Source organism: Parambassis ranga, chromosome 24 (genome assembly GCF_900634625.1).
Source record: "Parambassis ranga chromosome 24, fParRan2.1, whole genome shotgun sequence".
In the NCBI taxonomy this organism is placed as follows: domain Eukaryota; kingdom Metazoa; phylum Chordata; class Actinopteri; family Ambassidae; genus Parambassis; species Parambassis ranga.
The window spans coordinates 1,235,555-1,370,759 of NC_041043.1; the positions used below are offsets into that span (position 1 = coordinate 1,235,555).

The window sequence follows — 135,205 nt, forward strand, 5'->3', positions numbered from 1 at the left end:
ACAAGCACCATCCATCTGTTGGTGGGCCACAATTAGTTTTATTGTTTTTAATGTCTGTTAGCATACCTGCAGACAGATACTGCATATTAAGGTTTAATAATAGTTTTTGTGGAGTATGCATTATTGACTGTTTATAGACTTTATTTATAGATCTGGTCTCATCACCCATATAATAAGAACATGCAGTGTGGTGTGTAATGTGAAGCATCTCCCACCACTTTACTGTCCCAGTGGCCATCAACATTCAGCTGGTGAAGGGAAAACAGGGACACCAGATAGGCCTTCAGTGTCTGCTGTGGAGCTGGGGACCATGGAGACTGACATGACATGCACACACCTATACACACACAACTGTGTGTAACCTTCCAAAACTATGTGAATGTGCATTCAGTCAAGGTGTGTGTGTGTATGTGGAGTGTGCGTGTTAGCTGTGGATCTCCTAATTTAGCCTCTAGAGAGCTGAGACGTCGGGGTGTCAATCTCACAGTGCTGCTTTTTTCCCCACTTAACTTTTTAACCGAGTTTCCTCCTCTTTGCAATCCTCTGTATTTATAGCTGCTAAGCCTGGAGCAGCCACGTATGTCTCTGCACGTGTGTGTGTCTGCGATATTTACCAACATTAAGCTCTTTGTGCTGTGTGTGTGTGTAGCTGCGCAGCTGTTGATATTGTGGGGTTAGGGGTTTGGTATTTCAGTCAATTTCCACGGAGACGAAGATGAAGCACAACGTGAAAGAGAGAGAGAGACAGAGGAAGTGAGGAAATCGCTGGAGGAAAAAGAGGGAGCAGAGGAAGAAAGAGAAGGAGGTGAAAGGGAAGAGGAGGGATGGGGGTGTGGGGGGTGGAGGAAGAGGAGGAGGGGTAGAGGGATGAATGGAGGGATGAGGCAGACTTCTGGCCGGGCGAGCTGCTCTGAGACTAATTAAGGTGAGGGCAGTGGCAGAGACGAGGTAATGATGAAGAAAAGGATTTACTCCCTCCATCTTTTCGTCTAAGACACACACCACTACCACTACCACCACCTCTCCGCCCGTCACTCAGCTCCTCACCCCCTCCTCCCTCATCCCCTGTCCATCTCCTCCTCTTGTGTTCCAGTCTTAGCCCTCCTTCTTTAAATGAATTGAATGCTGTCGCAGTGGTCGTATGGGTAAATCTAATTTATTGACTCTCAGATCAAATCTCTGAGTTCACAACATGCTGTGCAAAATTTCTTTTCATTTGAAATAAAATGTCCAGCCTTACTGCTTTCAGACCACATGTAGCCGAAAACAACTTTTGTTACCTGAAAACATTACGTGTGTATGGCTATGCAACCTAAAGGCACAAAGGCCTGAAAGAAAGAGAAGTGAGGTTAACATATGTGTTTGTTTTAACATCCTCCAACACTCAAATCATGCTACATTTTAAATGGTAAATTGGCAAATTAAGGGAAATTAGCAAAATTAGATTCAGAACAATGTCATAATGGGAAAAATAAGACAAATGATGGGGATTATTACACAACATTTTGGAATAAATCTCAACTAAACTATTAGGTTTGTATAAAAAAAATGTTTTGTGCCACTGTTTAGGGACATCCATACATTCCTATGGATAATTTCATAATCAAGGCAACTTGTGTTTTGTCACTTTTAAATATCCAGTAGACAATAGTATAGTATGTAAGAAATGTTAAGTTAACTTTTTTCAATTATTTACTTTTTTAAATTGTACGTTTGTGTTTTTTATTGCTATTTATTTTTGAAACTATAACTACACATATTAACATCATAATTATCTTAACATGTTATATTAATCTTATTTTAATACATTGCAATCACACTAATTAATTCCTAAAAAAACTGCAAAGATAATAATAATAAGCAACAATATATTTTTTCCAAATTGAAATATTGATTATTTATTTAATACCTCATACAGTGTTACGAATAAAACATTTTACTTAATAGTTGATGTACTTTTGTAAATAAACTAATATTTTTAGAATAGTATGTCTAAATTTGTTCTCTCCAAATTAAAGATTACATTTTACTAATGAACTTCCAGTTTAAGTAGGCAGTGTCAAACACTGTGTCTACACTGCTGATTAGTGTCCAACTTGTTCCGTCTCCTTTCCTACTTCCCTTCGACACACAGATGTGCTTCGCTCCCTCACTCCAGCTGTGTGACTCCTCCACCGGTGTCTTCCTCCCTCCTTCCTTGCTCCTCAGGCGTCTTTCCGTGGGCCAACAGGAAGCTGAGGCAGCTTGTCATGAGGCCTCCTGTTCCAGCCCCACCGACTGCGTTCCTGTCAAGCAACAGAAAAATACATCCCTCTTCCAAACGTTCACTTCCACCCACACGTATCCTACATCTGCTCCTCGCTGTGTTTTGGTGTCTTCTTGTTACAGATTTAAATACAGTTTGCAGAAACAGAGTCATATCCTCTGCTGTTGTCTGAGCCTGTCACTCCACTCACCTGGAACAGTATAGGGTGAGGTGAAATGTCTCCTCACTTTAGTTTGAGCACACACGACAACAGTTTTGGAGTGTTTTTGGCTATTTGTGTGTCTAAAATGTTACATATCTGCAATTAGCTGCATCTGAGACACCAGGAAAAGAGCATTAAAGGGGCATTACACCTGTTGTAGGTGAGTTTATGTGTCAGAAGGAGCAAACATGTTACTATAAACTTAGTTTGACTATTAGACAAACATTTTTAGTTTTAATCTAAACTGTGAGTGAAAATGAGTTGCATTATGGAATAAGTATTAGTAGCATCATTTGTGAGTAGACTATTCCCATCAAAGGCTGCATTTGACTGGATCATAGTAATGTAACATGGCTAATGACTAATGCCAAATGCTATCCCAAGATCCATTGCACCCCATGGTAGTTAGTGATTGACAAAATTACAAAATCAAATCAAATACTGGTTGTGAAAAGCTTGAGGAGATGTTTGTTGTCCATTCTTCCATGAGATGGTGATGAGATTACAATAACTATCTGTAGCATGCAGGCTAATGTTGGGGTCACCTGCTTTTAACAATTTAAATCCACAGTGTGCCAAGCTTCAACTCTTCCAAATAAAAGTTCTATTTGTCATGTAAGCTCTTACTGTAGAAGCACAAGGAGAGAATTACGGGGGGTGGGGCGGTGGGGGGTTATTATATCTGTATGTAACCATAACTCTCCATTTTGGGAGTGATGGAGCTTAAATACACCGTAGTACTGTGAACACTGACAGGTGAAGTGATTAACACTGATAATGGGAGGAAAGGCAGTGTGATGCTTTGCAATGTTCTACTATAAAATCTGCCATTCAAAATGGTTGAATTTACTTTAAAATGTAGCACCTAGCTTAGCATTGCTGCATGTCCACTCTTTCATAGAAACGGTATTTCCTGATGGCAGTGGCCTCTTTCAGCAGGATGATGCTCTGTGCCACAGAGCAGCAATGGTTCAGGAATGGTTAGAGGAACACAACATCCAGTTCAAGGTGGTGGCCTCCAAGTCCCTAGATCTCAGATCTGAGTAAAAAAAAAAAAAAATTCCGCAGGGGCCCTACTTCACAGCTTCTAGGACTAAAATGATTTGTGGCTAACATCTTGATGCTAGCACACCTTCAAAGGTAGTTGTGATGCTAGAATTGTTAAATATTGTTCTCACCCACATCTTCTGTTACTGACTGAGGTCGGTGCAGGAAAGCCGACCGTACAGACCGTGCTGTAGTTTTGAACAAATCAGCTTGAACTAGCCAATAACTGATGGCGTAATTAGAATCTGGACTGTAGACAAGTGCATTAACATCAAAGTTGTGCATTCATTTAGTTTATAAAGATAAACAAAGATCCACTTCTAGATCTTTGAATTTGACTCCAGCTGAATGATTCGAATCTGCAAAGCGATTAGTAATTTCCACTTCCAGTCTGAAATCCATGCTAATAATTAACTTCTCATTCAGCTCCACTCTGATCCGACCTAGAGTAGATGGTGTTTCAGGTGTTGATAGCAGTGGTTTTGTATCATACTCCGTGCACACTGTAATGGGATCCAGACACAAAACTGCCAAACTCCAGAAAACTTTCTGAATCCCTAAAGGACCTTGATGATTTGTGCTTGGTCAGCAATCTGTCATATCAACTCCTTCCTCCCGCCCTTATTCTGCAACGCTGTCTGGTAATGTGTTTTTTGAGCATTGCAGGTATATTGTCCATCATTGTCATCTCAGTCTGCATGACCCGATAATGGGATTTAAATCACTGTATAAGTGACCCAAGCTAAACCTCCAGTCCCAGTTATGCAGGACTGGAGGAAGAGCCAGCAAGTGTCCTGATGATGAGAAACTTGTCCTGGCATTCAGCCATGCTAACATAACTAAAAGTACAATGATTTAACAAATACTAGCCCTCATATTCATAGAAAAAACAGGTTTGATAAGAAGTCCATCGATGTGATCATCCCACCCTTCTTGTGTTTTCTTTATCGTGTGCCCTCCTGTGGTTGTGTGAATAAGTGCATCTAACATTTCCTGGTTGGAGTGTGCCTTGTCACCATGGTCCTGACTATAAATGTGTTTTTAAACTAACTATTTGTTCATATTTTCATAACAGATGTGATCCATGCTGAACAAGCTTCGCCTTCACAAAGTCCTTTTCCTCTTGTTCCAATTAAATGAAACAGATGTTTAGCTAAGCTCCACAGCAAAACATATAGTGACATAACCAACTAATGATCAACAAAAGGAGTTGCCAATTAATTTTATCATCAATTTTCATTATCATCAATCATCAATTGATTACTTGCACATGGTAAACAAATAAAAATAGCAGAGAAGCTTGTTGAGGATGGTAGAATTGTGTTTTTTAACACTGTTAGGGATGCTTTGTTTTGAGTGACAGGTGGATGTGTCATCCAGCCAGCTCACCTCAGCTCTTCACCAATTTTTTTGCCTAATTATAGTTTAAACCCAAACTTTTCTAACTGAATAGATTTGGTGCTTTAACAGGGACAAAAGTGATGGGTCTATGGGACACAATCCTCTGCAAACCTGTTGATGGACTTCAGAGAGAACATTGGCACAGTTGGTTTGACATACTACCGGTACCTCATCCAATTGTCTTCCTAGCTATGGCTTTGTTGTTCAGTACAACAGTCACACAATATGGAAAGTAATACTCCAGAACTTGCTCTGTTTTCTTCTTTTGATAACAAATAAATGAAAAAAGTTAAATGGGTTAGTCCCAGACATGATGTCATGCCTTTGACTCTCTGTGGAGCTTCTGTCTGCAGGACAACAACCTTTGACCCCTTTAAATTTCAGCACCTCAGAGGCAGGGTCTGTAAGGCAAGGTCATTGGACATTTGAGTGCAGCAGAAGTGGGGGGGTGTTAGCCTTATGCGGAGCACAGGATGCAGGCAAGAACAAGAAACACCACCACAGCATGGGACTGATACAGAGTGGGAAGGAGGCTGAGACGAGAGAGAGAAATAGAGAGAGAGAGAGATGGATGGATAGATGGATGGATGGATAGATGGAGAGGAAGGTGTGTGTCTGTGTGTGTGTAAAGCCTGGATAGCAGTGTGTCAGGAGTGCTGTCAGTCATTCATCCATCCAGCTGGCTAATTGGCTCCTTACCCTCTCTCTCTCCCCCTTGCTCTCTCTCATTCACTCGCTGTTTCTCTCTCTCTACCTCCCTCCATCCCTCCCTCCCTCACTTGCCCTCTCTCTCTCCCTCCATCAGGCATTGCTCCTAACTGCGCGCCGGAGGCCAAAATGCAGATGAGCTCTGCCTCGCGTCAGGGGGAGCTTCTGCTCTGCTTAATTATCTGTATGTGTGTGTCTGTGTGTGTGTGTGAGAGAGAGAGAGAGAGTAAGAGAGTTAGCTTATCAGCTTACCGGCCCACACACACAATGTTCATGCTGCTACTGCTGCTGTTGCTGCTATGCTAAACAGCAAGGCATCCTGGGAATTGCAGTGACAGCTCATTTTGGTTTTTTCACAGTCTATGTATGAAAGCTGCTGAGAGACAACCCTTCCCTCCCTCCTGCCTCCCAACTTTCACTCTCCCTTTACAACACACAAACACACACACACACACACACACTCGTTGACACATACACACACAAAACCTTCTCTCTTTCCGTGGTGCTCATGGGAACGGGTCCGGGGCCTGTCACTAACCCTCCCCCACTCCCTCTCCCCCCCATTTCTCCCCAACACCTCACCCTCCCCTCATCGCAGCGGTGACAGGGCTTGTTGACAAACGCCAGCAGTCATCAGGGCACCATGGGAAATCTTCTGCCACCATTTTGTCAGCAGAATGACAGAAGTTGTTAATGTCTTGCCTCTCGCCCTGACACGAGACGCTGGGGCTGACAGACTCTGACACACGCCACACACACACACACACATTCACATACAGACACCTCTCTGTGCACAAATGTCACAATACAGTCACAAACACACATACCCATGCACACTCGCTGCCATGCTGCACACACACCATTCATGTCCACATTTTGTGCCCCCCCCATCCTTAACTCCCCCCATCTCACTCAAATATATCAGTGTGTGAGTGTGTGTCTGACAACTAGATGTGTGTGGATGTTTAGTGTGTATGACTAGGGAGTGTTAATGAGGATATGTCTATGAGTGTGTACGGCTTCTAATGAGTTAGACTCCAGAGTGTGTGTGTGTGTGTAGGTGTGTGTGAGAAAAAACTGTGTCTCTGCTTTCGTTATGGATGTGGCGTATGCGTCTGATCAATAACATCTACAATCCCGACAGGAGATCGAGCCTAGCGGACAACCCTAACTGACCGTTATGAGAACATAATGAACTCCGGACGCAGCACACAAACACACACACACAAACACAGATGGGTAGCTTCTCTGGACAGCCAATTACCGTTCCTCATAATCCACTTGCTCCACACACATCCTCTGCCATCCACCTGTGTACAGTCTGTGCACATCCGACAGACATCGAGATGCATTTGTGAGTGTGTGTATGTGTGTGTGAGGGTTGCCGAAGGTGGCAAAGTTCTTTCCAGAATCCACAAAGATACGCCGTCTTAAACACACGGACCACAGATCAGATCAACATCAGGAGTTTACCACAATTCAGTGCACTGACTGCTGCTGTTAGGAAGTGCAGTGTGTGTGTAATGTCTCCAGGTGTTATTGAGTCATACCTGCACTGCAGATTCTGTGGAAGATTGAAAGGAAAAGTGTCAATTAGGATCAGCTCAGCTGTGTAAAGAGACAAGTGTTTGGGTTTTTGGCTTTTAAACATCCCAACAATTGTGTGAGAAAGTCCTAAAGCAGATAAGGTTTACACACACAGATCACATTCTGATCTGTGTGTAATAACATGTAAGTCCACTCATTTAAATTAAACACAGCAGAGCAGAAATTATTTGACACTATAGCTGCAATGAATGAAGCTTCACATTACACGTTTCCCTCTCTGAATATTCTAATTAAAATTAGACACTACAAAAAATTGACTCACAACACAAATATATATGTATCAACAGGTCTGTTGACTTTTTAAATGAATGTTCAAATTTATTTAAGCTTACTGTGTCCACCAGTCGTGTTTGTTTTGTTATAGCCGTTTAATTCCAATTGATTGGTTAATTTTTGCAGTTGCAGCTGATTTTGTCTTAATTATCATAGTGGCGTAAAATCAAGCGAGGAATACCCTAAACCTGCAGCTCATGTCTGCTTTCGTACTTCTCAAATTAACAAACTATAAGCTTTAATATGTCTGGTCTGACTTTAGACCTTAGACTTACATTTCACAATCATTTTTTTTAATCTGTGAATATGATACTGATGCTTTGTGGTTGTTCTTTTATTAGTAATGGTATAGGGGACAATGTTAGATTGTGCTGCTGTACTGTAAATGTTTATTTCACGTTTTTCACTTGTGTCCTTTTAATATCAAACACAACATTTTAAGTATGTATATAATATTAAGCATATATACTAAATGCTGGTCATAGACCTCCATCTCACTTTACACCACATGGTTCCTTCCAGGTGATGTTTAAGAGACAGCACAGTTCACTGAACGGTCATTTCCTGTATCTGTGTCACATGGGCTTCTTTATTGCCCCACCCCTTTAGCAGACTAATGTTTTTTTAGTCTATTGATTAAAACTCATATTGTGACCCTGCTAGCTGTGTAAATATGTCATTATAACCGAAAGATACGTAACTTACTTCATAGGGTATAGATAAAATTATACATTTCCATACAATATTTAGACCCATCTGGCCCACTTAGTGTAATGGCTTATTTTATGAGTATAGTGGGCTATAACATCTTTCCTTAGCTTAGCTGTGGTTAACTCATGTGGATAACTGGTGGACAAATGCTGTCTCACTTCTGAACAAATATTACAAATATATGTGTAAAATCTTCAGATTTAGCTCAGCATGTTGTCAACATTTAGGTATGCTAGCATTATATTTTTGCTAATGTTAGCATTAGCATTGTTCTATTAATTATTTAAACATTACAGGTCTAGTATTTACTTTAATTATTAGCTATAATTTGCACACATGTTTTAAGACTTTTTTTAACCTTGACCCCTGAACCCGTCATCACTCATCACGTAGTACAGTACAGGGCACGAAAACTTGTTTAACACCACACACACACAGGTGGAGGAAGCGCGAGTCAAGTGCAGCTTTCAGCAGGTGCCGCCCCGCGTGAGCCGGCTAGGACGAGATGAAAGGCACCGCTGCTCTCCGGATCTCTCCCCGGCTCCCTCCCTCCCTGCTCCCCCATGCGCTCCGTGAGGTAGATTTGTAGTGACAGCAGCGGGTGCATTCGCCAGTCATTCCCCATAAAAGGTTCCGTCTGATCAAAGCCCCGCTGAGGCAGGGAGGCGGCCCGCTATGTCGGTGTGTGTCTGCGTGTCTCCGGTGTCTCGCAGGGTTGAGGCGGTTTTGAAGCTTTATAAACACAAAAACCCTCGCTGTCTATCTCCCCGCTATTTACATTTGAGCTCCGTTTTGCCTTGGCAGTAAAACATTGGTTTTATTCCCTCTGCCTGTAGCCCGTGTGACAGGCTTGGCTGCATTAATCAGCTCCTCCCGCTCAGAGTCAAGCATTTCTTAAAGTGGAAGAATTAAATCTTTAAATACATTTTAAACGGAAGTGTCTGACTGAAGTTATGTTAACAAGCCCCCAACCTGAGGTGTGTGTGTGTGTGTGTGTGTGTGTGCTGACTTGTTTCCCGGTGTGCGCTGTGAGGGGACCGCACACACCAACCAGTGAGGAGGTAATGTGTTGATACACATTTACACATCCGCTGTCAATTAGACAAACACTTTAGCAGCTGTTAAAGTTCGGCTTTTCCACCCAGATACTTCTAAAGTCAGCTGCCAGTCACAGTCGCAGTGTTTCATCCTTCGTGTTGTTTTAAATCAGCAGGAAGCCCGAGCGCCTCTTTACCTCCTCATTAACATGAGTCGCCTCGTCAGAAGCAGACAGCTTTATTCACCATCAATTAAGTGCAGAGTGTGCAGCTGACACATCTCTGAACAGGGCCCCGGATGCAAATATAAAATCTGGCTATGCAAATTTTTTTTTTTGGAAGACTTTTAAAGTGCTCGCCTCTCTTCCTCTCGTACAGTCTGTTATGTGCAGCACAAAGCTATCTATACATTCATCTATTTAGATTCAGTCTCTGCCGAATAAATCACAGACTGCATCACAGCTCCTCAATTAGATCTGTAGGTTTAAAACATGTCTTAAAACCTGCAAATCTGCACAATATTTTGAATTTATGTAATTTATGTGTAAAATATAGTTTTGATCACATCAAAGACTTTTTATTTAAACATTTGTACCAAAGAGTTGCACAAGATTATATATATTATAAATATTTGTTAGGACAAAAAAGTACCTCAGGTTGTAGGTCCAACATCTAAAACAGAAATATAACATAAACATATAAAAAATACAATATTATTTATTAGAATCATTATAGTTTTGCATTTGGTGTTTATTTTTGTTTTAAATCACATTTTCCCCATACTCTATTTCTAGGCCTATATATAAAAAAATTCCCTTCTCGTCCCTTCCTGGGTGGTGTGTCTTCCTCAATCTCGGGTCCTCTACCAGAGGCCTGGGAGTTTGAGAGTTCTTCGCAGTATCTTAGCTGTTCGTAGCACTGCACTCTTCTGGACTGAGAGTTCTGACGTTGTTCCTGGGATCTGTTGGAGCCACTCTCCGAGTTTGGGGGTCACAGCCCAGAGGGTCCGCTGTTACCTTCACCTTCCACATCTTTTCTAGCTCTTCTTTAAGCCCTTGATATTTCTCCAGTTTCTCATGTTCCTTCTTCCATATGTTGCCATCACTTAGGATTGCTACATCTACCATTACGGCTTTCCTCTGCTGTTTGTCCACTACTACTATGTCCAGTTGGTTAGCCATCACCATTTTGTCGGTTTGTGTATCTGGAAGTCCCACAGGATCTTAGCTTTGTCATTCTCACCTTTGGAGGTGTGTCCCATCTTGACCTTGGGACCTCCAGGCCATACTTGGCACAGATGTTCCTGTACACTATGCCTGCCACTTGGTTATGCCGTTCCATGTATGCCCTGCCTGCTAGCATCTTACATCCTGCTGTTATGTGCTGGATTGTCTCAGGGGCGTCTTTGCCCAGTCTGCACCTGGGGTCCTATCTGGTGTGGTAGACCCCAGCCTCTATTGGTCTTGTGGTCAGAGCCTGTTCCTGTGTTGCTACGATTAGTGCCTCTGTGCTGTCTTTCAGTCCAGCCACTGGTAGGACTTCTCGATGTCAGCCACTTCCTGTATCTGTTGGTGGTACATTCCATGGAGAGGCATGTCCTGCCATAATGGTTGTTGCTCTTTTTCCTCTGCATCGGGCTTCTGTTGCCTGAGGTATTCACTAAGTATTCCATCACTTGGGGCCATCTTCCTCATGTACTCGTGGATTTTTTCTGTTTCATCTTGGATGGTGGCTCTAATGCCCCCCAGCCTCCTTCCTTCCTCTTAGTGTACAGCCTCAGGATGCTGGACTTGAGGTGAAGTCCTTCATGCATTGTGAAGAGCTTCCTTGTCTTCACATGAGTGGCCTCTATGGCCTCTTTTGGCCAGTTTATTATGCCAGTGGGGTATCTGATAACCAACAGTGTTGATGGCCTGGACCTTGTTCTTCCCATTTAGCTGACTCCTTAGGATTTGCCTTACTCTCTGTAGGTACTTGGTTGTGGCTGCTTTCCTTGCGGCTTCTTCGTGGTTCCCATTTGGAAGTAGGATTCCAAGGTACTTGTAGCTTCCCTCAAAATCTATGCTGCCTTCTGGGAGTTCAATTCCATGAGTCCTGACAACCTTCCCTCTCTTTGTTATCATCCGACCACACTTGGGCAGCAGTGGCTCAGTGGTATAGAAGGATTGTCCAATAACCGGAAGGTCGGCGGTCCCTAGTCATTGTTGTGTGTCCTTGGGCAAGGCACTTTACCCGCATTGCCTCCAGTGCACTCACTGGTGTATGAATGCATATGAATGAATCGGTGGTGGTCGGAGAGGCTATAGGCGCACCTTGGCAGCCACGTCTCCGTCAGTCTCCCCCTGGGGAGCTGTGGCTACCACTGGTAGCTTACCACTGCCACTGTGTGAATGTGGTGTGAAAGAATAATGCATCTCAATGTAAGCGCTTTGAGTGCCTGCCCAACAGAGCAGAAAAGCGCAGTATAAGACCAATGCATTATTATTATTATTATTACTTGTCCAGTCCGAATGACATTCCAATGTCGTTGCTGTATATCCTGGTGGTAGGGATCAGTGAGTCGATGTCTCGCTCACTCTTGGCATACAGCTTGATGTCATCCATGTACAGGAGGTGGCTGATGGTTGCTCCATTTCATAGTCAGTAACCAAGGCCAGTCTTGGTGATGATCTGGCTGAGGGGGTTCAGGCCTATGCAGAACAGCAGCGGGGACAGAGCACCTCCTTGGTAGATGCCGCACTTGATGGAGACTTGTGAAATTGGCTTGAGGTTGGCCACTAGGGTTGTTTTCCACAGCCCCATTGAGTTCCTTATGAAGATCTTTAGGGTTTATCTATTGATGTTGTACAACTCCAGGTGGTCTTACAGTCCTGAGTAACTGCTTTATCCAACAGTAGTTGATGTTTTGCTCCCCTGGTGTCCTTACCTATTCCTTTCTGGGCCCTGCTCATGTATTGAGCCATGTGCTTATGTGACCTGTGTGAGATGTCTTCTGACTAAATGAAAGAGTCTTGTGGAGCCGGTCAGGTAACAGCAGGTTTATTCTCATAGAAATCTGCATTAACAAAGGATATGGAGAGAGATTGTCAGTGTGTGTGGACACAGTGCATGTTCCGTCTCGGGAGAATCCTTAGCCGCTCTCAGGATTACCCATCTTTACAATAATTTTTGAAAGACTATACCCTGTACAATACATTGACAGTGATCGTATAGTGGATTTGAAATAAAAATAAATTGAATTAAACAACCCGTTTCATTTTTAACTTATCAAAATTACAGGAAATATAAACAAAACAACAACAAAATATCATCTCCATACAAATGTATCACCCTGAACTGTTACCTTTCCCGGGGGGTGATTAGCTCTGTAGGGGCTAAGCCCCCCCTAGCTTTCATCCCTGGTGATGTCCATGGTCTCCAACCTTGGTGGTTCACTGTCATGTTTCTACTTTCCCATTGAGAGTACACTTTGGCTGGTTCGGTGGATAACATCCTGTTTATTCTCCGTGCTTCTATCTCTCTGGTGTATCAAGTGTGTGGCCAGGGCTGAGAGTCGTTGTTTAGCAGTCTCCAGGGCTCTTGTGTTATGAACAGTCTGCTGTAATTCATACCTGATTTCATCCCCCTTCTCTGTAGTTTTGATAGTTGGCTAACTTCTGATTTGCCCTTATTTTTGCCTCTAACCTTCTCCTCCATGCAGGACACTGCTCCTTGGTAGTGTGTATTTTGTGGCCAAGCATCTCAAGGATCACTGTTTGTTGGTCTCAGTGATGGTCACAGTAGAGATTGTTTGTAGAGCTGCATTCACATCCTCTAGTAGACTTTCAGAGAGTACTTCACTTAGTCTTGGTAACTAGAGGTTCCAGGTGTCCACCTTGCCCATGATCTTCTCTCTCAGGTCAGCTGCTCTTGTGTTGAGCAGGTGGGGGCTTACTATTGAGGCTTGGTACCCAATCTCGGGTAAGGATGATGTTGTTTCCCCTGACCTTGTGTCCTGACTCCCCCTTGCCATAGCATTTGTGTTGTATTTCAGAAATCGCTAGTTGTGATAGCAGTTGTCGTTTGTGGATGTTGGAACACTGAGCCACTAGATGTTTTGGCTGTAGTTTAGATGGTGGGTTTCGAAGTTTCCATAGGTCCCACATCCGCTTCATGTAACTTCTAATGCTGGGGTTACTCATGTAGTAGCATTCCAACAGTTCTCTGTTGTCATCTCTCGTCCAAGAGTGTCTTGTTCTTGTACCAGTAGCCCATTTCTCATCAGGTTGCCCGGGTCCCCTAACACCTGATGCGGACCTTGTTAACCCGGGCGACGTCACTATTATCTTATTATCCTACTAAACACTCAGATAAATAGTAAGATTTTGGATTGAGGCACAGTATGACATCAAAACATGGCAGCTTGAACTTTTTTAAATTGTTACTACATGTATCTGAAATTTAAAAAAAAAGACATTTTGTTGATGTTACTTGAAATGATGGTAGACATAGCAGAACATCCTGGTACTTCAGGTATCTGATCAAATTCTACATACTCTAATTCTCCTCCTGGCATAAACAGGGTTTAGGTATGGAAGCTGGAACATGCTTTAAAAGTGATGGTTACACCTGTGTCTGCTCTGGAAAAGGCAAAAAAAGAGAGAGAACAGACAGAGAAATAAGCACCACTGTGTTTGTCGTCACACCATTTAATTACAACAGTATGTAAGAAAAAATATTACAGCATATATAAACATTAGCATCATTGTGGCTCCTCTGAGTGAGTAAACGTTGCTATGTTACATTAGACCTACTTACAACAAGATCCACCTCTGCAAAGTCCACAAAACGACGCAAACATTCCCCAACAACATTCTGCTATAATTTAAAAGCCACTAAGGAAAGGTAAATGTACACGAGATTCCTCAGAGTCCCACTTACATACTGTCTCTGACTGCTATGATCAAGGCAAAGTGGTGCTAGTATGTACACTCTTCTGTTACTGGCATTAATGCGTGTAGCCATCATGATGGAGATGCAGATGTGAATACAGATGTTACTGTGGGTAGGCCTCAATCACCATGGCATGACCCTAAAAATACAAAAACAAAAGATCAGAAAAAAAGAAAACATTTTTCTAAAAAAGAAAAAACTTGGAATCTGCTGTTACCTGTCCTCCAGCAGCACAAGCTGCCACCAGACCATACTGTCCTCCCTCTTTCTTTAGCCGGTGGGCCACTGTGGTGACCAGCCTGCAGCCAGTGGCACCGAATGGGTGACCCAGAGACAGGGATCCTCCCCACAGGTTAAACTTCTCCATGGGAGGAGTCCCAACCTGCACACACAAGGAGCATTAGACAACCTTCACATAATTTTGTTGCCCAAAACCTGTACAAACGTGCAGTGTACCTTTGATTTCCTGCCCATGTATGTCTGTGCGAACCAATCCGAGTCCATAGCCTTTAGATTTGCCATTATCTGACCCTGGAAAGAACACACAAATATACATTTACAGAGCTACCATAGAAACCAGACAGCACATCGATTTATACACATCAAACCATGCACAATATACAGTCAGCAGATCAGATTTTATTTTAAAAAAATAGACACATCTATATATGTTCAAACTGCAAACATTTGTAATCTTTTGTGGCAACTTACTGCAAACGCCTCGTGAAACTCAAAGACATCAATATCACTCATGGACAAGCCGGCCCGCTCCAGGACTTTAGGTGTACCGTACGTTGGCCTGAAAGGGTCAAAAAACAGAAAATGATTTTTCTAACAGAAGCAATGCACCTCAATCTCTAAATAACCTTTAAAATAAATACAGACAAGCACCATCAGCCATTTCCCCAACATGAAAACAACTAACTCACCCCAAAAGCAGCTGATCTTTGGGGTCCTGAGACACGTAGACAAAGTCTCTGTCAGGATGAAAATAGTATGCAGATAAATACATCATATGTAACAGAATTAGTGAGGAAATGAATGCCACAGACAGGGTTCTGTACCTGAGGTAGGCCTTAGGCTTGTAACCCATAGCCAAAGCTTTTTCCTCAGACATGATGAGCACAGCAGAGGCACCGTCAGTCTGACAACACAAGTACACAGCAGTTTAGTGCATAATTCTAAGAGAGCTCTGAAGGTGTTGTAGGGTCCGCTTTTACCAGAAATGAAGAGTTAGCAGCAGTGACTGTTCCATGGGGTTTAACAAAGGCAGGCCTTAGTTTGGCCATTTGCTCCATGGATGATGGACGAATGCCATTGTCCTTAGACACAATGTCACGACCTAGTGCAGAAAATATGGGCATTTAGATTTAAATACAATTAATGTCATCACAAATGATGCAAAAACAAAGCAATGGAAATTAGTAATTATAAAGCAAAGTAAAAGCAATGATTGCACCAAACCAGCTTTGTATATACTGTACAACAAACCTTTAAGCATGCTACAGAGTATCATTTTTAATACTGTCATGTATCCCATTCAAAGGATGTTTAAAGGTGAAGTGGTGTTTTTACCTGGCACTTTAAAGGAGATGACGTCCTGCAGCAGCCCTTCATCCTGGGCCTTTTTGGCCAGAGTGTGCGATCGCAGAGCAAACTCATCCTGCTCTACTCTGGTGACTCCGAATGCAGCAGCCAGACGATCTGCACTGTGACCCATGGTTTCTGCTGTAGAGAACTCCGCCACAGCAGGAAGCTGCACACACACACAAAGGATTCAGGTAGGAAGGCTGTGACACATGTCGAGCAGAACCATGATTTGATTTCTGACGCTGTAACCAGTTTGGAAAAACATGTAACTGATAGATAAATATGTACCTCTGGGGACAGGTGAGCCATCCGGATGCTGCCGATCAGACTCAGCCTCTGACCGAGAGTCTTTGCCTTGTTGAGGGCCAGCATGGTCTTCCTCATCTTACGGCTGTGACGGATTGGGACGTCAGACATGAACTCCACCCCGCCTGCAACTACAGCATCGCACTGGCCTGCAGCAATCAGCCCAACAGCTGGACAGGAGGAGGGAGGAGGAGAGCACAAATAAAAGAAAGAGGAGGATAACCACAAAACAGGTAAATTATATATACAGCACCTTACTGTAACAACAGCACACATCTGCTCTTGGCCTCCGGCTGTGATCCACCTCATTATTTCTCAGTCAGTCATAATACATCTACTGCATATACTGTTTTTATGACTCAATTCTTAACTGCCCCTATTTGTGTGTATTTGATGCTACAATAAGAAGTTATTAGAAGTCACGGCACATAGATTACATACCTGAGGTCATTGCCTGGTTGGAGGAGATGCAGGCCATGGTGACAGTGTGAGCAGGGATCTTGTCAGAGAAGCCTGCACCCAGCGCAGCCTAAAATCACAGTTGAAGGAATTAGCCAAACAAAGAATGTGTCCATATGTGTACCGTAGTCTTAGGGTGTAAAGTATGCATGTATACCTCTCTTGCTACATTGCTGGTTTTGACCTCCTGAATGACAGTTCCATAGATGATGTAATCCACAGAGTCTCTGGGTATACCTGTGCTGTTCAGTAGACCCCTTGACAAACACGAAGGGAGCACATGAGCAAGAACAACTTTAGTGACATAGGGCTGGTTTGACAGATTAATGTGTTCTGCATGTGTCTCTTCTAAAACAAGCAATAATAATAATTTGTGCACTTTACAGTGAACAGAAGTTTTTCAGACATATCTAAAAGAACAAATATTAATTGTACATGACCCTAAGTCAGCCAGCAGCCAAAGTAACACTATCAATGTGTTGTTCAATAACCAAAAATATCTGCAATTTCAATTGGCTTGTTTGATACATTTCTTGCTTGTGAAGCAAACTTTTCTGCATGCCGTCTTCATCTTCAACTTATTTGTGATGCATTCAAAGGCCTGCAGCTTTGTGTGACAATTGAGTTTTTTGTTTTTCTTAATGCAGAGGATGTTGAGGTGGTAGTCACTGGTAGTCACTGTTTTTTGGCACTATTTTCCAAAAATCTTTTAATATTATTTCAAAGAAATCTGATTAAAAAAATATTATGTAAGCAAAATGATATCATAACACTTACTGCAGAGCTGCTCTGGCTAAGTCATGGGGCATTAGGTCAGCATACCTGTAAAAACAAATTTAGAAATTTATTGTCAAAACAGAGTCACCACCGGCTACAGCCTGTGAACTCATTCATGGGAAAAAAAATAGACACGTACGTTGTTCCGGACAACAGGAAAGGGGTTCGAACTCCTTCCACCAGTACAATGTTCTTCATACCAGGCCGAGCCAGTGTCTTCTTGCTTTTGGTCTGAACTGAAAGAACACACACAATAATAGTAAGAGTGCCACCTTGTCTCTAATTTTAGTACATATGAGGTATACCTAGTTCCTCTGTCATCAACACAAGGTTTTTTTGTCTTAAGGAGTAACTGCTTACCCTGAGCCTGAAGCTTAGCCGTCGTACTTAGAGAGCGTGCACCTGAGACACAAAGGAAATTATTGTCAATTGTCAATTTACAAATACTTCACCAAAGTTACTTGGAGCAGACATCTAATAATTACTACTAAAACTAAAACTGACAGTACAAAGAGATTCAACAATAAATCTGAAATATGGTTTTACAGAATGTTGAAATTAAAAGAGAGAAGAAGCAAATGGATCACTGCAATTCACAGAAGCAACTGGAATCCAGCAGCTAAAACATCAGTTTGATATGACTGACACCACTTTGGTTGAATGTTTAATTACATTATTTCACATTACATTTTATAGAAAACCTGATTCATTTCAATGTTCATGGACCACTGCTTTTCTAAGAAGCTAGGCAAATGCATGAAGACAACTTACCAAACCGCACAGCCCAGGAGGGGCTGACAGAGCAGCTTCGCATTGAGTTAAGCAGCATGGAAGCCATTATGTTCTACATGGAAAGAAGTGTAATTGTTACTAAAGACCTGCGTAATGTTTTGACATTGTAATAATAGACAATATTGAAACAAGTTAATATTAGATGTTGGTTCTTGATTTTAGAGAAAATCTCTTTTTCTGTCTGTTAATTCACAGTTATATTCTTATCATGTGGTAGTGCAGTCTGGAGAGTAACACAACAACACTCGGCTAATACTCAGATCTAGTTCTGTAGGCAATAGGTCAGCTGTTGTGTGTGTGTTGTTTGAGTCTAATGTCTGAGACACATTCATCATTACTCAACCAGAGCTTGCCTTTGTTTTTTCTTTGGGTGCTATAATGCATCAATATGTGGAAAAACACGTCGTGACATTTGCAGTATACTGTGAACACCAGGTGGTGAAGTGAGAGCGATCTTTATATCAAACTGCGTAAACACATTACCCACTTTATAAAAACCTACAAATCTGCAACAGTAGGCAGTTCTGAATACACCCCTAATGATAATCAATATGTTTTTGACTTTAGTACATACAACATTTCACGATTCAATATGTGGGTCAATAAGAAGGACCCTGACGGTCACCCTGCTACCCCTATCCCATCTCTGACCCTTCACCTAGATTCCGCTCCTAGAGTCCTAGAGAATGACAGAGCCAGAAATGCAGAATCATTGGCGACAACAGCTCTTAACCGAATGATTGAATGTTTCAACTGTATTATAACAATTATGCAACGTTTAAACTAAATAAAAATATCGTTAAAGAAAAAAGAGGTTGAAGCAAGCTAGTCAACCTAGCTAGCTATATGTAATATATTATTTCATGTAAGACTTGATAAATAGTTCTCTGTGTCGCCAAGCTTGGGATTCAGAAACACATTTGCATAGCTTATACGACATTTCTATCTTGTTGTCTTCATCATAATGGTTGATTGTAGCATATTAGCTTACCTGAACTTGTCTTTGCACACACTGCTTCCCCGTCGAAAGATCAGCTACACTCGGCAGGACTACAAAACCCGCTTTCAAGGACCAACCAATGACAAAGCTGACCAACAGTTTGCCTGAGCAAAAAAAAAAAAAAAAACGTCTTTACGAATTTAACATAGTTATATACCAGTTTAAAATTTCATTTAATTTTACATCAACACAAGGATATGATTTGGTTGTCCAGATTTACTTCTCGTTAGTCTCCCCTCTGGACGGGTTGTCGGAACAAGCACGGCGGATACAACTGTAGTTTCCACACTCTTTATTTCACAGACACATACTACATGAACTGTCAGCTGAACTAACTTTTAGCTGAACTATTACGAACTTTCAGACACTTAGTTTCTGTTAGGTGAACCGTTAGAAAGTATCAGAACTATTAGAACTATTAGGTGAACTATTAGAACCATTAGAACATAGATTCTCAATGTGCGGCCCGCAGAAAAATTAATGGCGGCCTGACCCCAATGAATTATATGAATTTGTGTTATGATATGAATTTTAAATGACCTAAAATGTCCGGAACTCAGCGCGGTAGTAAATTGTTTCACGGGGGACGATTTTTATTGCTGCACCGTGCTCTCGCCTGGAGCAGAGCACAGGTATTAGTGGAGTTGTTGGTGAGAATAGACAGGGGACATCTGAAGCAGGAACGTGTGTAAAACTCTTCACACGGCTCTCAGCGCACATCGCGGTCACACACACACACAAACAGGTTTTGGAGACTTTTGGAGGCGCTGCTACTGTTTGGTATTTCACGGCTTTTTTATTTGCCTGTTTCCCCAAAGTGAAGTTGAGTGTAATTTACCCCCCCCCCCCCCCCCCCCCCAAATTATTTGTAATTATTTTTAAAACAATAAAAATTATCGTTCTTTAATCGTAATTGAGGAAAAAGCCAAAGGTACTCACGATACTACTGGATATTAAATAATATTTTTTTTGTACAATTCTCATGACCTGGAATAGGGTAACCACTCTGCAGTAATTCTTCTCACAATCAATGCAGTTAACACGTCATGCATGCAGGTCATACCGCCCAGCTCTAATCCCCGGAGATTTTTTTGTGCATAACAATGTTTCTCAGATTTATTGGTTTATTGGTTTATTGCACATTACTGGATACAGACCAATACACTGTAGAGATGCAACTGGGTCATTAAAATGATTACATGTGTAATTTGTTTTTCTTTTTTTCATTTTTTTCCATTGGCGGCCCAAAGTCCAGTGTCGGGTTCATAAATTGGCCCTCAGCTATCAAAACTTTGAGAAGCCCTGCATTAGAACTATTAGGTTGTAAACCTGCAATAGGTAGGTGGCGCAGTGACTGTAGCATATCAGCATGTCAATGCGTGCAGAGTCAGATGTTCAGCATGACTGTCAAGTTTCATCCACATAGGATGAAGTATATGGAAGATACAGCGACAAAAACATCTATTTCCTGTGCATTGGCGAAGGGTCAACTTCGTGGCGGCGCCACGGGCAGAGCGTGCGATGAAGCTCTGAACTTTTGATAAGTTTTGGTCCTTGTGGGCTTTGGAGTGAGGCCACAAATTTGCAGCCTAATGGGGAAATTCCTAGATTAGGAGTTCATAAAAGTATGGCAGGTGCGACAAAGAAAATGGCGCAGAGTTTTCAAAATGGCGGACTTCCTGTAAATTTTACAGGGTACCTCCAAGAGACTTTTGTTCTCGTCTAGAGGAGATACATCGGTGTACCGATTTTCGTGTCTGTAGGTCAAAGTGGGACCCATATCTAATCCTAGGGGGCGCTGCCGAGCCATGTGGCCACGCCCGCCAATGGTGACCGTGTCAAGTCGCGATTTCCGTCGGGGGACAATTTTGTGCCAACTTTTTTTGTTTTTTTTGTTTTTTTAACACGTCCAGGGGGGCAAAATCGCGAAACCATGGGCGGAACCAGAATCAAGTATAATAATAAACGCTTGCATTTCAATGCCCACTCACCGACACAGCGTGTGGGTCCCGACGGTCAATCAGAAATAATAAACAAACTGTCGCTATTGCTGCACATCAAAACAACAAGCATTGCTATAACTACACTACAAACACAATAATTGCTATAGCTGCACGACAACTGCGCATGCTCCGCAGTTGCGTCATTCATGTATACATCAACAGTCATGAACAACTATTACAGTCAAACACATAACACAGTACCTTAAACTTCCCACACCCACATCAGGAAATAAAGTTTTCTACTGGAAAATCCTAAATATATATAGTGAGTTTAAATATATATAGTGAGTTCAGCAATTCAAAATACAGTAGTTTTGAACAGGAGATGATGTCCCCATCAATCTGTTTCCCACACGGCACTCTGGTGCCTCTAATGGCCACATATCATTTCCTGTGCACCGTGTATTGATATATCTTCAAAAAAACTAAAAACTATAAAGTTTTATATGGTTGAAGGAGGCCTTCAACATGCCAGCTACGAGCGAAATGATGACGTTACAGTTAAATGACTCAATGATCCATCAGCCAAGGTGTATATGTGCGGTTGTTTATGTTGTTTATAGCAAAGAGTGTGCATGTGTGTGTGACAGTGTGGCTCTCTCACAATTGAAGATGTGACATTTTTAATTAGGGTATGCTGTGTGCATTTATACAAACGAAAGAAAAGTGTTGTGGGTGACATCTGAGCTGAGGGAGATCTGGTTGAGTAGAGCTGTAAAAAATTTTCCTCTCCAGAAAGCCTGGCTGCCCAATTTCTGGAACACATAAGTTAACTTATTATGTTTTTGTGGATGGAAACTGAAAAAGTACTAAACAGTGAGCAACTCAGGGCACAAAGTAAAACAACTCACTTTCAGGTACAAGAAAAATGCTGTGTATGTGTCCTAAGAGTTATATAAATATAAATCCTCATGATGCCCATGATAGCCTGCCATAACCAAGACACCAAGACACAAAAAAAATGAACCTAGGGACACCAGAGGTCAAGTTGGGACTGCTGCCTGGAGCAGGCGACACTCAGAGACTGCCTAAAATGGTATACATACACACACTCATATTAATCAGTTACTCAGTTAAATGCTTGAAAGCAGTGTGACAGGCTTGTGCTAGTAGCTACAGAGTTACACTGGAGTTTATTAAGGTCAACAGACTCACTTGGGCCAATATCAGCTGACACTTTGTGTATTCTGCCTGTTGTGGATGAGTAGGTGGGTCTCCCTGGAGTGTTTGACATGATGCTGACAGGCAAGAACATCAGGGCTGATAAAGCTAAGAAGAAGGGCCTGGTACACCAGCTTGTGTACCCTCTGGGTATGTGGCATTTCTTCACATAAGAAAGACAGTTTTCTGCTGTAATCTTCTGGGAGAGGCTTAAAGGGAATTAAACTCATTAAAGAAGCCCCCACTAAGGATATGGTGTTGTGTCATAGTCTGCAGCCTGCGGAGGAGAGGACTATTGATCCATGGGTCACACCAGTTGCATAGAAAGAGTTTTGAATTATGAGCATCGTGTGGAATGTGAGGGAAAAATAAAACCTCAAGGATCTGATTACCACAACTGCTTTGTGCAGCCATAGCTTCGTGAGACTTAACACACTGCAGCTGTCAATGCGAGCGTTCATAGGTATCATAATCTCTGGTGTCTGCGCGAAGAAAATACACAAAAAAACTGATTATAATGTACCAAAAAATGACGAAGAGAATCATCAGCAGATATTTAATCTTTCTTCAGTTTTAGTATAAACCACTGGTAGTAGTCTATATCCAAGGGTTATTGCATACACTAATGCAGACAGTAATTAGCGAAAAGCTAATTCTGCATACTTAGCGTTATACATAATTTTACTCATTGCTAAAACAAAAGCAAAAGACGTCCACATAGGAGTCAAGACTTTGAAACTGCATGTTCACATCATCTGTGTTTAATGGTACGTTCTGACTGGTCAATTTTGGCATTCTGTGGTCAGTTATTTCTTAAGAACATAAAATTAATTAAAACAAAAAAATGCATTGTCTTAGTTGTATGGATAAACTTAATGGTGCTGATGTTACTGATGCTGCTGATACAGCCCCTGGATTAACATCACTATCTTTACATTACTCTTATCTACAAACCTGTAATTAGAGGACCAGTGTGGAGGATTTAGTGGCATCTAGTGGTGAGTTTGCAGACTGCAGCCTTACCAAATATGTAGGAGAATGTACGGTACAATGGCTTATACTTTGATGTTGGTTGAAGCGTTAGGTTTATTTTTGGCTTACGTAGAAACATTCTGCGCAACAAATGATTTTACACTGAATTCTGTACACCATTTAAAGATCCTTAAATCCTTACACAGTGGTCCTTTAAACAGGTCATAAACAGAGTTAATAGAGCAGAAAGCCATTTAAAACACCAACAATTTAAGTCCTGCTGGCCATTTTGTAGCTCTTTATATACTAGTATATATTCTTATTTTCATTTCATAAACTATGGGGATTTCTTATTACTCAATGAAATTACATTTTTATGTTCACATTATTTTTGCTTTTCTCTCAGTCTGTTAACTCATATTTTAGACTTGGATGTGGAATGTAGTAAAAAAAAAATCGCTGTGTGAATATATTACAAAGTGCGATTACATTTATTATTATGCATTACTGAATCAAGCAGATCTGAACAAGCAATCTGAGGTACATTTTGAGAACTCTATTTCTGAGGCAGTTGAAAATTCTGAAAACTCTAGACACAAGGACATTCCTAAAGGAAATGTTAATAAAATAAACAGTGCCCAAAGCACAAAATGCCTGGATACAGAATACTGTATGCTCAACTCAGTGAATCATGAATCAGTACCTCAGCCTCAGTAATCACTGAGTGCTAATATTTCTCATCTCTTCATTTTCATACAGTACCTTTTGCAGTTTTCTTTTTTTCTAGCTCCTATCTCCAAAAATTCATTCGTGCCAATGGTGTGCACACAGCCCTGTGCAGCAGACAGGTTCAGTGGTACAACTGTTACTGCTGTAACTTATGTGTCATATAGGTCAACAATAGTGGCTGTCAATTCCTTATGCTGGAACTTATTGAACACAGTATCTAAAACCTGCAGAAATTGTCAAAATAGATTTGATGTAAAATTGATTGAAACTGTTTCCCTCATGTCAGATTTCATGTTGCATAAGGGCCATATGCGCTCACAGTGTTTAAGACATGTGCAGCATTCCCCATAGACAAACTAAAAGAGAGCATTTTCCTCATGTAGCTCTCTACCATAGCCATTTGTTAGTAAACTAGTTCCAGTCTGTGATTCAGACAGGAAATACAGTCAGTGTGTGTTTCAGAGTCCTGGAGCCAGTCAAATGTCAGTTCTTCATATTGACCACAGTGTGGCGTTGTTTCCTTCGTTTTCAGTCAGGGGGGCTCAGCAGCCAGTTTGTCACAGTGGAAGGCACATTCAAGAAGGCTCAGCAGCCAACAGGCACATCATTAGGACGGAGCGTTAGATTTTGGGCCTCCATCCCTGTATAAATTGTGTGATCTTGGTCACATGGAGTCGGCTTAAATGGAAGTCATGTGACAGGATGTCTTCAGTCAGTTGCACCAGAAGGCTGCCATCGATTCGCTCCCTCTGGAACACAGCCACGGCTGCTTCTGATAGGCCAATAAATCGCAGGCAGGCTGACACCTCCTCCAACGACAGCGCAGACAGATCAGCAGGAGGCCGCCAGGTGGGGTCAGGGGATGAAGATAACCCCTCAGTGACCCCTGTAGATGTCCCACCACCTTCTGCACCTCTGGAAGAATCTGTAGTGGGGCTTGCTGTAAGTTCAGGTGAGGGGCAAGGGGACTGGCGGTTGAAGGGGTTTAATGCACCAAAGGGAGCAAATCGGCTCTGTGGGGGTGGTGGTCTGAGCCGAGGCCCAGAGGAAGTGAAGGACTCGACCCATGGTTCTGCCCATGTGGCCTGTGCAGGCTGAGGATTGGCCGTGTTGTCTGCAGGGATGACAGAGACTGGCTCAGGACTAGTGGGGTTTGGAGCCGGGCAGTCCCCCCAGGAGCAGGGGTAACAGTAGAGGGTGGCATCTGGAGAGGGTGAACAGCTGGGGCAGAACAAGAAAGACACATATTTTGTGATCATATGACTTGATAATCAGCAGATGAAGTGCCCTCACCTGGCACCACTCCAATAATGTCTTATGTGCTTTAAACAGCAGAATGTAAAAGCAGTTCAGTTTGAGCCAGAACCTTCTTCTTCTTGTATACTTTGAAAGGCCATAAATATAATCTAAAGATTGAGTGGCTGTGAATCTTGAGTAAAAACAAGCTATCCTGTACCTGTCCTGCAGTCCAGAGGAGTAAAAGGAGAGGTTTGGTCTTGCAGAAGTCGAGGATTTGGGGAAGCGAGGTGGAACCGGAGGGCTGGGAGCTGGACTGGAAATGGAGCCTCCTTTAGAGCAGCGAGGGGGAACTGGAGGGGCAATCAAGTAACGACACTCCTCTCTCACCTAGACGCACACACGCACATGCATAATAACAACCCACACAACAGCAAAAAGAAAGTTAAGTCCTAAAACTTGACTTCTCAGGAGGATTGATGTGAGAGCATGCTTGGTAAATGTCAAAGCTAGTGACCTTTACACATCAAACAAACTCCCTCACACACACACAGTATCTTGTCAAGCTAAATATCAGGGAATTAGAACACTATGTGTGACAGGGTATAATCCAGTTGTACAGCACCACCCACACAAACTTGTTGTGCTGCCTAACGCTGAAAAAAAGTTAATTAGACAAAACAAAGGCCTGATAATGTGACCCTTAAAAGCACAACACACACTCATGATAACTAAAGAGCCTAATAGTGAACCAGCATGTGAGCAGCTCTGCAGCAAAAACCTTGTTTTTAACCTGACACATAACAACTTCTTCACCTATATTATTTCATTTTTACATAAGAATACTGTTCACCTTAAAGCTGAACTAAAGAGAAGCATGTAAGATGTAAGATCCATGTAAGATGTTAAGTAAGCTTTGACAGTACACATACAACCGTGAGCTTACTTACAATGAAAACTAATCCAACAAAAATGTAATATTATGCATCACTTTAGTAGTATAGTAAATGTAGATGTAACATCTGAGAGTGTATTCCACACATCTCACGTTAAAACGTACAAAGACAAAAAACCCTTTCTATCACAACAGAGATGATACAACCACACAGTAACAATGCAGCATTGTCTGGCAATTCAAAATGATTAACCTGCTGGAGCATGTATGTATAGTAGTATTTAAACATTAACACAGTAAAGGTGACGAATGACATATTTGCATTTAAGCATTTACTTACTACCAGTACTTAGATTAAAAAGCCTTTTCTTGTTAAGAAAGAACCCTGTTCTTCTCCTACCTCATCCCTTTTTTATTATGTTTCCTGTGTCTGTGTGAATCACCATGAGACCCTATTTTGGAAAAATATGTACAAATACGATGTTTGTCAATTTGAAAGAAAAATATTGTTTAAAGTCAACATTTTGTCATTTATATATTAATACCATTTACTGTAAATTTGTGTGAAACCAAATGATCTGGCCCATTTTCACCAACAGCAATGTGGCCATAGTCTAAGTACATTCAGCCTCAGGTTTCAGATTAATAGAAAACAATACACTGAAGAGGTGAAAAGTATATTATATGTAAACATATGTTATATAAGAACTAGAACATATTTTAATGTCACATAAACAACAAACTGCAAATTACACCAGATATCACAGGAGAACATTCCTACTAGATTTAAAGCTCCTAGAAAAAAGTATAGTGATAGCTTTTGTAATCTAGATCTTTTGCTTTGTGGTGTCTTTCATTATGAAATAAAACAAACTAATCCGGCCAATCTTAAAACAAAGACTCTATCAGTATTGCACCTACATACCCTGGGGAATAAGCTGGCTTTGTGCTATTTATTGAATTATTGTGTGGATGTTTCCTGTTCACTGTTTCCGGTAGGGCTGGTCACTGGCCACAAGGGACATTGCGACATGCCAGCATGCATGTATGTATGTATTCGTGTGTGGTAAGCACAGGGGCGGTGTCTGCAAGCTTTTCCAGGAAGTCAGTATGTGGGAGTGTGTCAGTAAGTTTTAAAAGCTCTAACATATGAATAATTCAAGCAAAGCATCCTGACTTTCAACAGCCGGATGCTATTGTGAACAGATCAGGAGGATGATAGACAGAAGGACAAAGAGAAGGACAGGAGGCGAGGACTGAAACTCACAGCATCAGATTTTGGAGGTACAGGCGGTGGGGTAGACACTCTAGCCACCACGGTACCAAGAGACCCGTCCAATGAGGAAGACGAATGGAAGGATATAAGGTTTGGCTCCTTTCCCAAGCTCTCTGCATTCTGATTGGTCCAGAGTTCCTCATAAGGGATTTCCTCACTGGTCCTCAATTCAGCGTCAGTCCACTCAGGAGTCACATACTCCCTCTCCTCACCTGGTCCGTCCCCAAGCCGCTCTCCAAGAGAATCCCTGCAGCGCTGTGACATGCTGTCTGATACCCCACCAATGTACCCGCACATCGAAAGGCGCTGCAGTGCCGGGGCCAACGAATCCTGACCTGAAACACACATGTGAGAGCGCCGCGGGCTCACACACTCCTCTGTCATACACTCCAACTCTGGCCGGGTCTCTCTAACAGCACGAGAGTATGCGTCCGGATCAAATGCATGCCGCAGCAGAAGACTCTCCAGTGCTGCTGTATGGACAGAGGCCTCAGCCACATTAAACCGGGGCATGCAACGGAGCAACAAAAAATGGGAGGGAGACACTTCCTGTCGGCGAAGTACCATACAGAGCACCACCGTCTTGCTTACAATGTTGAGCAGCTTATAGCGGTGGCCCTCTCTTACCGCATGGCGGTCATAGGGGTTCCGTGGTGGCCGTGATGGCACGGACACGTTAACAGGGAGGCGGACTCTTTCAATAATACTGCGTACCGTGTGCTCCCCTCCCAACATGCCTTGCTCCAGGGGGGAGCGAGTGCAAAAACGCCCACGGCAGCCAAAGGGCAGGCTGACACTCTGATTGGTGCGATGGTTCATGCAGACCAAGCAAGGAGTTTTACCTAAAGGGACAGAGACAGCAAGAGTGTCAGTCCGGTCATACATACAGCAGAGTGCTTTACAGAGTTTACCTCCTAATTTCTAGGTGTAGTAAATTGCTTTTTCTGTAGGTTACTCATGCAGACACAGATAACAAACTGCAAGCCCACCAAATATTGTCCTGAGTATCTTCAGTATTGCCAGCAATTTCACTAATTTTCTTTCCTTTGGCATTACTTACTTCTAGGAGTCTTTCCTAGGCGTCTCAGGAGTGCGCTCAGTCCTGTCTTTTCCTTTGATGGCGTGGCACAGAGAAGCTCCGCCTTCCCCATGAGTGACAGCTCATCTCCAGCTTGCAGAGTAAAGCTGTAAGGCTCACTGTCCTCACTGAACTCACCAGAAACCACCTGCAGTGCACACATGCATACATGGATGTGATATTTAATCATAGGCAAGATACAGTACAGGTGGAGAGTTTGAATGATGCTAACCTTGACGCTAAACGTGATCGTCTCCATAACAAAGACCCGGTCGGGGAAGACTCCAGCAACTTCCTCCACGCTTGAGAAATACTGGACTGGATCCCTAACGTCCCGGTCTTCATCCAACAATTTGAACTTACCTACAGAGAGGATGAAGGTCAAAAGAAGGATTGGATAAAATGTATGGATATAGATGCCCAGAGGGAAGATGAATGTAGAGTGGCAAGAAAAGAGTGCAGAAGGAAAACTAGTTAGGAAAAAGGGAAGAAGAGTAGGAAGTAAGCGAAACCAAAAAATTTGCTATTGTTATGCTTGTCTTTTCATCTGTCTAACTATAAAAGCAAATATACATTGCAGTAGTCACTGTTTGGACGAGAAGGATACAAAGACACCTCACTGACCTATGACCTGGCACCAGTTCTCGGCCAATTGACAGCCGACGGTGTTGGCATGGCAACCAATAAAGGACCCCTATTCTCACTCAGAGCAGAGACACATCACCATGGAGACACTCACACATGCACAACTCTCTCTCTCCTTTGCTCATCTACCCCTCTGTCTGTAAATCTTTCACATTGCTGGTGTTTAAACTGTATTTTGTTATTTAAGCCACCAATTACATGCTCCAAATCAGCCTTTTTAACAGAAGGGTTCTCACAGTTAACCTGTATTCCTATCTACCCTTAATTGGATTGAGTTTAAATGACTATAACGCTTAGAGGATCCTCCTTTTTCTCACAGAGTCAAAGTGTTTGTAAGGGAAAGGGAGATGAGAAAGTTTTTTTGTCTGGGAGGCAGAGCAGAATACCAAACTGCACTATCCTCTATGCCAGCTCCTCCCTCCTCTCCGTCTCTCCCCCCCCACCTTCCAATTCAAACAGAGCCCCCAGGATAAGAAGCTTCCACCCACCAAACAATACCAGCAACTTCTCAACACAACCCACCGCATCCCATCCCCCCCAAAAAAGTGACAGACTGAGCAGGGGTTTGACATAAAGGCTTACCACCACACTAAACAAACTCCAGCTCAATCCTGGAAACTCTTATACGTAAGAGGATTATTTAGTTAGAAGTCACAAAAATAGAGAACAGAACAGAGATGTAACAGTGAATCGACAAGCTACTGTTACTCTATACGCTGAGGTTTTTAAAGGCCTACTACTTCCACACAGCAAAGGTGGCTGTGGCGCCACTTGATTCCCTGGAACTCATTCATGACAAGGGGTCATTCAGATGTTCTGTTCTCTGCACTTCTGTCATCCCAGCCTCACACCGATAGACAGAGGAGGCTACAGACAGACAGAACGGATAGGAGGAGCAAGGCATCCTGTTGTCCATCCCCAGGGTAAACCTATATTGCTCTCATCCTAAGCTTATTTAGACTTCCTGTATGAAGTCATCACACAGACATTAGCTCATCACTGACAATGGCTTTACAATTAAAAACAACTTGTCATATTTAAAGAGTCACAAAGATAATACTGAAAGTGGAAATACATTTAAACTGTCTTTATTTTACTGCTACTGGAATGCATCATTAACTAAAGATCTGGGTGTTACAATACAATGTAATCTGGTACATGTAGGCATTGCAATTGCTGCTGTTTGAAGGGAATTTAGAAAAGAATTAACACATCTGAACTGACTGGACAGCCCTTAACTCATACTGTATTCTTTTGGAAGGTGCAACCAATTCTCTCATTGGGTTCATTATATTTTGGCCACATGTACATTAACATTAAACTTACATCATGTTAAATACTATTGTAATATTTCTGAAACAAGCTCCCTGCAGTTTATAATGAATCCTCTCTTATAATCTATTGAGAGCCAGCATTTGAGAAATGTGACAGTTTAGGACGGCCAACTAAAACTTCTGACTTGCCGGAAATGTGTCTGGGTGTCTAATGGCAAAATTGCAATTAATTAAAGACTGAGACCCTTGTATAACTGCACATTAAACATAGCCTGGCCAGCCATCCTAATTCTTTTTTATTCTATAAATACAATTAGTCTGGTGTCTGCGGGTTCAAGTTTCAGGGGTACTACCAACAGATGTGGTATAAACTGCCCATAAAGGTAAACCAATAAATTGCATAAAGCCCACACAATATTTAGATAAACTGTTCTGAGTGAGACAGGGTGTCTACAGAGTGGCTGTGAAGACACATTTCACATAGAGAAGCATAGTGAATGCATGCTACATTAAACAGCAACCAATGTGACAAGATCTAAAAATTAGTCTGAGAAAGAGAATTCTAAATTGAAACTTCACTTAATTTTGTGCTAGTAGGAGTTTAAGCCACATTTACTGTTACATTTATGATTTGACTAGTTAATCACTTTGCAATACTGGCTGTAATTTGCTTCCATTGTAAAATGCTAAAAAGTCTAAAATGACCTCACATACCCCCCTCCTGACCAAATGTTCTTTCATTCTTCCTAAAAGGAGCCTGAGAGGCGGCAGTAGTGTGCGGTGACATCAGCGCCTCATCCAAGGAAGCATCGGAGAGCAGGCATTAAGATCCAGTTACACAGGGAATAATGCGACTGGACTAAGAGTCAGAACAATGGGATTGTGGGGATGAGCTCCGGTGAGGTCATACCGACTAGACTCATTCAGCAGGAAGACGGTAAGTAGTCAATGGACAAGCGGAGTCAGGGAAGGTCACATGGTAGCTGTCTGGAAGCGTAAATGTAGGTAAAGGTGGTGAAGGCTAGGGTGTTATTTTTGTGAATAGATTTAAGGCCTCAAGCTGAATGAATGTGCTTCACAGTGCAGATTGATGACAAGCAACCCAGGAGGCCATTACATTCTTGGGAAATGTACCCACACACACACACACACACACACACGTGTATATATATATACAGTGAGGTCAAAAGGTATTTCATCACCCTGTCATTTTGCAAGTTCTCCTAATTAGAAATCATGGAGGGGTCTAGAATTTTCAGCATTTCCTCTGAGAGAGAGAGAGAATCTAAAAATAAAAATCCAGAAATCACATTGTTTGATTTTTCAACAATTTATTCGTGAATTGCTGTGTCAAATAAGTATTTGATCACTTGAGTCAAAACATTTTAATATTTGGTACAGCCTTTGTTAACAATTACAGAGGTCAAAAGGTTCCCGTAGTTTTTCACTGGGTTTGCACACGGCCCACTCCTCCATACAGATCTTCTCTAGATCTGTCAGGTTTCTGGGCTGTCACTGAGCAACATGGAGTTTTAGCTCCCTCCAAAGATTTTCTATTGGATTTAGGTCTGGAGACTGGCAGGCCACTCCAGAACCTTGATATGCTTCTTACAGAGCCACTCCTTAGTTTTCCTGGCTGTGTGCTTTGGGTCATTGTCATGTTGGAAGACCCAGCCTCAACCCATCTTCAATGCTCTGACTGAGGGAAGGAGGTTGTTCCCTAAAATCTTCCAATACATGGCCCCGTTCATCCTCTCTTTAATACAGTGCAGTCGCCCTCTGCCATGTGCAGAAAAACACCCCCAGAGCATGATGCTACCACCCCCATGCTTCACAGTAGGGATGGTGTTCTTGGGATGGTACTCATCATTCTTCTTCCTCCAAACATGGCGAATGGAGTTAAGACTAAAATGTTCTATTTTGGTCTCATCTGACCACAGGACTTTCTCCCATGATTCCTCTGGATCATCCAGATGGTCCCTGGCAAACTTCAGACGGGCCTGGACATTGGCTGACTTAAGCAGGGGAACCTTCAGTGCCATGCATGATTTCAAACCATGACGTCTTAGTGTATTACTGATAGTAGCCTTGGTGGTCCCAGCTCTCTTCATAGCATTGACCAGCTCCTCCCGTCTAGTTCCTCACCATTCTTAGCATCATTGAGACCCCACGAGGAGAGATCTTCCATGGGGCCCCAGTCCGAGGGACATTGACACAGTCATGTTTAGCTTCTTCCATTTTCTGACAATTGCTTCAACAGTTGTTCTTTTTTCACCGAGCTGCTTGGCAATTGCCCTGCAGCCCTTTCCAGCTCGGTGAGGGTCTACAATTTAGACCCTTGTGTCTTTTGACAGCTCTCTGGTTTTGCCCATGTTGCTACTTAGACTTTGGCTGATTGTGGGGTGCACAGGTGTCTTTGTGACAGCTAACGTCCTCAAACAGGTGCTAATAATTTAGAATCATGAGCAGAGTGTAGCTGGACTATTTAAAAGCAAAATATCAGGTCTTTGAGGGTCAGAAATCTGGCTGATCAGCAGGTGATCAAACACTTATTTGACAGAGTAATTCACAAATAAATTGTTAAAAAATCATACAAAGTGATTTGCGGATTTTTATTTTTAGATTCTCTCTCTCACAGCGGAAAAGCACCTATGCTGAAATTTCTAGACTCCTCCATGATTTCTAAGTAGAAGACCTTGCAAAATCACAGAGTGCTCAAATACTTAATGACCTCACTGTATTTATTGTGCACAATTTTGATGTATTCTTTTGAAGGTAATGGCTACACACTATAGGAAACTATAACAAACACAGGAAACAGGGTCATAAGGTACGAGGGAGTGTACCCACCCTAACTTAACCTGCTCATCAGGATCATGCTCACTGAGTACTCAAACTTTCTGTAGCATGGAACAAGCTTTGGCTTCACAGCACTTTCTAGCCATTAAGTGGCCTACTGCTTATATAGTGGTTCATTCTTGCTGGCATGTTCATTCTGTCTCTGAATGTAAACTATTCATAATGAAAGGGGGCAGCAGGGTGCTGCTGTGAACTGCCTGTGGTGCTCCCAGTATCTTACAGAACACAAGTGGCATATAAGTAGTGTAATTCTCCACACATCACTAAGTAACAGCAGCAGGAAAACACTCCTACTGAGCCTATTCTCATCAATCCAGATTAACACCTTGACTATGACTGTGATTGTTGTAAATGCTCGCTTTCTGGATGATATAATATATAATATAAAATATAACTTTATCGCAACAAATCCCACTTTCCACTGCTCAACAGAGTCTGAGAACATTGTCGCATTACTTCTCAAAGTCTACTATTGTTTTACGTTGGCTACTCTATAACGAACACAAAATCCCCCTCCAAAAATAGAATGAGTGGAAAACGTTGACCATTTTATAAAAATATGCATTTATTTTACTCCATGAGGAAAAAATATTTATTATTTTCATTGTGTGAACAAATTGTCGGCCGACGGCAACTTTTGTCCATGTGTAGAAATAGTGTGTGTGTATGCAGTGTGTGCATGCTCACCCTGATACTGCAGAGGAATGTCAATCTTGGGTCCAATTACGTAGTGTCCCTCTTCTAAGCTGTGGGCTGTCACTGTGGTCCACTGACGGCAGGAGTGTAACAGCACCACATCCTCCTCTGACAGACCCTCCACACATTCACCTGCAATAGACATACACACATTTGTTCTTAGGTCACATGGAAAACTGTCTCACACACACAGTGTTCATAATTACCATCATCAGTGACAGTTCACCACCTCTAACCTGCTCATCAGGACCCCACTACAACTGGCATCCTACTGTTAAACAGGCCCCATACACACACACAGCTTTCCCAGGAGCATGGTAGCACAAGGGCATCGATTTCTGCTGATAGCACAGTGGTACAATTCAATCGCACACACACACACACACACACACACACACACACACACACACACACACACACACGGCTGTTACTCCAAAGCCTCTGAGTCTAACAATCATGTTGATGGATGGCTGGATATAAACACAGGACTGAGGGGAACAAGTTTAGCTCACTGTCACTGTAGGTGGGGCAGTAAACTTGTAAAGTATGGCATGTAAATAGTCAGGTTACCTAAACTATAATGTGTGACATTTTATAATGTATAAAATACTGTGTTCCTTTGTGTAGCCACCATGTTAACTATTTATTTAAAGAAGCAGTCATCAGCATTTATACCATAGCCCATCAGGGAAGTCCCTGACACAGTGAATTACATCAATACATACACAGAGCTCAACCTCTCCATTAATATTAACACTGTTGTTGTTTGTTGATGTGACTATAAAAAGGTTAACGAAAACTCACTTGCTGTCATTTATGTCCTGTTGTAAATAACTAACTACCATCTGGGTTGGCTGGCTGTGCAAACAAGGAGGCACCTGTGGGGTGACTACAGTGCAGTTAATAAACACCCACACGCGCACACTCTGGCTATATATACAATGCACACGCGCGCCGCCAGAAGTAAGGTGCGTAATTTTCCGGGACCATGATGACAGGGCTTGGGTGCGCGCTTTTGTCCAGAAAAAAAAGAAAGTAGGAGTTTCTTCCTCCTCGCCGCTGCTCCTTAGTATTCACCACATTCACCGACAGATTACAGAATTTGCATATGAAAAGAATTAAACAGCACTTCAGCAGCACAACAGACACTTTGTGGCTTTCCGGGCCTCGTTGGACTGGAACAACTTTGGCCATGACACTCATCGCCCGTTCCCAAAGTTAAGACTGCAAAATCTGGCGAGGCCGGGGATCACGCTGGCATCAATACATGTATGAAGTAAATACAAACGACAACAAAGATGTTACAGTATGACTTCCATATGCATGTCACTCGGCTGGTTGTGAAGTAGTAAAGTCAGTGACAGGGTATGAATACAGCAGCTGCATCAAGGCACCCAGATTAAAAAAAAATAAATAAAACGGAAGTAATGACATATGCTTCAAAATAAGAGCACATTGGTTTGTATGCCTAATAAAATGATGTAATTCTATTAAGTATATTTGACTATTGTCTGTATAGGCAATATATAGCCATATACAGATTCAGCACTTGTTACCAAATCAAAGCTGGTAACAACATCTAATTAATAGCAGACTATCAATAAACATGATTTAAAATGAACTCATAGTTCAAATACACATAATGGCTGTTTGATACTATCCAATTAAAAAAGACCAACTTTATTTAATATATTTGGCTAACACACTATGTTTTGCTTAGAGGACATTGAAAGCTATGAAATATTTGAAACTATTCATTCTTAAGTATGAAAGTATTTTGACTAGTTTATTTAAAAGTAGATTTATTTTGAAAGTTATAACCGGAAGCGGCCATTTTCACTACCCGGCTTGACACAGTTAAAATCCTCCTAAGATTCTTCTGCAGTTTTCTGTACATGTTCTTACAAACTTGTCTTTTTACACTCACACAATTTCGTGCCAACGCACGTTGTATCTAAAAATATAACCTTTTTTCTTATTCTCCATACGTAGCGTTTGGTGTTATTTATCATCACTTGAATCAGCGGTTTGAAGCCGCGGAGGAGCGTCAGTTAGCTAACTAACAATAGTTGTTAAAGTGCACGACACGGCGGAGAAAAATGGCAGTGTCGTGAGTCAAGGTAGCTGTGAAAAACTTGTGCGTCTCTTACCGTGTGCCAGGCGAACCAGGGTAGGCAGACGGAACTTGCTGACCACCGCGTCCAACGGCAGCGCCAAGGGGCTCCAAGTGATCTCCGACAGGCTCGCCGACAACTTCTCCATCCTCCCGGGTCATCACGGTACCGGAGATAATGGTGGTGATGGCGAAGATGCTGGTTGTGGTGTTAGTGGAGATGTTAACGATGAAGTGGAGCACGGTGAGGGTGACGGCGGCGAAATAATGGCAAAGAGTTTCGCCATGTTTGAATGTAGGAGAGAGGGGAGCGTAGTCACACAGTCGGTGCGTGCGAGCGGAGGGAGGGAGCGCGAGCCCTCTCCGTTCACTCTCCCTGTCCGTCAGTCTGTCAGTCGGTCGGTCGGTCCTCCAGCACCCACACAAGTCAACCTGAGAGCAGGTCACACTATGTTTCACATCCCTGGAGACATTTTGCATATAATACCCATCACTGTAGGGACAGATCCCAAAATCTAAATGTCAGAAAAAGGCCTACTCTGTCTGTATATTAACTCCATTATATCCCATACCAACAGTAAAGGTAGACTAAATAACAGATCAGGCCATCTGCAGCACAACCTGATGACAAAATTACCGTCGAGTTAAAGTCAGATCAGGGGTACATAACAAAATGCCAAGTGATTTTGTGTAGGAGAAAAAACAAAAAGATGAGTTTAATGCAGAAATGTAAATTATATCAAATTTGTCTTTGTTTCAGGCAACAATCTATCAGAGTTCACCTTCTCTGGCTTCTCAAAATGATTAAAACAAAGCAGTCTGAGAAGAAAAAATGTCCAGAATGTTGTCACTTCTGCATGGAAGATGATGTGAGGGGCTCTGGGAGACATTGCCTCATCATCAGGGGCTTTAAGCTAGAAGGTAGGAACCAACACAGAGATTATTTTCTACCTAATTAGTATTTTTGAATGTGATAATTTCAGCATATTTCAAGATGTTATGGAGCAACAATGTTTATAAGACAAAATGTTTTCTGTGTATTTGTAAGCATAAAAGTGGATTGGAACAGGGAGCAACAATGAAAGACACTCGGACCAGATATTTATTTAATGATTTAGCATTATGGTTGAACAAATTCAACTCATCCCTCCCACCAAAAGCAATCAGGTCATCTCAGTCCCAAGAGAGCAACTTGCCAAAGAGACTACTATGACATTATTTTGAGACACATTTATAAGAATGGAGTCACCAAAAGCCTGTTTTTGTATGGATTTTATGTTTGGGTTTGTTAGACAACATACCCCGTTATGTGAGAATTGTGTACATTGAAATTATTTCTATACTAATACCACACCTTTTCTCCTGACTGAATTAGTCTTATCATCAGTAGACGTAGGGACCACTCCTCACAGCATTAAATTTGCGGCCCCAGGCAGGACTCCGGTCAACTCGCTGCGTACACTGAACCAATCTGTACACAGAAACCTATTCATTTGTTATTGATTTTTGTCAACAAATCAGTTGTGTTGTTGTAGTGCTTTGTGCCATTGTGTAGTGCAGAGTGAGCATTTCAGCAAGTTATATAACCAGTGCTAAATCCACCACTGTAAATCAGAGCAGTGTGAAACGTAGAATCTAAACATTTGGTAAATGTTCCTGTTTTCATTGTGACTGATTAAATTGTGGTTTGATCAGTTGGTTAAAATGCAAACCTAACCAGTGATTCATTGGCTATAAATAGGTCACTTACTCCATTTGTTTTTCCTACAGGATATGAAAAACACTGAAATACATTCACTTACAAGTGTAAATTATCCCACATAATGGTCTGAACGGACTAAAGATTTGCAGCTAGGTCTGCATTGTCCATTAAAATTAGACTAATACTGTATGTAGAAATGTGTTTGTGTTTAAACAGTCTGTCTTAAATGTACATCAACAGAAAATAACATAAATCTTTTAAAATACAAGAGGCATTCTTACTGAAAATGAACTGATAATCTGTAGACATAGGTCTTCACAATGTTCCGAGGGTCTATTTGTTAAAATCTTTCTTTTCAAATCACCACAACATGGCCACTGTGACACCATACGTGCTATATGCAATTTGTACAAGTCAGAAAAAAAGTTGATGGAATTGTCAGGAAGTGTCTGGGAAAACAACTTTATTTGTTTAATATTAACAAAAACTCTAATATGAGGTTGGAATTCTGGACTTGGGGCATAGGGCATTATGTCACAGCGGGTGGAGGGGTGGTCAGCATGATGAGACGCTCAGTGAGCAGGTTCTGAAAAGAGGACAAAACCAACATGTTTAATGACACACATGGATATAAGAAAACCCTCTTCTTCCCAGATTACAGTCAATCTTTCTAACAAGTCACAAATAAGCAGCAAGAAATTACAAGACTTGAGTGACATCTAGAGGTAAACACGTGTAACTGCATAATATTTGACATTCATTGATTTTGATAGTCATATTTTTAATTTAAAAAATAAATGTATATGAAGAATTTAGAAAGAAAATATAATTGATAGAAGTACTTACTGTCCTTCACAGCCTTCTTGCCTGCAATGGAAAAAGTAATCACTATATTAGTCACTATACAACTACATTGCAAAACATTTTAGGCAACTGAAGCTTTTTAAAGCAACTTAATGAGCCTTGAACAACACAGAAATAAGAAAATGTGCTGTTTACTGTTCTAATATTACCAAATAAGTGTAAAGACTTGTAAAGTTTTAGCAACTGCAACATAACGAGATCCTACGAAACTTAATGTCACAGTCTGTAAAGCATAAACCACTACAGTTAAGTACGGTAGTCTTGTACTCACCCCCATAGGAGACTTTGTAGTATAGGTATGTCATGATGCCAACACCCACCCAAATCTCCTGGTATACCTGAGTGTAGTAAGGTCTCATCAGGCCCCACCAGTTTGCAAAATTGCGTCCAGCCATCTGTTTAAAAAACAAATGTCTCAGAACAGAGCTTATGTATCAGTTAATATAGAGGATATAGAGTTTGTTTAGGCCTGTCTGGTACATCTAAAGACCCTCGCTTACATACATTGTAAATTTCAATAAGTTTATTTATAGCTTTAAATTGGTGTATCTTATTTTATTCTACTGTACTGCATGCTTCTTATTATATTTTTTTTATGTATGCACCAAACCACCTAATGTGGTGTTTACTTAACATGGCAATAAACAGGATGGATTCTGAGTAACTGGAATAATAATTTTTACCCCACACATGTAAGGTGTGGTCTGAACTAACTTATCTGCTAATAAGAGAGCATGTGTCCTATTGTACTTAAAACAAAACATTGGGTTGCACAAGTTTCTCAGAATGTTACAATGACCCTCAGCTGTGTCAAAGCTTTACTAATGACCGCAGCGACAGGGAAACAATGACCAAACGGAGTACGAGTAAGTGACAGCATTCATCAGCGAAAGCAGAACTCCACACATGTTTTCTGATTAACATGTCCAATCACTTATCTTCACTGAAGGTAATGTAGAAGATAAGGCAAATGTTAATGGCAACAAGTAACCTCGTATGTAGCTAGCTGCATTACAGTTAGCATTAGGTATGTACAACTCGATCACACGATAAAGGCGAAAAAACGCAAACCGCTATTAGAACGACGTGATTCGAATTATCTCAGTGTATTCTGACATACCATCTAATTTATTTACGGATGGCCAGTGACTAACATCTTATGTACTGCACAACAAGAAGCTAACTAGCCTTAGCAAAAAGCTAGCTAGCTGGCTGACAGCACTTGCAAAAGTAGCAGCTAAACCACAGCAAGAACCAACTGCTCCATTTTAAGTCGCTGTTATGATGCAGTGAGTGTTGCTCTATCATAATTGAGGTCATTTTGCTCGATAAATGTAGCCTGCTTCATTACCTTTGAGTCTGTCACGCTGCTGTTGGAAGGTCAGGACAGCTGCTGCTGCGCTACGTCAAAGTCGTGCGGAAAGCTTCTTCTTCTTTTTGGAATGTAGCTGGCGGTTGGCATCCAATTTCAGGTGCATTTACCGCCACCTACCGGACTGGAGTGCTTTTTAAGTATATCATTAACCCTTTCCTTACATTTTTAGATACATCTCCTAACAGATTACTTAATGTAAGTGCTTTTATTATTTATTATTTATTTATTATTTATACTATTCTATTTTATTCTATTTAACTCTTGCTCCTGACTGTCGGTGCTGTATTGCTGCTGGTACCCAAATTTCCCTGAGGGACCTTCCCAAAGGGATTAATAAAGTATATTCTATTCTATTCTATTTCTTCTCTCTGATCAGGACTGTGGTTAAACACTTGCGCTCTTCTGTGTACTTATTACACTCCAAAAGGACATGCACAACTGTTTCTGACTGTGTACAAAATCCACACGTTCCCGTTTGATGTTTTCCTATGCGGTGAAGTGAACTGTTAAGGCCTGTATGGCCTGTATGACCAATTCTCAAGCGTGTGAACACTGCCTCCTCTCTTTGATTCCCCTCCCTTAATCTGCCACCACCCACAACCCTTTAAAAATGCCTACCAGTGTCATTATCATTCCATTGTTCTTGCCACATCTCTTGGGCCTTACTATGAATGACAGATTTACCCTCACCTTTGCTCAGTGGGATGTTAATGTAAACCGTGTCCTGCTTCAAAGCTTGTTTGGCTAAAATATCCATCTCTTCATTCCCCTCAACGCCCACATGAGCAGGGACCCAAACAAACTGCACACAAACATTTTTTACACAACTGAAATAAAAATTGATATATTTTACACTAAAGCTCAAGTCTGCAAGATTTACCTGACTTTATGCTCAACAGCACAGCTTGACTATCTGAGGCAACTACAACCTTATTCAAGCCCTGACAGCTATTAACAAGTATCCATTTAAGAGCTAACACTATAGCTGTCAGTTCAGCAGTATATCACCAAACTGTCCTCAAACTGCTCAAAGTAGTTTTGGACAATAAACCATTCTGGGCAACTCCTCTTCTTCTTTTTAAATGCCTCTCGCAACTTTAGGTCTACTACTGGTGTGACACACAGCCATGGTGGAATCAGAGGGCACGGTACAATAGAACTAAATCGAAATTGTGTCAGGTCTAATCTCTGAGCATATACATTACCTATCCATCCAAAGCTATTATAGTAAGATGGTGATCCAATATACAAGCATTAGTTTAAACCTTCTTAACTGTAGTGGGAGCTCCACGGCTTCAACCTGCAGAGCCGCAACAGGCGATGATCTAAAAGCTCCACAACAAATGCGCAGTCCTTGAGTTTGCTCTCTATCAAGCTTAATCAAATGCCTATGCTTCTATCTATCTGATCAAAAATGTCATTTATCATAGTATTGAAGAGAACTGAGCTACACACACTACCTTGCAGCGTTACATTATCAACATTATACAACCTAGAATACTCTGCGCAACAAAACACTCTGAGAAGGGCAAAATAAGTAATTGCTTTATAAGTAGTATGTTATTCTATCAGTTATAATTCTCTCCATTGTCTCTCCTAACTCTAGCCTCAAGTGTATGATCTCTTCTTACCTGCTTAAACGCCTTATTTCTTTCTTTTATTACAGCACTACATTCCTTACTCTACCAAGGAACACACTTTTTACCTCCTTTTCCACCTGTCTTGGAGATTGAAGCCTCAGCTGCCTGGACAATACTAGAAATAAATTTAGAATTAAACAAAATCAGTGAAACATCTTTCATTAAGTCTAACACATTGGCTGTCGGCTAATGCCTGAAATAATTCCCAGTTAGCTCTATTTAGCATCCACCTTGGTATCCGCACTTCATCTTCTCTAACTACATTAGTTCCAATTGTTGTAATAATGGGAAAGTGATCACTTCCCATTGGCAAGTCTTTAAGTACCTCCCAAGATGTAATGCTTGCCATTGTACCTGACACCAGTGTTGTCTAAGGGACTCTATGTTTCTAATACAATCATACCTTGTACCTTGACCATCATTGACGCAAACCAATGAATTTGCTTCAAGAAACACTTCAATGACCTGGCCGTTTGCATCTGTGCTCAGGCTCTCCCATAACACATTATGTGAATTAAAATCACCACACCATACTACCTTCCCCTGAATCTGTCCACTTACTACTTCTATATCCTGACTGCTCAGTCTATTGCTGGGGTTATAAAAATTAACCACCAAAACCTGACCACTTCTTGCCCAGATTCTAACCACTATCGACTCATGATCCTGTCCCACCCTGTCAACTTTATATCTCATGCCAACTTGCACAAATGTTGCTACTCCCCCACCTTGCCTTTCTATCCTATCATGTCTAATTGCTGTATAACCTTGAATTATGAAGTCCAACTGGGGCTTAAAGCCATGTTTCTCGGATGCATATTATATGTGATTTATCTACTAAATCTGAAATGTATTTTTTAAATTCTTGACCGTTACTAATGAGACTTCTCGCATTCCATTGAAATATATTTAACATTAAAAGGAAGATACACCACTCCATGGTTGAGACTGAGAAGAATATTGACTCTCGGTTAGTTTCTCTTTAACCGATTCCCAATTTGCATTAATGTTAAGATACTTTTGTGCTGCCTTCACAATATTTAGAATTTTTTCGTTTTTTCTTTCTGCTTGGGACGTGCAATTAATAACTTCTACCATAAATAAGACAAAGTCATCTTTCTTTATGAGTATTAGTAGTAGTAGTAGTAATCTTACTGCACCCGACACATGGGACTATGTGTCTCTAGCGTTGCTGTCCTCTTTGGCTGTGCAGGAACTTTCTTAGCCGCTTCTGCATATGTCACCCCCGTCCTAATTTTTCCTTTCTGCACTTCTACAGCTCTTTTACTGGCTGCACACCCTCGGTAAGCAGAGCTGGGCTCTCCTACACAATTACAACACTTTAGTATGGCTCCTTCCTCACATTTACCATACTCATGCTCCCCAGCACATCTCCCACACCTTTGCTTTCCCTTGCAGACTGCCGCGACATGTCCAACCTTTTGGCATTTGAAGCATCGATGTGGTGGAGGAATACACTACAGATGATTAACAATGAACCATCTCGCAGCGTTTTCGCACATTTTACTTTTCCAACCAGTGTACTTATCTCCTTGGTAAGCTTAACCGGGTTCCACTTACTAAATGATGCAGTGAGCATTTCAGCAAGTAAACCACTGTAAATCAGAGCAGTGTGAAATGTAGAATCTAAACATTTGGTAAATGTTCCTGTTTTCATTGTGACTGATTAAATTGTGGTTTGATCAGTTGGTTAAAATGCAAACCTAACCAGTGATTCATTGGCTATAAATAGGTCACTTTGTTTTTCCTACAGGATATGAAAAACACTGAAATACATTCACTTACAAGTGTAGAATATCCCACATAATGGTCTGAACAGACTAAAGATTTGCAGCTAGGTCTGCATTGTCCATTAAAATTAGACTTTAACCATGTTATACTGTATGTAGAAATGTGTTTGTGTTTAAACAGTCTGTCTTAAATGTACATCAACAGAAAATAACATATAAATCTTTTAAAATACAAGAGGCATTCTTACTGAAAATGAACTGATAATCTGTAGACATAGGTCTTCACAATGTTTCGAGGGTCTATTTGTTAAAATCTTTCTTTTCAAATCACCACAACATGGCCACTGTGACACCATACGTGCTATATGCAATTTGTACAAGTTTTGTACAAATGTAATTTGTACAAAAAAAAGTTGATGGAATTGTCAGGAAGTGTCTGGGAAAACAACTTTGACAACAGTGGCGCAGTGGTATAGCAGGGTGGTTCAATCCCCCCTAGTCACCGTTGTGTGTTCTTGGGCAAGACACTTCACCCTAGCCTGTGGCGTGCCTTGCTAGTCATTGTATGACACTGCTTGGCAGCAGCCGTAAAGAATTTTCCTCTGGGATTAATACAGTATCTAAAATAAAATTTGTTTAATATTAACAAAACTCTAATATGAGGTTGGAATTCTGAACTTGGGGCATAGGGCATTATGTCACAGCGGGTGGAGGGGTGGTCAGCATGATGAGACGCTCAGTGAGCAGGTTCTGAAAAGAGGACAAAACCAACATGTTTAATGACACACATGGATATAAGAAAACCCTCTTCTTCCCAGATTAGTCAATCTTTCTAGCAAGTTACAAATAAGCAGCAAGAAATTACAAGACTTGAGTGACATCTAGAGGTAAACACGTGTAACTGCATAATATTTGACATTCATTGATTTTGATAGTCATATTTTTAATTTAAAAAATAAATGTATATGAAGAATTTAGAAAGAAAATATAATTGATAGAAGTACTTACTGTCCTTCACAGCCTTCTTGCCTGCAATGGAAAAAGTAATCACTATATTAGTCACTATACAACTACACTGTAAAACATTTTAGGCAACTGTAGCTTTTTAAAGCAATTTAATGAGCCTTGAACAACACAGAAATAAGAAAATGTGCTGTTTACTGTTCTAATATTACCAAATAAGTGTAAAGACTTGTAAAGTTTTAGCAGCTGCAACTTAATGTCACAGTCTGTAAAGCATAAACCACTACAGTTAAGTACGGTAGTCTTGTACTCACCCCCATAGGAGACTTTGTAGTATAGGTATGTCATGATGCCAACACCCACCCAAATCTCCTGGTATACCTGAGTGTAGTAAGGTCTCATCAGGCCCCACCAGTTTGCAAAATTGCGTCCAGCCATCTGTTTAAAAAAAAAAAAGTCTCAGAACAGAGCTTATGTATCAGTTAATATAGAGGTCACACATCATGAAATCAGTTTGTTTAGGCTTGTTTAGGCTTATTTTGTTTGATGTATGCACCAAACCACCTAATGTGGTGTTTACTTAACATGGCAAAAAACAGGATGGATACAATGACCCTCAGCTGTGTCAAAGCTTTACTAATGACCGCAGCGACAGGGAAACAATGACCAAACGGAGTACGAGTAAGTGACAGCATTCATCAGCGAAAGCAGAACTCCACACATGGTTGACATGTCCAATCACTTATCTTCACTGAAGGTAATGTAGAAGGCAAATGTTAATGGCAACAAGTAACCTCATAAGTAGCTGATGCAAACCGCTATTAGAACGACGTGATTCGAATTATCTCAGTGTATTGTGACATACCATCTAATTTATATACGGATGGCCAGTGACTAGTATCTTATGTACTGCACAACAAGAAGCTAACTAGCCTTAGCAAAAAGCTAGCTAGCTGGCTGACTGCACTTGCAAAAGTAGCAGCTAAACCACAGCAAGAAACAACTGCTCCATTTTAAGTCGCTGTTATGATACAGTGAGTGTTGCTCTATCATAATTGAGGTCATTTTGCTCGATAAATGTAGCCTGCTTCATTACCTTTGAGTCTGTCACGCTGCTTCTTTAAGTTGGTTGGCAACCAACTTAAAGAAGCATTACCGCCACCTACTGTTCCGGAGTATGGGACATTGCGTGAGCTTACAATCCAATGCCTTGTGTACAAAAAACATTTTCAAACAACTAACTAACTCATCAGTACTCACTATATCCTCACATATAGCCCTGTCTCTTTTAAAAAGGACACTAGTAACCCTATCTGTGCTCTACTACCACACCCCAAAATACTCTTCAGTGAAAACTCATGCACAGCCTTAAGGCTGTTCCATACTCCACGAGTATCTCAAACAGCCTTAAGGCTGTTCCATACTCCGCAAGTTGCACCCTGTGCTCTCTACACCTCAAAACAACATGCTCCACTGTCTCCTCTACTTGACCACACTCACACCACCCTGTCTCGTGTTTCCCTATCATGTGTAATGTCTTGTTAAGCATACAATGCCCCAACCTGAGTCTTGTGATCACTGTCTCTTCTCTCCTAAGCCCCCCCTGCAGTATTGACCCTGAAACCATGTTCTGAATGTGATATTGTCTCCCTTTCTTTCCAGTGTCCCACTCCCTTTGCCACTCCTGAGTTAATTGCCTCCATACCACACACTTTGCCTCAATTTTACTACTTTTAACCATCATTTCCCCATTTTACATTTTTTAAGAGCTTCTTTTGCCAATCTGTCCACTTTTTCGTTCCCACTGATCCCAACAGCCCTCCGCATTTTACCCCGGTGTACGTGAATACCGTGCCGTGCACCGTTGCCAGTTGCAGAGACACCGCGCACGTTTAATTTTAATTCAGCTGCTGTAGCCTACAATTCACGGCAGGTAAAGTGCATTATAAACTGCCTGACACATATCAAGTGATCTTTTTCAGTTAATATAGTTTTTATTGAGGGTATTTAAAAACGCATATAGCGAACAGACTTTTTTTAAATTTCATGCTGGCAGCACACCGCGGTATTAAGCTGGTATGAGCCAGTCCCGATGTGTTGGTTTCTGTAATTTTATCATGTTAAGAGCCTTGTGGAGTATTTATGTTAGAAGTTATGCATGGTAATAAAAACACTTGTCCGGTAAACTGAAAACCACGTTTTCCACTGCCAAGTTTCCCTACTGGAAACAATAAAATTCTAAATGTAGGCTCAGACGTCACCAAACTGTTGGCTTGTGCCTACACCGTTCAGAAAGTAAATACCATTAAAAATGATACCGTCGCTACCTGTGTGCCCCGCCGGCAGTGGTGTAGGAAGCATTAAAAATGTTGGGGGGACACCTTCTGTGGGTTCCATTAGTATATTATGAAATATAATATAATAATATGAAGTAGTTGTGATTTCCTGCAGATTTGAACAGGTTGTTAAACTATTTAGAACCATACTGGTGCTACTACACTAACAGATTATACAAAGCCTCTATATCTGCCGCCTTCTCTCATTTACAGAGACAAAAGACTGGCAAATCTCCCTCATGTCCACCTGATAAGTTTTCCCGTCATCACTCACCTCAGCAATAGAACTTCCTCCACTGGCCCTACATGATGGCCTCTGCCTCTGACTTACTCTCAGTACCAACCTCAAATATGGAGTAGAGAGATGATTCTTATCTGTCCTTCAAGGAGTGCAGACGTGTTTCTGCTCTACTGCTCCTGCTCTGCTCTGCTCTGTTCTGTCTTGTTCTGTCCTGTGATTTTTGTGACCTTTTCCCCCCTGAACACCCTGCCTTGCTATCCTTGGGATACTTTTTTGACATGGGGCTAATAAATTGGTCGCTCAGTGCATTGGACAACATTTTCTCACAAAGGAAGACATCACCCTGAAGGGACATTCGCTGGTGGATATGTCTGTGATTCCTGGGAAACCTGGCGTCTGGTATGTCTCCAGCCACTGACTCTGGAAGATGTGGAGGATCTGTTCATCTATTGGACATACTTCTGAATTGCGTGGGAACTGCCCTGCTGTACCGAAGAATTGGAAAAGCCGCTGCTGGCAAATTGGCACTACCGCTAAGCGTGGACACAAAACAAGACCCTGGGCTCATGGGACCTCGGATCTCGGAATTACATCAGAAGATGGACCGGATTTAGGGGCTGATCTGCAACAATTCAGCCTGCTCCGGAGAGGGCTGGAAGCGGGTGGACAACATCGGAAGACAGTCCGACCATTTGAGGATCTCAATGGAAGGAATATCTGTCAAGCTGGAAGAGATGTCAAAGGTTCTCCATGCACCTGCAAGGGACACATGAGCACTGAGGCCAAAGTGACCGATTGATCACTGATCTGGGCAAATTAATAACAGATCGAAAATTGTTGTTATGATTTTGGTTGATTTTCTGTCTGTCCCTTCCCCCACCCTCCCTCTCCCGGCTCTGAAGACTAGCCTAGCAGCTGTGCTCCTATCTGACTCCTCTGCACTCCTATCTCCCTTCAAGGACAACTGATGAACTGCCCTGTAAACATCTCGGCGGTCTCAGTCACTTAAACACAAACTGCTTAATTCACAACCAACCTTGTGGATGTGTTTATAATGATGCACTGCCTTATCTGCTACATCACTGTTTCCCTGTTCATATAATGCACCACTGTGTCCTGGCGGTCCATTACATTTATTTTATTCTTACTGATAAGAATACGAGCAGGTGGCTATGTGCGCTGGCTAGGCGGAGCTAATGCTAGCAGGCTAACAGAAGCTAACCTGGCCTCATTACAATATGGGTTAATGCCGAAAACAACTCTAACTTTCTGTGTCTTTGTTAGGAATCTCCTCATGTCCATTGTGTGTGGGGAGGCAACAGAAAAGGCAAACAACATGTCATCAGACAAATAATACCGTCTAATGTAACTGAAGTAAACAGCAGCTTCCTCCCAACTTTTCTAAGTTGATTTAACATCAACCTAACGTCACTTGGGGCCATGTAACAAAACAGTAATTTAGCATGAGTTGGACTTTGTGGGATGACACTGACATTACCTCCTCCAGCTTCAACCAGCAGGTTCTCTTTGCGGTGTTTTACGCTCGCCCCAAGAGAGTCACTGGCTTTGTTAGCTCCGTTACTATAGTAACGGTATTGCAGTGCTGTGGTAACCAGGAACACATGGAGTGGATTTCAGTGGTGAGGTTATTCTCTTATGTACCAAGCGAAACTGAGTTTTTTCACGAGCAATCGAAACAGCGTTAGGTGGAGTTTCCTACTCAGTAAATTTGTGTGTGTGTGTGTGTGTTTGGTTGAGGGGGGGGCACGTCCCCCTCTGATGTAATGGTAGCTACACCTATGCCCGCCGGTATACCTTAATTCCGCCCAACCCTAGTTGGAACCCACAAAAACTTAACATGACCCCCTCCCTGACCCCAAAACCTGTTACTCCTGTGTCTGGATCCTTAGAACCATCTGTAAAAATACAAACACAATCAGCATAACTACGCTGCACCCAATAGTTAAAAGCCATGACAAGATCTACTTTCCTATCTCTTTTTTTATCTAAAAGGTACCAGTCAACCACAGGACTCTTGCGTTTAGCTTGCATGTTGTTATCATTCCTCTGCTGCCCTGGCGTAACTTCATACTCCACTTCAAGCTCTATCATGTCTCCCCAACTGCCCAAAGTTTCTTCTTCTTCTTCTCTCTCTGTAGTATTTCACTCACGGTTTGGTGGGTAGCGCCACCCATTGGAGGTTAATGGGCGTATTTCTTTAAAACTTGTCTACTTGTATGTTGGCTCCATCTTAAGGACTTTACAAGACAAGTAAAACGTGTGTTTAACTAGAAGTCACAATAGGAGACTATATATTCATAAGAAGCATAACTTTCGTATTCATGTATTTAAAATCAATGTATTAAATCCACAAGTTTAATATCACTCACTTTCACTCACACCCATTACATTTTACCTATTGTGCTTTTAAACATTATCTCATTCTCACACTGCTAGAACCAACGTGTGGGTGCAGCTGCTACATGGCACATAGACTGTCAGCTCACCATAGCGAAGCAACAAATAAAAACACTGGCACTGCTCTCAAAGGTAAAAAAGGTATTGTGTAACAGTCCCTGCTGTTAATGTAGCCTCCTTGTCTTGAATAAAACAAACAAATAATGACACATTTAGCTCCTGATTCAATGATCATTACATCTAAACTGATATAATTTATTACTGAAAAGCCTTAACAAACACTATTACTCAATGTGAAACTGTTGTTGAGCTGGAATGACCCCAAAGAGGAACCTGAAGTAGTGTCACATTAAAGCATCATTGAGTGTTCAAGCCAACAAATAGAAAGATGCACTTTTGCTTCCTGAAACCAACCAACCAAACAAACAGGGACTTGCCAGGATATGATGGCAAGTCCATGTAGCTAAACGGATACCAAGTTTGTGTGAGAGCTTGCCTAAGTAGTTTAATAAGCATGCAGTCAGTGTGGGTGGGACTCCTGCTCTGATAGGCAACAGGCACCTTGTTTCATTTATGAGCACCTAAAGGACAAGTCCTATTTGAAGGCACTCAACACTGTGAATCAATGCAGAGTTGTGCCAGTTACAGAGGACACAGCTGAGGAGACTTACTGTCCTCACTTCCCCTACACTTTTGTGCAGAGGCAGTCTGCAGTGATCCTGCTACAGGTATGTTAAAGGTCTGTGACCAGGCATTTTTTTTTACATATCTGCATCCTTACTATGTGTAGCTGCAGCTATTCCTCTTCTTTGAACTCTTTTTTTGTGTGTGTGCGTGTGCCTGCATGTGTGTGTCTGTGGTAATATGAGGGTGTGGATCAGTGCGTTCCTCACATGACTAATCAGCCAGCTAAACACTTTCACTGCACCTTTTTTTCTCTTTGCTATTGTTAGTTCATGATTTACTGATCTCTCCTGGACCTTCCTGAGGTTTTTGTCGGAGACCACATGGCTTCAGGTGGAGCAGCAGAAGAAGAAGACGCCGGAGGCATTCCATTGGACATTGACAATGTGCACATGCTCCTCCAAGGTCAGACTATTTCTGTATCTTTGTAGGTGTAGTAAGAAGTCACTGTGGTTGCCATACCCTATCTGAGGAACTACAAATATGCACATTTCTGTTAGCATAGATTCCCCAGTGTGATTTTAAAAAGCATTTTTTGCTGCTTCATTATTCACATTATGTCTAAACTTTGTTCATCATGACATGATTCAGGGCTTTGTCTTCCTGTAAATGTCATCCTTGCTATAATGTATGTCTTCTTCGTCATTAGAGCACATTTCATTTGTGCTCTAATCTGAGCTAATCTAAAATTTTCTATCAGGTATGTATTACAGTTACCTTAATAGAATTTTTTTAATATGATCAGTGCTTCCTCAATCAATTAAAAAACATTGTCCATGAATACAAAAAAAAATCTCCTAATGTTTTCTAATTCACTGAAAGATGTCTGACCCATTGGGGCTGGACTTCTGGTTGTGTCCAGTGGTGGATTCAGATCTTCAGTGGTGCATCAGCATTGTTTTTGTGCATCCTACTGTTGTTTGATCAGATTTGGATCAACAGGTTTGGCTCTTTGTTGTGTTTCTCAAGGCAGTTTTAATATGGTTGGTCAGTGTGCGTGTGTTAAGTGTAGCCATCAAACTTATGATGACATCATTCCTCCAGTTTTAGGTGAGCGCAGCAGCCATTATATGCAAAGTGACAGTCAACAACTAAAACACATTTCTGAGTGGACAGTGACAGTAGTATGACTTGTTTGAGAGCTTATGAACCTTTATGAAAATATATTTGACTGCTGTGTTCTAACAATGGAACGAGACCAGGAAGCAAGTGCTGCACGTCAGGTGATCTGGGTGGAGTCCGGTGAGTAAAAGGTTCAGGAGCTTCCTGCCTTGGCAGGTTCATAAGCAAACAACACTCAGTCACAGCTTAGTTTTGTGGTTAAATTTTGTGAGTTAATGAAAATGTTAATTGTCTAAAGCCTAAATATCAAATTTCAGATTTTTAATTACTAGGAAATCCTGTCTAATGTTATATATAGTAAAAGGATAATGTTTTGGCAACAGCAGTTTAGTATATGGTCTAGTACCCCTCAAGAATCATATATCCAAAATCCCCCTACTATTTGTGTATACATGTCTGTCTTAGAGTTCATTAAGACTGAGAGTGTCTCTGTGTGTATCTGCTCTGCACCTCAGTATCTATGTCTGTCACTGGATTGGAAGCCATCCCGTCTTGTAGCCAGATACTTAGCCCTTAGCCTCTCTTTAGCTGAAAGAAGAAGAAGCGTCACTCTGGCTCTGGTCAGAGGGAAAGAGGGAGATGTTTTAAATTGTTTATTGGAGACTGTTCTTATTACGCATGGGTTTGACTATTGGTTGCAACAATGGAGGGTCAAAAAGTTGTTCGGTTTTCTGATGGCGGTGAGTAGTTTATGACTTACATATACCTTGCCATACCTCCGATTTCTTATGGACTTTATAGCAGCATGATCCAGTCATGGACAGGATGTTTTATATAGTGTTTTAGATGAGAGAAAAGTGTTTATACCAGTTTTCTGCAGCTTGTAAGTGAAACTTCTTCTCAAGTGTTTCAACATGAAAGCAAAGCACATTATTAATGCACATGCAATTTTTTAACTTTATCCTAACAGTGGAGCATGAACAAATTCAGAAAAGGACATTTACCAACTGGATAAATGCTCAACTTGCTAAGGTATGATAATGCTATGGTTGTGATGTGATGCTTATATGAGAACTTAATATTTGTATGTGTATTGTTGACATACAAGTTTAATGTAAAATGCTGTTACAAATATAAATCTTAACTTTGTCATGCTTTTGTGCAGCATTACAAGAAACTGTACATTTTTAGCACTTTCTAGACATGATCGACACATTTAACATGGCAGAGAAGACCAGGGGAGCGGGATTGCATGACATCATGTTGACCTGTTGAAGTTGGCTGCATGCTGCTGACTCACTGGTCAGTGAAGCAGCTCGTCGCAAAGAGACCTTGAGCTGCTGACACGGGTCTGAAGTATAAATAGTGCTTCGGTGGAGCAGAACAGCTCGTAATCTGAGCCCATCCAACTCTTTATAACCTCATGTCCATATGACTGCACTCTGACGTTCCTAAACTGCCATCTGTCACACCACTGACAGCAGACACTTCCTAGTGGTGTTTGTAATAAATACATTATAGTCTTATGGCGGTAAATTATAGACATGTGGAAGTTATGGGCTCTGCATTAAATCTTGTTACTTCCTGTTTGTTTGAGATCAATCAGATCCAATCATGTTGCCATTATTATATTAATATTACCTCATGACACAGGGTAATATCTTCCTGTTTGTTTATACAAAACACCCAATTTCCCATCAAATATGACCCAGTGTTGTTTAGAGATGTTAGTTCACATCACTGGGTACTTTATCATTAGGTACTTGATGTTTTGGTGTACAGTATTGCCTTCATTTGCTAATTGTTATTACATGAGAGATGTGTGAAATATTATTATTATATTATTGTATGTTATGTATACAGATTATGTTGTATTTATTCTGTCATATTGTGGCGCTGCGCTTATACATGTACTCGTTGTTACAGAAATGTCCTCCCTCATTTGTGTCAGACCTCTTTTCTGACCTCAGAGACGGGTCACATCTGCTTGACCTGCTAGAGGTAGTGAGCGGTCAGTCGATGGTGAGTACTGAGACAGGTTTAAGAAGGAATTCTAATGTCATTTTAGACCTGATGTTGTGTGCTGTGTTGATAGAAAAGACAGCGGGGCCACGGGGTTTTCCAGCAGAGGGCCAACATTGAGACAGCTCTGAACTTTCTCAAAAAAAAATCTGTAAGTTTGCAGAAAAATATTGCCACATATTCACGTCATGTAGATCTGCTGTGTGTTAAACCTTTGGTTGTTTGGTGTAGCTCAAACTGGTGAATATAAACATCCCAGATATCATAGACGGCCGTCCATCCATCATCCTTGGCCTCGTATGGACCATAGTTCTGCACTGTCATGTGAGTAACAACAGCAAAACACTAACGCCAGACCTCTTGACAGGATTTTGTGATGTCTCACAATTGCAATTACAAAAAAGGTGCCAGCCTTCAAATGGAGATATTGACTTTGATAATTAATGTGTTCAGATTGAGGAGCTGGCCAGCGCTCTTTCCTTCAGTTCTCGTCATTCCTCCCTTGACTCTCTGACCAGTCTGGACTCATGGTCTGGCAGCCCTGTTCCTGCTAGTTCAGTCCCTGCAGGTCGCACATCACCCCTTCACAGACGCTTCCGTGTGTCTGCAAAGAAGGCCCTGCTCATGTGGGTCAGGGATCAGTGCCAAAGGTGAGTTTTATCTTTTATTGTCATGTGTTTTATTAGTGATCATAAAATGTCAGCAACACTAACTAACTGTTATGTTGGTACTGTGCTTCCTGTATCCAGAGTTCACTGCTCTGTCAGTGTGAAAGACTTTAAGACCAGCTGGAGAAGTGGAGAGGCCTTCTTGGCCATCTTGTGTTCTCTCAGACCACAGCTGGTGAATCTTTCTCAGGTCCAGTACAGAAGCAATCAGGAGAACCTGGAAGAAGCATTTCACCTGGCTGAGCGGGAGCTCCACATCCCCAGGCTGCTGGAGCCCCAAGGTGAGGCTGGTGAAACACCTCCAAGACACACCTAATTAAATGTGATTTTCTACACTTTGATTCTGTAACCTGTTGTTGTGATGGAAAAGATAATTTATTCATTTTTTCACTTTTCTCTCAGATGTCGACGTTAAAGTCCCAGATGAAAAGTCTATAATGACTTACGTTGCTCAGTTTCTGCAGTACTCCAATGACATGCCAGCACCCGATGACCACCTGCAGGTTTGCACTCATAATATAATCAGTGTAATGTATAAAAATACCTCTGCATGCTCAAGTATATTTCTGTACCGATGCTGCTCTCTTTTTTCATCTTACACAACTCTCTGCATGAAAGGAAATGTTCACCATCCTCCCTCCTCTCTCCTTGTTATGTGGTTTTCCGTACTCTGGTGGTGGTGCAGCTGTTTCCTCAGGTCCAGCCCTCTTCTTTCTCACCTGTGAATTTACCCTGTCACTTCACTCCAGCCATTGCTGTTTCACCCTTACACCAGGTACACACTGATCCCCTCTCTCTGTCACTAATTTACTTATTGCCAAACAAAGGAATCTGCAGATGTTTAAAATCATCATCATTACTGTTCTTATAAAGGAGAATTGTGCAGTTCCTACACTGTAAAGGCAGCCTCACCTGTCAACATTTAGGTTCCTCTGAGTGAGCGAGCACAAGACATGACGTGCTGGCTGCAGCAGGCCTATCAGGAACTGTCAGAGGCATGGGCATCTGCAGAGAAATCAAGCTATGCAGAAAAATATCAGGTAAGCTAAAGCACAAGAAGAGAATGAAGTATGTTTTGTATGACATGTCATGTTGTTACTCTGTTTGGTTTGCCAGGTGTTCCAGGGCCTCGCTGGTTCCCTGACTGAGCAGAAGAGACCAGTGATCACCCTCCTTGCTGCCATAAGACGCTGCCCTGAGCTGAACAAACAGCAGCGTACTCTCAAGGCAGCATGGGATTGTCTGGATGAAAAGGTGAGGGGATCAGTGAAAAATGTAGGGATATTGGAATAAATATTATAAAGTGGGTTGTTCGTGTGTGTCTGTGTGTTATTCTTGCAGTTGCAGAAGTGTAAAGCAGATCTGGACCTGAGTCTTCCTCCTCCCCTGGACTCAGTTGTTGTGTGGCTGCAGCGTGCAGAGGCAGGGATAACAGAAGAAGGAGGAACAGTAAAGGATCATGCAGATGCTGCTAAAGAAGCAAGAGCTAAACAAGACACCATAAAGGTTATTTTCGATTTGTAGCTATAGAACTACTTTGACCTTTTTTCCTGTATCCTTTTCCTGTGTTCCTTTGTCTGGCCATGCATTGTATTAACTAAATTTATCCTTGTTCGCTGTTTGTTCAGGCATTAATTCGGGAGATGGGCCACTATGCCAATATTGTTGATACCTACCAAATTATAGATGACTCCGGGAATGTTACTGTGCCCCATGAAAAGTTTGATGAGATAAAAAATTGGTATGTCACACAGCTGCTGTCCTGTCATTTTATAAAAAAATTGTATTGATTGTAATGAAACTCATTTGTTTTTTGAAAAGTTTAACCCACATCCGAATCACAGCCAAGTATCAAGGGATCAAGTTGCAATACCAGGAATCCCATCACACTATGCTGGACCGTCTGAGCCAAGTCAAAGCTAAGGTCAAGTCGTGGAAGGCTCCCTATAAGTCTCAGGAGTCCATACATGTTCTTCTGCAGGACTGGCATGTGAGTGCATGGCTTTTTTTATGAAAGGTAGCACATTGTGTGCTTATTCATTCTAAAAGAGAGATTATTATGGATTGGTTGCTTAGGAAACAGTTGAGCGCCAAGACCTGCTTTTGATTCTGATGGATTCCCTTCAAAACATGAAGGAGAAGGCAGGAGCTTATACCAGCAAAGGAGCACTGGGTATGAGCTATATGAATTCTCAAAACTAGCTCAGTTGCTGGGATGTAATGAGCTCTGTGGATAGATACATTCACACACTCCTCACTCCCCAGGTGGAGAGTCCCAGCTGGTGGTTCGTCAAGTGAAGGAAGCAGAGAGCGAAGCTGAACTGGCCACGCAGAATGTGACAGCCACAAGAGAGACAATGGAGAGAGTGGTGTCTGCATGGGAGATGTACAACAGGTGCCTCACATCTCTACAGGCATGGCTCACCCAGGCTCCTGCTGAGGCAGCACAGGTAATCTCAGCCCAGTAGTCCTGAATATTTTGAATAGTATCTGACTTTCTGAAGCTTTTTCTTTTTGTGTGGATACTATAGGATATGAGTGAGTGGACGTCATGTCAGGCTCAGTTAAATGAGGTGGGAAATTTCCTCATTGAAGTGACAGAAACTTCAACCAGCCTCATGCTAGCTGAGCAGCTCGGCAAAGTCAACATGCAGTGGGCTGAATGCATGAAGAAGACAGTGTTTGTAAGTATCAGTCTCGCCGCGCCAAGACTTTCATGTAATCAGCTAACTGGTAGCTATAAGGTGCTTAAGTGGTAGAGATGTAGATGTACATCCACAGTGTATCAGAAATTCATGTGACTGCACTCTTGCAGTGTCTCAACAGGTGGACTATCAAAATAAAGTATTACCGCATATGATTTTTAGGAATCATCATCAGAGCCCAGTGTTGGAGCTTCATATCTTCAAACGATGCCTTCGCTGACCCAGGAGGGCAGCTGGCTCTTGAGGCAAACCTTGGAGGTGGCCTCAGTCCCACTGAAGACTTACAGACAGAAACTACAGGTTAGCACGGTTCAAACTGGATGAAAGAAAAAATCATAAAAAAATGTGTGACTTTTGTGACTTCTTTTTCTTCTCATCAGTTACTGAGGAAAAAGATGGCTGAAGTAGATATGACATCTCTTAGCCCTTCACCAGACACTCACTTTCCACAGGTACTCTAAGTAATGCAGGGCTGCTTTCTCTTTTTCTATGTTTTCACAAAACCTGCCACTACTTTAGCACACAGATGAATAACCAGTGCAGTCCATTTATTTTTCTGTCTTAATATAGTAGGTTGTATCTCGTATCTGTTCTTTCTCACAGATCCTTGCAGAAGCAGAGAGGACCTGTGTGGACCTGCAGCGGGCTGCATCCAGGATGGAAGGCTGTCTGGCTGAGCTGGACCACTGGAGCACAGACGCCATGGACTGTTACCAGCTCCTAAAGGAGAAGACACGCAGAGGACACTCTGCATCAGAGCATACAGCCAAGGTGAGCAAACCCTAAACCTTATTACACATTTGGACAAATGTGTACATGTGTATAGTGACAATAAAAGGCATTCTATTGTGGCGCAGTGGTATAGCAGGGTTGTCCAGTAACCGGAAGGTTGGTGGTTCAATCCCAACTCCTCCCTAGTTACTGTTGTGTGTTCTTGGGCAAGACACTTCACCCTAGCCTGTGGCGCGCTTTGCTAGTCATTGTATGACACTGCTTGGCAGCAGCCGTAAAGAATTTCCCTCTGGGATTAATAAAGTATCTAAAATAAATATTCTATTCTATTCTATTCTATTCTTTATTTGGGTCTTGATACCATTCCTTAGGTGCTGATTCCTCGAGGCCTGCAACTGTTAAAACAGGTTGTAACTGAGGGGCAAGATCTGCAGGAGCTTGTAGCAGGACTACAGAAAATATCTCCCCTGCAGCATCTCAGCACCTCTGTCATGCAGGACAGGATCACAGAAGCCGTCTCCCACTGTCAGGTCAGCTTAAGTATTATATAGTAATATTTTTTTTTTTTAAAGAGTTTCATTCATGTGTATTCTATTTGTTTACATTTTCAGGAGATTCATGTGATGTTTAGTTCAATTGGATTCAAGCAGCAAGTTGGTGAATCTCCGAAGCTTTATCCAGAGACAGGGGTACTTGTTGTGGCCAGAACCAAACATGTAGACCAGGTGGGAAGCGTCATGCTGCAAACTCAGGACCCAAAGCAATGTCTGGCCCAGATTCCATCTCACACAGCTCAACAAAGAACAACAGGCCACCAAGTTTGGTGCAAAAACAAACCAGATGAAAAAGCAGTAATCCAAAGGACGTCTCAAACTGCAAAGAAGGCTAACTCTTCCCCTGCTCAGCCTTCATGTTTCACTCAAAGCGATCAACTTCTACCAGCTGTGACCCAGACTCCTGCTGGTCTGATGGGTCCACCAAGACCACTTCTGTCCTCACCAAGCCCCGTCACAGCGGAAAAGCCTGGCTCATCACCCTCACAATCTCGTAAATCCACAACACAAAGGCAACCGTCCAAACTACAGAGTAATAAACCTTCATACCCACCGGTTATGGAGCACAGTGAAGTTCACTCAAAAGCCCAGTCAATGGCGAAGAGCCGTTTGGAGAAGGCCAGGTGTCGTCTGCAGGGACGCATCCAGCAGGCAATGAAGTTATTTGGAGTCAAAGAGATTTCAGAGTCTCAAGCCAAGAGGAAACAGGTACAGCTCCAAACATTAAAGATGTGGCTAAATAAACAGACTAAAATACATTTTGAACAAATAACCAAAGTAACTAAAGCAGGGATTTACTTTCAGAATATTTAAAGGTGAGGTAAAGGCATCTATGTGTTTGTTGCTTATTAAAAATTTCGAACAGAAGCTTGGTAATATTTTAGGCATGCTTATTAAGCTGCAGCATCCAGACCTTCAAAGTTACCTAAAATTCAATTTCAGAATCATAACACATTCTTTAAAGGTCTGTGATGTTTCACTCTGTGTTGTTTTACAGTTATGTTTGTGCTAGTTTGTGCAGCTGTGTGTCTTTCTGTGCAGAAAGCTTTAAAAATCCTGCAGCCTGCCGTGCTTGAAGAGTTCCTGGGTGCAGTGGAAGGTTTTGGGGCCTTTTGCTCTGGGCCACAGTTCCAGGATGTGACACTTCTCTCTAATTCAGTCAGGAAGCAGTGGGAGGTATGACAGGAAGTGGACACAGAGTCTGCAAAGTTTCCATGGAGACGTAATTATTTTCATCAAACAAAGTCCAAAAACTAAAATGTACTGATTCTACTTTGCTGTGTTCAAATGAAGTTGCACTAACATAATCCATCCATCTATCATCTGAACCGGCTTTGTCCTGCACTGCAGGGTCATGGGAGCATTAACTTAATTATAATCTGCCTGTTTTTGTCACACTCAGGATGTACGCAGAGAAATGGCTGCCTTTGTTCCCTTCTTGTGGTCAAAGATCAGAGAAAGAAAGCAGTCATTCTCTGCTGTGCAGTGTGAAATGCAAACTAACACTGTCCATGACTCTAGTGACCTGACTCACCATGATTCTGTGCAGCAGCAACAGGTATACGTAGTTGAGTAGCTGTAACATGCCATTAACATCTGATCCTGCTGTGTGGCTGTGACTGGATCCAAGGTGTTTGTTTTCAGAGATTAATATTCCTCCTAGGCTGTCACAGAGGGAGCTGAGTCAATGGAGGACTGCATGGAACCACTCAGGGAGCTGTCTGAAACACTGACACAGAGGAAATTCTCCAGCCCTACAACAGACCAGCAGACAGAGTGCCAAGAGGTGCAGGGAGGGCAGCCCAGTGACACAGCACTCTTAGCTGATGGGTAAATTTATGCTAATATGTATTGAAAAAATATATCATCTCTATTTTGACTTTGTTGTCTGTGCTCTGAAGTAACAGATAATATGCAGATCAGGTTTCAGTTTAAAAAATGTCTAAATTAAACAGATGCTTGTTTAAAGTGAGCTGCATCATTAAAAAAAACACAGACAGCCCCTTTTATTGTCACTCTAATCCTTCTGGTCTATTAACTTTAATGAGATGTGTGTCTGATTGAGTGGTTCTAACGGACTCCCTCCTGAACTCCCTCCCCCCCTCGACGAACATTTCTTATCTCAGCAGGGGACAGCAGCTTGAGGAGAACACCCAGCTGGGAGCGCCGGCCGCCACACAGCCGAACAACGACCTCCCGCAGAAACAAAGCGTCGGCCCACTGGAACATCTCTCGTCTACGGCGAATGCTGCGTCAGCACAGCTTCGTGGTGACATCTCCCAGCTGCCAACTCAGGACATCCCAACAGAGGTTGGGGAGCAGCTGACACAAGGTGTAGTGGCAGAGAAACACCTAAAGCCTTCACTGAGAGCCAAAGAACAGCTGCTGAAGGCTCGTCTGCTGCACATCACAACAAACATTCAACAAACACAGGTATGAGATTGTTTAGCTACATATTTTGTGAGCAATTTGCACTTTATAAAAGTTTTTTGTAGTATACTAAACTAGTGTCATTACCGTAACTTGGTTTGTCACTTGTATAAATGTGACTTTTTGCTTCAAATGAAGCATCCTGAAGAAGGCAAAAAGCAGAATTTTAGTTTTGAGTGCAGTTCCAATTGTTTATACCTGCACATCAGAACCTTTGGTTTCTTGTGTAGCCTCTGTAGGTGTGTATGTGTTAATTACCCTCAGTAAATCCTATTTACTCTGTACATTGCATTTAAAGCAGCCTTCCTGCTCCTAAACATACTCAGCAGTGTTATTTGCTGTGCCTGACCTGTGGAGGCCAGAGCACCAGCTGTAGTGTACTAATCCACCATAATTGGATAGGCTCACCACTCCATGTTTTCCCCTTTTACTTACTGGACTCTTACTGTGCCACTGTCACATCTTGCAGGCTGTTGTCAGGAGCAACACTGTGGAGAACAAACAGGAAGCAGAGTGGACCATCATCGCAGAGACATCACAGGAAAACCGCCCTGCTGGACAGGAAGTGCTGGAGAGGTTAGGATTACAGTTTATAAAATACAAATACATCATGTATAGTTACCACTTAATTCCACATAAAATAATTTGTATGTTTTCTGTCCTAGTTACAGAAAGTCCTGCACAGCATTTGAGTCTCAGCTCCAGGAGAATAAACTACATTTGGAGCAGTTTGTTCCTCATCCAGTCACCATCCTCAACCTGCAGGACCAAAAGAAACAGCTACAGGCCAGTCGGAACGCACATTAAAGCACATTATGCCAAACGTTTCATTTGTTCATAAGGTCTAACTGACTGTATTGCAAACATGTATCTTTTCAATAGACTCTGAAACAAGACACAGAGGCTCTTTGGTTTGAGGTTGAACTCCAGTATACACAGGTTTCTGCACAGCTCCCCCAACTGATGAGCACAGAGGAGGAACGAAAGAAGAAACAGCTGACTCAGCAGTGGAGAGACCAACAGATGTGTTTACAATCCAGGTGATGATGATGATGATGATGATGCACTTGAAATAATTGCTTTCAGTGGGCATTCAAACACTATATATGTGCAGCAGAATTAAAGCAGCTGGATTCTGGTTTAAGCGTTTAAATGCAATTTTAAAACAATAGCAACAAAAAAAAACATGCAAGTGGACTCCTAAGTTTACATTTTGTTTTTTAATGCTTGTGTTAAGTTTTAATAATTGTGCAGTGTCACATAGACATGAAAATACCCTTGCTTCTCATTGGCAGCATGGTGTCACTGCAAAATACTGATGACCTGCTTGAGTCTGCAGACAATCAGATGTCACTGATCACAGAGAAACTGAGCCAGATCATTGGAGGGTCTGTGGATATCTGTTCTATGACCACTCCTACACTGTTATCAGACATACAGGTACAGTAAATCTATGTATTTTAAACACTTTCAGTGAGGTAAGCACACAATTTATTAACCCCTGATGTGTGGTTTAGGAGATGAATGATCAACTGCAGGCCCAAATAAGAAAACTAACAGAGCACAGCACCGAAGATGAAAGACAAGTCGTCCATTCTCCCCTCTGCCAGTCCCTCCAAAAGAGTGTTCATCATTTAGAGGATCTCAGACAGAAGTTGGAGAAAGTTCAGTCAGCTGCCCAGGATCTGGATGGCTTCCTGGCTACAGTGAAAAAAGTCATGGATGATATTCCAACCATGCTCACACAGCAGGACCCCAGCAGGCAGGAAAATGAAGCAGACTGGGAGCAGGAGACACATTCTTGGCAGGAAGCAATGATGCAGAGGTTGCAGGAGCAGTCCGATAACATTGACTGTAGTTTAAAGGCAGTAGGGATGACTCTGACCATGAATAGTGCGACGGTGACATGCCAAGATGTGGTGAATTCTGTGTCTGAACAGTTTGTTGAGATGGGGGAAAAGCTAAAGAGAGCCAGAGAAAAACACAAAGGGGAAGAATCATGCCATCTTAAAGGGAATGAGCAAAGCAGAATACTGGAGTATCACAGTCCCAGGGGGACAGAAGAGGAGCCTGGCTTGGAGTCCAAAAGGAGCAAGCTGGAAGGAGAGGCACAGAAAGAGGAAGAGCAAAAAGCTCAAATATGGAGGGCTGAAGTGGATGTTGTAAAAGCAAAGGATCAGAGACAAAGAGGGAGAAGCAGCCAGGTGAAGAAAAAAGGAGGAGAGAAGGAGAGTTTGTTCCAGAGGAGAGATGCCTTGTTAGCAGCACTGAGAGAGACAAAAGGAGCAGCAGAGCAACTGGGGCTGAAGGAGCCCACTCTACCTGCTCTGCAACAGAGGTATACACACTGAGCCATAGTGTTGTTCATTGTAAACTCAGATAGACAACAAAACATACTCTTTCCATAATAATGGCTCATCATACATGCTGTTTTCACATCTTGTTTTCTTATCTACAGAAAACGTGCCTTGACAGCGCTAGAAAGTGGTCTTGCTGGCTTCCTTCATGAGCTGCAGTACATACAGGGTGCCTCTTCACATGATGAGAGTCAAACCAGAGAGGCGGAGGATCTCTGGGAGGAGACGACAAAAGCTGTGGTGGAACCGTAAGGACAATGTTTCAGACAGGGTTTCTTACACTAGCCCTCTGCTGAGCTGGGTGTGTGTGTTTGTGCAATCACACACAGGCTGGAGCAGTGCTGCGTCCTGACAGAGCTGTTGAAGAGATTTCAGAGCATTCGTGCCGAGCTGAGCGGGATGCTGCAGAGAGCAGAAAGCACCATCAGTGAACAGGCCTCCTACATGGGGAAAGATAACGTGCAGAAACTGCACACAAAGGTTAATAGCATTCTGTTGACTTTGATGACTTTGATTTAAAACAAGTTGTTTGAGTGCACTTGTATACTTACTGCCATTGTTTGTGTGCACTGAAGGTCCAGGAAATAAAAGCAGAGCTCAATGGGCTTGGGGACCGCATAGAGGAGGTGCGCAGTGTCTGCAGGCAGCTTCAGACGCACCTCCGTCACATACCAGACTGCAGCATCATTCCATTTGAGAGTGAAGCTGATGCTCTTATGGATCGTTGGCTGGATGTAAGTTTAGCTACTTACCTTGGTGTACTTCTTTTACAGTGTTTGTGTCCCTTTTTAAGTCCTTTTTTTCTAAATTATTTTTTACCTTTTTTTTACCTACCATTTGTATTGCATTTAAATTCTAAATTATTACTTTATAGATATCAGAAAGAACAGATACCCACCTTGAAAACCTTCATCTCAGCCTGACACTGTGGGAGGGAGTCCTTCAGCTGGGGGCAGAAGTGGAGAGCTGGACTGACGATAAACTCACAGTGTTCGCTCAGTGTCCGTCCTTCAAGACTGAGGATGACATTGTGGCTTTGCAGGTACAATGAACTTGATTGATCTTCAGGTTTGTACAGTTGCTTTGTATAACATTAACCTTCCTTTATACTGCCTCCAGAATGAGATTGTGACCCAGGAGGAGAGTGTACAACATTTTCACCAAAGAGCTGCTGAGATTCAGACGTTACTTCAGAGCAGAGAGTTGCCTCTGGAGCTGCAGGTATGACATGTGGCTCTGCTTTAGTTTTTGACATTTTAACATGTAGATGTTTTAGGCTGAAATAAAGCACAAGGAAGGAGGTAAGCTAGGTGAATATCACGTTATTTAATTTCAGCCATTTTAAATTTCCAGTGATGCATTTTTGTGTACCTTTTGGTGCCTTTGCTTAGCTGTCCGTTTTGTTTTGTCGAGGTGGTGGAGTCCCAGGTGAGGAAGAAGATAGAGCAGCTGAAGGAGCTTCTGTGTGAAGCTGAATATGTTTACAAGCAGATGGTGGCTACTAAGGCACAAATTACTGGGAGGATGATGGAGTGTTTTAATGCTCTCCATATGATTAAAGACTCACTGCTCACTCTCAGTGGCCCTGATGTCACAACAGTCCTTTCAAAACTTAAAGTAAGTGCTAACTTTCACTATGATTTTTGATGGCTTCAGAATAAATAGATTAAATCAGATCAGACATGCTAAACTGTACCTTATTTCTTCTGTAGGAGTTGTGTTGGCAGCTGCAGATGCAGGATGAGCAGGCAGAGAGTCTGCTGGAGGATGTGCACATCATGGCCTCCATAGCCAGTGCAGAGAGCCTCCAGAGTCTGTCAGTGAGTGGGATGCAGCTGCAGGAGAAAGTCAGGAACACACATCAGCTCTTCTCTGAGGTGCAAGAACAGACTGAGAGGAACATCAGGGATCTTGACAGGTAAAAGACAGCAGTTTGTAGAAGGTATGTTTTGGTTTGATTGTCATGTAATGCATAGTAGATGTGGTCAAATTTTGACTATATTCTAAATTATCTCATGATCTCATCTCATGTCTCATGAATGTGCTGCATTCATGTTGTGTGTGTGTTGCAGGCTGCAAACAGAGAAGGAGCATCTCGAACTGTGGCTTAATGCTGTTGAGGAAAAAGCAGTAAAGGACAAAGTTAGTATGCTGCAAGAGGAAGTACTTCAACAAAGGTAAAACAAATCAAGTGAAGTGAATGTATTCTTAAAATATGAATATGTATTATTATAGTTACATAGTAATAAGATTAGTATTAAAGTGACTTCAGCTGCACATAAATGCATTAACAAGCACAGCCTAATTTTAATATTGCTTTTGCAGCAAGCCTAAATAGAATGCAGTTGTGATTGTGGCAACAGAGTCAGGAATGTAGGCGGTTGTATACCCTTTTGTACTCTGCAGGTGGCTGACTCAAGCTTATCCACATGACAAAAACACACAAAAAACACAAAATGTCAGATAAATAAATTTTCTGAAAACAATAAAACACAATATCCCCCATCCTGCACCCGTGCATATACTAAATTTGTGTCTTTCTAACTGAATTGAATGTGAAAAAGTATGATAGCACATTGCTGTCACTTTAAATTCATGTAACCTTGGTTAAAAACTCTGTTATCATTTGACAGTCACAAAGATACTGTATAAAATACGTGCAGAAGTTGTGACTATTTATTCTTACATTTCTTTTCAATATAAAGCCTGTAGGTAATATTTCTTTCATTTTCTACTTGTACATTTAAAGAACCTACAAAGTTATGATCCATTTTTTCGTTCTGCTCCTCAGCTCCTTAGTGACTTTGAATAAACTGTATCTTAACATCATGTCTCTATCATTTCTTTGCCCTGTAGTGAGAGGACAGAGCTCCTCAGTCAGCTCGTGCCATCTTTGCAAAGTAGCAACCTGCAGCAGGTGGCGCTGCTGGAAGAGAGTGAAAAACTGCTGGAACGATACCACAGCATACTAGCTGGTCCAAAGGGGGCACAGGCCTCTATGAACAGGGATGTCGAAGGGTTTCAGGCTTTGTGCGAGTCCACACAGTCATGGATTGGAGATGTGAGGCGAACTGTTGACTCACTTCCTGCAAGCCTCATGATCAGGAGTCCTGTAGAGCAGAGACTTCACTGTGCTCAAGTAAGGACGCTTCAGCCTCTCTAATTAATCTGCTCAATTTCAAGTTTAAGTTAATCATATCCTGCAATACATCTAAAAATGACCCATTGTACAGGTGCTTATGTACTGTATATGATCATTCTCTTTGATAAACCTAAAAGAGGTGTGTAAGCTCTAATGTGACAGACAGGGAGTGGTGTGTCTTTGTGTCTACATTTGTTCCAACCTGTTCCAAACTGAGGAGTGTCCCTTTGCTGTGCACAACTGATATTTTGATCCCTCGAAAGCTCAGATAATGAATCATTATTTGTTAAACAAGAAGAACTGAGCCAACTCACTCTTCATGCATTACATTTCAGATTGTGCTAAAGGCAACAGAAGAGGGGGAGGCTCGTTTGGAGCAGCTCAGAGTTAAAGGAGATAGTCTGAACCACAGACTGTTGGATAGAGATGACCTGAAACAGAAAGTTCAGAAAACATTTCAGAAAACTCAGCAGCAGTGGAGGGACCTCTTGCAGTCAGTGGAGCCTTATTACAGGTGAGTGGAGCATAAACAATAAAACAATCCTGCTAAAAAAACTGTAACTCCTGGATTTGGATAAAATCTTTTTTCTGTCTCTTGGTGCTTCAGCGTTCTACAAGCCGATCCAGAACCCACAACTTTCTATCTGGCCCAGAGACAGGAGGCCTGCTGCAGAGTGGACGAGCTGCGGTGCCAAACTGATCAACTTCCCACTTCATTCTCCTGGCCTGGCACAGCAGAGCGTACACAAACCTGCCTTCTTGCCCATGAGCTGCAGGATGAATCTGAATATTTGCAATTAACCCTCACCAAGCTGGCTGAACAGAGGAAGGAGCTGGCTGAGGGAACCGGCAACACCATGTGGAAGGACTCCTCCTGGGTTGAACTTGACACTCACTGCTCAGCACTGACGGAAGAGCTGAAGGTACAACTTCAATGTCAAGGTGATACCCATTAAAAAAATAAACATGTTATCACCGAGGCCTCTGACTGTGGTTTGTCATATCTGATATATCCACAGGGTGTGTGTTCTCGCCTCAAGGAAGGTGTTCATAATGAGGAACATTTTGGCCAGTTGCTACAGGACTGTCACCATAAATTGACATCCCTGCAGGAAAGGATGTCAGTCTGTCAAACCCAGAGAGGACGCTCAGCTGGAATACACACTGATGCAGCAGCTCTGGAGGTGAAGTAAACTGACCTGATGAATCATGTACAAGCTCTCCTACATTTTGATATAAAAATAGATGGTTTATTTAGCCAACCTTTATTACAGTTCTGTTCATACAGAAGCGTGACTGCCTCTCTTCCTCTCTGCAGGCTTTGCTACAAGAGGTGGCAGGCGTAGACCTTTTACAGCTTGAAACACTCAAGGACTCTATCGCAGTCAGTTCCACCAGTGAGGCCCAAGCTGGCCTCTCCCAGCAAGTCAGCAACCTCCAAAAGCACAAGAGGGCACTAGAGAGCAGCATCAAAGAAAATCTAGCAAATCAAGGAATTCCAGAAGAAGTCTCCTATTTGCAAACAGCACTCAAAAAACTAGCTGAAAATGTGGAGAATCTGTCAGAGGTCCATGATGTGTTGACTGACATACACCAGCTTAAACAACAGTGGTGCAGAATACAGGTAATACTAAAAGGTGCTTCATTTCCAAATACAAGTTTAACAATGGTTTTAATCACAGACAAATTTCTGTCTTCCTCTCAGGACTTGGATACCCAACTGACAGAGGTGGAAGCAAGAGTGAACGACCTGCAGAGCAGCACCCAGGAATCACCTCTCGCAGATGTCACAGCAGTTTTTAAAGAACTTGTCAGGTACATTTCTCAGGATGTGATTTCTTTATCAATCATTTTTTGTCAAACTCAATGCCTGCATGTTTGTGCATTTTAGCCTCAGGTCCACTTTTCTCCAAAAGAAGCAGGTTTGTTCAGAAAGCACAGCTAACAGAGTGAGAGAGGCCGCCAGCCAGCTGCAGCAGTGGAGCCAAACAGTACAAGCTGAGCCCTCATCTCACAGCCAGGTAAAAAAGAATAACACCCTCTGCAGTCTGCACTGGTGATAGGCTGTAAAAGTTATCCAGCCCTGTATAAAAATATATTCAGCATCACTTAAATAAACAGAGTAGTTTCATATGTCAGAGTATCCCTGGACAAGACACTGAACCTTAAGTCGCAATCTTAATCAAGTTCCAAAGAGTCAAATGTAATTCTTTAAGTACACTCAATTTCATCTAGCCCAGTTTAGCTTCAGATGTGTGCAGCCTCAGTTAAAGACAGTCAGCAGCTTATATGAAAGCACAAAGCTTAATCCAAGCCCATTTGTGCCACGTTGCCTTAATACCAAGGCGATTACTTTTGGCTCTATCTGGTTCAGGAGAGAAACCCAGTATTTTGCCCAGCAGAGTTTTTATGTGTGATCTGTTCCCAAAATACCGCAAGCCCATCCTCTCTGTAGTCATACTTAAAGTAATCTTTTTCTCTGTGTGTCACATTGTGCACATGTGCACAGAGCAAGTCACAGCTTTGGCTACTTGCTGCAGAACTTTAAAATCTATGCATTTTATCATTTATTGAAAAATGCTGTTGATGAATTCAGTCAGCAGTGTGGCTTTATGATTGCTAATGTTTGTTGGATTAAATTATAATATATAAATTGTTCTTCTGTGTCCTCTCAGGTAGTTCTAGCTGAAGGGTTGCAGCTTCAACAAGCACTCCATGACATACCTTTAGAGCAAGAGTGTCTTCTAAATTCCCTGGGAACAGAAATGACAAAGAAACAGGAGACAGTGGCTTCAGGTGCTCTCAGCCAAAGTCAGGCTGCACTTGAAAGTCTATCTGAATACCTGGTGAGTCTCTCCTGGAGTCACAGAACTATACAGTGTAGTAATCATAAAAACATTATGATTGTGTCATTTGTTTGGGTTTTCATAGGTCAGTCACGGACATAGAGGAGCGCTAACAGAAAAAACAACAGGCAGAGTGGAAAACTCTGAAAGTGATCAGAATGACAACGACATCAAATCAAAGGTTGAAGCTGACGCCACAAAACAAGAAGGATCAGACATGTCTGTCGTGTGTGCTGCCGGCAGCCTTGTGGGAAAAGCTGAAGAAGAAGATGCCTTAACCCGTATTCAATGCTCAGGGATGCCTGAAGTTTTCACATCAAAAACCCAACAAGAATCACAACAGGTCTCATCACTTCCACCCAAAATATATCTGAGGAAACTTGAAAATGTGCCTGAACATCTTTCTGCACAATCAGAGACACTTCAAGTCTGTGCACATGCACAAGAAAGGGGGAAATACTGTGAGGATGTCAGTGTGATGGCAAAGAAAGTGGTTACTGTTGTTTTGGACATGGAGCCTGAGAGCCTGCTGTACACTAAAGAAGCTGGCACCTGTAGTCGAGATGATCTCAGATGTTCTCTGGATGCATTCTCAGGATTCCCTGAGGTAAAACAGGGACACTTTACAGATGAAGCAGACCAGAAAAAACAGTTTTTACCAGCACAATATGAGTCAGCAAAGACCAAAAAACAGAGGCCCTGTGTGGTTGGCAGTCAGAAGGTGTTTACTATAGTGTTGGACGTGCAGCAGAGTGAAAATGTTGGAACCAAAAGTCCAGATGTTGTCACATGTTCAGGGCCTGGGCATTGCGATGCAGAGCTCACAGAAGCCTCAGCCTCAGCATTCCCTGAGATGAAGTCCAACCTTGATACCCCTTTGATCAGTCCTCAGTCAGATGAACCAGACTCAAAAATACAATCTGCACATGCCACATCGCCATGCAGTGAAAACTACAAATCCAGTGAATTAAAGCACAATGAGGTGTTGACTTCCTCCAGCCTATGTTGCACAGGTGCTGCCGAACATCAGCTCACTGCTGCGGATGAAACAGAAACAACATTTCCTGATGTCACACACAAAGGGATGACATGTTTCTGTCACTCTGTGCAAGCTGGAGCTGCCTTAACTAAAGCAAAGATATCCACACCTGACAGTAAACAGGTGACGGCAGCTGACACGGCGCAGAACAAAGGTACAGCATGTGAGGAGATGACAGAACAGGAGAACAGAGAAGAAGCAAGCACCTGTGAATGTATAGAAAGCCGACATTCAGAAGTGCCACAAGAAGGAAGTGAGTGGAAGTCGAGCACAGCGCTGGAGGACACAGGGATGACACGAGGACAGGTAGGTTTTTTACTAAAAAAGGCCTAATTTAATATAAAACATCACAGAATATCTGAAAGTTCAAGTCCACTTTGAACATGATTGAATCTTACTGCTAGCAGGAGACCCATCTCATGTGAACCACCTGTCTCTACCTTCTCAGTGCACTTTTTGACATTTACAAACCACTATTATTTCCTTCCCCTCCCATCTCCAGTTAGACTATAGACGCGTCATACTGTATTTCTGACATTTTACACCTGTAATTTCATCCTCAGTTCAGCTGTAACTTTTTTTTGTTTTTGGAACATTTATTCCTCGCCATTTGCAGTTTTAAAAGACATTTCATATGTGAGTTTTTATTTTTTGAAACATGGTACATCCAATAGAAATAACTGCATATTGACAAATGAAATATTCAAATTATAAGTGCTGATTGGGTTCCTCTTGTGTATTTTCATCTGTGATACTATTTCAGTGTACTTCCTTGCTAGTTTTTTCTTAGGAATTCCTCACTCAGACAACCTGTTGTTATCCACTGCAATAACAACGCGCCTTCTGCTGGTAGTCTGCTGAGTGTCTTGTATAACTTTTGTGTTGTATCAGGCTCCTTTGATTCTAATTTAGGACTTACAGTAAGATGACAGAAGAAATAGGACTTTCTGAGCATATCACCTTCCAATTTCTGTCAATAAAATGTGGCTACTTGGTTAAAATATTAACTAGTTTGCTGACATGGACATCAACTGAATTTAACTCATTAAATACCTCAGTGAGGTATGCTTTTTACTGTAACATCTGCACCACATGAGTGTGAAATACAGACATGTATAATCATATCCTTCCACAGTCTTGGTGTCAGTGTTACCTCCCTGTAGTACGTCTGAATCGTGCAGCATGTTTGTATATCCTCTTTCTGCTTTAATACACACCTTAGTCATGCCATAGCTATTTTAAAAGGCACCGCCCCTGTTTGTAAGTAGGTAACCCAGTACTACAAGTCATCTTTTCACATTTGTTATTGCAACTTATTTCTATGGAGAAAAAAAACAATGTAGCACTCTATAGATGAATAAAAGGTTCCCTTCTCCCCCTCAGGGCAGAGGCTGCTCCTGACTCAGGCACATTCTTGTGATAACTGTACTGACTTGCTGGGCCACCATTTTAAACCTTGTAATATTTACCAAAGTGGAGCAGGGAGAAAACAGGAAGCTCTGTTATTATCTGTGGACAAACACAGGGAAGAAGAAGGCTTACATGTGACACCACCCCTGCCCTCTGTGTCTGTAGCCTCAGATCCAGGCGAGCATGGAGCCTGAGAGGACGCCCCCGGGTTTATCAGCTGATCTGAGAGCTGCCAAGATGACAGGTGAATCACCTAAGCGCTGCCAACACAGGTCCACCATGCAGGATATTTTGTCTGAGATCCAGAGCTTGGTGGAAAGAAGTAACATAATAAATGTGAGTATCAACAGAAAAAGCTTTGTAGTCCCACTGTAGGCTAAATACTAACTAATTTAACCCTAACCCTAGTTACATTTTTAAAGGACTGGATGTTTAGCATATGATAAACCAAAGAATTTCAACATTGAATTTAAACATTGTATTAGTAATGTGCTCCAAAAGTCCGGATGCATGTGCCATAAAAGGGCAAGAAGCCTATTATAAATGCATGGGACAGTGAAGAGATAAGACTGGCAGCGTTTTGATTGATGTTTGTGTATTCCCATGATACTGCTGACAGGAAGGACCTTAGAGATGCGGTGATTTCCTGGTGGGTCATTATTGGCTCTAATTACTCGTGCCGTGAGAAGTCATGCCAAAGTAGGACACGTAACAAGTTTAGAAAGACATTTGTTCATGGAGATGAAAAAGCCAGTACAAAGATAAAAGAAATTAAACCTTTATATCCTGCAGTGTGTGTTGAAATCTGCACAGGGAGTCTGTCTTCTGTACCACCATGTATTACTGCCATGTTTGTAGTTAGTTTAATGTCTCCTCATGTTTTAGTAGTGAGGTGTCTACTCACTAAATCCTACACAGGGGTCCTTTAATACTTTATTTCTTCTTCATATTTTATAGAGAAGACCTCACATTGATTTAAACTGGTACCTGAAGTTGTCTCCTGGTGAACCAGAGATTCGATTGCTACGAACAGTTCAGCAAGTTCTGGCATGTCGGTATCAACCAGCACAGCTCAGTGTGACAGCTATGGCCAAGCAGCTGGAGGACGCTGAGGTGTGCGCAGTACTTGTGATTTATTCATCAGTAATGCACTCTTTAGGTGTTACTATTTAGTTTTTTTGTGTGCCTAATTTTCAAAACATCTGTCTACCATAGGAGTACAGGTGCTGTGTGCAGGAGCAAGTAGCTACAATGAAAAACATGAGTGTTTCTCAGATGAATGACCCAAATGCTTTGAAGAGGGCTGAAGGCCAATGGAGTGCAGCCCTGCTGGATGCCTCTGCCACTGTGCAAGTCAAAGCAGCACAGCTGGATCAGGTCAAACAGTATCACAGACAGATGAAGATCACAAGAGCTTTCCTGGAGGTTTTAACTGACGAGAAGAACAAAGTGAATCTGTAAGTAATTTTAATACATCCTCAATATTTGGTGGCATTCTGGCATGTAGACATGTTGTGTAGTAATATTTTTGGTGGATTTTGTCAGGAATGCTTTGGGAAGCAGTGCTCTTCAAGCTGACAAACTCCATGCTCTGTTGAAAAGTATGAAGCAGAAGAAGGACACGATGGAAGATTTACTTCACATAAGCAGCCAGCTGTCAGTCCACCTTAGTGACGCTGAGAGTTCTGGCACTCTTCTTGCTCAGCTTGGAGATGTCCAAGAGGAATGGAGGCTTCTAGAAGGAAGTATCAAAAGAGCTTTGTCACACGCATTCAATGCCACCTCTCAATCCTCGCTTCTATTGAAAAATTCCAAAGAGCTCAAAGCCAAACTCGAGGCTCTAATGAGTGGACTTGATGGCAAAAGTGCTTTAGAATTCATATGTCTGACCACAGACCTGAAACTGTACAACCAGCTTTATCGACATTTACAGTCCCAGTCTGACGCACTCATTCAGTTTTCACTTGGTCAGAAGGAGAAGGATGAGATCTATCGTAAACTCCAGGGGCTGGGGTCTTTGTTTAGTGTCACCAAGACAAAGCTTGACTCTTTTACCGATAGCTGTGAAGGGAAGTCATCAACTAAGATCAACAAGCAACTAAGAGATCTGATCGTATGGGCCAAGCAGGCGGAAAACCATATCTCCATTGGAAAAACGTTAGCTCTGTTCCCTGAGGAGGCACTTATACAGATTGTGGAAATGAGGAAGTTTCAGGCAGATATTTTTTCCAAGCGGTCCAAGGTGAGAGAACACATAGAGAAGATGAAAGATATGGAAAAAGATGAGAATGAGCAAGTGTTAAAGACAGTGGAAGACCTGTATGAAGCTATTGCTGACAGCTTGGATCATGTTCTTGACACCATGAAAAAAAGTCTTAATGAGAGAGAGAAACTGTTGTGCCAGCTGGCTAGCCTGGATGCCTGGTTTGCAGAAACACATGCTAAAAGAGACCCCTGCTCTCATGTAGAGAATGTTTCAAAAACTGACATCAGAAAGCTGGAGAGTGAGCTGAAAAGTCACAGATTAGCCGCAGTGGAAATCGAGAACCAACTAAAACTTTTGGAAGGGATGTCAGAGAGTTGCAAGAAAATCGCCATAGAGTTGAGTCCAGGAGAGAGTCGCTATCTTGTCAACAGGCTATTAGGCCTTTGGACGGAGTTAGATGGGTTGCTTGCTCATGAGAAAGCCACCAGCTGGGAATTAGAGGAGCTGATTCATGAGCGGACCAATTCAGATGAGGAGTTATCAACCATCCAGGCCAGCTTACAGCGAATTTCGGCTGATCTGGAACAGCTGAAGTTCCCTTTAACACAAGAAACATTTTCAGTGATTGCACATTGGAAGCACATGCTAATGGAGCACCAGTGTCAAGTACAAGAGCTTCAGCATTGCCAGGAGGCCAAACGAAGCCCACTGCTGTGCTCTATTGGGGAACTGCAAGACAGGTGCAAAGTTCTGAGTATTAATACCTTTGAACAAGACAAATATATGCACCTCAGGAGACAAATGGAGGAATCGAGGGATATTGCAAAGGAGCAAATCCAGCATGCCAAAAACAAAACTATCACTGTGGGTAAGAGGTTTAAACTGTGCCAAACCCTTCTGGTAGAACTTCCTTTGGTCAAAACACAATGTCAAGAAGCAGCAGACCAGCTGGAGGCCATAGCTCAGGAGTTACACCCATCAGAGCTTGATACAGAGAGGGAGAAGATTCACAGCACTGTGGAAACATTGGTCTCCTGGGAGCATTCTGTCACAGAGGACATCAAAAACGTAGAGGCCAAGCTGCTGCTAGGTCTGCAATTTAACTCTGAGCTTTCTGCATTAGTAGAGTTGCTACAGAGTACAAGAGTGAAGCTAGAGGAAGCCCAACCTGTCAGTCCAGATGAAAAAGCTATAGATGTTGCACTGCGGAGATACTGGGTCATTTGGAGGAACATGGATTCTGGGATGCGAGTGTTGGAAGGCCTGGCACGGAAAGAAAAGATCAATCTGAGAAACAACAAGGACCTGTATTCTCTTAGAGAAGCAGCCATGCAAGAGTGCCACTCAAAGATGGTAAGCTGGATTTGTTCATTGTTTTTGTAATTTAAATTATAGTATTGAATGTTTCTGAGTTTTGCTTGTAACATACATCCAATAGGTCAGTCTGTCCCAGGCCAGAGAATCCTTGAAGGATTATCAGTGGGCTGCACAGGGAGCAATAGGCTTCCTTCATAATGCCGAAGCCACCTTCTTATCTGCTCCTGGAGGGTTTTTAGATTGTACCGAGGAACAAAGACAGACCCAACAGGCTCTAGAAGCTCTTGAAGATGGATTTCAAGCTCATATTTTTCACCTTATGGAACGGGTGCCTGAGCAACCATGCCTTTCTCGTCCAAAGACTGAACAGCTCCACATAGGCATCCTTAGCCAGCTGCTGGTCGGTAGAGCTGTGCTGGAGGCTCAGGCACAGCTCAGGCTGGAGTCTTTGCAGAGGTACTAGTCTGTTATTGACCCCTAAAGGCACCTCTTGTGATTATTTATGTGTCTTAATGTTCACATTATTGTATCCTCACAGGTGTGAAGTAAGACAACAAAGCCACAAGAAGTGTCATGAAGACATACGGCAGCGCCTGTCAGGGTTTGAAGCCAGGCTTTCAGAATGTGCTGCAGAACAAGTGATGTCTTATGAGAAATGTGTTGCCCAACAAAGAAGAGCTAAGGTACATACAGACCTACATGGGCTTAATATGTTACAGATACATTCTTTATACCAGCTAAATTGCTGAAATTTACTGAAATTAACAGGTGTTTATATGACATGGAACCTTTAGGAATTTTAGGTTGTAGTGCTTAATGAGTACGTGCTTGACTCAGGTTTATTTCTACCTTTTGCCTCTTCATTAAGCTTCTGATGGAAGATCTTCGCAGACTTGCTGTGAAGATAGAGGACCTGAGAGCTGGATGTCCAATGCAGGGCTGTGGGGTTGGAAAAGACGGTGAGCTTGGCGCTCTCTGGAGGCGCTGGGTGTCATTACGACGAGGGGTCGGCCTTCTGATGGCACACACCGAACAGAGAGGAGAGGAATGGAAGGACATCACCACAAGTGTGAGTTTTGTATTGCTTTCTGAAACTATTGTGGTTTACTGCAAAATAACATAAAGCAAAAAGGATAGAGAAAAGTATTATATAAATAATAATCTTTTCTTTAGATGGAGCAGTGCTGCAGCTTTTTGGCCAGTCTTCAGGCTGAGGTTCCAGACTCCTCCACTGTGAGCTTCACTCAGGAAGAACCACAGGAGCTTCTCGTCCAGGCTGAGATGCACCAGGCAGGTTTGGAGCAGGAGCAACAGGCTTTAGCATCCCTGGAGCACCGACTGGAGCACGTCCTGAGTTTATCCACTTCCCAGGATCCCATCAGCCCCGGACCTGTTGGCAAAACACTAGTGAAGATCCAAGAGAATGTCAGGAGGTGGGAGATGTTCAATGTGTTGTTCATGTGGATAGACATTTTTGTGACAAAGTATCACAGGTGCTGTCATAATACTTATTTTACTTTACTACAGCCTGAAGGAGAGAAACCTGCAGGTTGTAGCTGCTGCCCAGGCAGAAGAGAAACAGAGAGAGCAAGTCCAGGAGGGGATAGGAGAGGTGGAGAAGCATGTGATTGCCATTCTTCCAGTGTTGGAAGCTTGTTCGAATCTGAACGAGCGACAGGTCAGGATCACGTTTTTTACATCAAGACTCAGTCTGACTTCTCTCTCATTTACCATTTAACTTCTGCATTTCCACACTGACAGGAGCTCAGAAATGAGTTGTCCTCCCAGAGGAACAAGCTTAAGTTCATCATGGACAGTGTGCAGAGACGATATGAGGAGATTCCCTCTGATATCGGAAGGCTGATAAAAGAAGTGGAGCTGTTGCTACAGAAAGCAGAGGAACAGGTAAGAGAAAAGAACAGTGCTGATCCTTGATGACACATAAATTAAATGCAATTTACAATGATTTGTAAATGTGTGTATATGTGTGTTCAACAGCTCATAGACAAGAACAGTCCAGTTAGAAGACTGGCCAGCCGAGCGAGGGAGCTCGGTTCAGGCCTAGAGAGAGTGAAAGTGTTACTGGAAAAGAGAAGTCCAACAGTCAGTGAAGCTCAAAATGCCCTCAAGGTGGATCTCTTGTTTTCTGTTTGCTGTGTCTGTGTATGAACTCTACACAAAACTGCCATGAATGTTAGCCCCGCATACTAGCTGTACTTTGTCTTTGTCTCCAGCATGTGTGGGATGAGCTGGACTCCTGGCACAGCAGTTTGATGCTCCTGGAGAGCGAGATGCAGGATCTTGCAGAGGAGCAACCAGATCAAGCCCAGCTTCTCATCGACCAGCTCACACAGCCACTGCAGCTCTACCAGGACGCAGCGCAGATGGCTGAGCACCGCACCGCCTTCCTCAGCAAGGTCACACATGCTGTCACTTAAAAGCAGTGTACGGTTTGGTTTGCAGGAATGTCTCTTACATGTTCCTTCTGTTGGGTTAGATCCCTGCCTGTCTTCAGGAGTTTAAGGATGTCATGGACAGCGCCACCTGTTGGTTAGATGAAGCCCAGTCATGGCTCAGTGCTCCCTGCTCGTTCACCACAGCCAGAAGCCTCCAGAATCATGCAAAGTCCCTCCAGGTCAGTGGCTCCAACTAACAAGTGAGAAAACACAACAAACGGTTATTGTTTTGTCACACTTCATATATTTAATACACCCACAAATAAATATATACTTTATTCCTGCTGCACAGCATCCATAAATGTTTCAGGAAATGAGTGTTTTCATTACCTGCAGCTGGTTTTGGAAGATTCTGAGAGGATCAGACACAACCTGCAGAACTTCAGGTCACTTCTGGATGAGGTCTCTGCTGTGTGTGACACTAGCACCCAGGCGGAGAGACTGGACCAGACCGACCAGAACGTCCAAAAAATGCAACGCAGTGTCCTGGAGCCACTGGAGAAGCTTCTGCAGGCTGTGGCAGTAAGAGTTACAGCTTTATTAAGGCCATTTACAGACAGGGGAGAAGGGTCAGGATGGACTAACAACTTCTAATTCATGTCTCAGAAATGTTTCTGCTGTTTTTTAGATGGTGGAGGTGATGGAAGATGAGCTGAAGGCTGTGGAGAAGAATATTCCAAAGATCAAGACTATCTTATCCTCAGTGGACATCACCAATATACCAACAACAGAGCATCTTCACAACCAACGGGTGATTAGGATACAGATTTAGCTCTTAACTATTGATTTGATGCACGTGCTGAAGAAAGTATACAAACATGGCTAAATTAGTAAAAAGATGTGAAACACTTCACTTCGTCAAATTCAGGCACAGGACTTGTGAGCATCAATGTATATATGTGGCACTGATGTTTGCTCAAAATGTACTCTGTGCAGGTGATCCTTGCCAGTGTGAGGTCAATGCAGAGGACACTAGAGGAGATAGAACGATGCAAAGGAGAGCTTCACCTCCCACAGGGGTCAGAGGAGGGCCTGAGTGTCTTCTTCAGAGCCACACTGCTCCTGCAGCCACTTCAGGAGCTGGAAGTGCTCACCAAGCAACAAGGTTCACTGTTAGAGGTACAACATGACAACATGAAGCCTCAGTCCCACTGCACAGAGAGTAGTTTATCTCTCCTGTCACAACAGTGGTCGACAAAGGTTGTCTCTACTGTGAATTATCCTTATTGTCAGCACTTATTGTTTGTACTGTATCCATACTGTATTCTGTTCTTCTCTTGTGTCCTTGCCTATCATAGAACAAGATGAGAGAGAAGGAGGAAGAACCCTGGGGGGATTTTGGCATTCCTTCAGTCTCTAATGTTCCCGTAGAACTGCAGGAGTTGGATAGACCTCCGCACAGATGTTTAGTCCAGGTAATAATAATCACAGTTATACAGTACAGCACTTTTAATCTGTTTCTAGGAAATACATTTTCTTGAGCAAGACACATCCAGTAAAGATGCCGCATGCTCTCTCTGTTGTCTGGAATTAGTTGAACCTGCCTGTCCACATTTATAAACATTAAAAAAGCTATTAGTAGTTGACCTTGGGGCAGGCTCAACGGAAATCCCAGAATCCTTTTCTTTTTTTTTTTTTAACTACAAAAATGATAGATGAGCCTTATGTTTTCCTTGTCATTGAACCCATTTTATCTACCATCTGGACTTAGATGGAATGTGGGTGCAACAACAGTCAAATTATTTGAGAAATAACATTATTTTCTGAACATTACCAAATTTTAACCCAGTTTCATTTAACTCACATTCTTCCATTACAACCAATTTGTCAGGACTTTTAAGTCTTTGAACAATTACTAAAATATTCATACTAAAAGTATGAATCCTAAAAAAAAAAAACCCTGAGCTCTGCATTGAAGAAGCATTATGTTTTAGATGATGGCAGAATGAAGAGTTACTGTGTTGTTTTGATCATATATTCACCCTTATTGCTAAAAGCAGGCGGCTTTTGAGGCATCTATTTCAGAGGAAGAGGAGGATGAGGAAAATGAGAGTTGTCACTCGTCATCCTCTGACACACTAACATGCAGTATTACAGAGGTAAATCTGACAAATGATCACAGCTGAGCATGATTCTGGGTACTCTGTCTGTTGGGTTTTATTCCAAAGTGTCACATCCAGCTCTCAAACACATACAATGTGTTTTGGAATAAAACTCATCAGTTCTTGGGACTCCTTTTTTTCTAATATACTCACTTCTTTATCCATATGTTGATGATTTACTATTTTTTTCTTCTTGTGCATGCTGATATGAAGCTGTAGTGCGAGGCAGCTCACTGTGTTCCCTGATAAATCTGTCTCCAGCCACTTGTCAGAAGCAGCTGCTTGAAATATGTTGCTCCACAGAAACCTTTTCTTTTCGTATGTCACACACACTAAGAGTTTATGTGTAAATGCAGGGATTCAGTCTGCATTTGTGTATTCATAAACAATGTCTTAGGACCTGGAGGAGACGCTCGGCCTTTCAGATGTGCAAAGTGAGGATATGTCTGAAATTAAACTGCCTCAAGATGTTAAGGTAAATGATGAATCAATAATACAGTTTTTACTTTACTTATATTTTTGTTTTCTGTGTTTTTTATTTCTTTGAATGCATCTAATTTGCATTAAGCTGGATTAGGCTGCTGTTGTCATCATTTATTTGTAAAATCTATGTGTCTTTCAGGAGATGGAGAGTTTGCCTCATCAGTTTGAAATAGAGACGAGTTTAAAAGAAGCCAGACTTTCATCCTTGCAGCCTGGACTTAATACCAGCTTTGGATCTAAAGATCATGAAACTACTCGCTCTGATACTGATGTTGGCGAATCCTTCAGTCCTCAAGCTGTGACAGCAGAGTCACCTCTTACTGGAATCATCCCACCAGCTGAAGAGGAGTTTAAAGCTGCTGCTCCAGACCGGCGTAAACCACCAAACCAAGAAAGCATTGACAATGAAGCTCACAGGAAGTCACCTCAGGTGTCACCTGCAGTGGAAGACACCAGAATGATTCCTTACAGACCCATAACCCCATTCACTGCCAAGAGAGAGTCAGAGGAGGAAGACGAAGATCTGCTTTTAACCACAGCTCCTGCTCCACATCTGGTAAGTGCCTGTGAATAAAAGGAGATGAGAGAACCTGCTGTTAATTTGTTAATTTTATTCATTTAATGTTCAGGAGCAGATTAAAGTCAGCACCCATTCTGTGGAAGGATGTGCGGAACCCCAGCAGTGTTTTGAGGTGCCAGTCAGGTAAAAGACTGACTAAAGAAAAGTAAAAACTCCTGTGTACATAGCACACCTACAGGCCATTTTCTTGTGTTTTCTTTAGCTTGGCTGGGCGAGAACATTTTGAAGAGAAGCAGCATTGTTGGATTCGACTGCATTCTCAGATTTCTCAAAAACTGATCGCTTTGAAAAAAGTTGAGGAGCATCAAAGCCTGGTCAGCAAGAAAAGGTCCAAAGATGAAAAGGTCAGAAACTACAGATAATCACATTGTATGAATGCTGTGAAACAAACTCACCCACTGCGTTACCATGGCAACAGGTGTTCCATTTCACATCTGTAAAGTTGTGAGTCTTATATATTGAAGGGAAAGCCTTGAAAAAGTATAAGTGACTAAGTTTTCTTTCTTTCTTTTGTTGCTTTAACCACTGAATGTATTGTTCTGTTTAGATATCAGAAAAGCAGTTAATACCAACTGGATGTGCTTCTGCAATTCTACATCAGACACATGAGTCCATCACCATGCTGAGACAAATAGTATGTGCTGCAGAAACAGTGTTTACATACCTATGTAATATATATCTATAATAAACAGTTTCACATCTGGTATTATCAGATAGCTGGGTGCAATGAGTCATCATCATGTTTGATGTCTCCCAGCTAAGGGTTGCAGTTGGGTCTGATCCACATGTGAAGAAGGAGCTGTATGAGGCCGTCCAGCAGGTCCTCCTCTGTCTGGACTCTTTGACTGACTTATTGTTGACTCCTGGCAGCAGTGAAGATGAACATCAGTTGTGGCTGCTGCAGCAGGAAGTGAGTGACTGTGATGCTACAAGCACACACATACTGTACAGTTCTGTCAATATAAATAGGAAAGTTTGCTCTGTGATCCTCTCTATTCCTGCACAGTGTGCGTCAGCTGAGATAAAGACTTTGGTTGAGCTGATGGGTAAAGTGGAGTCTGAGGTCATACCTGCACTTTCAAAAGAAGAACCAGGTACTCACAGCTGTTGGACCTGCCTGAAGGATTGTCTTCACTTGGCCCAGCTGATCGTCAACAATCAGCTTATCGAGCATCCAGGCATCAAGGTTAGAAATAAACATATTACTAACTTTTGCTTGAAGCACCTACATACCCCTCCACACTGTCAGACCAGCACATAGTGTTTTTTGTCCTCACATAGGACCTCTCCTCCAACCAGCTGTGTCTCCTGGATGAGTTTGAGTTGGGACAAAATGACATCTTCTCAAGTCTGAAGGAAGTTCCTAGTTTGGAGGTAACACTGCTGCACAGCTCTGTGTGCTTAACCATGTTTATATGCACATGTGTACTGCCATAAGGGTTTTGGTAATATGAGTATTCCATGGGGAAGAGGTGGTAACAATTTGCCACCTCATATCAAAATTATTGATCTAATTTTGTAGTTGTCTCAGAGCTCAGTTTAATGGTGTGAACCTTTCCCAGGTAGACCACCTGCAGCAGTCACTTACTTGGGAGCTGACTGTCCCTTTACATTGGCTCAGAAACATACCAATCCTCCTCTGTTGGAATAATAAAAATGTCTTTACCTCTTTTAGAAGTTTTCATAGAAAAGTAGATTTAATTTGGTAACTTCATCCTCAGCTGACCTGTAGAGTTGTTACTGATACAGGTCTGTGTTTCAGAAGTTACTGGTATTCTCTTTAATCTCTCTGCTGCTTCTGTATTTCTCTGCAGAATGTCCTTTGCAGACATCTGAGAGAGAGTCTGGGGGAAAAAGCCAAGCTGCAACAGGCTTCACGGTCCTTGCTTCGGGGGATAGCTCACCTCCTGCAACTGGCTGAAAAATGCATAACAGAAAGACAGATGAACCAGGTTCACAGCCGCAGTAAACTTCAAGCCGTTCTTGGCAGACACAAGGTATCTTTCATCAAGTTCTTGAACTCTTTACTAGGAGTGTGGTGAAATCTGATGTTTTCAAAAAGGCAGCAATTGTTAAAACAACCTCACACAACAAACGATTACTGGTAGGCAACACTCACAGGCTGCAATGTTTACTTATTGTCATGAATGTGGTTTCTTGGTGCTGCAGAAGCTCTGGGAGGTCCTCTGGTCCCAGCTGGCTTTTGTCAAGTATTTATTCCAACACCAGCCAGAAGCACTCAGGTGTCAGGAGGATGAATGGGTACAGCTGGAAGTCAGGGCCAAAGCACTGCAGCAGCAGGCTCTGGAACAGTATGTGGCTTCTCAGAGGAGGCTCCAGGTTTGTGGTGCACATTTGCTGAAGGCCATATGAATTCATACATACACAAATGTGCATTTATGTTTTTCTAATAACCAAAATTAAATGTGGACTAGAGTACTTGTAATGAATTGTTAAAACAGATGTATGCTTGGCTCTGCTGCAGGAGTGGACCTGTTGGGAGGATTGTTGTGCTCGATTAGGAAGGGTGCTGGACGAGTCAGAAGCCTTCATCAGTGGAGGGGAGCCAGAGGGAGACAACAATGAGGAGGCAGTGCAGCGCAGACTAGTTGCCTGCCAGGTACACATTAACATAAGCATGTATCCTCAGTTTATAATCTTCTGCCCTTTTTCTGCCTCTGCTTTAAGACTTTTCCTATATCTCCCAGAATGCCTTCCAATAAACTAAAAGATCTTTCTTGGGCATTACATTTGATGCATTTTATGACCAGGTGAGGGAGCTGTATTGATGGCACTTGGCTTGTAGGAGCAGTAAAGAAAGACGTTTTTCTCCAGCTGCATTTAATCAAACCTTGACACAGTGAGACTTTTATGTCACATTTACTGCCTCTTTCATAATGGATTTACAGGACTGTTGAACTATTGCACAAAAAATGGAAGCTCCTGCTGTGATGGAAGCATTCTGTTGTTCTTATGTCCCATTTCTGTTAACACAATAAGTGACAATTTACAACTCTAATACTCGTATATTTAAAAATATATGTCAGTCAACTGTAACAACATCATGTTCTGCATAAATTCTAAAATTGAGTTTAACTTGTGTGTATTTCTCTCTCTCTCCTTGTGGCTGTTATAGTCCAATTTTGTACCTAAATCTGCCGACTCATCTCCTTGTGGCTCAGTTTGACATTTGTCAGAATCATGTTCTTTAAGCCACCATCTTTTCCACATTCTCTCCTTGTCACTTAGAAAATGCTGGTCCTGTTGGATGAGAGCAGAGCTGCTGCTGGACTTCTCCTGGACCAGCAGAACAAGCTGCAGGCAGACCCAGGGTTTCCTGCACCAGTCTGTCAGGCAGGGGGTGCTCTAGAGCCACGATGGAGAGGCGCCTACAGACGGACAGAACAAGAGATCCAACGCTGCAAAGACATCCAGGACAGCCGCACCAGGTGGACCAAGACCACACATACACATTTAATTATTACCTGAGCTGTATGGTCAGTGCTATTATCTACAACAACAACAACCATATTAGTGATTTTTGTTATTAGTTTTAATGTAGAAGTATCATGCCAAAGATTCTCTTCCCCACAAGGTATTAAAACTGATATACTGTATAATTTGATAAATTGTCCTATAAAACTGGCATCCTGCTGAAATGGGATTCATGATTGATGAAGGCTGCAGTAAAAATATTCAGAAGCAGCAATTACAACAACTTAGGATTTATCTACAATATGAAACGTAATTGCTTTGCAGCTGATTTCGAGCAAACGAAACTCCATCAACAATATTCAAAGAATGACTTAATGACTGGCACAATAGAACATCCTGCTGACAGGATTCTGCTGTATGAGGTTTTTAATCACGGCTAGAAATCTTCCTGCGATTTAATCAGTAAAATATATCGAAGCACAAACTTTCTGCACAAAACATCTGATAGGAACAGTTCAAATATCTGTTGTTTTGAGGCTCCAGTATAATCATGATATCAGAACAAAAAACACCTCTTTCCTGTTCTTTATGTGAACTCATGCCACAGCCTTACCTCACTCTGTATGAAGGTGCAGTCATGTTCTGCTCCACTTGGTTGAGTTGACTCTTTCTCTCCTGCACAGATTCCAGGCTGACTTTGCGTCGGTCAGTAATTGGCTGGTTGGTGCCAACAAACACCTGAAAACGTTGTCAGGGCCAACAGAAGCCTCAGACCTGAGTCAGGAGCGTGTCCGAAACAATCTGATCAAGCTGCTGGTAAGACTGCGAAAAGAACACAAAGAAGTCAGTCAGATGTTTGAATCCTCTGATATGTATCTTTTTTTCTGCTTGTTTGTATTTGGATTTGGTAAAATGTGTGAATATCACTCACTCAGTGTACTATAGCTGTCTGTTAGGCTGCACTGACCTCTTGCTGTCTTACATTGGATCCCCTTTGACTCCCACAGGACTTCTCCATGGAGATGCAAGCCATGTCTTTGAAGAGGGCATCTGTATCAAAGGATGCCACTCGGCTGCTTTACTTAAGGGAAGCTGACTGCCCAGGTCTGAGGGCCGAGCTCACACAGCTGGAGGTCAGCTGGAACCAACTGACCTCTGACATGTCCAAGATCCAAGATCAACTGCAGCAGGTGCAGCATTTTGTTTAGAAAACAACGCATTAACTTACTGATAGTATTTCTAAATATCCAACATCTACAAGATGGCATAGTATCATTTAAATAAATAACACCGTGGTCACAGTGATCTCCAGCCATCATCATATGCTCGTTGTTTTCCATGTGTGCTGTAGGTTTTCAAAAATAATTAGACACTAAGAAATCCCCTCTGGTGAGAGGAGTGAAACTTTAACTGTTTTTGGAGAGATTGATGACAGGGAGGACCGCTCATCGAGAAGAAGGTCACTTTTAATTTTTGCTTACCACTTATCACCAGTGAATGAAACCAGATATTTGGCATTGTCATCATCACGCTAGTTTAACCAGATTCATCTTGTTTTTATGTCTGAAAATTTGGCACTCACCTCATGCAGGAGATGAAAAGATCTAATCTATTACAGGAAGATGTATTGCTCAGAGGTCGGGCTGTATCGGAGCAGATGTTTAATATCTGATTCCCTAGGTAGATAAATGACACAAAGTCATTTAAACCATACCGTATTCCTTTTTTTCATCTTGTGTTTGTCAGCGCCTCCTGGCAGCACATCCGCCAGTGGAGCTGCTCTCTGACCTGGAGGACTGGCTGAAAAAAATGGATGCTCAGCTGAACCAGGAGAAAGAAACAGTCTTCAATGCCAAAGATGCAGCTGAGATCAGTGAAATCCTGCAGCACTACCAGGTACTGGTCCCTCCGCTGACTTTCAATGATGCTTGTTTTTTTGCTTATTTGATATTAACTTGACTTCCCATTCAGTGAATGTTTATCTAAACTTGATCCATTGGTTCTTCTTTTAAAGGAGGGTTTATCTCTCCCCTACTTATTCTGCATCTTTGATGCCATCATGTTATGTAAATGCCTTCTTTCCTGAATGCTAAACTAAACGTGTGTGGTTTCTTAATGCTAAATGTTTTTTGTCAGATTCTAAAGGCAGCTGTGGCCAATGGGCAGCTCCTCCTGGACTTCCTGTGCCAGCCGGGGCCTCAGGTGTTGGGAGCAGACGTCCAGGCCGCCCGCTCTGAGCACACAATATTTGCAGAAAAGCTGGGCACCTTTAGACTGCAGTGGTTTCACCTACAGAGGGAGCTGGAGAGCCAGGTTTCTATCTCTGCAAATACTGAATAGCCAAAAAGCATTAACCTGAATCTAAGTGATTCTACTGTAAGCTCTGTTTTTATGTTTATTTTTTTTATTTGCCAATAAATACAGCAGATGAATAAGAAAGTTTCAAATGTTTTATCAGCACAAATAACAGAAAATGATTGATATTCACCTGGAAACCTCAAACAAACCATAAATTTCTTTTCATATATGGCAACAAGAATGGAAATGTCTTGTTTAACTCCAAATGGACAGCAAAAAACTGTGACTTTACACTTTTATTTATGCCATGAATCATTCACTGTTTGGCTTCACATCCACAGATTCATGGAGCTGAACAGATACATCACACTTGTGCAAAAAGACAGAGACGTTTGCAGAGTCTTAATGGGCGATTAGAGCAGCAGAAAAAGCAGCTGAATCAGTGGAAACAGCCCACTAGTCAAACTCAGGCTCATAAGGCACTGCTGGAGTGGGAGGTAACAGCAACAAGAGGCAAATACGGGAGTGTGTGCTGCACAGTGTGTTCTCCTCAGATCTAAAGATGCTGTGTGCTTTTTTTTTTCTTCCAGGCCTCGGTGAGCAGAGTGACGGTGGTGGCTGCAGCGCTTCAGGAGGTGAAGACCAAACAAGTACACGATGATGAACACCAGTGTGACGTTGCCTTTTCTAGCCAGGCAGAGAGTGTTTGTCAGGCTTGTGGAGATCTTGGTCAACAGGTAACTATTTTACTGTAATGGCAGACATGGAAAAATCAGTTCCTGTAAGGCACAATGAGGAATAAACCCCTTTAAATCCAGGGTCAGGATTTATTCAGGAATAAAGCTCTCTTCTGATGGTTTTGATATAAATGCAGAACCTTCACATAATAAACTTACATGATCCCTTCCATCTCCCACATTCTTGCTGTAACTGTGCAGATGGACGCTCTGAGACCAGCTCTCCAGCAGACTGTGGAGGACTGGAGTTGTTTCCACAAAAATCTGAGGGACGCGACTCTACACACCACTAGGTTGCGCTGTGCCCTGCAGCAGCAACAGGCTCCGCTCTTCTCACTGAAGCAGGCAGAAGCATACTCAGACCTCCTCCAGGTGAGCACAACACACAACACACAGTCTGTGCACATAAAGGCTTTACTCACAGCTAGAAGGAAAACTGATCACATGTTGGATTAATGATAGTATGAAACAAATTTATGTACATTTGCTCCTTTGTTTTAAAGTATAAAAAGGCTCTGTAACTTATAAAAGAGGCTTTGTTGCCCTGTAATAACCAGCTGCAGCTGTATGGAGTCAAAAGCTGGTCTGGTTTTTCTGATGGGTTCAGTTAAGGTGTGTGTGTGTGTGGAGGGGGGGGGGGCAGGCATTTAAAGACATCAAGCCCTTTCAGCCTCAGTGCTTAGTTTCTGAGAAGTCAACCTACCTTTCAATGAGGTTTGAATGGTGTTATTCTTCATAAAGCAACTCCAGGTGAAGGCCGCGAACGGAGAAGAACTCTGGGCGACTGTGGATAAATCGTTGCATGTTCTTATGGAAAAGCTCCCTCGCAGAGCAGCACAGGCTCTCTGGGATCAAGTAGAAGGAGAGCGGAAACGGTCAGTGACCTCAAGTACAATCTCAGTAATAATGCCACGTTTTGTGTGCAAATATAGATCCAACCATGTCATGTTCCAGATTAAATTATTAGAATACAATAGTAGCAAATCCTGTGTTCTGTGCTGAGAACATTGATGTAACCACCATCTCCAACCACATTTCCAAGAAGTCTTTTCTATGGCTTTGCCAGGTGGAGGGAGACAATGCAGGAGATACAGGATGAACACATGAATACTGGGAGGACACTGTCCCTGTGGCAGGAGTACACTTGCCGCTCTGACAGCTGCTCTCTTCGCCTGCAACAGCTGTGGCGTCAGTGGGAGGAACCATCACGCTCATCATTTTCACCGGAACAGGATGCACAAGCCATGGTCTGCTCAGTCACGGTTAGTGTGGGTCTGTCTGGGTAGTTTGAATGTAACCCAGATGTGTTCCGTAATTAAAGGGATTTCTGAGGGCAAACAGAACCGCTTTGATAACGGAACTTTAGAGACCTTGTTTTTTTCATAGTCACCATATGCAGGTTTTTAGAATCATCAAATTCCTTGCTCGGTTCATCCTGTTCTTAGAGCTGCAAAAATTGAATGAAATGACTCTTCTTTTATGGAAGAGGACAGAGAGCGGGCAGAAATGTCATCCATGGTCTGCTCTGTGTGCGTACACCTGATCTCCCCTCCGCTTCAAAAAAAAAAACCTTTCATGTTGGGTATGTTTTTTTCTCCACTCACATGGGAAGGTGTATTTTGTTGGAACACTTGAGTCAGACTCATTTGTGGAAAACATTTCCAGTTTCCAAGTAAACAACTAGCTGCTGTGGTTATGATGTATCTGTGAAACAGGCTGACAACAGTTTGAAAGATGATGGAAAACAGTAAAATGCTTATGTATTTTCTCAAACACACACACACAAAGTTGCAGGATGCTGCAGAGGAACTGCAAAGCGGCGTGGGAGACGTGCTGGCAGCATCCAAGCCTCTTATTGGTCGACTGGAACCAATGGCTGCTGATTTAATCCTATCAGAAACCAGACTGTTGTCACGTGAATTCCTGCTGCTAAAGCAGGTGGTGTCAGGGAAAAAGAAGAGTCTGCAGGTGAGGAACCAAACACCACCACACCACACTACAGTTTTAGACTCACAAACAGCAATTCGGTATCTTAATGTTGAATTCGTAAAGTTTTTATGAGACTTATATCAGGTTATTATATTTATTGTCTCAGGATGCTTTTGAGCAGCAGAAACAATTTTACACCAAACTGGAAGCCCTTGATGAGCAGACACAGAACACCATGCATAAACTGCACACTGGAAAATCCAACAAAGACTCTGTGAAGGTTAGTCAGACTTTTTCATCTCGTAATTTTTTTTTCTCAAATTATGCTTATTATTTAAATATGTACTTGTAGCATGTCCTCTTGGAGCTCATCAGTCTGCTCCCAGCACTGGTTGACATTAGGGAGGTGAACATAACCCTCGACAACAGGGAGACAAAGAGACTGCATGCACTCACCAGGAAGTGGGCCGAAAACCTGACTCACATTTCTGACACAAACAGGTGAGATGATTCAGCTCATTTCTTCTTACATTACAAACTCTCACAGAAATGCTTTTAAGATTTTATATGTGGCTGTCGTCTAATGTGCACTTTGAATGTTTTAATTTAAAACATTATGGTATGTCACTGTGTTTACCAGAGGGTTGGAAGCTGAGCATCAGCGTCCTCAGAGCTTTGCAGAGAAAAGGAAGAGCCTGACATCTTTACAGGAGACGCTGGAGCGAGACTCAGTGTCCAGAAAACCTCTAAATTACTCAAACCTTCAACAGATGATGACTGTTCATCAGGTACAACATACTTCTCAGATACATAAAAAAAATGTTCTCCAGCTTGCACATTTTAGTGACACATAAGTTACTCTGTGCACCCCCTCTGGCCTTGTGCTGACAGTAAAGAGTCTTTGAGTGGTACATGTGTTTCACAGGACTTCTATTGCTCTCATGGTTTTGGATGTTATTGACATAAAACCTTTTGTAAACCGTACTTCAAGTGATAAGCTCAGTCAAGTTAAACATAATGAACCCCATGACGATGTCTTGTATGTGGTTAACAGTGACAAATGAGAACAGCAATGATGTGAATGCTGGCCAGTCAGAGCATTGTCTTATTTTGAAGAGCAAACCATTTTAACACACACTAAAGCCATAATGTATTTATTTTCTGCAGTATTATCAACATCTGTGTCTCACTGTGCTCTGTTCCTACTCCCACAGAGGCTTCAGGCTGAAATGATCATTGGGCACCAGCTGCTGCAGGGTCTTCTCTGTGATGCAGTCCAGTCCATTGAGAAAGAAAAAGGAGAGAAAAGGTAACCAATGAAGAAGAAATGTTCAGATAAAGAATGCTTTAATCAGAGAAATTATTGCTGCTGGTCTGTCTAAACGGAGTTATCACATAACACAGATACAAATGCAGTGTGTGTGTTTCCATCCACAAAACTGAAGCCTGTCTCTGTTTTTCTGTGCCTCTCATTGCAAAACTGGAAAAGCCTTTAGAATTTTCCAAAAGGGAATTTCCTTCTCTTCCTCCTGCTGGAATTCTGCATTAAATTCCTGATTGCTGATGTAGAAATTCTACGACAGAGCTGTGTCTACTGTTGTACTGCCTTTTTGTTTTTTTTTTACTTGTACAAATCATACAATGTAAGGAAATATATTTTTGTCTTAGTGAAGCCTGCAAACTGAGCTTAATATGCTGACTGCTGCACAGGTCAAAGGTCATGCTGCAGGTGGCCTGTGTGAAGGAGAGCTGGTTCAAAACCATAGGTGTGGTTGTCCAGAACCGGATGTTGATGAAGGAACAGCTGCAGCAGTGGAGAGTTTACCACCAAGGCTCAAAACTTGTGTGGAAGTTGCTGAGGGACATTGACTCATTGCTGCCTCCTACTGGGCCCTCCCTGTATACGCTGCAACAGCTACCGAGCTGCGTGGATGGTTACCAGGTCAGTATGTGCCAAATCTAAAGTGAATTTGTGATGCTCAACATAACTGCTGTGTCACCTGATCTCTTTTCCAGTGTGTGGAAGAGTCTGTGGGCTTGCACTCTCCTGTGTACACCCTGACACTGGAGGCAGGAAAGCATCTGTGTGACGCCATGACAGAGTCAGAGTGTCGGAGTCAGCTGCAGTCAGACCTTCAGGCTGTAGAGGAGGCCTGGGAACAAACCACTTCACTGCTGCAGAGAAGGAAACACCAGGTTAACAACACTGTCCAGGTAACACTTATAAGTCTACTATGTTGTTTAAGTGCAGTTCCTCTTATGACCACTTGAGGCTTAGACCTACATTAAGATTAAGATTAAGATTAATATACCTTTATTAAACCTTTATTATTATTGCATTTTTGCAACGGCATACAGACAGCAAGGGATAAGTTAAGAAAAAGATATATACATTATAAAATAGACTACCAATAAAAACATATATACATTATAAAATAGACTCAATCAAAAAAACAGTTTACATATTAACAGTTGTTGCACAGGTGAGTGGAGGTAGAAGTGGTTTATAAACTGTACATAGTGCATCAGAAACTAAATAAATAAACAGTAAATAAAAGTAAATAAAAGCACACTGTGGTGTGTGAATACTGCACCTATCAGAAGTGTTTATTATACAGTCTGACAGCAGCAGGAAGGAAAGACCTTCTGTATCTCTCCTTCACACACCGAGGGTGGAGCAGTCTGCCACTGAAGCTGCTCTGCAGTGCTGACAGGGTGTCCTGCAGGGGGTGGGACTCATTGTCCAGCAGGGATGTCAGTTTTGCCAGGACCCTCCTGTCACCCACCTCCTGCACTGAGTCCAGAGAGCAGCCCAGGACAGAGCTGGACTTCCTGATGACTCTGTTCAGCTTCTTCCTGTCCCTCTCAGTGATGCTGCTGTTCCAGCAGACCACACTGTACATGATGACCGATGCCCCCACAGAGTCATAAAAAGTCTTCAGGAGTGCCCCTTTCACTCCAAAAGACCACAGTCTCCTCAGCAGGTAGAGCCTGCTCTGGCCCTTCCTGTACAGTGCGTGTTGTGAGTCCAGTCCAGTTTGTTGTTGAGGTGATACAACAACATGTTAAAAAGTTCAACTTCATAGTAGAAAAATGAGCATGTTTACAGCCTGTTTTGCATATTTCTTTTTTATGAGACAGCTGCTTACTGTACTGCTGTCTGTGCCCATCATTTCTTCACTTCATGTCATACTGTAGCACCCACACTGACTAAAACTACCACACATACCATTAAAATTAAAATTAAGAGTATGCCTAATGTACACACATAATGTGATGCCCCTGCCTTGTCAGCAGTGTTTGTTATGCCATCTGAATGTTTTGCAGAGCAGAAAGGTCAGGGAAAGTTGTGTTAACCTTTAAGCTGAACAGGATCCATCCGGGGAAAAGGGAAATCTCTCTGAGCAACATGTCAAAGATCACACACAGGGCACAGAAACACACACAGAGAGACTACTGTAACTTGTATGGATTTGTCACCATGTATGATAAAACATGAATGAAGCATTTAGTCACAGTTAAAGAGAATAATCTGGGAATGTTCACTGAACTTATCCCTGTTTTAACTGATGTAATACAGTATAGTATAGTTCTTCCTTCACACTCCTGAGGTCTGTGTGTGTCCTTGCTCAGATGTGGTCTCAGTGTCAGGATGGAGTAACCAACATCATGACTGAACTGGATGAGCTACAGCTGAAGCTGTCTGAAAAACCAAAGGACCCTGACAGGGAGGAAAGAGCTGTTCAGGTGATGTACATTTCATTGACTGTTTTATCTGTCTATGTCTGAATAGGTGAAAATACACAGCTGGAAATCCTGCTGACTACACTAATTTCTCTGTTTACCAAATCCCTGAAAATTACTAGGAAAATAAACAATATATATATATATATATATATATATATATATATATATATATATATTCTTTTGGCTTATATTATCTACTAGTTTTCTATGTATGTGTCAAAGTAGTTTTGGGGGAAGAAAAACAAACTAATGGACGATTGGGACTGATGTGGATAAATTTAATACTTTGGTTAACTGATGCTTAAAATACAGAACCTAATGAGCCCATTTCATGCAGCTTTTGTGGTTGCATTAGGTGTCCAGGAATCTTTCAGAGGGATGATTCTGTCGATCTGTTTTAACTTTTCTGTTCCATCAGCTCATAAAGAATCTTACGTCCCACTGTTAACTTGGCTGATCCTCTTAAGGGCTGATTAGAAGGTTGTTCCTGTTGATGTTCACTCAGTGGAAAAAGCCTAATGTGTTCCCACCGCAGGGGTCAGAGTGTAAATTAAGTTGAATAAAGTCCCTGCTTGGGGGGATAGTGTTTTTAAAAGTACAGGAACTTTGGAGGTGGGGCTTCAGATTTGTTTACTGTGCTTCATTACATCAGCATGGAGTTACAAAGGAAAGCATACAACAGATTGACCAAAGTACTACAGAGACTGCCTCTAAAAACGTATCACACATCAGGACCTTTATTTCATACTTCCACAGATTAAATATGGCTATAAGAGAACTTTAGTGACTGATAACTCATCCCCATGAGTGTGTGGGAGGAAAACCTGACTGACCCCTCAACTCCCCCTCAGCTACCCCCATCCTACCAGCGCGCCTCCAAGTTTACCCTCCCCTTTCCCTGATTTAATACCCCCATGCTTTCACTCCCCTCCCCCTTTCCACCCCTTCTACCCTCCCCCTGTCCTGTCCACAGCTCTTTAATCTGGACATTCAGAGCAAGAAGCGTGTACACACAACTTGTACATGGCTCCCTGACTGGGTGCTGAGGAGTGTGTTTGTGTTATGCAGGAGACTGAACTCTCTCTGCAGCGTTTGGCCGGTGGATTAAGTGAACTGTCCACCATGAAGACAGACCTGTCCCAGTATGTCGCTGCTAGTGACACGGCTCTGCTGGAGCAGCAGCTGGAGCAACTCCACAGTCAATGGGAAGAGCTGTGTATGAAGGTGAGAGCTCACACAAACACCTACAGAGAGGATTCAAAGATGCAGCAGAGGAAGCCAGAGGCTGTAGACAGGACAGGTGCCGGGCGAGTTGGAGGGAAAAGTTGCCACCAGCGGTGACCAGCAGCACAAAGCCACTGCACCACTGGAGCTGAGCACACACACACACTCATTTGTTTAAGAAAAGAGCCGGCATCTGCAAGTTCATGGAGGGAAAACCGCATTTTTATCCTCATCAAAACTGCAGCAAAGTGCCTCCAAAAGTGCCTTCAAATTTATTAATAATTCTACTGCAAAAGTGCCAAATCTTAACATCATTTTAACTAAACTGCTCCTAGTGATAGAGCTCTCTCTGCTTCTTTCAGTAAAGTCCTTCACAGTTTGTTCAAATACTTTGAAATACTCCTTTTTCAGGTTGTAATCAGCTCCTGTGCTCGTTCTGTAACTGCATTATTGTTGAAAGTAGCTGCACATTATACACACACATGGCCTCAAATTCCTACAGTTAAGTCTCGTGGCTTAAACACAAACACACTCTTGTTCCTGAGAGACCAACGGTTATGACATACTCTGGACTTTTCTGTCACTTATTAGACGTTATGGAATAATGTGTACTTGTGCTAATTGGATCCCCAGTTAGAGTGGCTGCTTCCACCTGCTCCTGTCTTGGCAGGAGTTACTGGGATTCACAAAAGCAGCCAGGAATGTGTCGTTTGGGCAAATACTGGACTCAGTGATCTAATTATTTGCTCCAAATTAAATGTAATTTCTATTAAAAAAACACATAAGTCCATGATACATCTGTAGCCATGAAAATGTGACTTTTTTGAAATTTTTTTGCTAAAATGTGAAATATTTTTCTGAAAAATATTAAGTCAGGTTGTTCAAAAACAACCAACTGTTTTAGGTGATTAATTGTTTTCATTCCTTTTTTTTGGGGGGGGGGGGGGGGGGGGGTGTCGAGCCCTTGCACAGTTAACAGGTTGTAGGTGGGGGAAGCCGATGGAATGGGCCTGATGAGCAGATGGCTCGGCCGGCCTGAGGGGATTCAGGGGACAGCCTCTATTGTTCCAGGGGGCAGCACAAAGTCCTCACGGGGTGACCGCGGCTCACAATGCACCCTCATTTTCTCAAAAGGCCCAGCAGAAGCAGGGATCATTTAGATAAAATAAATGCCACGGATAGTGAAATATAGCTGCTTTAAACATGCCCTGTTGGCACACTAAGCCCTTTAGCCTGGAAAAAGACCATCAGGCCCCTCCTCAGCTGTGTAACAGGGTGTTTTCATGGCATTAAGCTGTCATTTGGAAAGTGGGCCTTGTTAATTTGATCAAATAGTCTCTTGGGGATTTTTTTTCTAAATTCAGATTATAGATTCTGATAGATGAAATGCTCCCACTGTAGAATGTCAGTTTGATAGTATTTGATCTCTTCTATAACAATGATGACAATATCTAAGTAAGAATAAGAACTGCAGCTTAGCCAGGACTTTAGGTTTGATTTAAAATGAAGTATTAATGGCTCTGTGTTCATTTTAAGCCAAGACTCTTGGACATGACATGACCTGGATAAATGAGAGGCTCTTGATACCTTGAGAACTTTATGCTGATTATATGTCTCTTACCCAAGATGTCATCAGGTCTGCAGTGATGTCTACAGACACTAAACGCCACTCTTGCCTCTCCCCAGGTCTCGTTGCACAGGCAAGAAATCGCAGACCGCCTCAACGCCTGGACCATCTTCAATGACAAGAACAAGGAGTTCTGTGATTGGCTGACTCAGATGGAAAACAAAGTGTGCCACAGCGGAGATCTGAGCATTGAGGAAATGGTGGAGAAACTGAAGAAGGTACGAGGACACAGTGAAATCAGATAATCCGTCTCTAATTAAACCCAAAAATAACGAAGAATCAGGCCACTAAGAGCGCTCTGTTAGCCATTATGATTAAAATCCATACATGAGCTGCATGCATTATAACAGATGGTGGTGGTCTGGAACTGGCTGGCTGCATGGCCTTTGTTCATACACAACAGTGGTTCTTTCAGTGGCTGAGAGCAGCCGGTGTCTGCACTAAGTGTGCCCATTAAGTCAACAGGGTGATAACTGGATCAAATGTTTCAGTGACCGTTGTTTTCAGCTGTTTGATGACATGAGATAAATTAGACACACTTGATAATAGTTCCTAATGATGAGGGCAGTCAAAGATTGCACACAAATTTGAACATAAAACAAAACATGCAGATAATTAGATATTTAGACAGAAGAGATCTATTTGCGTTTCTTTGAAAAGCGCCATCACCCTCTGTGGTGTTTCCGCAGGACTGCATGGAGGAAATCAACCTGTTCAGTGAGAATAAGAGTCACCTGAAGCAGCTGGGAGAGCAGCTGCTGTTAGCCAGTGACGAGGCCAAGCAGAGCCAGGTCCGTGGATCGCTGCAGGAGGTCAACCAGCGCTGGCACAACCTCTTCCACCACATCGAAGCCAGGTGAGGGGCACAGATGAGGAAATGTGTGTGTGTGTGGTTGAGGTGGCTCAGGTTAATTACCCTCCCCTCCTTTCACCATGAAGCTACTCTGCAGTAAAAAGCATAATTAGGTACTGAAGGCTTTTAACTGGCTGTAACTAAACAGCAGCTCTTCTGGGTACCCATCCACCTGCTGTTGTGCTGGCTATGCTCTGCAGCTGTCAGGAGTACAGGCCCTCTAATGTACAGGCTGTGGAGGTTAAGCCCCTGCGATGGTAAACTCTGACAGATGGACAGTCCTGTGGAAGATAGAACATATCTCTTAACTCCCAATCCCCCACACCCAGCCTACCCCCACTCAGAAAAAAGCTCAGACAGTACCATATGTCCCCATGTCCATACTGACAACCCCTCCCAGTTTGTAGTCTGTCAGTGGGATGATACAAACAGGATGGTTGGGGGTGTGTGGGGTGGGGGGGTATGTCGGTATGTATTAATCACTCGACTCTATGGAATCCACAAATTGTAGTTGGAGTGGCGTTCATGAGTTAATATTTTTGATGAGGCAAAATCAGCTCCCTGCTTAGACAGCTGCCCCTGCATAGCCCGGCCCTGGATAGGCAGTCTGAAGATGGATGGATGGAGAATCAGCTCCCTGCTTGTTGATGGTGGCTCAGGCTCACCACATTTTCCACTTTTCATAAAAGCATGCTGATGACTAATGACTAATGATGACTAATAAGGATAATTGAGTTGGAAAGCTGGGCCTATGTTAGCACAACAGACCTTGTTCAAGATGAAATTTGTTTTTTAAACTGAAAAAAAACCCATATTTTTCCATCTGGAAGATCTTCAAAAATAACAAATAACGATGCAGAAAAAGTAATTTAAACTCAAATTTAAAGTGCTGAATACGTAGAATGAGGGGACTAAATTTCAGAAAGGAGTTAAGTCTGATCCCTCCTGTGGTCCTCAGCACTTTGTTACCTCCGTATATATCCTTCCTTCTTTTCTGCTTGGCTCTCTCCTTTTTTCCTGAGCAGGCACCCCTGACTGGGTGTTGTGTCTTTGTTTGGCCTCGGCGTGAAGCTGCCGGCCTTTGTTAGCCTGTCAGAGGTGGAGAGGCGGTGAAAGGGAGATGGAGACTGTGGAGATAACAGCCATCCCGGTCATTTGCAGGCTTCTCTGCACCGCATTTATACTCACTGTACTCTGTCTCCATTACAAGGATGTACATTTGAGAACTCCAGATTATCATTTAGCCATAATCTCATGTAAACTCAGTCTCACTTCGCCTGCAATGGGCTGGATGTCCAGCACCTGTCGGGACCCTTTACTGCTCTCTGCAGCCTGACACTTCCACTCTTTGCTGTTTTTAGTGTGTGTTGTTTGGCCGCAGAGCGTCTCCTTCTCAGCGCTGACAGGCTCGGCTGGACCTCGACAGCAGAGGAAGGATCAAATGGGGGAAATTAACTCAAACTCCCAAATGGGGCACACTTCAGGCTTTTTAGTCTCAGAAGAGAGCTTTTATTGTCCTTTACGTTGCTATGACACCAGTCAGAGTGGCGCTGTGCGCGTGTGTTCATGAAGGGGTCCATTGCCATGGTAATTTTTTGAAGGTCTAGTGAAAGATACCTGAGAGGGCTGTAGTTTAGTGAATAGCAAGACTTTTTTCTCTTTCTTTCTCTTCTCTTCTTTATATTCTGCCTTTCTTTTCTTGTTTGCTTCTCCTCTTTCTGTTGCTTTTTGTCTTTTTAGAGTTTACCTTCTTTCTTTTTCTACCTTTTAATCTGCTGTTACTCACTACTACACAAATGAAATGTATTTTTCTTACTGAATGTGTGCACATACTATCTGAAGTGTAATAAAACAGTGTGTGTGTGTGTGTTCAGGGTGAAGAAGCTGAAGGAGACTCTGGTGACGGTGCAGCAGCTGGATAAGAACATGAGTAACCTGCGCTCGTGGCTGTCTCGCATCGAGGCCGAGCTGTCCAGACCCATCACCTACAGCGTATGTCATGAACAGGAGATCCAGAAGAGGCTGGCTGAGCAGCAGGTACACTCACAAACACACAACTTCACAGCAGTGTACGCTATGTTGGATTCTCCCTCTCTGTGTGTGGTTTTCATTAATAATTCACAGCTGTCCTTTTGTCTCATTTTGGGAGTGGTGGTCTCACGCAGTGCCTGTGGCTGAGTGACCGATGTTTAATATATGAGGTGTATGGTATGGACTGAGGTGATGCCTGTCCTGATGTCTGTCCAGGAGCTGCAGAGGGACATCGAGCAGCATACGGAGGGTGTAGCATCGGTGCTCAGCCTGTGCGACGTTCTGCTGCGTGACGAAGATGCTGCAGGCGGCACTGACACAGAGAGCGACTCCCTGCAGGAAACCAGCCGTAGCCTGGACCAGCGCTGGAGGACCATCTGTGCCATGGCTCTGGACAGGAGGCTCCGGTAAGAGCTCAAAGACACTTTGACATCACTTTGTGGGTCTTCGGGTCTTGAATAAGCACTTCTATTGGACGCTTCAGATGTACTGAATTCCACTGTAACCCACAGTGATGTCTCTTTTCAGGATTGAGGAGACATATAGACTCTGGTGCAAGTTCTTAAATGACTACTCCCGGTTTGAGGATTGGCTAACAATGGCTGAGCGAACTGCTGCCAACCCTAACTCTGCTGACATCCTTTATACTATCGCCAAAGAGGAGCTCAAGAAGTTTGAGGTCAGTTGTTATTCTGGCTCGAAGCCAATCATCTCAGCTAATTTTGACATTCTGAGCAGAAGAAAAATCTTCCCTGTCCCCCTTTTTTCAGGGTTTCCAGAGGCAGGTTCATGAGCGGTTGACGCAGCTCGAGCTGGTCAACAACCAGTATCGGCGCCTGGCCAGGGAGAACCGCACAGACAGAGCCAGCCAGCTCAAAGCCATGATCCACTCAGGCAACCGGCGCTGGGACACCCTGCACCGCAGAGTGGCCGCCATCCTCCGCAGGCTCAAGGTAGGATGGGATACACAGCAGAGCAGGGAGGGGGGTGCAAATATAGAGTATTAATTTCAAGTAAAGTGTGTTTTTTTTCTTTGTCACATCTTTGCTAATCAGAAAATTAGTCCGCCTGTAATTTTGTTGATGTCCTGCAGAGTAAAGGATTGCTTGAAAGCTGTAAAAATCACTCACTGTGATGTTTTCTAATTAGAGTTAAAGTGTTTCTTAGCAACTGTCAGGAATGCTTTCAAAGTCTATATAAAAACTAAGGAATGAAAAAGGTCCTATTTTCACAGATTGTAACAACAATTTACAATTTTACAAAATAAAAATCAGACATTTCACAGTCAGCATGTTATCAATCAAGTAATCCATAATATTTCAGTCTTTGTCAAAGTTGTAATCTTACAAATCAACTTGTTAGCCTTGGGGTGGTCAGCATGCTAACTGCCTATAATCATGCTCTGGTAATGTCTCATTGTGTGTTTGCTGTTGGCAAACCAAAGTTGTTACTGGTGTCAGCTGTCTACCTACTCCCACCAGTCCTACCCCTATGTTTTTCCACAGTATTTTACCAGTCAGAGGGAGGACTTTGAAGGCACCAGGGAGAGCATGCTGGTGTGGCTGACCGAGCTCGACCTGCAGCTCACCAACGTGGAACACTTTTCAGAAAGCGATGTCCATCACAAGATACAGCAGCTCAACGTGAGACACGCACAGACCTTATTATTGTTCTGAGCGGTCATGTGAAAAAAATGCTTGTGTTCACACTGGCTGATAATCAATAAATCTGGTATTTTTTTAATACAAAAAAAATCTTGGTCAGATTTTGAAAACTAGATGATATGAGCAGTCATTTGTTAGGGTTCGTTAGGGTTTCTACTTGACATTTCTGACTTCCTGTCCTGCAGAGTTTCCAGAAGGAGATCACAGTGAACACTGAGCGCATAGACGCTCTGATCGTGTTTGGAGAGGGCCTCATCCAGAAGAGCTCGCCTCAGGATGCAGCTCTGATCGAGGACGAGCTGGAGGAACTGCACTCCTACTGCCAGGAGGTGTTCAGCAGACTGGTCCGCTTCCATCAGCGCCTTAGCCAGCCCCCGGTGAGCACACAGGGCAGATTACTGTACATTCATTCTTCTCCACGTGCATTACTCACACTTAGCTGTTATGTCTTTGTCTTAGATGGTCGAAGAAGAACCAGAGCTCTCTCGTACCACCTTTTCCTTAGAGTCGAGCTTGGAGCTGATTGGGCGGAAATGGCTGGGGCGGAGCCAGGGAAGCCTCCCCGCCACGCCCACCCACCTGCTTGCCTCTCCTCTGGAGCGCTCAGGGCGGGAGACACCGGTCAGCGTGGACTCCCTGCCTCTAGAGTGGGATCACACCGGTGACGTTGGAGGATCGTCGTCACATGAGGATGATGATGAGGATGAGGAAGAACATGAAGAAGAGGGAACTTACTTCAGTGCAGGTACACTCACAGTGTATGTCACAGCATTAAAACGAGCCTGGTTATAAACCTGAGACCAACAGAGCCCTCTCTCCTCCCAGAGGTGGAGTTGACTGAAAGCCAGGATGAATTAATGGAGGCCCCAGACTGCTCACTGGGTAATCCAAAGAACATCTTCGCCTTCTGTATATTAAATCCTCTCAGCTCTACTGTTTCAGAGAATATCTTCCATCAGCTCATGTCTCACTTGTGTTTAATTGCTTGCCGTGCTGTCACTGCAGCTCTGACACTGTTTCCTGTAGCTGCACACTTTTTAAAGGGGGAGCACAAAGGGCTAGAAGGAAGTTAATCAATAAGCAAGCTAAAAATACAAAAAAAAAGGAACAAGTCAATTTTCAAACCTACAACCACACGTCATGTCAACAAGTGAGGGGGACCTACAGTAAATAGTTGCTGTGCTAGTGAGTCTAAGAGGTCTACAGTGGTACTGCAGCTGCCTAAGCAGCTGCCTGGTTATAACCCTGTGCTTAGACATGTGAAATGCTGCAGGACTTTTTTTTGGTTAATAAATGGTGCTTTGGTGACATCATTACTCTGATTCCTGAGTTCCCTCAGAGGCTTTAATCACTTGTATGAAGGTGCTCATGGAAGACTTGTTTCTGTTTGTGTCCTAGTTTCAAACAAGTCTGTACGAGATTCTCCAAGATGGCGGCCACCACCAGACACAGAGACTCAGCACGACACAGATGGTCACGCTCAAGCTCCAGCCACCCTCACCAGCACCCCACTGAAGCAGGGCTATGTAAGTGCACAGCAGTAGTAGAGCTTTCATGCACTGCTCCAGCCTCCAGTACTGACTTGTGTGTCTGCGGTGTATCCAGCTGCGCCTCATGTCTCAGTGCAGCGGCAGCATCGAGGACATTAAGAGAGTCTCACTGATCCTGGATGACGAGGAGCAGCCGGAGGAGTTTGGTCTGACAGGACTGAGTGCTTCAGACAAGCAGTCAGGTGAGAGTGCAAACAGATCTGCAGCATTTCCCTGTGATGATAAATGTATGTCAGTGTTTCTGAGTGACGTTCAATGTGTACCTCCAGGTGTGATTGAACGCTGGGAGCTGCTCCAGGCTCAGTCCAGGCACAGTCTGCAGGAAGGCCCTCAGGAGCTGTCTGATCTGGATGACATCACTTCCTGGTTAGAAAGTGCCATCCCAGAGCTTAACCATCTCCAGCAGTCTGACCCAGCAACCAGCATTGAGGACATGGAGGCCAGCGCCAAAGAACTAAAGGTCAAATTAAGACAGAATTTAACAGACTGATGGTTCAGTAGATGTTCTCTACATTGGCTGATACTCTTGAGTTTTGCCATTGTAGGAGATGCAGAAAAAGTTTGCTCACTACAAGTCAGTGATGCTGTCTGTTAACCTGCATGCTGAGAAAGCTCCGGAGCTTCAGGAGAGGCTGACGAGCGTGAACAGAGACTGGAGCAGAGCCTGCACGGGCCTCCAGCAGTGGGAGACTGGCCTGAGGGTGACGCTGACACGCTGCCAGGTGAGAAGAAGATATGATACCAGTTTATGTACTTAATATGTAACAGGTGGATTTCATTTAATTACAATAAATGACCATTAACCTTCTCCATATAGGAGTTCCATGAAAGCCTTCACTCTCTGCTGCTGTGGCTGGCTCACGCAGAGAGCAGGCGCTACGCTGTGGACGTCAGCCACCCAGACACTGGAATCAGAGCACTGCAGCAACACAGAGACACACTCACTGTAAGCACACCGTCACTGGCATCTTTAGCAGAAAATAGATCTGGAAGACTCTGAAGCAAAAGAAGGAAAATTCTGCATGAAAAAACACTAAACTACTGAGAAAAAAAACACTTTCTAAAAGCAGTGATGACAGAGGATTTAAAAAAATAAAAAACAGTGACAGTGTTTGGTGTACCATGTAGAACTCATCACCATGTTTGTGGTGTTTGGTGTTCAGGACCTGCAGGAGGAGCTGTGGGACAGGCAGGCTCAGCAGGCCTCCCTGCAGGCTTTGTGGTCTCAGCTCCAGCCTGAAGAAGGGGCAGATGAGAGCGACGAGGCCAAGGAGAAGCTGCACGTGACGGGAAGCAAGCTGAAGCTGCTCCTGAGGCAGGTGGAGCAGGACCTCGGCAGCCTGCAGCAGCGTCTGGTAAAAATCATTTAGACAAGATGGTGACCTTGTTTTTATTAGTAAAACTAAAAAATAAAGTAACAATTCTTTCTTTAATTTAGGATTATGAATGTGCAGCAGCTGTCCAAGAACAAAGTGCCTCTGCAGAGACATCAGTGAAACAGCCCTCCGCTAAAAGGTACGCATATCAGGAAGTCCTCATTATTAATAATACAGATGCAGTGAAGACTGTGTATTGTGCCACATCTGTATTTGATCTTCTTGTAATTCACATTATCATGGTGTTGTGCAGAGAGAGCAGGGAGTCCTCTCCACCTCGATCCTTCTTCTACCGGGTGCTGCGTGCTGCCTTCCCCCTGCAGCTCCTGCTGCTGCTCCTCCTGCTCCTCCCCTGTCTGATTCCCATGTCAGAAAGCGACACCAGCTGCTCCGTGACCAACAACTTCGCCAGGTCCTTCTACCCCATGCTACGCTACACCAACGGTCCACCGCCCACCTAATCACAAACTTACAAATAGATGTCATTGTTTTTAAATTTTAAATTATATTTAAACTATTATCGATCTGATGTTAATGCTAAAAAAATAAAACACTCATTTAGCTGCCGTTCATTCAGGATTTTATATATCACTCAAGATTTGAATTACTGCAGTGCTGCATTCCACCCTGGTTCACACTAACGCTCTACTACGTACTGCGGCTGCACTAACTACACACAATTACACAATGCCTTTTTAACACTGCACCTTGAATTTTGTCCCCCTTTGTCTAAAGTGCCAAATTTAAGAACTGCTGACATGCACCAAGCTCATCAGAGAGCTTTATACTGAGTTCTGCTTTGTCATGTTATATCCTCTGTGCTCTCACTGCAGCTCGGTCATGTGAAACACCTTAAGCTGTGGGTCAGAGCAGCCACAAAGGTTTGACAGACTCATTCTACATTTTTATGTTTTGACCACCAGTGCTGCTCCCAAATCAGCATGTACATCCACCTCCCATTGAGTCTTCATGCAGCTTAGGTGCACTGTCACCTACACTCATAGCTCTGCAGTGAGAAGAAGCACAAAAATGACACGTACAACAGTTCAAATGTCCCAAAATCAGAGGTAGAGTTGGAGTATAGTTGGATGCTGGTATGTCAGTGGAGATAAAAAGCAGGCTTCTTTTAAAAACACACACACAGTGAGCTCTGTATGTTTATATTAGGCTGAGTTAACATTTCATTGTGTCAGACTGAAACAGTTCATTTTTACAACAAAACCTTACATTTGAATGTACTGTCTAAAAGGCCAACAAAAAGTTTTGTACTGATATTTTTGTAGACTGTAAACAGGCTGCACTGTCAAAACACTAGATTCAGAATGTTTGTGTACAGAATGTATTAATATAATTATTATTTATGATCCTGATTTTATGACAGTAAAACAATGTTTCTCCTAACTGAATTCTTTGTTTAATTTCTCCTAAAAATATACACATCTAACTTCAAGCTCATAAATCAAATTCACTGCAGGTGCAGCGACAGGCGCTTCATTTCCCCAAATGTATGTTTTTCTTTTAATGTCATTTCTAAATCATAATGCATTCATTGACGGTAGCTGTACAATATGTTTGTGTAAACCAGAGTGAGGTTAACACATTCATTATTAAAAGTCTCTCCCAGCAATGAGCACAGATTGACATTCTTTTCAGGAACATGGAGTACACGGTGTAGATACAGCTTGTTGCATGGTGAAAGCAGACATAAGGCCTGTATTTGGTGAACAACCATAAATCTTGCAGTGTCCGATTGTCGAAGCTGCGATATCTACTGTAGCTAGTTCTAAAGTACAAAAATAGTCTTTTTTCTTTTCAGGTGCAAATGTGGCAGTTTATCATGTTAAGAGCAACAGTGGTTAGTCTTCACAGGAAACAAGTGACAGTAAAGGTGAGTGGGGTGGTGTGAAGCTTCAGTTAGTGGTTGACCGTCTCAAATGGGGGAGGAAGAGAGAGGGAAGTAGAGGAAGAGGGGTCGGTGGGAGGAACAAGGCAGTGTGGCGTAGAGGGAAAGGGAAGAAAGAGGACAGGGAGGGAGGTCGAGGAGAGGAGGAAGTACAGAAGAGGGAGGCAAATGGAAGAGGAGAAAGAAGGGAGGTGGAGGAGGAGAATAATGGGGTGGCAGAGGAAAGGAGGTTCATTTCACAGTTACTGCCACAGAGCTTGGTGTTTTCTTCAGACATCATTAACACAAATGTACCAGCATAGCCATTAAAAAACTGGGTTGGTCAGCATGTTGGTGAGTGTTACTGTAAGTGAAGGCCACATGTTTCACAGCTTTGACCGACAGTGAGCAGGTGCTGGTCGGGTCCCTGTTCCTGTCCCACTGTGGCTTTGTGTTATACGGTGGCTCTGACAGTTCACCAGAAATAGTACACAGTGTGTCAAAGCTTCTGCAGCGAATGATCAGAGAGTCCAGCTGTCACTGTTCCTGTAAAAGCACCTCATCAGTCCTGTCCACTAGTTTTATGCAAATCAGTGAATAGTCGTTGCATTTGGCTAATACTGCGGGTCATCTCCGGCTCCAGCGCTGCTTGGAGTCCAGGTATTTGAGGGCCCGCTGCTAAAGCTTGGCGGCTGAGCAGGAACCTCCGGCTGATCAGTGGACCGGCGACGAGGCAGGCGGGAGCTGTGCATGATGTGGGCATCTAGCATCTCCAGCAGCAGGTCGTACAAAGGCACCATGTTCTTCATTTTCATGCAGTGGAGATGATCCATGCCTTTGTTACTGGATGTTTGAAAAGAAAAATCACTTAAAAGTGCTTCAAGAAAAAACACAAATTAATATTTTATCCAGTGTGCAAGCATTAATGATGTTGTATGGGGTCCCGTTACCTGACATGGCGGATGTGTGAGAGCAGCATGAGCAGGTGGGCGAGGCGGGTGTACTGCTGGCGGAAAGTCAGGCCAGTTTTGGCAATGGCCCACACCAGAGCGTCCGTCACAGCGTCCAGGAGACGCAGCAGCTTGGAGCGACTCTGCAGCTCCTCACTGCCCTCCGAGGAGCTGAGGCACATGTCTGACAACACACAGGAAACTGTTCAGTGCATAACAAATGTACGTCTTCCTGCCGCAGTGTCAAGTTTGTACATTTAGCTGATGGAGCCTGGTACAGGTACCCGTTAATGAGGATTACAAAGAATGCTAAAATGTGTGAAGAACATGAAAGCCTGAGGTCAGATGAGCACAGCATGGAAAGTCAGTGACAACAGATACAACTTTGATTAAACGTTTCCACTTGTTCAGAAATAAGATTGGTCTGTATCCTCTAAGAATGTCTCGGACATCATTACCACACACCTTGTTGGAACTATTTTCTCCAGCAAATACAGCGGGGAGTGTGCAGGCACAACCACCTGTAATCATGGGTAAGTGCACACTTTCAGATGATGATGACAAAAAGGTCATCATCTGAAAATTTCTACAGACGAGTAGTTTAGTTTTATGGATCCCTCAGGATGACACAGGAAACTACTTTCTCTGTACAACCAGCATCAGATCTATGCAGTTCAATGTAAAATGTAAACAAAATAAACTAGATGAATAAAAAGGCCTGCAGACCACAGGAAAAAACATGCTCATATATGAATGTTTTTACAGGTTAAACAGCTCTTACTTGAAGTGAGTGCCGCAATAGGAGCCCTGTGTGATTGCACATGTGGAGGAAATCAAATGCACAAACTGAACCAGAGGCCCTGACCCTGTTCATCTTCAGACAGGTGCTGCTGCTCCAATCATTCAGCAGAGCCACGGTGTTCTTTCACATGTTACATACTCAGCGTGCAGGCTCACAGGACCGCATGCTGCGACGTCAATAAAGCACACATGAAGATGTTCTTACAAGCATTTTGTCCACACACAGACATGCTCACTCACTGGAGTTAAGGAGGATCATGGCCTTGAGGCAGACGTACTCCTCCCTCTGCAGCTTGAGCTCTCTCACGCGGGATGTGGCAGCGATCAGCATATCAAAGATCTCCACGAAGCCCTGCACACAGCTCCCCTCTTCTCTACCATAGAAAGACACAGACAGCAGCACATATTTCTCATGAGCACCTCGCAGACATTCGCTCATCAAACTTGGCAGAAATGAGATGTATTCATAGTTGGTCTTGCAACAGATGAGTTAAGGTTGACTGAAAAATTTGCATGCAGAGCGAAAGATCCAACAATCCTGTGAACCGTGCAGGACAAGATGACAATAAATCAGAAACATAAAGGAACATCTGTGTTATTTATTACCAGATAGATCAGAGTTAGAGTGCAGCAAGGCCTTGCACTGAACATCTGATGGCCTGATTTCAGTGCTTCGTGTAACTTCATAGGAAATGGACACAAAGCTAAGCGTTATTAGTTTTGATGCGTTTTCATCAAAACTAATAACTTGTCTGAATGCATCCATTTGCTCTTATTTTTATAATATGTTTTTGTGCATAAAATGTTATGTTTAGAGAAACTGTACAAAACATGTGTCAACTTGCTTTATTTTCACAGTAATCGCATTATTGAAATGGAGACGTGGGTTTTTTGTGGTGGTACCTGCTTAGGCTGAGGTCGGGGGAAAAGATGAGTTTCCCTGGATGGTCCACTGACCTCCACATCAATCCCATCATCAGCACCTCCAGCCAGCAGCACTCCAACAGGTGCACCTGGTCCAGGAGGCCGAGCTCCACAAACCCTGAGGGACAGACACCATCGTATGTTTTACTTTTACAGCAAGTAACAACTACATTTTCATACTGTGTAGGTCATGTTCTGTCCAAGAGTTTAAATCGAGGCAACTGGACTGTTTTTTAGTTTGATTGTTTTTTGGTGCTTAGGACCTCTGTGGGTGGATCTTGCAGGAACTCTAATTTGCCAGGATTTGACTTGAATGTTTATTAATGTTTAGAATTTATTAGGTTTTATTTTTATTTTACGCTTACTACTTTACCATATTTATATTTCTAACCTGTCTTTTTTGAGTATACATGGAGCATCTGGAATGAAAGCAATTCCCCCCTGGGATCAATAAAGTATTTCTGATTCTGATTCTGATTCTGATGACTAAGATCCCTATAGTTGGGTAATGGTCAGTTAACAAGCAAAAACTGTGTCTGGGCCATGTGCAGTACTATTTAATGGACCACTGTTAGGGTTTGAATAGGAGTGAAGCCTGCTAGGAATGGATGAAGGGACAGAGTTATATACAGGTGAGAGCTGAGGCCTCAGCCCTCCTCTGTTCAGAGAGGGTTTTACCAATTTCACACAGATGGCTTCTTTGACTCCTCTTTCAAACCATCTGTCCTCCCTGTCTAGAATTTGGACATTATTATCCTCAAAGGAATGACCACTCTCTTTGAGGTGTAGGTGAACTGCTGAGTCCTGTCCTGAGGAGGTGGCTCTCCTCCTTATGTGTGGGATGACAATGTTTTTCTAGTGTGACTGGTCCTGTTTGGGTTGGGCTGTCTGCTGTTCTTTCCTTTTGCCAGCTTTCACCAGGGCCCAGTTTGGGTAGTGTTGGATACAGGCCATGTTTTTGTCTGTAGAATTTGCCGTTATACCTAAGGTACGTGGTGTTTAAGCAGATGTCTAGCAGATCACATATGTCTGGGGTTAAGAGAGTTCTGTCTGTGAGTGTGTTGTCCTAGGCCAGCTGTTCTCTCTCAAGCTCCCTGTTGCTGTAGTGAGGGGATGCATGTGAAGAGAGAAGTTGCATCATATGAGACCATTTTGTCATCTCTGTCCATTTTAATCTGTTTGAAATTATCAGTCCTGGGAGGGAGACAGGAAATAGAGTTGGGGAGGAACTTCATCTTTGTGTATCTTAGGGAGTCCATAGATACACAGAGTGGCCTCTCCTGGATAAAGCTGGTAGTACAGCTTCCTGTTAATCACTTGTTGTTTTTCCAGTTGGCCAGTCCATCTTAAGTGACTTGTAGGTGTTTGTGTCATTGAGGAGATCCAATGACTTGGAGATACCACCACTGCATCTGCCTTTGTCTACTCTGCCTTTGTCTACTGTGGCAGTGAAGAGGTCAACCACTGGTAGTAACAGGTGTTACTGCAAAGTTGAGGCCTTTCTGACTGAGTTCTTTAAAAGGTTTCAGAAGTGGAGTCTTCCTATTGTCTCTATGCCAAGTTAGTGTTTTCCGTTTAAGAGAGGTAATCAGACTTGAGTCTCTGGAATTTGCACATCTGTCTTTTCTTGTGTTGTACCAACTGTACCCTCTCTACCAGTTTCGAGACCTCCTCCATGATCTCCTTTGCTAGAGAGGCTGTGAGGGACTTACAATAGTTTTGTGCCTTCAGTTTAAGGGTATCGATAGTGAAATGGATCGGTCTTATTCTTTGATTTAGAAGTTGGCTCTGTGCCTTCTTAAGAATAGTTTCCTGTAGCCCTTTACTGTAGGGAAGCAAAGTACTCTCAGTACTACACACTTGACACTAATTAAGCACCACAAAGTCCACACTCAATCTGGAAAATACACATTTATATAATGTCTGTGTTTTTTTAGTTCATTTCTGATTATTTCAGTAATCCCAGAATTATTTTTGACTTTCATAATGTCAGCATTAAATTCACACACAAAAAAATCCGTTCACATTGAGAGTTAAACATGTTCTATGAGAAGGGTCCGCGATTTCTGTGTGTAGTCAGAAGTCATTAACTCCATCATCTCTCTGTGAATGCAAATGATCTGCAGGAATGTCATAAACAGAGGCAATAAGAAGGCATTTAAAATCACAGACTTTGCTCTCATGTCTGTGAAAAAGGCGGGGCTGCTGGCTGATTATTCTAGATTAGAATTAATATCTTAGCTTAGCTTATCGCTTTGTTTGCTGTAAAGCTTTAGTGATTGACAGGTAGCCTTTCTGTGTTCTGATGGTTGCATATAAAGACATAACTAGACCCTGCCACACTAACCTGGTATCTTCTTGGCCCAGTTGATCATGTGCACCAGCTCCTTATCGGCCAGGTTGGTGAGTGACATCATGACTTTCGCTTCCGTCAGCGGCTTCTTCATGTCCTTCATGAGGTAGATCTCTGGCGGCTCTGCCTCCATTATTCTCTCGATCAGCTGCTCTGGAGTCAGTGCAGGCGGGTGGGGCTCGTTTAACGAACCCTCCTCTGGTCCAGTTAACACCTTGGGTCTGTTCATTCTGCCCTGCAGGGACAGACGGGTCCCGCGGCGTGTCTGCGGATTCCTGTAGTTCCCGCGCTCTTTGCGGATACCTGAGAGGGAAAAATAATGAGCAGTAGCATATGACGGATGGAGACCTCCAATCTGCAATCTGTGAGAAGAACTAAATAAAATGAGACCAACCACATTTGGTCATGCCAACTTCATAGCATCTGCGAAGACGACAGGCCTGGCAGCTCTTGCGGCGGTTCTTATCTATAGTGCATTGATTGGTTGCGGGGCAGATGTAGTCACTGTGCCCTGAAACAACGGAGGAGGAAGAGTATGAAGATTCTATGATATCAAAGGCTGCAGGACAGCAGTGGAAACCAAACAGACACAGTCTGACTGAACCAATGTTGTGAATGTGCCACAAATATTTAATTACTATATTACATCTTTGCTATCCTGCCTAGTAAATGTCAGACAACTCCAAACTTGTAGGTAAATGTCATCAGCAATTGAGATTGTATTTGTGTAAGAGCTCATAAATATGGATTTATTACAACTGTTGTTGGATGTGGGAGTGTTGAAAGCTATGGTGATCAAGTGCAAGACTATGAATGTCAATACAGAATTTATTCAGTAAATCTCAAAGGCAGGGGGGGGAAAAATCACCACAACTCAGTGGTATTAATCTTCTGTGGACCACAAGCACCTGCAAACTTTGGTTTTTATTTTTATCAGTAGATTTTGAAAACACAGTGGCCATTAGAACAATGGATCCTCTGGGGACCGTGAATGTCTGTACAAATGTTTATTTTTGCCCAGTTAAATATGTAGATAATGAACCGGATGATACAATTTTGTTTTTCAAATGTATTTACTCAGAACTGTTACCTCCTACAGCCTTACATAAGGGTGGTGAGTCAGTGAACACATCACAGTGAACTCCCTGTCTTTCCACAGCCCACCTGAACATCCCATATGTTTTTGTGCCTCACCTTGGAGGCTCCTCTTGAAAAAGGCCTTACACCCTTCACAGGACCAGACCCCATAGTGGTATCCTGAAGCACAGTCATGACACACAGCGCAGTAGTGAAGGTCTGCCTTTCCTCCGGACGACACCACACCCTCTTCGTTGTCTTGGGAAGGCCTCCTCACACTCTTGCTAACAGATAGGTTTGAGTCATCATTTCTTCCGAAGACCGAAACATATGGGACAAGCAATCTGCCCTCAGTAACAGTTCATTAAATGTACTACAAATTAAGAAATTATGACATCACAGATAATAAAATCACATGTACATAATGAAGCATACTACTTTACATAATGCCAAATTTAAAGTAATTTAATAGCACAGCATCCAGAGTCAAGCCTACCTGGTGAAGACACTGTCCCATGGACTCTGGATGGGCTTGCCGTGCTGAGGTCGGGACTGGGAGTGATGCAGAGGGATGGTTGGCCCCACGTGTCCGTGGTTGGGCCAAAATAAAGAGGCACTTATGGACTGGTGAACAGAGGGACAGTCTGAGATGCTGGGACCAGCATAGCTGAAGATGGACGGGCCGTAGAAAGGCAGGGTAGTGAAGTCGTGACCGAGCTCCGTGTACGGGGAGGGGATGCAGATGGGCTGGGTGGTTTCAAGGGGCACAACGGGGGAGGAGGTGGAGGTGAGGATCGGGGAGAGGACGCAACCGCCAACTCGACTGGAGTCCACCTCCTGAAGCTGCAGGAGGGGTGGGTGCTTCTCTGGAGATGAGGCAGCGGCCATTGCAACAAGTAAGTTGTAGCTGTACAGTTACAGGGGAGCTTAAATCACATATTGTCCACAGGTCCACTATTATTTCATATCTGTGAGCGCTGCAGCTACTGGATCCCTGAGATAAGAGCGGCACCAACAAACAGCAGATGTACCTCCACAGGCCAGCGGAGCTGAAGGTTACTCATGGGCTCACATAATCATTTCTAAGGACTGATAGATGTGTAAAACTAAACAACCCTGCTCAGTCTGACATGTCAGTGTTAGGGCAGATTCTAAAGAAGAAGAGTCCAGAAGAAAAGAAACAGCAGGAAGAAGTCTGTTCAAACCAGAGCAGGGAGCTCCGTCTCAGTCCAGCCATGAGTCTCACATGATCCACAGTCAGACACGTGTCCACTTGGAGCACAAAGAGAAAAGCACAGTTTAAATTAGTATATAATACGTAATACAAACTTAGTATGATAAGGTAAAGTATGGAGATGTGATGGAGAGCCAGGGATACAGGTCACCTTACACTGTTTGAGTCTAAAAAAGTAAATCAAGTTAAAGAACAACATCAGAATGTCTATTTCTCCTCTGTAATGTGCAGCTCGATTACGATTGATGGTGTCCTGTAGACAAGAGCAGCTGGTAGATCAATAAATACAGTGAGCACACACACGCATCAGCTCCAGCGCAGTCTAAGGGTATGTTAGTTTGCTCTTACGACATCTGATACAACAAATCCAACAGAGTTAATCATTCCCAGGTGGCAGGATTCAGTCTTCAGAGAAAGTGGGTACACAGTCTTTCTACCTTTCTGGCATCAAGGCTACTTCTGTAAGTCATTACTTATCCAAAAGAAAAAAAAGCTCCAATAATCTTGCCAAATAGCTAAGAGAAGCTTGGCTTTGGCGGGCCAGCTAAACTCAATAATCCATAGAAAAACCTGGAGTTTTGTAGTGCAAGCATAAAAACAAATTGGCAGTCATTAAACCCACAAAGGTGCAACGTTTACAGGATAATTATTCTGAATAAAGTGTTGAAATTAATTTTCATTTGTTCGTGATATCAAATTGTAAAATGTGCCTGCTAATATTTCTCTTATTGGTGTATAAACACTCCTACAGTACGAACACTCAACATCATTTTCTTTAGCAGCAGCCTCCAGTTAATTAATGACACCCAAATTCCAACGTACAGTAATAAGCAAAAACATGACCGACAATCCAAAAATCATTACAGCATGGTGAATACGGTATGGAGTGGACTATGGGGGGGTCAAACAAATGACCTCACATTGACCATCACATCCACTATGTGACCACATTAAATAAACAGTATGAATACATTTAGCTTTCTGCATGTTTTCTTTTCAGTTTTAGTTTAGTAATTGTCTATAAAATTATCAATCATTATATTCTGACATTTTTAGACAAACCAGTGGGAAATGTCCTGAAAATGTGAGGAAACACATGTGGTTGCTGGTTGTCCACATTATTGTGTCTCATAGTGTACTTAGACATGCAACTAGTTGTAAATGATAACATCAACTGCTGACACCTGGGTGTAACTAACACTGTTTGCATTGTTGAACAATCACAACTTGGTGCCATGGCAGTGTGGGCACCTGACCTTTGGGTGCAAATAGCATAAATGGCTACTGACACTAGGGTGTAAATAGCAATGCTGGCTGTTAACATCTGAGTCCAAATACTGTGAATTTAGGAGATCTGGTGGACTATTGACACAAGTGTGTAAACGGCATTATTGACTATTCTCAGCTGGGTGTAACTAGCCTGGTTCATCACTGACATGTGGATGTTGAGCATTATTTACACCTGGTTGTAGACAGCAACGTTGGCCACTGATGTTCAGGTGTCATAGGAATGTCAATCATTCTCACTTGGGTGCAAACAGCATTGGTGTCCTTTACCATCAGTGGATTCTGACCCATTAGCCTTCAGCCACCATGAGCAGCAAGAGCACAGTCTGCTGAACATTTGTGCTTCTTGAAGATGTCTGCTGTGATAAATGATCAGCCTTTGGCTCATGATACAGAGTGTGTGCTGGCAGGAGGAAAACAGCCTTATTTCTATCTTCTGTGAGTTTGATGTTTAATTACACTGTTTGCCAGCTCATCTGTTTTTACTAGACTAAAAACACTTTAAAAATATCTAATATCAATATTATGCTAACAATAAAGTTTTCAGTGACCTTGACTGTGTGTCGTATAAGATCTTACTCCTAAGACACATGAGTCACTTTAAGAGTAGAAAAGTAATTGTAAGGAGGTACAAGCAGATGTGGGGAAGCTTTTGAAGTGTTGACCTTGCCTTCAGACCTCCTCACTGTCACTCTCCAGAAGCTGGCAGCGCTTTGTGGGAGAAAGCCTCCCTGTGCTGCATATCCTGCCGCCATGAATATCTGCTTGCACAACTTAATTTTAAAATGCAACCATCTGCTGTGTGTGGCAAGAGCACGGCGGCCTTATGGAGGCGGTACAAAGAACAGATTTCAAACTTTTTAGGTTGATTATATATTAATTGATATAAAAACTTTCAGGTTATGTACCTGTTAATTTTTTTTCATTGGATCTCTATATAAACATTAAATCATGTCACATATTTCTGCCCAAAATCATTCCAAAGAAAAGATTAAAGCCAAATAAAGTCAAATCCGCTCCAGGCCAATATTCACTGCACACAAAAGCTCAAGGCCAGGTCATTTTCCCATCCCAACAGCTCTCTGCCTCCTTAAAGTCAGGCGGAAACGGATATGAACCGGAGAGGCCGTTCCTTACTATATACAGTAAAGGGAGTATGAGCGGGGGGGATGATGAGGTCTGGATAGAACTGCTGACACTTGCTGCTAACCTGCTCTCTGCATCCGTTTGACTTTGGTATTGTAACCATCAATAAGCCAGCTCCGTGACACTGATGCAATGTAACTTCAACACAACAGTGAGAGAGATGTTTCTAAAGAAAGCAGCTAAAAATGTGGAAATTTCAAAACTTTTAAATGGAAGTTATCATGAGCAGATATTACTGAAAAGTGACCCTGAGGAAAGGACTTCATCCAATGTGATAAAATAAAACTTGAATTGTCTCCAGTTCCCTGTTGTTATTGTCCTACAGACTCGGATTTTTAAATGTCTGACAGAGAATATTCATGCAGATGAAACCACAAAAACTAAGAATACATCTGATTTGCAGTGGATGTAACACGCAGGAAGTGTGCAGTGGTACCCAGAATCTCGTCCTCTCCCACTAATCTTATCAATGAGTGATCAACAATCAGCTGGTAAAGGAAACTGAGCTGTGAGCCATCAGAACAGCTGCTTGTTTACACTGATAAAAGCTTGTTAAAGTGCTCCAGTGTTCACGCTTGACATGTTTAACTTTAAACCCCTGATTTAAAAACATCATTACACACAGACTTTCTACAATCTTTCCAAAGGCTGATTCAAAAAAATAAAAAACTGCTGGGGTTAATAAATGATCGATATAATCGGCCTCTTGTAATAAAGTCTCAATAAAACATTCACAGTGTGTTTGGTGATTTCTTTAAGCCGCAGGTATGTGCGCATCCACGTTTCAGGCCTTCTACGTGATATCTGACCTGCATTAATAAATTCGCCCCCGCAGTGCCGCCTGCTTCAGCGCCTTATTTGTAAACATGTTAATGTTCCTACCTGTTACTCGAGCTGCACAGAAAGTTGTCGGTCCGTCCCGTCGCGGCGTCCTGTGTGTCGGTAAAAGTGTAAAATGACATTGGCCGAAGAAAGTCCGAACAACAAGCAAGTTCACTCACACTCGAACTACGCTGGCAGAAGACGCCGATTTTATGAACCGCTGCTCAGACAATCCGTGACAACATGTGAGAGCGAGGAGCGCCACTTCCGGCCAGCGCCTTCAAAATAAAACCCCTTCTCATCAGGCGATGACAAAACCCGAGTTTGAGATTTTATGCCTCTAGTACACAGAGAAAGAAAAAACATATTTTTGTTGCTCTCTAATTATCAAATAATTAAAATTAAAATGAATTCAATTTAAATTAGCTATTTAGATGTTCACAAATTACCTTTATATTACAGTAATAAATAATATTAGGACGTTTAAAAATACATTTTACAACTTTTACAACCAACCAATATTTTACAAGGAAAAATTAGTCAACAGAACAATTAGCAGATTAATTGTGTAATGAATATCGTCTTTAAATTAATCTACAAGGCCAGAGAGAACGTCTTGCTTTTATTATGAAGAGAGTCTTCTACTTTCATTTTATTATGAAAACTTGACCATGTCCAAGGAAAATGGGGAAAATCACCGAAGACGTCAGAATGACCACACCTTCCAGGACAGTTTGTTACCACATATCAGTCCCAGAACTCTTATCTTTACAGGGAATAATTGAATAAGGTAACAGTTTTAGCATTCTTTTAGAATTTCATCCTCATGGTTAAATCAAGGCAGACGCTAGATAGACTAAGTGCAAAGATGGGCAGATCAATAAATTATCAAGAGTATCAGAGACATGATAGAATCAATCTATATATTCCAAAATATAAAACAGTAAGCAAAGACATAAAACAGCCAACCAACAAGCACAAATATACACAAGCTGCAGTATTGTTTCCAGCTTGTGTCTATTTTTGCTGCTCTTTCTGTGCACCACCGACAGTGCAGCATCACTGCCTGTCATCTATCAGACTGCATTTGTCCTTACAGAGCGCCAGAGCGCAGTTCTGTATTAAATGTCTGCACTTATCACGGAAGTCTGACCCCTATTGTCCTCTGAGCTCATTAGCATCGTGTCCAAGAGGAAATTGCTTATGAATCTGCAGCCAATTCTGAAGGGCCAAAAACAAACAACGCTACACAGCAAACAGAGTAATGTGAAGCTCATGGTCCAGAGTGCCGGGCTGCCTGAGGTCAGCTGGAGTACTGACTGAGAATATAAAGAAGTGGCAGTCTGACACCTACTAATCTGAAGAGGAATATTATAGCTGGGGTATAAAAGTTTTTTTTTATATCTGCTGACAGGCATCTTTGTGTTGTAGCAGTGAAGTAGTGAGACTTGGAACAAGTCTCCATCATGTTCATTAGTTATGTACCTTCATGACAACTGAGGGTTAAAAGCCAATTTTGAGGGTAAATTGCTCCTTCAGGTACCCCTGCACAAAATGACAGGAAGATGGAAGACGCCACATCTTCTGGCACAATTTGCACCTTATAACCCACGGAGCACTTATGTAGGTTTGGCCAGAATGTAAAGACTGTAGTCCATTACCTGTAATGTCAAATGAGCTTCTGAAGCACTGATAAGACTGCACAGACACAAAATGTAATCATCGAAATTGGATTCTGAGAGGTGAGAAATGAGCGAATCGTAATTCAGAATGATTATCTCGGCAGGTGTGGGGGTGGTCCATGACGGGGAAAAGCTTTTCTTTTTTTTTTTCCTTCAAAGAAAATTGCAAGAGTGATAATGCTCTGTGAGACACACTCTCTGCCCCCTGACTCCTGCAGGTGTAGAGGGGGGATGAAATCTGAAGAGTAAAAGTAAAAGTAAATTGTGCTTCATGTACTTGTCTAATTAAATCAGGGAGCCTTCCTACTTTTTAAATAATTCCTCCCTTATCTGTATTTTTGGTTGGCAGGGATGATGCAAAAATAAAATGCAAAAACTTTGAGTCCTTAGCAACCAATAGTAAACAACCAATAAGGAAGTATCAAGAGACAAAGAGTCCTGCAGTACAAGACATGTTCTCTACATCATGCCATCATCTTGAATGAAGACACAAGAGACCCTAAGGAGCTCTTCACACCAGACCCCTGCAAGATCTCTCAACCAGCGACTAACCCTATGATGGAGGAAATGATGAAGCATTCAGCCACACACAGACACAGAGTACCTCTGAACGGTGTCATCTTTTGTTTGGTTTGAAAAAGATTATTTGTTAGCCACTTAAAAATTCAGGGGAAAGACTCCAGTTCCACTTTTGGCACAAAGGTGGACATAGCTATGCACATTTTTATGTGAGACCGGCCTGGCTCAGCTGTGTAATGCTGTACTGTAGACACACTACACAAATGGAATGGAATGTGCTGGATACAAATAAATAATTACATTGTCACCACACACAGTGGCTGATATGTACTCGAGCAAATGACTGACACACAGTTGCAGGTGTGACCTGTTCCCTCAGTACTCCATGACTAATAAAGCAGATCAAAGTTCTGTGGTTCTGTGGTACTGTTCTGACGGTTATATTTGGAAGGTGTTCACTGGAACCATCTAAACAGCAAATGACCTGCAAGACCAAAACCTGGACAATCCAAAGTACAAATCTATGCACAGATTCATGAAAATGCTGCTTTATACTGCAATACTGCAGCTGGATAATGATCCAAAACATACAGAGACAGCTAAACAAGAGATTCAAAAATTCTTTAGTGACTAAGTCAGACCTCAACCCAACAGAGCTGCTGTTCAAGACCTGCAAATCATCTCAGGGGAGGAAACAATATTCAGACGTGTCTTTGAGTTCCAGACTCCTAGCAGTTATTCACTGCAAAGGATTAAAAGTAAAAGCAACCCTTAATGTTTGTATTTATGTTAGTTTGTTCCATTATACAGTATATAAGCCACTAAAATATGTGTGTGGTTATAAAAATGTCCAGAAGGGATAATGCCACACTTTGTAGAAACCCCTTATATTACAGATAAAAGTCTTAACTCTGCTCACGTCTTGAGTGTTTACATTTATATTCAGTGTGGTAGTGCACAGAGACCAAATGTCAAAAAACCTATCATCATCAAATGTGTTGTTGCAGAGGGGTGTAAACATGCTGCACTGCTGACCTGGATTTGTGTCTACAATGACTTTAAAAAATAAAGCAGTGTTTACGCGTATGTAATATAGTAATATTGGTTAGGAGGACAGATTTTTGAGACTTGCATGCTTTTGGTCCGGAAACAGCTGGACACAGAGAAAGGAGAAGTCCACTGTGTCCAGGGAGAGATGGATTTATCAGTAAGAGGAACACAAAAGGTTATGTTGCCTTCAAAATCATAACCTTCAATTTGTTCCATCTGCTTACAGCTATGTAGCATCATAGTCTAGAAAATCTACATTAAGTTTCAAACTCTTCCAAATGAACTTTACATGTTCTAACAGCACAAAAAAATACAAAACATGTTCTATTCTAATTAACATGAATATCACTCATTGTCTTCTCATGTGTTTGGCACTGAAACAGGAAATCAAAACTGCTTGACATCCAGGCTGCCAGGGTCTTGTTGAGGTTGGCGGTTCATGCTGACCTCTAAAGCATGGGGCAGAGCAGGCATCACATGCTGGCAGCTTTATAGAAGTGAGAGTGGGAAGTTGTTGCAACCTGGCACATGAGGTGACACTGAGGGCACTGCTGTTTGGATACACTGACCGCTGTGGGAACCATTGATTTGCTGAGATTTGTTTGTTGAAAAGGAAGAGTTCATCTAACCCTGACCTCTGCTACATCTACTTTAATATAGTTTCATACTTTAGAGATGATAGCAAATAAATCCAGCATCTTTATTCAGTAGGTTTTCATGATCTAGTGTTGATAGTTACTTACTGTGTACACATTCATTTGTGAGTATCGTTTTGCATATTGTAGTAGTGGGTGGTACAGATTTTAAATAAAGGTTGAGTGGCAGGCTGCAGAAGGCAGTAGGATGCAGTGCTTCATTTTCAGTTGATTTGTTAACTGGAATGAATCAACCTCAGTCATAAATCTTAGACTAGTAATAATACATAAGTGAAGCCATTTTTAAAATGCATATTATGCACAACATATGCACTTCCCTTTAGGAGCTAAAAGCATTACATAAAGTGCAAAAAGTCAGAAAGAAAGATGTGATATGATTGCTATCATCACCTGTAGATTGTTGAATCAATGGATGTGTTTTCAATAAGTTAAAATTAGATGAAATATATATCATCTACATTCTTTGAATGTAATAGTAAAGTTAAAATGCTGATTTCAGTTTTAGAACTTCTCCTCTCCATTTACACACATACAGATATGTCTCAAATTTTGCCATGTCTTTGATGATCTACTTCTAAATGTGAAGCCATAAATGGAACAGCAACAACCTGCAAAAGATTTCTGAAAACAAACAATAAAAAATATGATATGTCATGCAAATCTGCCAACTACATCCAGCATACATTTCTTTTGACTTTTCTAGCTGCTGTACACTTACTCACTTGCAGACACTGGACAGTAACAATCCCCCAAAATTTCCTGTGCCAGGTTTGTCAAGCAGGTTGTGTGAGAAGACTGAAGGGGACCTAGAAGAAGAAATCAGAAGGAAAGTAACAATAAAGGAAGAATGTAAGACTAGCTGATAAAAAAAAGACATTGAAGAGGTGTGTGTGTGTGTGTGTGTGTGTGTGTGTGTGTGTGTGTGTCATCTATGCCGTGTTATGCTGCTGGTTTCCTGTAACAGGCTGAAGAGGTTATTTATTACTGGAGAGCTCCGTGCCTCGCATTCTCTTTCGGTACATGTTGTGATGTGGGAGTAATGCTGTTCTTTCGGAAAAGCAATTAAAACCAACCCTGGTATTAAAAAAACACAACCCATAGCCCATGCTTTTATCTAGAAAGTAGGCTTTTATTTCTGTATGTGGTGCATAGAAACGAATAGGTTTGATATGAAATAGGCATAGAATAGAATAGAATAAATGATGTTCTGTATTAAATGTCCAAGACAACTGTTCATTTAGAATGGACTCATCAGAAAGAGATGTACTTAACTTCAATAACTAAGCATTCCAAGAAACATATGAAAATCATGTTTTTCCCTTTTGAGCATTAGCATGTTAAGTTGTTTCATGGTTTGCCTGAGTTTCACGTTGAGTCACACTGAGGAAAAGACTACAAATAATGCTGTTTTGTTCCACGATTAATGGCTTCTTGACAGGTTAAACGCACATGAGCCACAGCTGAGTGAGCCCACATAATATAACATAATAATGAGTCAGGACAATCCCTTTGCTCAAAGAACTAGCCAGTATCCATTTGGTCACAATAAAATCCGCAATGCATTGAAAACTCTGAGATGAGAGCAAACACATTCAATCTGTGTATGGGACCAACTTCAACCAACAGGGTTGCGCCTTATTGTCGTCACTCGTCACCAACCCAACCTGTAATTTCTCATGCTAACTTGTCTGAACAGCTGCTGTTTACTGTGCATAACTTAAAGCTTGGTGAAAAGGATTGATGATCTCAAGCAAGAATCCAGCTGAAATCTCTGAGGCCAAAACAAAAACCTCCAAATATATGTGAACCATCAGCTCCATGTCAGAACCTTGAAGACATCAAGGTTCTCACATTTTACAAATCAATAAATTAAGCGCACATGGCATTCAGCATCCACACACCTGTGTGGCACAGCAAAGCTTTCCATATAAGGTAACACTAGACCTCAGCTCTGCTTTAGACAAACAGCAGGATCACCAAATAACAGCATCCCAGCCGAACCCTCCCCTGGGTTGGTTTGTCTGCTTAGTAACTAAATCCTTCAAAAGCACTTCACCACCATCTAAATGTGGCACCAAGAAACACGTACAAATAAATGTGCCTCATCCAGTACACTCACCCCTTTTTTACCACAGTGCAGGGTGTCGAAGTGACTCATTTTTTCACCACATGTTTTGAGGATATATCTTTTCTTTTTTTAACTTATATCAAAGCTGCTGTAAGTGTATCACACTGTGAATAATTATAGCACATAACAATAATAATTTAAAAAGCAATAAGAAACCACCTCTTTTCATGTTCTCTGATTAGGTCAGCCCCTTAACAATTATCTACTGTTAGTTGTGCTTTGTTTAGTCATAATTACCAACTATGACCGGTGGATACAGCTAGAACTGACCACACTGTGTGCTTAACAGAAAGATATTTTTAAATAACATTTTAGACTCTAAATTTGTACAAAAGTCTTTTTATTTTTGGTAGAAACGACATACATATCAAATATTTTCTCTCATTTTTATTGGTATTTGAATCACTTCTTATAGTTAGCATGTTTACAGGTCCAGCCTAATTCAGTTCAGTTCAATTCAGTTATATTTATATAGGGCATTTTACAAGAAATTGTCAGAAATTGTCTCAAAGCACTCCACAGAGACCCAAAGCCTGAACCCCCTTAAGAGCAACAGTGGCAGGAAAAACTCCCTTTTAACAGGAAGAAAAACCTTGAACAGGACCCGGCTCATAAGGAAGAACCTTCCTGCTGACAGTCGGCTGGGTAGCGGAGAAGAAGGCAGGACGGAGAGGATGAAGGAGAGGAATGCTTTTTGCCTCCTGTTGTTGGATTTATCTCTAAAACACAGTTGTCATGTAGAATAATAGTGCACCCTAGTGGTCAGTTCCAACACTTCAACTACATCTGGACCACAATGAGCTGGCCTCTCCACCATTACTACCACAATAATCAACTGCTACATTAATGTTTCTGTGCAATGAGTTGATTTTGACACCAATGCTAAAAATTAGCCCAAAACCTGGTCTGTGTTGTAGATTAACAAAGACTGTGTGTTTACATTAAATTACAGATGTGTGTGTAAGTGCACCTCTTAAACATAACGACACATGGCTCCACTATTAAAACAATATTTTACACATAACATTTCTGAATAATAGTAACTAAAAGCTCTGAACCAATGCGGAAGGAAAGAAAAAGAGCTGTTAGTTTGTTTCTGTGATAGCTATTATCTAACACAGACAGAAGATGTTGATACAAGGGGAGGCTTCAGTGAACTGTGAAAAGCACTAATGGGATCCCTGACAATATAATTTACTAATGAGGTTGATGACAATGACAGAGTAGTCACATCTGCTGCTGTGGAGCTCCTTCATTTTCAGCTAAAAGGTGTTCTGTTGAGACATCTGTACCAAATAATTATTCACTCTTCAGTCTACAGTTTTTATTGTTTATTTTAATATTTTGGTTAAAAAACATCCATAATGCATGCTGACCTGCAGTCCGGCCCCTGACCTCTCCTTAGGCCTACGTTGTCGGGGGGCACAAACATGATCCACTGAGCAGTTTCCCTCTCACCCTCTGACCTCTCCTCTACTCTCCTTAGTCTGGCTCACACTAGTAATATCATCTCATAATCTGTGTTTACTGTCTTCCTTGTAGTTTTGTGCCTCGCTCTCGCTCTCTCTCTCTCTCTTTGCAGGTCTCAAGACCTGCATACTGAACTGCAGTCCGGCCCCTGAACTCTCCTGTGCTCATTGACTTCATCAGCCCCTGCTGCTCATCTTTGCTTTGATTACTATCAAATTACTATTACTACTTATGGACTGACGATATATATAGATATCCATTATAATATAATCACTGTTTCATCTTGCTGTCGTTTGCTCTGTACTGTACCATGTTTGCTGCATGTTTGCTCCTCTCTCTCTCTCCTTCATCCTCTCTGTCCTGTCTCCCTCTTCTTCTCCTCCTCTATCCAGCTGACTAGCAGCACGACTGGTTCCCCCTTAAGTCGACAGGTCCTGCTCAAGGTTTCTTCCTCTTAAAGGGAGTTTTTCCTTGCCACAGTGCTCTTAGGGGGGTTCGGATTCTGGGTCTCATGCTCTGAGTTTCATCCAAAATAATTTAAAGTAAGGAAAGCAGCAAATCTTAAAACATAATTTAAAATCTTATTGGTGTGTTTTAATTGTTAATTATTTCACAGTGGATTTAGTGTTGACAGGTTTAAACATCAAACAGCACCATCTTTGCCCTCCACAGCATCAAACATCTTTCCCTCTGTTGAATTACCTCCTACACGTCTCTCTTTGACCACTCAGTATTCTCTGCCAGCTGAGGAATAAATCTTGTGCTCTGATCTGTTCGACTCGCTGCTCTCACCACCTGCCGCTTCTGATTACAACCTGCAAACGTTTGGCAAAAAGATGGGCCTGCTGTGAGTGAGTGTGTGTGTGTGTGTGTTTGCTCGAGTGAACTTTATACTCCTCTAAGGCTTAAACTGCAGGTGCACAAGTTAATGGAAAGCTAATTAAATGTAGCTTCTGCCCAGCAAACAAGATTAAAATCAAAATAATTTGGTTGGCCTCACATGCTTCCTATATGTTTGATTTGATAAGACCAAGAATCCGTATGTATTCCAGCCGGACTATTAAAATGACCCTCTGAAAACTCTCCAGTTGTTCGCCATTTAAAATGTAACCTCTTTTCAAGCCTAATTTCATGGTTAGTGCCAATTCCTAAAAAGCAGTTCACAGAGGAGGTCAGAAAAGGTGTGATGCTGAGACCACTACAGAAACATCACTGTTACTCCATGTTTGGGTGTCACCAACTCGCTGATTTATTAACGAGCTGCTGAAAAGGCTTCCTTTGTGTCCCAGCATAAAAGCCAGGAATGCTGGATCCAGCATTAATTAGGCAGTTTGTTGTGCATTTGCACAGGAGAACTGCTAATGATTAAGCTGGCGTGTAACCTCACACAAACAGAGCTGAAAAAGTGGCACTTTGTGCAGTTGTTTCCTGTCATTCTTGTATTAAATGTATTAAACGTAGCATACACTGCCGTGGTTTTAGTTAGATCTTTACAGATCTTGAGTATTTGTATGTATTACCTTTTACAAAATTAAAAAAAAGTATTTTCTAATTCCCATCTTTCTGATTCAGTAGTCAGAAGTGCGTGAAGAGAAGACAGCATAACCAGGAGGGAGATTCATCCCTCTGTGTGTGTTTATCAGGTGTATCTCCTCTGGCAGTTAGTTTGGTACTTTTTAGATATCTAAAATAAAAAATGTTTTTTAAAGCTCTGAAATATTGTAGAAGCTGCAGTTCAACAGTAGGGGTCAGTGTAAGCATGCTTACTGTAGAAGCATTTCATGTGAGCAAACCATTTCCCTGTGAGCACACACCCTACTCTGCACCACCACTACTTGACCGTTTTATCAGTGGGTACTAATAATGAATTTAAATGGTTTACAACATGTAAAAAACATAAATGACATACAGGAAGTTGTGCTAAAAGAGCTTGAAGGAGCTTTTTATACAGGTACTTAAAGTCAGTACATTTTTTGTAGTCAGGAATAGTTTGTTAATGTGTCTCTGAAAAAGTACAGTAGTACTACTATTGTGAACTAAAACTCACTAAGAAAACAACACAATTCTGATTGAAACAACAAGTGTTTACATATAAACTAGTCTGTTCCTGCTGTGTGGATATAGTGAATCTGGGAGTTGTTACCATGGTAGCTGAGAAGAGGTCTGAGACATGTTCTGCACTTTACACAAATGGAATGGAAGGGTCTATTCTAACCCAAACCAGGATCTGTTCCTAAACCTAACCAAGTACTCTGAACACCCAACTGAACCACGAGTGGGGAGAAAAAACAGTTCGACAGGTGACACGTTTACAGCTACATCAGCCAAATAACTGATTCATTGAATTTGGAGACACCCTGAAAGACAGATTACAAAGCTTTCTTTACTGAGATATCACAATGTTTTAAAATAAACCATCTCCCCATGTGAGAATAAAGGCTCGCTGTGTGTTGGTCTTTCCGTCTCCTCTCCTCCTCTGGCTGTAAACATACTGACCCTCTTTGCTGCAGCAGTGGTGCTCATCTCTGCATCGACTCCCTTTGTGGAGAAAAATCAATAAGCACAGGTCAAAACAGGCACTGAACGAAAGAGTATTGATAACACTATAAAACCATCAGCGTTGGATTTATTGAGGATGCGGCGAAGAACCAAGTAATGTTCTTGTTGTGAATCTGTGTGTGTCTATTTATGTGGCATGTCTCCTTTTTAAGTGTCCACAACATCAGGAAACACAGTTTGACACACACACACACACACACACACACACAGGAAGCGTCTGATAGGCCTAATGTGAAGACAACAGCAGTTGTCCTCTTTCCACACATGCCTCTCACCTCTCAGCACTCCCGCCTCTCATCGTGAATGTGCAGGAGTATCTTTGGCTCCACGCCTGCTGGTGTTCATGCTGCACTCAGCCTCCTTATCAGGTGTCAGATGTGGGTTTGGTGTTGCTAAGGTCCTGTCCATTTCCCCTCACACCCTCCTGTTTGAGCTCTATTACAACAACCAATAACCAAACATGTGCTGAACAGAAATGTGGCCAGGTTTAGCTGAGTTTGTGTTCAACATGGAATAAATTTGTATATAAAATGCTAAAATAAAAACAAAACAATGTATCAATCACTTACCTCCTAGGACTGTGAGATTTATAGTTGTGTGTCACCCACCTTCATTATCATACTATTTAGTATGACTTATCATGCATGTAGGTGAGTGGGGGGCCCTTACTTGTAGGCAGGAAGGGCCATTGATGACTGACAATGAGAAAGTGACTAAGATTGTCAGATTACTAATACCAGGGGGATTACCACACCTATTATAAATTTTAATAACATAATGATTTTCAGGCAGCCCAGAGTTTTGAGGCTGCTGATGGCTACTGTTGGCTAGTGTAACTGAGGCAATCCCACCCTGACCCTGACACAGTTTGGAAAGTCCCATAGGCAACCGTGGGAATACAGGACATCAAAGCCGACACTGGGATAAGTGAATGAACAGCTCAGATGCAATGTTGTCTCCTTGACATTATTGGCAATTAGCTTCTGATAAGTGGGTAGGAAAGGCACCAGACACTGTGTGAAAGTCAGAGAGCCTACAGAGAGAAAAAGGACACAGTGGTCTGAATGGAGCTTACACGCGTTAACATGAAGAGGCAGTGGAAACACAGATCATTACCCAGAAAACAGAAAAAGCATGAGTTAAATCAGGACTGACAAAAAGTACCACTGTCACATGCTTCTGGTCCTTCAGTGTCATCCATATTGATTGATTTTATAATTTCAAAAGTGTAAAAATACTTTCCTTTGACACAAGGCTAATATATTTATGTATAAATGTAAAGGCAAAAAAAAATCACATCAGTAATTGCTTTTTTTCCATTTTGTTCTGTCATGTCTTTTTACGCAGGCCCATTTCATTTTTGTCTGTTAGAGCTAACAAGGATCATTTTAGTAATACGATATATGACATGTTAAATCGGACTCATGCACACTTTTGGCTAGATTGTCTTCTAATAGCTAAAAGAGCTTAATTTGACACACCTATGTGTACTTCCTGTCCTTTCATCAGCAGACACTCCCATACAGCTGAATGCATGACTTACCTCTGGTTAGACCATTGGAATGCACACTGGCAAGAATAGATCTGTAAATAACCAAAAATCACCTCCCCTGAGGATTTGTCACAGGGATGTGGTTGGTTACAGATAATAATGTCCGTGCATTAATTTTCTGTGGTGACAATGGCACAGATTTTATCTTAAAAGTATAAAGAGGTAATTATATAAAGAACCAGTGGATTTCAGACTATCATCGAAGACCTTTATAAGCACAATTTTAAGCTGCTTCACATTCAAGTATTAATTCTGAGGATTATCTTTGGTCAGCAAACATGTACATTTTCTAAATCTCAATGTAAAATTCAGGAAATCTTTTCACACAGAAACAACAGAACAGGTCCATTCCAAATGATCACATAGCCACCAAGGGGCGCTCTATTCTGGAGAGAATGGGCGGCTTAAATCTGTAATTAAATCTAAACTCCAAAAATTGAGGAATTTTTCTCCCCCACTTTGATGTTTCTCCAAGGGTGTCTATTTATACAGCCACCACTTGTTGTCTGGAAAGTGTGAGTCTGTGCTGCTGCACAGATCTTTGCACTGTACACAAGCATATAAACATGGCTCTGGCTCACAACGCTGCCCTCCTTATCGACAGGAACCCAAAGTTCCTCCAGTGGAAATGTCTTTGTTCCCCCTTGGCTGCCACACAATGAGCACGACTCTCTGGAGTCTGCTGAAGGCACTGCAAGCGAAGGCCTTCGCTCATTCCATACATAGCACAGCGAAGGCGCTGACCTTGGCAAGAGGAGCTATTAAAATTGTTCTTCGCCCAACACACATAGTGCAGTCACCTTGGCACACATGAACAGGCTCTTGTGTGCAGCAAAACATGCTTCAGTAATAGCTGCCAGTTAAAAAACAAATCCTTCATCAGCCTGTTAGTCTGCATACTCTCCCTCACCTCTACTGCAATTTGCAATAACGCATATCATTTCATATCACCAACACTTTTTCCACCAGCCACCACCTGGCCAGTATGAGGATGAAGGCGGCTACAGCAGGAGGCTGGGCTCCATTTTTAGTGAGGACATTCCTAAACTGTGCCAACCATGCTAACAAATTACCAATTTATCTTTTTTTTGGCTGCTATTTGCACTTGCTTAGCATTATGGTATGACTGAGCATTTATTCTGGCACACATTCACTAGCTGAAACCCTGAAGTGAGTACAACCACCTACAACAGTGGCGCAGTGGTATAGCAGGGTTGTCTAGTAACCGGAAGGTTGGTGGTCTTGGGCAAGACACTTCACCCTAGCCTGTGACGCGCCTTGCTAGTCATTGTATGACACTGCTTGGCAGCAGCCGTAAAGATTAATACAGTATCTAAAAAAAAAAAAAAAAATAAATAAAAAATACAGTATCAGCAGAGAAGAGGACTAACACACACAGATTTTCCCTAATGAGTTTCCTCACGACAGCAGTCAGTAGTAGCTCCACAGAGGATGAAATCCTGTTACCGCTGATTTTTCATGACGCTTTTAACCGCATTACACTCCCTTCTCAAGTCCAGATCCAATTTCCCTATCAAACAAACTAGCACAGACAGCCGCACTGTAACAAGGCTGCCTGCATTTAATGCATGTAAAAAGAAAAAGTTTTTTTTCTTCTCTTAGGATCTTCAGTGGCTGCTGGGCCATCTGGGTAAACGGGAACAGGAACTCAGTCAGACAGACAGGGGGGCAGTCTGAGGGTAGATAACTGCAATTTACTTAAGATTAGGGCTTCAGTTTTGGTTATAATAAGGACATTCATTTCACTGGCAAAGTGGTAAGATGAACTGAAAACATACTCAAACTCCAAAAATGAAACCAGTTAAGCAATCAAGTTGAAAGTTGTTCTTAAGCCCGAGCAAACCCCAAGAGCTTCCTTTTCACAAATCCAATGATTAATTGGTGGCTAATTAAGTGATGCTGACAGCTGCAATGTAATTTCTGTTTTTGTAGTATAAAAAGAGGAGGACGACATTTGGGAGGAAAATGAGGAAATATCCTTATAATTGAAATTCTGTATGAGATGAACCTCAGAAAACATGAAACAGAGCTGGATTGATTAAATGAAAAGGTTAGTGAGGCAGATTTTACTTCTGCTACACCCCCTTAGCATAATGAACTATTGAAGAGAGAGTACAGAGAGGCTGTTGCAGCATCAGCCACATGTTCGTCTGCAGGATAAAAGACCTTCCTTATTAAGTCAGCTGTCACATCGGGCGTGTTGCCAAGCGGCACATCCATCCACTCACTATTCCCAGCTGTGCCCTTATCCCACAGTGCCAATGCTGAGTCCTAGCATGACCTCACACAACCACCAGAAAGAGATTTTGTTTTTTTTTGTTTTTTTTACAAGCCATTACTCCACAATCTGATTTACGGTAACACACTCTAATTAATTAAAAAGTAGAATTACTGTGCATGAATGTTTATCTGAGTGGGTGCTTCATGAATGAGTGATAATTGCCAAATACAACTCTGACACATTCCGACGTGTTTTAATGAGTAAAAAAGTTCACTGCCCTTAAAGAGCATGATTAGTTTTTTCTATTTGGGACTCTCATGCAACTTTCAATTAGCCGTTCATTTTGTCATTGTAATGGGATTGATTGAGTACAGATGGAGTTGACCTCTGATCAGCCATCTGAGGTCACACCTGTCAAGTGTCAAGTTGAGAAAATTGATTAAAGGATCACACAGGATTCTAATGAATTGATTTTTTTTTCATTACCACAGCAGAGTCACACAAAGCCTGGATGTTTTAACAAAGCTGCCAACTGAGATTTTTAAGCTGCTATGGCCTCGATCATACATGTAACAAACATAAAGGGAATGTTTTGTTTTGTTGGTCTGTTGAATAGAGAAAGCAAGGCATTGATTGCAAGCATATTATACCGTTCCACTCATGACTCTGTTCTGATGACTGAGCACACTGTTAGGGCAGGACGAACATTGGTTTAACCAGTAAAATACCCTTGAGCAAGGCACCAAGCTCACTCACTAATGAAATGTGAAAAAATAAAATACATTTTGTGCAATAGAAGCTCATAAATGACAGATGTGCATCAGAGTGTGTCAGTCTGATTAACGTGTTCAATCACTTTGTTACTCAAACACAGTCTGGCTCAATCACACTTACCATAGCTCAAGGCTACATATTTCTTATGACATGCCCAAACAAACCCAGGAATGTGTGATATTACAAAAGTTGCACATTTATTATTTCCTTACTCACTCTAAGGTGTGTCAAGACTGAGTCACACAGGAGTGTCAGAATGAAGAGATTAACTAAATGGTTAAGGAGTACAATGGACTGTCCCACTTCTTAAAAAATTTGTAGTTTTCCACGTCTCACCTCCAACCAAGCTTCACAGACAATACAAATATTAGCAAAAGAAATCTGCCCAATAGTGACTTGAATCACACAGTTAAAAGGTTTTGCACATTCTAAAACATTTTTGAACTAGAAATGGACTACTGTCACAAACATGAGGTACAAGCTTCAGTCTTAAATTCACACACACACACACATAAATACAAGAAAATAAAGACCATCACCATAGCATCAAGGACAGACACCAGCAAATCATATTGTTGATGGCCAGGAGTCTGTACTATGTTCTCCTAGGTCCACACCATGACTCTTTGTTAAATCTAAGTCATTCTTTTTGAGTCTAAATCGACCAAATGCAGAGTGAAAGACTTTAATACGCTGGCTAGAAGTGAAAGTTAACAGTGGATGAGAATTCAAGTCCAAACACATTTATTTCTTTCTTAAATCAAGGCTGTGCATGTTCTCTTACATCAGGTATTTGAAGAACTCTTAGTTCTTAGTTATCTTTAAAAGCCTAAAAAACATGTAAAAAGCCAAAGCATTACACAGTTCTGTAGAACCACAGCTAAAATAAGACTGTGTTTTAAATGAAAAGCTGCCCGCAGGTAAACCATGGGAAGACAGTCAGCAGCCTTGTTAGCTTGTACAAACTGACTCACAAAGCCCCAAAACACGGCTGAACACAGCCCAAAACATCCACTAGCATGATGTTAGCACAAGCAGCGTGTACTTACAGCTGGTGAAATGTTACCTCCGCCTTCTCAGCAATGAAAACCTTTAAAGACTTCTATGAAAGTCAAAGCTAGCGAATAAAAAGTCGCATAAACACAAAAAATTATTTTTCACAAAAGGCTGGCCTGACTTAACAAAACCGTCTGAACATCAAGGTCTATGTTAGCTTTGAATGTTTGTAGCAAAAGCTTGCTGACGAGCAGGAGAAGTGCACAAATCTAACATGACGCCATTATAAACAGGTGCGTTTGACGTATGCTACACTGATTAGTATTATTTCACGTGGTTTCCGTTTATTCGTCTGTATGGATTTTTTTATCCATAAGTATTATTATTTATACTTAAAAAAATACTAATACAACTTTTTGAAGCAGAAGGATGTCATTAAATTATATATTTATAGTGGCTTGTATTTTTTATTAAAAAAGCTCCACATGTTTTTAATGATGACGAAATTTAAAAATAAATGTATTCTATTCTATTTTATTTATTTATTTATTTTTTGATTATTTAGTGTAATGGCGGCCTGTCCCTGCCAGTGAGGTCACTGAAGAGGGGACACCCAGGTGGGGCATCCAGCACATCAAAATTACTTTTGTTTCAGTGGGTTCTGAACTGAAACCACTGAAACAATGTGTTGTAGCTTGTTCGATTCATTTTTGAAAAATACTAAGACTATCCACTTGTTGTTGTGCTAAAACATCAGTGCAGCTAAAAACATTCAGTACTGTAACTTACTTCTGAGCAGCTCCTGAGAGCACTTTACACTCCCTAATGTCACTCAGGCTGGGAGAGGTGCAAACTGACCTTGCGTATCGCTGCACAGTGTTGGGTTGCATTGCACTCTGTCACTTGAGCGTGTACAAACAGACATGCATGGAATATGTGGAGGCAAACATACTGTATGTGCAGCAGCATGGAAACCTACACGTCCACATCTCAAAAAAGCTCAGTCTCAATCACACACTTTCTGTCTGTCCATTTAAACACAGGCCACGTGAGTGTGTGTGTGTATTATGTTCTATATATTCAGGAGATCCTGCTTTGTTTTGTTTGACACCAGTTGCCAGGCCAAGGCCAGATTCTCACCAGAGACATATGAACAACCATTAAGTGCTGCGCAGGCGCTGGCATCATGCCACTGCATGTCTGTGTGTGTATAGGGTGATGCAAATTCACAGTTTTTTTATCCTCTGGTGGCCTTTTGACCTTTTCCTCTGGCCCTGTGAAATCCAACATGTGTGTTCTGAGTGAGTTCCACAGCTCCTGTGAGGAGGAGAGAAGAAACAGCCCAACAAAAAAAGTCATATTTCAAGAGTGAATAATTTGATGTAAATATTAAATGACTCGTAATTTAGTCCTCAAAGATGGACCTGAGTGTGTGTAGCATTTTTTTACACATATTTGTAACACATTTTTATAGAACAATAGGAATATATGAGTCCACTTGCTGTTCTTGGTTCAATTGGATGTCTTTGGTTTGATTTCGGTCGAACTGGACTTTCATAGGCGTCGACCAGAGCCCCTCTGAAGAGGTGTGTCTCTTGATGCACACCTAGGCTCAGACAGCTGTAACACAACAATCATACGCGTTTTGTTTTCCCACCAATACACCATAAAAGGCACAAAAACAGGCTTTAGGTAGGTGTGATTTGGAGTTCATCTACTTTTGCTTACATTTTATTCTCCAGTAAATGATCTGGAGATGAATCAATTATTATAGTTTTATTATTTGTATTATTTATAATTATTATTATATTATAATTTATATATAACTGAAGCTCTGCTGTTACCTTTCTGCAACAAATGCTGTCACCTGTTCAAATAAATTTTGTCTAAAATTCCTCTGTCCAAGGTATTATTACCAGGGTATTATTATTGAAAATGTGTGTATGTTTAGCTATATTTACTTACTGACATTTAAGTTTCATTGCAACATGTTTGTTTCTAGACATACACACACACATGCACGACGAACAGCTGCCCCAAAAAAGCTGCTATGCATTGCACTCCTGCAGCCCAGCCGTCCCCTCCTATTTGCCAAGATGGTGCCCTCCCCACCTCCTGGTGCAGAGGGTATGTGTGTGGGGGTTACTGCAGTGCCAGGGCAGACCTGCAGTGCCAGTAAACACACTGCTCCCCCATCACAAACACACACAGACTCAGTCTGTGGCTTGTTCCTCTGTCAGGCCCGCTGTGCCAGCTGCAGCCCGCTGTCCAAAAGCACGTGCCAGCTTGATGTCCCATAAGAGCAGTGTGTGTAGACTGTGTATGCGTGCATGCAGACTGTGTGTGTTTGTGTGTGTGTTTAAAGGGTTGAAAGGGCTTAGCCTAAAATCCTGTCACCCAGCTGCCTCCACTGTCAGATGGTCCCAGAGACCCACATCAACAGATGTACAGAGCAGCCACGGGGAGCTCACAAAATACTATCTCACAGTCAGTCAGTCTGCTGCAGTCTGTCTGCAACCAGCTCTGAGTTAACACAGCAAATCAGTCGTAACCTCGGCTATGTTACTGAATGCTTTCGGCCATTTTGAGCTGGGTGTAGTAGTACTACATGTTTACAAATGCAGCACACTGAAATGTCCTTGGCTGTTGTAAGGAGCCACGTTTGGAAGCCGGTGTCAGTTTACTGATGCAGTCTGGGAGCAGTGGGGGGTATTGATGCTGACAGGCACAAAGGCAACTTGGCATCACACACTTCCACTACCTTGTACCAAGCAATGGCAATAAATAAACCAGTCAGTGCATCAGGTTATCATTCAGAGGACCTAATTTTTGCACTTTGTGTACTTTGGTTCAAACAGTACATCATTAGGTTTAGGGACAGATTACTGTTTGGATAACAGTTACCACAGTAACCACTGCACCCCATCAACAATAAGATTATAGAAAAGGAACAACTAAAGAGCTTCCTAAAGTCTATCAGGGAATTCATGTTGAAACCTGGTTGAAGACGATGGCTAAAAAAATCAGCCTCCAGGGTTGTTTGGTGTGGCAAAGGCCAGATAAACTGGAGATAATATTCATGTCTGTCCAGACAGACCACAAAATGTGTTTTGTAAGGACACAGTGACCTTAATTTTTAGATTTTGTTTAACAAAATCTAATCCTCTAGATCAAAGCTGAGGAAATGCCTCCAAGGGGCAGATGCACAAACAGCCTGAAAACAGAGAAAATATGGACTACATATTATACAAAGACAGAATTAAACATGAGACACCATGTCCTGATGTCAAAGCTAATATCCCCAACGTCCCCTTTCCAGGACCTGATCATGCTCAAAGCAATCATAGCCTTCTTAGAATGATACAGGCATCCTTATATTAATACATCCATAAACATCATCTGCTCCCTTCCCCTCTCCCTGGATCACACCACCTACAGAATGCTGTAAGGCGATCCGGCCTTTCCGACGGGGGCAACGTCCCATTAGCTCCAGTCAGAGGTGCCCATGGGAGTCAGGAGGAGAAGTGTCCCATCCCACCACCTCCATAACGTTACTCATGAAACATTCACATCTTTATGTGGCCAGGAGAATCACGCCAGCCTCTCATTGGCCAAGAACGGATCGGCCCAGAACAGGAGACGACACTCTATTGGTATGGTAGGAGCGTGAGTGATAGCAGGATGGTGAGGAGGACGGTGAGGTTACCGGATCAATCGATCCAGGCCCTCCTCAACCCACACAGATGAGGGCAAGGGCAAGTGCTGCTGGGAGTCTGAAGATTGTAACTCAGAGGGCGAATGTGGGCAACACAGATGAGTCAGCAACTTCATCTATTTAACTGAGCATAACTTCCTACGGGAATTGCTTACCATGTTCACTCTGAAGCACAGTGAGCTTTAGCATTTTAATTAACAAGCTGCTAAAATATGGATGCCTGCACGAGAAATGAGCAAGCTCAGCACTGCAAACCAAATATTACAAGCGTGATCTCAATGTGTCAAAACTGTTTTAATAAATAAGTGGGATGATGATTTATAACAATGAAAACATCCACTAAAAGAATGGATTTGAATTTTTTTCCTTTGTACAAAATGTAACTTATGTCCTTTGTACATAAAATTTATACAATATCCATATTCAGCTTTTAACACCAGCAGTGATGGGTCTTAATTTCTTTATTTTGCCGTGTCCCATTTACAGAAATACAATGGGGGTTTGGAAACAATAATGTGATATGAAAAGGGGTAAAACTTTTAAGTTGAGTTGGTAACTTAAAAAAACATATTTGCACGATAGCAAAGACAAAAAAGAATCTGCATCTGCAAACACTGTTTCCTTCATTAAAGCCTTTAAACCAAACATGAGCTAATGCATGATGTCCACATTTGACCTACTAACATCCACATTCATATTTTTTGTAAACCCTCCGTCCGTGTTTTATTCCAGAAATCTCCATGATAGCAAAGTGAGACAAGGAGAGCGCTTTACTCGCCACAAT

The 135,205-nt window shown here is 42.2% G+C and overlaps 5 protein-coding genes and 1 long non-coding RNA gene across 14 annotated transcripts; 1 reads left to right on the top strand and 5 right to left on the bottom strand.

Moving 5' to 3' along the window:
* Positions 1-13,921: 13,921 nt before the first annotated feature.
* hadhb (hydroxyacyl-CoA dehydrogenase trifunctional multienzyme complex subunit beta) lies at positions 13,922-19,187 on the bottom strand. The gene is made up of 16 exons (XM_028396674.1): positions 19,101-19,187; positions 18,089-18,161; positions 17,678-17,719; positions 17,457-17,553; positions 17,318-17,362; positions 16,698-16,797; positions 16,523-16,610; positions 16,064-16,251; positions 15,761-15,941; positions 15,406-15,527; positions 15,250-15,329; positions 15,115-15,162; positions 14,897-14,984; positions 14,642-14,716; positions 14,403-14,567; positions 13,922-14,324 (listed from the first exon to the last, which is right to left on the bottom strand). Exons 2-16 carry the CDS (start codon positions 18,153-18,155, stop codon positions 14,289-14,291), a joined length of 1,422 nt encoding a protein of 473 aa, XP_028252475.1. The 5' UTR covers positions 18,156-18,161; positions 19,101-19,187; the 3' UTR covers positions 13,922-14,288.
* A 3,831-nt stretch (positions 19,188-23,018) lies between these two features.
* On the bottom strand, positions 23,019-36,347 carry gareml (GRB2 associated, regulator of MAPK1-like). The gene is made up of 7 exons (XM_028396670.1): positions 36,084-36,347; positions 33,925-34,065; positions 28,692-28,822; positions 28,442-28,607; positions 27,373-28,223; positions 25,431-25,600; positions 23,019-25,195 (listed from the first exon to the last, which is right to left on the bottom strand). The coding sequence occupies exons 1-7, from the start codon at positions 36,193-36,195 to the stop codon at positions 24,595-24,597; spliced, it is 2,172 nt and encodes a 723-aa protein (XP_028252471.1). The 5' UTR covers positions 36,196-36,347; the 3' UTR covers positions 23,019-24,594.
* A 1,846-nt stretch (positions 36,348-38,193) lies between these two features.
* atp5mj (ATP synthase membrane subunit j) lies at positions 38,194-40,079 on the bottom strand. Its single transcript, XM_028396675.1, has 4 exons — positions 39,964-40,079; positions 38,884-39,007; positions 38,595-38,615; positions 38,194-38,334 (listed from the first exon to the last, which is right to left on the bottom strand). Exons 2-4 carry the CDS (start codon positions 39,005-39,007, stop codon positions 38,321-38,323), a joined length of 159 nt encoding a protein of 52 aa, XP_028252476.1. The 5' UTR covers positions 39,964-40,079; the 3' UTR covers positions 38,194-38,320.
* Positions 40,080-43,362: 3,283 nt separating this feature from the next.
* LOC114428344 (uncharacterized) lies at positions 43,363-45,474 on the bottom strand. The gene is made up of 4 exons (XR_003669574.1): positions 45,438-45,474; positions 44,656-44,779; positions 44,387-44,407; positions 43,363-44,128 (listed from the first exon to the last, which is right to left on the bottom strand). It is a non-coding gene; the product is annotated as an uncharacterized LOC114428344 (long non-coding RNA).
* A 4,814-nt stretch (positions 45,475-50,288) lies between these two features.
* Positions 50,289-103,756, top strand: syne2a (spectrin repeat containing, nuclear envelope 2a). Of its 7 annotated transcripts, none has more exons than XM_028396662.1 (114): positions 50,289-50,425; positions 52,053-52,114; positions 53,009-53,104; positions 53,178-53,255; positions 53,336-53,428; positions 53,558-53,754; positions 53,854-54,053; positions 54,175-54,275; positions 54,458-54,547; positions 54,699-54,812; positions 54,889-55,026; positions 55,114-55,278; positions 55,401-55,513; positions 55,594-55,762; positions 55,849-55,945; positions 56,038-56,222; positions 56,304-56,456; positions 56,640-56,777; positions 56,858-56,929; positions 57,081-57,248; positions 57,581-57,739; positions 57,821-58,471; positions 58,805-58,939; positions 59,166-59,321; positions 59,427-59,593; positions 59,890-60,196; positions 60,663-60,769; positions 60,859-60,979; positions 61,076-61,233; positions 61,489-61,633; positions 61,711-62,531; positions 62,652-62,798; positions 62,880-63,030; positions 63,126-63,284; positions 63,425-63,592; positions 63,670-63,771; positions 63,964-64,167; positions 64,263-64,468; positions 64,623-64,727; positions 65,407-65,689; positions 66,028-66,206; positions 66,300-66,615; positions 66,712-66,876; positions 67,011-67,316; positions 67,398-67,507; positions 67,584-67,713; positions 68,368-68,538; positions 68,624-69,883; positions 71,153-71,323; positions 71,945-72,100; positions 72,203-72,444; positions 72,533-74,546; positions 74,632-74,966; positions 75,049-75,193; positions 75,379-75,579; positions 75,684-75,943; positions 76,038-76,188; positions 76,272-76,415; positions 76,509-76,640; positions 76,745-76,927; positions 77,008-77,145; positions 77,303-77,488; positions 77,595-77,717; positions 77,903-78,085; positions 78,265-78,381; positions 78,964-79,065; positions 79,466-79,543; positions 79,691-80,107; positions 80,181-80,254; positions 80,334-80,475; positions 80,679-80,765; positions 80,889-81,041; positions 81,138-81,317; positions 81,413-81,505; positions 81,946-82,128; positions 82,301-82,471; positions 82,617-82,751; positions 83,381-83,580; positions 84,250-84,382; positions 84,574-84,756; positions 85,313-85,462; positions 85,703-85,879; positions 86,206-86,361; positions 86,455-86,601; positions 86,803-86,973; positions 87,343-87,476; positions 87,668-87,863; positions 88,390-88,569; positions 88,697-88,810; positions 88,883-89,031; positions 89,171-89,318; positions 89,745-89,839; positions 90,241-90,472; positions 90,547-90,744; positions 92,164-92,277; positions 93,346-93,501; positions 95,188-95,346; positions 95,818-95,984; positions 97,856-98,018; positions 98,229-98,419; positions 98,541-98,691; positions 98,783-98,965; positions 99,518-99,655; positions 99,862-100,053; positions 100,136-100,421; positions 100,502-100,558; positions 101,075-101,202; positions 101,282-101,408; positions 101,496-101,686; positions 101,772-101,948; positions 102,044-102,172; positions 102,390-102,581; positions 102,665-102,741; positions 102,856-103,756. In XM_028396662.1, the coding sequence occupies exons 1-114, from the start codon at positions 50,344-50,346 to the stop codon at positions 103,061-103,063; spliced, it is 22,245 nt and encodes a 7,414-aa protein (XP_028252463.1). In that variant the 5' UTR covers positions 50,289-50,343; the 3' UTR covers positions 103,064-103,756. The 7 variants fall into 7 exon arrangements, with proteins under 7 accessions (XP_028252463.1, XP_028252464.1, XP_028252466.1 ...); XM_028396663.1 differs by having other exon boundaries at positions 78,967-79,065; XM_028396664.1 differs by lacking the exon at positions 50,289-50,425 and adding an exon at positions 51,619-51,822.
* Positions 103,757-104,220: 464 nt separating this feature from the next.
* Positions 104,221-115,308, bottom strand: esr2a (estrogen receptor 2a). 3 transcript variants are annotated; one of them, XM_028396672.1, is made up of 9 exons: positions 115,139-115,308; positions 111,086-111,861; positions 110,707-110,873; positions 109,907-110,023; positions 109,507-109,815; positions 107,139-107,277; positions 106,476-106,609; positions 105,435-105,618; positions 104,221-105,327 (listed from the first exon to the last, which is right to left on the bottom strand). In XM_028396672.1, exons 2-9 carry the CDS (start codon positions 111,475-111,477, stop codon positions 105,099-105,101), a joined length of 1,671 nt encoding a protein of 556 aa, XP_028252473.1. In that variant the 5' UTR covers positions 111,478-111,861; positions 115,139-115,308; the 3' UTR covers positions 104,221-105,098. The 3 variants fall into 3 exon arrangements, with proteins under 3 accessions (XP_028252473.1, XP_028252472.1, XP_028252474.1); XM_028396671.1 differs by having other exon boundaries at positions 110,707-110,900; XM_028396673.1 differs by lacking the exon at positions 115,139-115,308 and having other exon boundaries at positions 110,707-110,869; positions 111,086-111,238.
* Between the last annotated feature and the right edge of the window lie 19,897 nt (positions 115,309-135,205).

What these genes read in the sequence shown, in the direction of transcription:
- hadhb (XM_028396674.1), bottom strand. Translation starts at nt 18,155, where the DNA reads ATGGCTTCCATGCTGCTTAACTCAATGCGAAGCTGCTCTGTCAGCCCC. An exon ending in CTCCTGGGCTGTGCGGTTTG is followed by an intron (nt 17,720 to 18,088) that starts GTAAGTTGTCTT and finishes TTTGTGTCTCAG; the next exon opens with GTGCACGCTCTCTAAGTACG. An exon ending in CAACCAGGCAATGACCTCAG is followed by an intron (nt 16,252 to 16,522) that starts GTATGTAATCTA and finishes CCTCCTGTCCAG; the next exon opens with CTGTTGGGCTGATTGCTGCA.
- esr2a (XM_028396671.1), bottom strand. Translation starts at nt 111,477, where the DNA reads ATGGCCGCTGCCTCATCTCCAGAGAAGCACCCACCCCTCCTGCAGCTT. An exon ending in TGGGACAGTGTCTTCACCAG is followed by an intron (nt 110,901 to 111,085) that starts GTAGGCTTGACT and finishes GGTCTTCGGAAG; the next exon opens with AAATGATGACTCAAACCTAT. An exon ending in CTGGGCCAAGAAGATACCAG is followed by an intron (nt 107,278 to 109,506) that starts GTTAGTGTGGCA and finishes TCTGTCCCTCAG; the next exon opens with GGTTTGTGGAGCTCGGCCTC.
- syne2a (XM_028396662.1), top strand. Translation starts at nt 50,344, where the DNA reads ATGGCTTCAGGTGGAGCAGCAGAAGAAGAAGACGCCGGAGGCATTCCA. An exon ending in CACTGTTATCAGACATACAG is followed by an intron (nt 61,634 to 61,710) that starts GTACAGTAAATC and finishes TGTGTGGTTTAG; the next exon opens with GAGATGAATGATCAACTGCA. An exon ending in AACACAGAGACACACTCACT is followed by an intron (nt 102,173 to 102,389) that starts GTAAGCACACCG and finishes TTTGGTGTTCAG; the next exon opens with GACCTGCAGGAGGAGCTGTG.
- atp5mj (XM_028396675.1), bottom strand. Translation starts at nt 39,007, where the DNA reads ATGGCTGGACGCAATTTTGCAAACTGGTGGGGCCTGATGAGACCTTAC. An exon ending in CTACAAAGTCTCCTATGGGG is followed by an intron (nt 38,616 to 38,883) that starts GTGAGTACAAGA and finishes TTTCCATTGCAG; the next exon opens with GCAAGAAGGCTGTGAAGGAC.
- gareml (XM_028396670.1), bottom strand. Translation starts at nt 36,195, where the DNA reads ATGGAGAAGTTGTCGGCGAGCCTGTCGGAGATCACTTGGAGCCCCTTG. An exon ending in CATTCCTCTGCAGTATCAGG is followed by an intron (nt 28,823 to 33,924) that starts GTGAGCATGCAC and finishes TCCTCTCTGTAG; the next exon opens with GTAAGTTCAAATTGTTGGAT. An exon ending in CGATCACGTTTAGCGTCAAG is followed by an intron (nt 28,608 to 28,691) that starts GTTAGCATCATT and finishes TGTGCACTGCAG; the next exon opens with GTGGTTTCTGGTGAGTTCAG.